Genomic DNA, 144,179 nt, shown 5'->3' with positions numbered 1-144,179 from the left:
CCACGCCTAAAATCCCAGACTGTGCACATTCATCGCAGGATGTTAAATCTGAAACCTCATCAAATCCCAGTTCTCCAGAGATTTGTCCCAACAAGGAGAGGTAAAGGATGTGTTTTAAACATTACATTGAAGCAACAGAAAATTCAAATAGTAAAGTGCCTGCAATTTCTTTCTTGCTTTTATGTTATTCTGACAGCAAGGACTCTTTTTAGCTTCTTGTCCCTGTATTTTACTGTCATATATTTTACAGTATATATATATATATATATATATATATATATATATATATATATATATATATATATATATATAAACTGTAAAATATATGAATATATGAATATATATAAATATATAAATATAAGTGTAATATTTTAATAGCTATGAAAAGTCATTGTTAATACTATACAGAATCTAGTATGCAGAAAAGTTAAAGTGTAATTTTTCAAGACAATTTTTCTTCCTTGTAGTGTTTCTTACCTTTTCCATGAATGCTCAGCTCGTAGAATTCTTTGTTTATCAAGTACTAATTCACAATTCATGTTTGGGTAGCAGCTCCCGTTGGCTGTAGTGGTGGCACTATAATGAAATGATGGTGATTCTATCATGTCCATTGCCTCCACAGCTTGTGAAATCAGTGGTTCTATGCCTCCCTCCTACCTATATAGGGTTAGTTATTGCCCTGTGTCATGCCTAATAAGTAGTTTCTAGAGCAAATCTCCTTGTGCTATTTGACTACATCACAGATTACTAACTTATACCTCTACACCCATTTCTAATCCTCTTGAAATATGGATCAGACCAATATGAGATCAATTGACCTGATTTTACGTTACTCGAGTCATTTATTTTTATAAGTGAAGGTTTTTAAAATGAGACTAAACTCTTGTTTAAAATAATGTATTCGAGTATTTATTTGTATCTGTAGCAAGGTCCAAGGCTTCCTCTAGTCTAATGAGAACCTTTAGAGCCAAGAACTGCAGACATCCTTCTGTAATCTGTATACGGTGCATTACAAGGCATAGTGGGTGTAGTATAAAGTATATTAATTGGGTGGGAGAAACTTCTTGAATGCAAAGAGATTTTATTTCTCTTATCAGAACTTTGGGAGAAAGGGTTAGGGCCAGGACACCGTTAGGTAGTTGCAATGTTAATTGGCAGACTCCGAGACTTCTACAGGTAGACAGCCATGCAGGGAAAGGCATCCAGCAAGACACGACATCTGCATGTGTAGGAATGCTGTCTCCTATGGCAACAGTCTTGAACAGTTCCTAACACAAAGTGTAACAGTTCCTTCACTTCCACTACAATCACTTCTTGTAGTTATTCAGCCCTCTGACCCCCCCAGTCTCTCTCTCACTAGACTAGATATTTCACTGCCACTGAATCCCTTGAGCTCTTCCAATCTTCACTGTAGTATCTTCCTGAAGCATCACCCCCACTCCTGGCTTGACACACAAGGCTGCTCTGCAAGCGCCACCTCTGCTGACTGGGTCCCTGGCTTGATAACTGCTGAAGTTTGCCGATTGTTCACTGTCCACAGGTGGTGAGAATACTGCTTTGGTAGTTGCTCCAGCTACTCACTGTGGTCCCTGGTAACAAGGTGGATGGTCCCTTAGTGGAGACAGCTTTCCCCCCTACCTCCGACCGGGAGAGGTTCTCCAGCTGGCAGAACCATCACTTTTGGTTGGACTGCAAGCCACAAGCCCAACCATGTGCTGCTCTCTTACTTCTGGATAGGCCCTCAGACAGCCTAGCAGCCAGATGTACCCGGAATAGGCCCAAACTCCGGCCTATCTGCCCGGATAGTACAACACACGTCCACCCAGACAGCCGTCCGGGTGGCACAGAACGTGAACCACCTGACTCCAACCCAAATATATAAGTTCTCCCAGCAGGCCAAGGGATCTAAGAAAACCCCTGGCCATTTGCTGAGGTACCCCATATACTCCTAATCTGTCCTTGCTTTGCCCTTGTCTTATCTAATGCCACCAGGTACACAGCCACCCAGTGGCAGAAGAGAGAAGTGCAGCAATTACAGACCTAGGGTGAACTCAATTGATTCTCAACAATTAGCCAAGGTAGCTATACCTGGCAGGCAAATTTTAGGAGCAACCCTGCCTAAACACCAGGGTGCGACATATCTAAAAATTACCTGTAATGATCTCTTCCCGATCTCCAAATTCCTTCTTTTTTTATTTTTTTTTGAGCTGCTGTGATCTGACTTCCTCTTTGAGGGTGGCTAGATTCATTCCCCATGGTCCCACTGTTAATATAAATGTAGCCACCCTCTCTTACTCACTCCAAAGATGAGATTAGGAACTATTGACTATGAGATTGGCAGTGTGCACAGAGCAGCGCACTTGACTGCAACTAAATTGCCCTGGTCGTTCCAAACAACCTTTTAATCTGACTGCAGTGAAAAGATGGCAAGGCTCAAATTTCCTCTGTCAGGGCTTATTTATACCTTGAAGGCAATGTCAGGCAGTATTGTAATTTCCTCTGTCACAGTGAATCCCCACTCACTGGAGATCCTAAAGGGGCACAGCTTAACAAGAGACAATCATCACTGTCCCTAAGGAATGTGACCTCTCCCAGCCAGGACTTGTGCCGACCAAAGGTGCCAGTAGTCCGTATGGGAAAAAAAGCCCTAAGAAAACGTATCCTTTTACCTTTTTTCATCTCATAGCATAGAGGGGTTGGGGTTCTGTAATACAGTAGTGGAAAACACTCCTTGGGGTTTCAGTTCAGCAGAGGAAGGGTCATCTGTTTACTACAAACAATTAGGAGCTCACTGGATTTCTGGAAGGATCAACAGGTATTTTTCTGTACTTGAAATGTTCATGTATTTCAGATATGGATGTGTTTTTTTTTTTGCTCAGGTATGTACTTAAAAGCGGTAGTAAACTCCACTTTTTTATTAATACCTACAGATTATTATTATTATTATACATGATTTTTATAGCGCCAACAGTTTACGCATCGCTTTACAATGTATAGTTGGGACAACACAATTACAGTACAGTTCAATACAAAAGGTACAGGAGGGCCCTACTCGTAAAGCTTACATTCTAAAGGGAGGGGGTGGTAGTACAAAAGGTAATAGCTGCAGAGAATGATTTGATGGGGGTGATGAGCCTATAATAAGGTTTACCTGTAGGTACACTAAATATCTCCTAAACTTGCATTGTTGAGGAGATATGTACTTTAGCAGCAGCCAGTGACGCCACCGGTGCATGTGCATTGCACTCTAAATGGATGGCATGCCAGAGCTATGACTCTCGTGCGCATGCAGAGCCTGCAAACCCGAAAGGAAGAATGGTTGAAAATTTGCTGTTTACTACCACTTTAAATACAGAGCTAGAAAATTTTTAACTGTTAATTTAACCGTGATTTTCTACTTCTAAAATCTTCCCTGTTAAACCAACTTTCTCAAGATATAATCATATTGAATGTTTCTTTAAAATATTTTTTTTTTAGACCCTACATAAAACTGAAAGAGAATGGCCGATCCAATATTTCTCGCTCCTCGTCCAGTACAAGCAGTTTCAGCAGTACAGCTGGAGAGAGTGAGGCCATGGAGGAGTATGAGAGTGTGGTGCGTATTACACATCCCAAGTAGTAAAGCTAAAGGCTAACCTATTTGTGAGTTCAGCATATAGACATTGAAATGATATAGCAAGAACATTTTTTACCCAAAACTTTTTTGGGCTGTTCATTGGCCTATGTATGAGTACCTGCAGGTAAAAAATAGCACACGTCAACCTTCATTAGCCAATTAGAAACCATCTTTAAAAAAAATAGAACAAATTTGTTGAATAAAAACAGTTTTTTGATTCAATCCATTCTTGCAATTGTATGTATTAATCGGAAGTTACCTATGGAGCTAATATATTTTTGAGATTCATAATTTCCCTGGTAATGAGGGATCCTTTGTTTTCTTTTAATTTAACCTCAAAATAAATATATATATATATATATATATATATATATATATATATATATATATATATATATATACACACACAGTGCCTTGAAAACGTATTCATACCCCTTAAAATGTTGCAAATTTTTCCATGTTACAACCAAAAACGTAAATGTATTTTATTGGGATTTTATGTGATAGACCAACACAAAGTGGCACATAATTGTGAAGTGCAAGGAAAATGGTAAATGGTTTTCAACATTTTTTACAAATAAATATCTGAAAGGCTCCGGGCTGAGGAGCAGGAGGGGCTTAGCTCGCTAGGCTGGAGTGGCGGTGACCGGAGCAGTGTGTGGAGGGCTGTGGCTGCTGAAGGGAAGAGGAGGGCCGACAGCCGGGCTAATGACATTCTGTGCACAGTGGATCCTTATGATCCTTCCCTCCCCTACATCAAAGATCAACAGCCATAGCCTGTAAAAGGAGCTAATGCTCCGAGCATGTAACCTGCCATTGCCCGATCTATATATCTCTCCAAGATGCTTTGATGCTTCCTTTGACGTCACTTCCCTGCACTTCACGCTGGTTTCCGACTGACTTTCTGGTGGCCACAGGACATGCAGCAGACCCTCTGCCATCCCAGCTATGCGTGGGTGATACTATTGGACACTAGGAGAGACCTGAATATAATCATCTACATGCTTCCTGTGATGTCACCTACCTGCGCTTCACGCTGGTTCCGGCCAACTTTGTGGCGGCCACAGGACATGCAGCAGACTCTCTGCCATCACAGCTATGTGTGGGTGATACTATTGGACACTAGGAGAGACCTGAATTTGACCATCTACAGATGAGCCAGTTTTTAGTTATATCTTGTGAGTGTAGCCGTGTATTTTGCCATTAAACTGTGATTTTAATACTACACTCAGTTAGTGTTTACTGTGTTTTCCCCTATATTCATGTGTTAGAATGGCTCAGTCAAAGTCCAGACCTAAATCCAATTGAGAATCTGTGGCAAGACTTAAAAATTGATGTTCACAGATCCTCTCAATCCAATCTGACAGAGCTTGAGCTATTTATTTTGCAAAGACGAATGGGCAAACGTTTCACTCCAGATGTGCAAAGCTGGTAGAGACATATCCAAAAAAAACTTGCAGCTGTGATTTCAGCGAAACGTGGTTCTACAAAGTATTGACTCATAGGGGGCTGAATACAAATGCACGCCACACTTTTCAGATATTTATTTATAAAAAAAATTTAAAACCATTTATCATTTTCCTTCTACTTATGCGTCACATTGTGTTGGTCTATCACATAAAAATCCCAATAAAATACATTTCCGTTTTTAGTTGTACCATGACAAAATATGGAAAATTTCAAGGTGTATGAATAATTCTTCAAGGCACTGTATATATATATATATATATATATATATATATACAGTATCTCACAAAAGTGAGTACACCCCTCACATTTTTGTAAATATTTTATTATATGTTTTCATGTGACAACACTGAAGAAATAATACTTTGTTACAACGTAAAGTAGTGGGTGTACAGCTTGTATAGTGTACATTTGCTGCTCCCTCAAAATAACTCCACACACAGCCATTAATGTCTGAATTGCTGGCAATAAAAGTTCGCTACCTAAGTGAAAATGTCCAAATTGGGCCCAAAGTGTCAATATTTTGTGTGGCCACCATTATTTTCCAGCACTGCATTAACCCTTTTGGGCATGGAGTTCACCAGAGCTTCACAGGTTGCCACTGGAGTCCTCTTCCACTCCCCCATGACGCCATCACGGAGCTGGTGGATGTTCGGGACCTTGCACTTCTGCACTTTCTGTTTGAGGATGCCCCACAGATGCTCAATAGGGTTTAGGTCTGGAGACATGCTTGGCCAGTCCATCACCCTTACCCTCAGCTTCTTTAGCAAGGCAATGGTCATCTTGGAGGTTTGTTTGGGGTTGTTATCATATTGGAATAATGTCCTGCAGCACAGTCTCCGAAGGGAGGGGATCATGCTCTGCTTCAGCATGTCACAGTATATGTTGGCATTCATGGTTCCCTCAATGAACTGTAGCTTCCCAGTGCCAGCAGCACCCATGAAGCCCCAGACCATGACAATCTAACCACCATGTTTGACTGTAGGCAAGACACACTTGTCTTTGTAATCCTCACCTGGTTGCCGCCACACACATCTGAACCAAATACGTGTATCTTGAATTTCCAGAGACCAGTATGAGAGAGTGAGAGCAATAACACCAAATTTAACACACCTGCTCCCCATTCACACCTAAGACCTTGTAACACTAACGAGTCGCATGACACCAGGGAGGGAAAATGGCTAATTGGGCCCAATTTGGACATTTTCACTTAGGGGTGTACTCACTTTTGTTGCCAGCGGTTTAGACATTAATGGCTTTGTGTTGAGTTATTTGGAGGGGACAGCAAATTGACACTGTTATACAAGCTGTACATTCACTACTTTACATTGTAGAAAAGTGTAATTTCTTCAGTGTTGTCACATGAAAGGATATATTAAAATATTTCTATATATATATTGCTATGAATTTATTAGAGATGGGCTAAAACTCTTTCAGATGTTCCCAAAGTTAAAGGAATTACCCAATTGTTACCAAAACAGCTGTGCCATTGAAAGGCATACCTTCACAGTTTGTTCAGGGGAAAACTAAGGGATTTGCACTCACTTGCTATTTCAGTGACAATGGCCACCAAGACAAAGCATGAATCTTCCCAGTGGGGTCACAAGCAGCAATAAAAATTTGGCAGAAGGTCGAACCCCTCCCCACTCTATCCAAAATAAATAAATTAATTAAAAAAATGTTGCCTTTAGTTACACCTCAACATAATTTAAGACATCAAGTATGCACAGTTATATGTTTCTAAAGTAACAATATTGTACAACTAAATATGATCTTGTGTGTGGTTATGTAGCATAGTGTTTTGTGTTTTCTATTTTGTATCCACAATGTGTTGGAAACTCCCTTGGCACTGGAGAAGTTGGGACTTTCATTATTCAAATGTTGATTATTTTTAGAAGCTAATTGTTTCTCAGAAAATTCAGTTGGATGAAGGATGAGTTTAATGCAAGTAGTGTTAAATTCTATCAATACATTGTATTATAGAACACAGAGCAAATGAGTGATGTGACAGAGTGCTACATCTATGTACTGAGGATAAAAAAATTTCATACACTTCAATGTACATTTTTAATCTAAGAGGCCGAGATAGAAGCCATTGAATCCAAAAGTAGCTCAATTCACTGTCAAGAAACAATACAAACTTTTTACCAGGGAATGAGACACTACAGTGTTTGTAGTATGGATAAAATATAAAAATGCACTATTAAAAGATATTATGAAAGAGGGAGAGAAATTCACAATTCAGGAATTAAGACATAAAAGAGAATTATTGGTGATGGAAGAGTTAAGATATTTTCGGAGCTTAGGTATTTTATAAAAACATTGCCATAGCCAATAAGGTCAGGGAAAAATCTGATGCCGTTTGAGAAACTGCTCAGTCTACAGGAGACACCGAAGTATGGTATATCTCTGATATACAAGACCCTTACTTTAATGGCGGAACAGATGACACCGCCTTTTTGAGGAAAATGGGAAGCAGAACTCGGTGTGCACTGGAGTAAGAGAAAGAGAAAATGCTTAAATTAGCAGACAGAACAGCAATAGATGTAAATACGATAGAAATGTATTATAAGTGTCTATCAAGATGGTACATAACACCTAGTAGAGTACATAAATATCAATCGGAGAAATCACCGCTCTGTTGGAGAGGTTGTAGGATGAAAGGAACAAGTGTGCACATATGGTGGGAATATTTAAAAATACAGAAATTTTGGCAAGGGGTGATACAATTGATTCAGGAGATAATGACAGGAAGTATGCCTAAAAATGCAGAAACGTATTTATTTCATAGCATTAACCTGACATTAAAAATACCCGATACCAAATAATTGACAAGCATCGGAAAGCCCAACATTAAAAGAACGGATTGGAAGGGTAGATTTTATATATTATTTGGAAGAATTATATCATTGTGAAGAAGATAGAAAAGGGAAGTTTGTAAAGCATGGAAAAGTTGGATGGAATTTAAGAGTACAAGGAAATATTCTGGGATAGTGAAGGTGTGAGAATGAGGAGAGGAGAAGATGAAGGAAGGGAATGGAAGTAGAAAGGCAGGATATAAGTAAAAGAGAGAGGAAGAGAGGGGGAGGGGGAAGGGGGGAGGCAAACTGGAATTGGTATTTTATGAATGAGATCATGAGTAAAGTATGAATATTTGGTACTTTGTATAATGTTAAATTTAATACAATTTTAATTAAAAAAAAAAGACTTGGTCGCTGGAAAAAAAAAAGATATAAAACAAACTGAAGCTTACAAGGGTTGATGGACTTCACTGTGACGATATAAACCATAATGAAGTGTCCAGGGCTCCGGTTGGCAGTTGACAGACATTAATAGTCCTCTGGGGGTGTTTCAGTTGAAATCCAAGAGATACAGGAAGAAAAAAACGAATGTTGAGATTATATTACATACTCAAACATCAAAAGTAAAAACCAACAAGGTTCTAACTGACCCTTCATAATGGCTCGAAAAGGCTTCTGTGGTCAACTTCTGGAAACTGCTCTTAACATATTAAAATTCATCATATTGAACTTTTCGAGCCTGATACGATAAATATTTTTACCGGCAAATTTAAGCCCCAATAAATGTTACATAGTTAAGCTGGTTGAAAAAAAGTCCATCCAGTTCAACCAATAGAAGAGAAAAAATAAAAATAATATATATATATATATATATATATATATATATATATATATATATACAATCCTATACACACAGCTGATCCAGAAGAATGCAAAACACCTCAAAAAGCATGATCCAATTTGCTACAGCAGGGGAAATAATTCCTTCTTTCCTCCAAGAGGCAATAAGATGTTACCTGGATCAACTTTACCTTAAATATTAGTATCCAGTTATATTATGTGTATTTAGGAAAGAATCCAGGCCTTTCTTAAAACAATCTACTGAGCTGGCCAGAACTACATCTTGAGGGAGTCTATTCCACATTTACACAGCTCATACTGTGAAGAAGCCTTTCCGTATTTCATGATGAAATATCTTTTCCTTCAGACGTAAAGAGTGCCCCCTTGTCCTCTTTAACCCCCCTGACGGTCTTCCCGAGTCTGGCTCGGGGTGGAATTTTTATACCAAAAGCGGTAACCCCGAGCCAGACTCGGGACTGTATCTCTGGATCCAGGAGGAGGTTTACTTACCTTCTCCCTCGGATCCAGCGTTGTCTTCCCGCTGTACAAGCGAGCCGTGTCTTGCTCGATTCATCACAGAGCCGATCTCCGTTCCCTGCGAGCGTTGCGACGCACGGGGACGGAGATCGGCGCCAAATTCAAAAAGTGAAACACACAGTATACATACAGTATAATGTGATCTTATAGATTACATTGCTGTATGTAAATATTTCACATCCCCTTTGTCCCTTGTGGTCTGCCCAGTGTCCTGCATGCAGTTTTATATTACAAAAACTGTTCTTTATGCCTGGAAACTGGAGATTGTCCATAGCAACCAAAACTGTCCCTTTACATCAAAAATGATTTTAGACCAGCTAGAAAACAGCGATAATAAATTGGAATCACTCGCAGAATTGAGGGATAGCGATTTGTGGGGAGATCCGTCATCAAATACTGAAAAGTAATGACAATGACAATTCTGCAACTGAGCAAATTTCAGTGTTTTTGATTTGATTACATTATTGAATAATTGTTATTATTATTATTATTTGGTACAATTATTTATAATTATTTATTATATTATAATTTATGATTTCATTTTTCAAACTTTATTATACCCAGGATGTCTGCTAGACTCTGGTTTGGACAGATTAGAAGAGAGTTATTCCTAAGAATTACAGGACTACAATATAAAACACCAAATTTTCATGCAATATAATGGTACCGCTTTTAGCACCTAAAATCCGAAATAATCGTACCGCCAGGGAGGTTAATGACCTTACTGTGAATAACTCAACACCATGTTCACTATATGGACCACTTATGTATTTATACATGTTGATAATATCCCCCTTAATCTCCTCTTCTCAAGAGGAAATAAAGGACACAAAAATTCACACTGAACCACAGATTGCAAAAGAAAGTAGAACAAACCCCCCCAAAAAATCTGCAAATACATTAATAGTAAAAAGGTCAAGTCTGAGTATGTAAGCCCTTTACAAAATAATCTGCAATGGGTGACTAGGAACAAAGAGAAGGCCATGTTGCTATCTTAAAGAAACATGATGGCTCTTCAAAGTTTCTCAACAATTTGTCATTCCTGTTTTTTTTTCTTTCTCTACCTCTTTCAGTATAAATCTGGCATGGATTTGTCTATTAATAACCCGTATGATTTACTTTCATTGTAATCATTTGTGCAGTCTGGTCCTGTCCATAACTTGTCTATTTTTGAATCAGTTGAATGCAGCTTTATCTAAATATATTTTTACAAACATTTTCCACAGGGCAGCCAGCCACTGACCGCATCACCCTGCAAACAGGAAGTGTTTGTCTACAGTCCATCGCCTAGCCACGAGAACCATACTTCCTCTACCCCTGTAATCATGAGCAGGAGCCCCACAGGTGCTTCTCTAACTAACCTTTACACACAAGCCTAAGCAGGTGTTGAAAAGTGACCTAAGTTAGTGGAAATAAGTAGGCATTTTAGGTTTTAGGTATATTTGTATTTTTGTGCTTGACTGGAAATATCTATAGAAAAACCATTTTGTCTTTTTAAATTTGTAGAATTCAGACATCCATTGCTAAAGCAAATCTCTCATGTAACCATTAGGCCTCATGCCCACGGACATTTTTACAGCTGCTTTTTTGAGCGTTTTTTGCAGCTTAAAAATGCCTCGTCATGTTAGTCTATGGCCTCATGCCCACCATGGCGTTTTTGAGCTGTAAATAGCCTAGCTGTTTTTAAGCTGCAAAAAACAAACAAACACGGGACCAGTGCATTCTGAGGCTCCAGCCCTAGAGCTGTATGAACATCAGACACTGGCAAAAGATGTTAAATGCAATTTAATGAGGCTTAACTCTGTGTTAAGCCTCGTCCGGCATTTCTGTCTCTATTCAAAATCAATGGTTTCCTATGGAGCCCATTGATTTGAATAGAGGTCGCACCAGAAGTCAGATCCGACTTGCGGTGCGACTTATGTGCTGAGAATCTTGAGGGGGGAACCTAGCGGAAATGTAAAAAAAAAATTGCGTGAGGTTCCCCCCTACAATACTTTGCTGCAGGTGGCAGAGGTGCAAAAGGAAGGTCAGTACATCCATGCAAACAGGTGTTCTGTGCATCCATGCAGGTAGTTACATTTAGGGACTTATTATTGGGACACAGCAGCTGCTCCCAAATTCACATCCATATAGATACGGGTCCCCGAATATATATGTATTGTAAATTGAAGGACACACATGAACCTCACATAGATGTCAAATTGAGAGCAGCCAATAGATATGAATGGGATTGCCTGAACGCAGATGCCCAGAACACCTGTGCATCCTGTGTGGGCAATCACAACCTTTTGCATCCACACTTAAGTACGTGCCTGTGAACGATGCCCAAATGCTGCTGGGCAAGTCATAGATAAACTGAACCTATTGCTTTGGTCTTTGCCATAGACCATAGGCAAAGAAAGGGTTCACTTCAAAGTGTAATGTCAGCCCTGCCTGTATTATTCTCTAGTGGACTACAGAACACCTCTTCATTATATTATGGAGATGATCACAAGGGGGATGGGGGGGGGGGTAATCTGCTGTCCAGCAGAGGATAGCTGAGCGGGGCTAATATCATTGTCTAGGACTTTAGTGCAGCAAAGTCCCCTTTGTCAGCTCAAACAACAATGTAAAAATATACAGTGTGTTAAAAGATTAGACTGTGGAGTTGGGTGTTTCAGATTCGTTTTTTAAAAGAAGTAAGGGAAATAAAGAAAAATTCCCCAAAGAAATTCTTCAATGAGAAACAGGCACATTTTCAAAAATATATAAAGTATGTATTGCACAAATTCACTTAACACTAATCACAAATAAAAAATACCTCCACCATGTTCATTAAAGTGTAAGTAAACTCTCCTTATTGTTTTCAGTCAAGGAAGCTGCCATCTTGGCCTCAGTTTAATCTTCAACTGCCATGATGCTGCACATGTGATCAGTTATGACACCAGCCGTTGGATGGTTTGATAGTTACATTGAGAGCACAACCAATGGGACAGTTAGCGTTTCTGGCATGCCAGGAATGTAACTGTTTTTTTAAACAATTAAATTGATGGGTTTACTTCCGCTTTAAAATTAGACAACGTTGCCTACAGACTCAGATTGCCACCACACTCATACATGCACCCCCTCCCATTAATATCATCATACATATTATAAAAGCACTGATAATTACTGTGTGAGAATGAATGATAATTTTGTCAAAGGCAATATACTGATATTAAGTGAATATCAAACAAAAAGTTGAGATCCCATCCATGGATGTATACAGCCACAGCAATATATGATGGTGGGAGCCATTGGCTCCAGAAGCAGTAATTAGAAAATCATGGACAGTTCAGCCGGGAGGTGTAAAACATTTACATTTTGGAGAGCGGTGAGATTTAATGTTTTACACCTCCCGACTGGGAGGAAGGTATATACACAAATACTCACCTGCCCCCTAGATATTTACCTACCAACCTGCATAGGCCGTTTATAGCCTGAACAGCTGCCAGATATATAAAATATAAACTATAAAAAATATAAACTATATAAACTATTCATGAACTGTCCACGATTTTCTAATCACTGCTTCTGGAGCCAACTGCTCCCCCCATCATATATTACTGTGGCTGTATAGATCCATGGATGGGATCTCAACTTTTTGTTTGATATTCACTTAATATCAGTATATTGCCTTTGACAACATTATGTTTCACACTCACACAGTAATTATCAGGGATTTTATAATATGTATAATGATATTAATGGGGGGTGCATGCAGGGGCAGACTGACATTAATGGGGCCCCCGGGCAAAAGGAGATTATGGGGCCCCTGGGCAATAGGAGTATATTATGGGGCCCTCAGGCAATAGGAGATTATGGGGCCCCCAGGCAATAGGAGATTATGGCGCCCCCACACAATAGATTATGGGGCCACACAGTATACAGTGCCTTGCGAAAGTATTCGGCCCCCTTGAACTTTTCAACCTTTTGCCACATTTCAGGCTTCAAACATAAAGATATAAAATTTAAATTTTTTGTGAAGAATCACCAACAAGTGGGACACAATTGTGAAGTGGAACGAAATCTATTGGATATTTTAAACTTTTTTAGCAAATAAAAAACTGAAAAGTGGTGCGTGCAAAATTATTCGGCCCCTTTACTTTCAGTGCAGCAAACTCACTCCAGAAGTTCAGCGAGGATCTCTAAATGATCCAATGTTGTCCTAAATGACTGATGGTGATAAATAGAATCCACCTGTGTGTAATCAAGTCTCTGTATAAATGCACCTGCTCTGTGATAGTCTCAGGGTTCTGTTGAAAGCGCAGAGAGCATCATGAAGACCAAGGAACACACCAGGCAGGTCCGTAATACTGTTGTGGAGAAGTTTAAAGCTGGATTTGGATACAAAAAGATTTCCCAAGCTTTAAACATCCCAAGGAGCACTGTACAAGCGATCATTTTGAAATGGAAGGAGTATCAGACCACTGCAAATCTACCAAAACCTGGCCGTCCCTCTAAACTTTCAGCTCAGACAAGGAGAAGACTGATCAGAGATGCAGCCAAGAGGCCCATGATCACTCTGGATGAACTGCAGAGAACTACTGCTGAGGTGGGAGAGTCTGTCCATAGGACAACAATCAGTCGTACACTGCACAAATCTGGCCTTTATGGAAAAGGTGGCAAGAAGAAAGCCATTTTTCAAAGATATCCATAAAAAGTCTTGTCTAAAGTTTGCCACAAGGCACCCGGGAGACACACCAAACATGTGGAAGAAGGTGCTCTGGTCAGATGAAACCAAAATCGAACTTTTTGCCCACAATGCAAAACGATATGTTTGGCGTAAAAGCAACACAGCTCATCACCCTCAACACACCATCCCCACTGTCAAACATGGTGTTGACAGCATCATGGTTTGGGCCTGCTTTTCTTCAGCAGGGACAGGGAAGATGGTTAAAATTGAGGGGAAGATGGATGCAGCCAAATACAGGACCATTCTGGATGAAAACCTGTTGGAGTCTGCAAAAGACCTGAAACTGGGACGGAGATTTATCTTCCAACAAGACAATGATCCCAAACATACAGCAAAATCTACAAAGGAATGGTTCACAAATAAACGTATGAAGGGGTTAGAATGGCCAAGTCAAAGTCCAGACCTGAATCCAATCGAGAATCTGTGGAAAGAGCTGAAAACTGCTGTTCACAAACGCTCTCCATCCAACCTCACTGAGCTCGAGCTGTTTTGCAAGGAAGAATGGGCAAGAATTTCAGTCTCTCGATGTGCAAAACTGATAGAGACATACCCCAAGCGACTTGCAGCTGTAATCGCAGCAAAAGGTGGCTCTACAAAGTATTAACGCAAGGGGGCCGAATAATTTTGCACGCCCCACTTTTTATTTTTTTATTATTTAAAAAAGTTTCAAAAATCCAATAGATTTCGTTCCACTTCACAATTGTGTCCCACTTGTTGGTGATTCTTCACAAAAAATAAAAATTTTATATCTTTATGTTTGAAGCCTGAAATGTGGCAAAAGGTTGAAAAGTTCAAGGGGGCCGAATACTTTCGCAAGGCACTGTACAAACACACACATACATTATACACACAGACACACAATATACACACACAGTATACACACACAGAATACACATACACACACTGAAAAGGTACTGGAGAGGCGGGGCAGCTATAATCTTAGGATTTTTTTTTAAAAACACAGATTTTTACATACTGTCCCTGGTTTTATTGAGGCTGGCAACCCTGATGGGGCCCCTTGGTGGCATGGCCCGAGTGCCTGAATGGTCAGTCCGCCCCTGGGTGCATGTATGAGTGTGGTGGCCATCTGAGTCTGTAGGCAACATTGTCTAATTTTAATGAACTTGGTGGAGGTATTTTCTATTTTTTATTAGTGTTAAGTAAATTTGTGCAATATATTCTTTATATATTTTTGAAAACTTGCCTGTTTCTCATTGAAGAATTGCTTTGGGGAATTTTTCTTTATTTCCCTCACTTCTTTTGTATGCTCTGCCAATTCAGAGGAGGACACCCCAGATTCCTTTTGGAGATTTTTTGTTGCGGCGAGAGCATTTGGGAGCCATTATTAGGATCTGCTAGTTATAGCCTTTCCTTTCAGCCCTGATCATAAATTATTAGAGGTAGAGCCACAGTGTCATTTTTATCTTTTGCTTTTTTTGTGTTGTATATCACTTGTTTTTTGAGCATTTTAAGATATCGCTTCATATGCAACATATCAGCAAATTCCGTGTGATACAATAACGAGGTTAGAGCTAAATGCTTTAATATGACAGTGCACAGTCATATACTGTATGTGGTTTATAAGTGTATACGTACATACAGCTGCAATATATAAAGTATGTGGAGCTTAGCAGTATGCAAGGCAAAGTTACCTGACATAAGAGGTGAAGTTGGGAAGCTTAATCTCTTAAAATCGTCATCATTAGTAAAAGTCAAATCCCTAAAAGGCTTTAAAAGGCGTATCCTTACCATCTCCAAACTGCAAGTGCACTTTAATAGGTTGGTACAAATTTATTAACAGAAAAATACAGTGGCCTATTGTGAAATGGGAGTTATTTAAAAAAAAATACAAAAAAAAAAACAGAACTGATGTTCATAGCGTGATTGGTCATAGTGACCAATCATGTTTCCTATTTTATTTCTGGAAAATAAGGAATCTTACTTTGGCAATAACTCCACTTTGTTCCTGTCTCCTCATCAGTTCTTTATAAATAGCTCACCAGTAATGAATTCTAAAGGCAACACCTGAGTCCTTTCTAAAAGTAAAAATGGAACTTTCACTTTTAGGCCCCTTTCACATTGGGGCAGGAGGTGCATTGGAGGTAAAGTGCTGCTATTTTTAGCGGGCTTTACCGTCAGATTTACGGCGCTATGCGGCCACTAGCGGGCGGTTTCACCCCCCCCCCCGCTAGCAGCCAAGAAAGGGTTAAAAACCAACGCTAAGTGCCTCTGCAGAGGCTCTTTGCTGGCAGTATAGCCGCGGTGCCCCATTGATTTTTAGTGGTATACACACTGCTCCTTCACAGCTCCAAAGATGCTGCTAGCAGGACTTTTTTTACCGTCCTGCTAGCGCACCGGTCCAGTGTGAAAGCCCTCGGGGCTTTCACACTGGAGAGACAGCAGCGGCTCTTTCAGGTCGGTTAGCAGGCGCTATTTTTAGCGCAATAGCGCCTGCAAAACGACCCAGTGTGAAAGGGGTCTAAGTCATCTAATACATTCCAGGTGCATGAATTCAAAAGGTACTCCATGTTTTGCAGTTAATTTTCTTTCTAAAGCAACTACATCTTTCATAGAAAAGCATGTCCCTTGGCAAAACCTGCAGAATAGGACCTTTGCTCTCTGTGGATAAGTAGTAGTCCCTCTGCAGAGATCTTCCAGTGACTTCTATAGTCAGGCCTATAGGGCTTGATCCCTACCGATTAGAGAACTCTAGCTCTGACTCAGCAGGAGGCATGTTGGACCTCTGCAGATTGACCAGTCCTTTTATACAGAGAGCAAGGACAGGGGACAGACTTTCCTACTCAGGCTGGGGTTGCTTTCTAAAGAAAGTGGACTGTAAGACTTTGCATACTTCTTGTTTTGATGCACCTGAAATGAATTAATTATCTAATTTAATGTTAGGCTTTAACGTGACCTTGTCACCACAGAATTACTTTTATGCAATGGATCACCTATAAAAGAAGCATTATTATACTTTCCTTTCTGGTGACCAGTGTACTGAAAAACCATCTCATCTCCACACCCAGCTGCTGCATATATTCAGATGTTCCACTCATCCAAGTACTTAAAGTGGTTGTAAACTCACAAAAAAAAAACCCTGCAAGACAAAGGCATAATGAGCTAGTATGCATAGCATACTGGCTCATTATGAAATACTCACCTTAGATCGAAGCCCCTGTAACAGTCCCAGTATACAGATCCGGCCGGCGGCATCGCTCCCGGAGTTACTTCCGGGTATCTCGGGCAAACTGCTTTAGTACGCATGTGCCAATGACGTTGGCACATGCTGATACAGGGGATATCTCCTAAACCGTGCATATTGTAGGCTTACCTGTAGTAAAAAAAGCGGTCTGTAAGGGTTTACAACTACTTTAAGCCACAGTGGCCAGGGGGAAGCAACTATTCAACTTATCCAGTTAGGGAGTGGCAATGTGGTGGCTTTTCAATACATGGGCCACTGGAAAAATAAGTATGTTCACACTTCTTTTACAGGCAACCTATTGTGTAAAAGTGTCCTGTGGTGACAGGGTCACTTTAAACTGGGTTTTTCCTGTAATGCTTCTGTTCCTCCTTTATTCCATCTTCCCCACATACCATCTGTTTAATTATATATATATATATATATATATATATATATATATATATATATATATATATATATATATATATATATATATATATATGTATGTATATATATGTATATATATGTATATATATATATATATATATATATATATATATATATGATAAATGAAAAACCAAGACCCAAATTCCAATGGTAGAGACTATGAAATAAAGTTAATATATGGCAAATATAACCAAATAATAGTATGTCTAAGTGGTATAGTCATTATGCTAACCATTCCCCTTCATAATGTAGAAATTGCTTAAAGTGGATCTCTACCCAGAACTATTCTTTAGTTTGGGGTTAACTGCGTTTGACCACATTGTGGAGTTTTTCCTCCTCCTTCTGTCGTACCATGACAAGGTTCCACTGGGAGATTTCTGGTTCCTCCAGCATATAGTGTTTCTAGTCCAGCTCCATTCCTCAGTCAGAAACCTGGTTTCTATGGCCTTGTGATAAATAGAGAGAGCTGGAAGGGGGTAAAACCTTGCTTCACTTAACCCAGAACTAAAAAAATAATAATAAATAAACTAAGAAATGTTCACTTTAAATTAGCTTAGAACCCATTGAAGTGCACATCTGATGGTTTTTCCTTCTCACAGATATAAAGAGTAGAAATTCCCCAAGATCCAACCTCAAATTTCGTTTTGATAAACTCAGCCAGTCAAGTTCCGGCTCCAGTACAGTAAGTAGATATGTCTGCAGGCACGCAATCCAGCTCTAGATAGCATGAGCTAGCTGTTCTAGTGTGTGGCTTGCCCTCGATTGTGCATTTTTTCATTTTGGAAAGTAAGCTTGGTGTGACATAATCAAGCATCATATCTATACGATGCCTAGAATGTATTCATTCTAGAAGGATTTTGTCACTGATGTATTGATGTTTTTTTACAACAGTGATGGGCACTTACCATCAAAATGTTTAAGTGTGACGTCTCAAAAATGTAAATGAGATAAGATAATAAGTTTTGTTTTGCAGACTTAATCTTGCTTTGGAACGCTCTATTATATGCCAAGGCCTTGTTCACACTTGTGGATTCAAAAAAAAAAATCTGCTTGTTCCATCTTTGATGTGCTTTTATCAAAACATACTTTATATAGAGTTCAATGGTAATGCACTTTAGGCGCATGTAGAACAAACCTAAAATGTAACGCACCTAAAGCGCACCACACAGATGTGAACGCTGTCTTACTCTATATTTCACTGAATATTGTTTTCATTGATTTGCCCCCAACTTTTCAAAAACTGTTAAATACTACATTGGACTATTTGTTTTTACATGAAAAGTGTATTTACAGATTTCCTGTTTTTTGAGGATTTTTTTTACAAATAAATATCTGAAAAGTGGAGTATGCATTTATATTCAGCCCCCCCCCCCCTACTCCGATACCCCTAATGCCGCGTATACACGACCGGACTTTCCGGCAGAAAAGGTGAGACAGTCTTCCTGACGGACTTTCGACGGAGTTACGACATACTCCCGAATGAACGGAAGTCAGTCGAAAGTCCATTCATTTTGAATGTGATGACGTACGTTGGGACTAGAAAAGGAAGTTATAGTAATAGCTGCCCTTGCGCCGTGTTTGGGCCGTCGGACCAGCATACAGACGAACGGTTTTTCCAATAGTAATTGAGTCCGTCAGACAGATTTGAAACATGATCTATTTCTAGGTCCGTCTGATTTTTTTAAAGAAAAATGATCTGACTATCCCCCACATGATCGGACTATCTGACGGGATTGATTCCGTCGGACCTATTCTGCTGGAAAGTTCGGTCGTGTGTACACGGCATAAGACCCCTTCACACTCAGGTGCTTTTCAGGCACATTCATGATAAAAAAAGCACCTGAAAAGCTCACGCAAACCTATTTCCATTAAAATCAATGAATGTTTTCATACTGGGGCAGTGCACTCACCGGGCAGTGAAAAAAAAACGCTCCTCTCCATTGAAATGAATGGAAAGCTCTTCAAAAGTGCCCAGTGTTGTACTGGCAATTTAGAAGCGCCCCAGTGTGAAAGGGGCCTAACTAAAATGTAGTTGAACCAATTGCCTTCAGAAATCACTTAATTAGTAAATAGAGTCTACCTGTGATTTAGTCTCAGTATAAATACACTCCAAAGAATATAAAAGTGTATACACCGCTCATAAAGTGCCCCTGAAAATCAATGAGCAGCACCGCCAAACTGCTGCTTTGGGGGCAGTTTTAACCATTTTTCGGCCGCTAGCGGAGGTTAAAAGTGCCCCACTAGAGGCTGAATAGCGCCGCTAAAAAAGCGCCACTTTACCGCCGATGCACGCACCGCTTCAATGTGAAAGCACACTTACCCACTGTGCTACAATTCCACCTATGCGCCACAGAGAAAAAAGTGAAAAAACTGATCAATAAATGCTGCCACTTTTAACCTCCCTAGCGGTGATCCCGAGTCTGGCTTGGGTTGGGATTTTAGTATCATAAGCGGTAACCCCGAGCCAGACTCGGGATCGCATCGCTGGATACAGGGAGGACACAGGGAGAAGTTACTTACCTTGTCCCCTGGATCCAGCGATGTCCTCCGCGCTGTGTGATCGAGCTCCTCCGCTCGATTCACACAGTGCCTGAGTGCCACCGAGCTCCGTTCCCTGTGACGTTACGGCGCATGGGAGTGGCGATCGGCGCCAAATTAAAAAAAGTAAAAATACACAAAACACACACAGTACTGTAATCTTACACCCCCTTTGCCCCAATTCTGCAAATTAGCAAATTTCTGTGTTTTTGGATTTGATTACATTATTGAATAATTTTTATTATTATTTATTATATTATAAACTTTATCATACCGGGATGTCTGCTAGACTCTGGTTTGAACAGATTTAAGAGAGTTATTCCTAAGAATTACAGGACTACAATATAAAACGCCAAATTTCCATGCAAAATAATTGTACCGCTTTCAGCATCTAAAACCAGAACTAATCATACCACCAGGGAGGTTAATATATAGGATTTATAAAAAAGTAACCTGTGTTGTTTAGGTATATAGCAGTGCCGTCAAATGAGATCTGTTTAGTGAATTAAATGTGTAGCTCCTACTACACCAATAATACAATTGACATATTAAATAAGAAATGGACAGAAAAAAATGAAACACAAGACCACACTGGGAGAGGTGAAAATATAATCACTCCCTTACTACTATTGAGCCCAGTAGGTAAATATCCACAACTACGAAACGCGTCGGGATGTGACTGTACATCAACCAAGAGTGACACATCATGCTCAACTGGAAGTGGCGACCCAGGAGCTAGGAGCCAGTGGTTGGGTGAGACTCATTGCGGATGTTTACCTAACTACTGGGTGCCACTCAATAGTAGCGAGGAAGTGATTATATTTCAAGGCGTACTTTTATCTTGGAACATGTGTGTTTGATGTAAGACATGTGTGTTTTTATTAAAAGATGCTTTTATATACTACACTATTAGGGCTCTTCTATGTCTCATCCTTTATGGATTTACATTTTGGGTTGGTGAAACACATCCTAAAGACGTCCATGGTTGAAGTTAACTAATGATATGACTCTAAAGCTTCGTACAAATGCTTATATTTTCGGACGACTGAACATCCGTTTTTTGTGGCATGCTAGTCTCATGTCGAAAGTGAAGAGGTTACTCACAATATGAAAATTTTCGTACGACAGAATACAATGTCAAAAGTGACGTATTGTGTTGAATACTTTTGTATGTATTCTTTTGTTTCTGGGCATGCGTAATCTTGCTCTTACAATTTGTTTCGTGGGAAAACCATACTAATGAAACAGAAATCGGACGTTGAGTTCACATCCGACAAAAATTTTACAGTCTGCACATCTAGCTTTTGTCTTATGAAAAAGCAAAATCGGCTGTCGAAAGCACCGTACTAACGATCCGAAAATCGGCAGACAGCTTGTCATACGAATTTTTCCATCAGATTTTCGTATCGTGTGTACGGGCCTTTTGCATAAATTGCCAAGCATGAGAGTGCAAGGCAAATTGATCTGGGAGTGCAATATCTGTTGGGGAATTGGTGACACAGAGACACGAGGTGTGGTGTGAGGATTGCATGTTACCAGTTCACAGTAGCATGGATTATTTATAGAAATGTAAATGGATTCTTTGCATAGACTTTATGACATCAATTTGTAGTAAAATTTCACCTCTCACAGGGTGGTCTTGTGTTTCATTTTTCTGTCCATTTTTTATTTAATATGAAAATTGTAATTTTACTATTGGTGTAGTAGGAGCTACACATTAGATTTACAAAATAGATCTAATTTGACAGTGCCACTATATACCTACACAACACTGGTTATTTCATTATACCTACAGCTGTCCTGTGAAGCCCTCAGAGGTATGTTAGGGAACCTTAGTGAACAAACAGCATCATGAAGGCCAAGGAAAACACCAGACTGGTCAGAGATAAAGTTGTGGAGAAGTTTAAAGCAGGGTTAGGTTATAAAAAAAAGTCCCAAGCTTTGAACATCTCACAGAGCACTGCTCAATCCATCATCCGAAAATGGAAAGAGTATGGCAGAACTGCAAAGCTACCAAGACATGGTCATCCACCTAAACTGACAGGCCGGGCAAGGAGAGCATTAATCAGAGAAGCAGCCAAAAGGTCCATGGTATCTCCGGAGGAGCTGCAGAGATCCACAGCTCAGGTGGGAGAATCTGTCCACAGGACAACTATTAACGGCACAAATCTATCCTTTATGAAAGAGTGACAACAAACCATCACCCACTGTGAATCATGGTGGTGGCAGCATCATGTTGTGGGGATGCTTTTCCTCAGCGGGGACAGGGAAGCTGGTCAGAGTTGATGGGAAGATGGATGGAGCCAAATACAGGGCAATCTTAGAAGAAAACCTGTTAAAGTCTGCAAAAGACTTGAGACTGGGGCAGAGGTTCACCTTTCAGCAGGGAAATGACTCGCAACATACAGCCAGAGCTTCAAAAGAATGGTTTAGATTAAAGCATATTAATGTGTTAGAATGGGCCAGTCAAAGTCCAGACCGAAATCCAACTGAGAATCTGTGACAAAACTCACAGATGCTCTTTATCCAATCTGACAGAGCTTGAGCTATTTTGCAAAGAAGAATGGGCAAACATTTCACTCTCTAGATGTGCAAAGCTGGTACAGACATCCTAAAAAAGACTTGCAGCTGTAATTGCAGCAAAAGGTGGTTCTACAAAGTATTGACTCTGAATACAAAGGCACGCCACTCTTTTCAGATAGTTATTGGTAAAACATTTTGAAAATCATTTATATATTTCTTGCAACTTTACATTTGTGCGCCACTTTGTTTTGGTCTATCACATAAAATCTCATAAAAATACATTTACATTTTTGGTTGTAACATGAGAAAATGTGGAAAATTTTAAGGGGTATGAATACTTTTTCAAGGCACTGTATGTGAGCTCTTATATATTTGTGTGAATTTGTGAAAATACAGCTGTGCTGAGAATGCACGCCCTTCGTGCTTCTGGCACAGTTACCAGCGACAAATGGAATGCAAACAGTGATCAGGAGCTTTCCCATCATGTAACCATTGTGACAACCAACCACTGCAGTCACATTAGCATAAACCCCCCACTCCGCCTCCCGGAATCCCAAACCCTTTTAAGGGCCGGGAGGCGCTGGCTCCCAAGGGTTAAATGTTTGATTTTCATAACCATTTTCAGGCTGGCTTCACATGTATGTGTTGCGGTAATGTATGCATTACCGCAACACATGGTGCGAATTAGATGAACCCAGCCCCCTCCATCGTTTTAAGCCTGTATCCTTCTTGATTCCCTGTAATCAATGCTCTGGAGTCCACTATTTCTCCACTGCAACCCACCAATCAAATAATGGGCCACACACCAAAGATGTTTAACTCCAGTCAAGGTTTATTGCAATATACCTGTTTTGCATGCTCCTCAGAGCATGGTAATGCACAACTATTTGTGTTTTATGGTCCTTTGTTGGCAGTATTTCAACTGAATAGACTGTCTTACCGCAATGTGCATTAACGCGCACAATTTACGGTAACTAAAACCACAAGACTATAAAAGCCTTTGACACTTAAACTATCTACAGCCCAAACTTAAATTTTTTTAAATGATTTTAGATTAGAGTAAGGGATGGTTAAAACCCATGTGAAGTTTTTTCTTTAGCATCAGTGTCTTTTTGTAGAAAATAAACTTCACTTTCTGCCCCATAGACAAAACAAAAGTGAGATGAAATTTCTCCAAAATAGGAGACAGCCATGCTCAGACAGTTGCCACCTGAACAAGTTTACCCATTGGAAGATTTACTATTTTGATTTACTATTTACTATTACTATTTACTATTTTGATGACACTTTACAAATCCATTGGAACCAGGATGAAGCTTTGTTTGTTTGTTGACTCCACGATTCGGATTGGGTTGTGTGCCGCGGCATCGATTTCTTTTTCTTAGAGTGTGTTCACAGAGTCAGGAGGGGCTCCTTATTCGCCTACAATTATGAGTGGGAGTTTCCGGGCTTTGGATGATCATGTGGAGTGGTGCCCCAAGCTTTTCTTGGTCACAGCTGTCATACTGGTTTTTGACTCTGAAACAGAAAGAAATTTTAACTAAAATGTTACTCCTTTGCCTTTTAGATATAAAAGTGTGTTCCTTTGCTCTGAAGCCATGCTGTATGTGTATGGACCAATGCTTATACAGACATGCCCAACTTTTAAGTACACAATGGGGTTTATTTACTAAAGCTGAAAAGTGCAAAATGAACAAGCTGGGGTTAGATGCTTATTGGTTTCTATGCAGAAGTGAGCCTGATTTTGCATGTTTCAGCTTTAGTAAATAAACCCCATTGTGTACTTAAAAGTGGGGTATGCCTATACATGAAACCCATTAAATAAAAAAATATATACATTTATATGAAAGAAACGTACTACTTATAATGTTCTCATGCATCCGTCAGGAAACATTTGTTTGAGCTTTTGCTTCTGTGTGCCCTCTCCTCTGTGCCAAAGCTACTCAACTCCCATCATGCAATGCAAATTTCAGGGGCTTACTTGGCAATAAATGAGCTGGTCCCCTATTCTAAAGAAAGTAGAAGAAAGTGTTAATAACTCATGTTATTTATGCCCTATACACACGATCAGAAATTCCGTCAGAAAAAAACTTGGATGGTTTTCCCGATGGAATTCCGCTCAAGCTTGCCTTGCATACACACGGTCACACAAAAGTTCTCGGAACTTTCGACCATCAAGAACGCGGTGACGTGTAACACTACGACGAGCCAAGAAAATTAAGTTCAAAGCTTCCAAGCATGGGTCAAATTGTTTCCGAGCATGCGTGATTTTTTGCGCATCCGAATTGCATACAGACGGACACATTTTCAGATAGGAACTTTTCCCACCGAAAAAAAGACCTGCTCTCAATCTTTTGCTGGCTGGAATTCTGCCATCAAAAGTCCGATTTTTCCTGGCAGAATTTCTGATCGTGTGTATGGGGCATTAGTGATTTTAAAGCTTCTACTTTAAACGTAATATCCTGATTATCAGTTACACTTCTATACTATATATGTTATGTATTTTTCTGATACTTATCATTTTGAAGATTTTCAGTATTTTATTTTACCGGTCAAAGCGTATTCCCCCTCTACCCAAAAGCTACGATAGTTTATCCAATACTAACTTTGCAATCACTCATCATATAGTCCCATATTGCATATGTATGAAATGCAAATAATCCAGTGCCTGAGAGCTTTGCAATACATATAAAAGGCTTAGCAGTCATGGCTTATAACCTGTGGTCATTATGAGTGCTCACATGGCTTTCTTTATATATACATTGCATTATATTAATACTACAGTGTGGTAAATCTGAGTTTCCAAGCCACCTTTTCTATACCTGGTCCTAAAATAGACAGTACATTATTATTTATGATAAATATGATATTTTTTGCCAAACTCCTAATTTTTATGTGTAATGACCATAAGCACACCTTTGCATAAATAATGACATCTATTATGTTCCCCAATATTTTAAAGTCTAAAATGTGGCTAAATTAAATGATGTTAAATGTATTTTTTTTTTTGATAGATACAGTATGCAAATGTAACTACTTCTAATTGTTAATAATTGTGCCAAATCTGGGCATAAGGGCTAGTAAGGAAAAGCAAGAGTTTTGTTCACTGCATTTACACAGAACATAGGGATTGATTATTGCACTGTATTGTCACAGGGAATGTACAGTGGTTATAACTGATTATATGTAAAATAATATTATCAATTAGCAATGTGTGTTAACTGATGCAATGCATACTATATATGTAGTATATAATATATGCGGTCATATTCTATCATTGGATATGCAAGCAGGGATAGGCATCCTAGGCCCTCCAGCTGTGGGAAAACTACCAAGTCCATCATGCCTCTCCCTATAAGAGCCATGCCTATGATTGTTAGGGTCTTGTAATGTCTCATGGGACTTGTAGTTTCAAAACAGCTGGAGGGCCAAGGTTGCCTACCCCTGCTTTATAACTTTACTTCCTCCATTTATTTACTACACAGTGGTGGTGCTTTATTTCTCCTTCTGACAGGTTTATACCCCTTTGATGGTTTTATTTAAAAGAAAAATATATATATTTTAAACCTTATACTAGGCTATTTGATGAGGGGTGAGTCACTGCGGTGATTGCTCATTCACTTCCGTAGTTTTGATTCATTCAGCAAATCTAAAAAGGTGAGGTAGCTGAAAATGTGGAAACAAGACTAGAGTGCCATCTGCTGACTGAATCAAAGACTACACGGTAAGAGAAACTACTCTGCAACTGAGAACCACAAACCAAAAACGCTATTTAATTCACTTTGAATATTCAAAGCAAACTCACCCATCCATCCATGTCTCCATGCTTTATTTTATGGAGACATCACTATGAAAAACATCCCTTACCTTTAGTAAGAGCAGAAGATTCATGTAGCATAAACTTCCTGGAATCCATCTGCACTTAGCTCAGGCATGAGGGTGTGATTAGTTGAGAAAACCATTCCTCCCCTCCTGAAAACTCCTGTGATATATTACATAATTTGACTATGTAAAACAAAGTTTAAAACGAGTGGATTTAATATACCTTCCTATCTATTTACTAATGCTAGCAGCATATGGTTTAAAAGGTTTAAAAATAGCCAATGTTGATTGAGAGAGTGAAGTTCCACTTCAATATGCAATTTTTAAATGTTTTTGTCTCCTGACTATATATATATATATATATATATATATATATATATATATATATATATATATATATGTACAAAACCACTGCACATTCCCTTCTTATAAATGGAAGAAGTAAATTGGGTTGCAAAATTATACACGAAAAAGAAAATTGAAGCACATCCTGTTACAAATCAGCACTTCCTGCTGATAGTCTTCTGTTTACCCTCAATGTTGCTGCAGTTCAGTGTGTGTTCAATGTTCAATGTGCTCAGGGCAGCATGTTCTTGTTGATATCAATAAAGGTAAAATACTAGGCTACCATTTAGTATGAGCATTGTAGAACACGCTATCACATATATATGATTTCTTCACTGACTGTCTTTTTTTTTTCCATTTGCTTTGCAGTGAGTTGAAGACTAGTCAAATTTTAACTACCATCTTGAGAACTGACCTGAAAGGGTATGCTCACTCCACGAATAGTTACTGCCACAACGCATTCAAGGAAATGTTCAATTATTGCGCTGTTACCCACAAATCGATGAAAGAACTGTCTTCTTAGTGCACTCTTTGTGTCCACACTTGTCACACGTGTCTTGTGAACGGAGTCTTGTCTGATAGTGGACCTAACTTTTTTTCATTTCAGTCTTTTATTTTGTCTAAAGCAAAGAGCATTTTTTACTTGATACATCCTACTTGCACAGCCTTTTTATTCAGGTGCACTGATCACCGAATGCACCGGTTTGTTGTAATTGTCAGGAAGGATTACTGGAATTCTCACCACAATCCTAGGCATCCCACCTAGAAGTGGTGCTTCATGTTTAATTCACTTATATTACCAAATGCTGCTTTTCCATCTTCAGGATATGTTGAAATCTTCTTGAGGCTTGCAAAGTCCCCTTCATTGCTGCCATACCATAATGCTTTGTCTACAGTACTACTTCAAATATGGCCTCACAATAGTCACTGACCACAAAACATATGTGAAAAATCATCCTAATGTTCTAGTAGTTTGACAATTAATTCAGCTTAAATGTTATTTATGGAACACGAATTCCCATTGTGCCGAGTAAGTCAAAGCAGCAATAGAGCTTTCAGACCATAGTATACTAAATATTGTTGCCATTTCTTGGTGATTTTAGGGAGGAACCCTAAATGTATTTAAAGTGGTTAATGTGCAGCTCTCAATTCATTGACTTCCATAGATACTATGCTGAGAATGGTTTTTAGGGTAAGTGCCACATAAGATAGAGCTGTACAGAAATCTGTGGTAGCATCATCATTTATATCCAGTCCATGGTTGATTTCAAGAAAGATTCATGATCTAAAAAAAATTGTATGTTCAGCCAGTTGACTTTAGCCCTCTTTATTCAACATCTGTAACCATTGTGCAGAAACGTAGAATGGATGTAAATGTAAATGTTCAGCTTTGTTTACCTAAGCTACATCCAGATGCTCAACACATTGTCTGCCGATTGCTGACAACATCAAGGAGAACCAAATAAGGCTTTCTTCCACTAAAAAAATGGAAAATAGCCAACAATATGGTGATATCATGGGGCAGTAGGCCATCTCAGTTGGACTATAGGTAAGGGGGCTCTTCAACAAGTGGCATTGTGAATCTAAGAGTAAGGTCATTACAATAAGCATATGTTTCCATAGTCTTTGCACAATGGTTAAATCATTTTAACTAAAGCTTGTATTTATTATTTGCTCTTGGTGATCACTGCTGCTTTTGAATGGGCATTTATTTATAGTGGTTTACAAGTAATGTGTATGGTGAGTACCAGCCCCAAACAGGGTGCCTCTAATGTGTTTTATGGGTCTCCGGGTCCATTTACAGCATACATTCTGTTGAATAGTGTTTTGGAGCTACTTTTTTTTTCTGGGGTCCCAGAAAAATAACATATTGACAACAGGGGTCAATCAAATAGGTTGTTTGGAGTCCTGGCATTAATAATATACCTCCTGGTTTAGAAGACTGAACACACGGTACAGTGATACCTATGAGTATATGTATAGTGCAACGTGTTTGTTGTCATTCTGTTATAAAATATATTTTCAAAAAAGAAAATGAACATATATAACAGTGAATAGAGCTTGTTTACAGAAAGAAATTAGGAATAAGTAAAAGAATCAGGGAATTAGGGAGTGACAATGTTTATAAAGTGATTATTTCTATATTAGACTGTTACCAAAGTTTTACGTTCTGCTATGTCATGTCTATAAAACCCAAACAAAAAAGTTGTGATTTCCATAACACCACTCTGATTACAGCTTATATTTTAAAGATAGAAATTAATTACCTGATTGGTTGGTGGGTAATGCCTATGTCTTTTTTTTTTTCTATGCTTCATTTTTTTATATTGTTGTATTTCAATAGGTAGAAGTCCAACCTTAGGCGATACTTGGTATTCAAAAATTCACAACATTTTTTATGCTTTAATGATAGAGGAGTACATGGCATGGGTTAATAAATAATGCCTTCTGCCCCTAGATTCAGGCTCAGGTGAGGGGATTTGCTAGAAGCCAAAAATTAGATTATAAGCTCTCATTAAACAGGATCCGCCTAACACCCTTGTCCTGAACAGTATTGTAACCGTACTGACTCCCTTTATATAGTAAAGCACTGCACAAACTTTTAGCACTATATGAATTCTGTATAGTATTAAAAATAAAAATAATAATGATACTAATAATAATAACTAAGCACCTTTAAAAAAAAAAAGTAACCAGAAAGTTCTAAATTGCAACAACAGAGTTTAATCCAGATACAATATAAGTGAAGCCGATTCTCAATATTGTCAATTTTGGGATATATCTGTGAGGCCGCATACACACGCGGGGACTGTTCGCTCAACTTTGTCCGTCAAACAGTTTCAGCGGACAGTCCGCTCAAAATTAGCATGGACGGACTTGGCCACACACGACGAACGAACAGTCCGCTGAAACCGTGCGCGATGACGTGAACGGCACGTACGACGGGACTAGAAAACGACGTCCTATACACTGCAATGCAAACTTCGGCGTGTAAATCCTTTCTGAGCATGCGCGGAACTTAGTTTGACGAACAAGCCTACACACGAGGGGACTGTTCGCTGAAACAAAGTTTCAGCGGACAGTTTTTCGGAATTTCCGAAAAACTTTGTTCAGCAGACTGTCCGCTGAAAGCCCACACACGAGCGGACTGTCCGCCGAAACACTGTTCAGCGGACAAAGTTGAGCGAACAGTCCCCGCGTGTGTACGCGGCCTGAGAGTTATGTGTGTGTGTGCGTGTATATATATATATATATATATATATATATATATATATATATATATATATAATGTCCAAAACTGATATTATTTTAATTATGGATAGACTTTTGCCTGCTAAATCATCCTCCTGGGTTTGTGCATTTTATTTTTGCTACTCAGACAAAACTTCCCTAAGCTGCAGTCCATGGCTTTGCCTTTAACTCTATGAAGTCTCATACCATCTGTGAATTCAAATGTACTGTTATTAAAAATGCAACCTGGAAATATATTCCTCTCATAATGATCATCATAGTAAGTACATTTTGAGGATTTGTCATCAGCAGTAAATCCATTGTTTGTAATCCAGAGTGTCTGTGAGAGTTCTAGTTTATCCAGCTCATGGTATAGCTAGTAGTACATCTATCTTTCAAGTGATTCAGCTCACTGAAATCTATTTATACTAAAATATCAATTAATAGTGACCTTAGTCCTGTACCCTTGAAGCCAGTGCCATCTCTATAATAGGCATGCGCAGGGTGTGTGCCAGGTGTGCCTGGGCACACCATAATCGCTATGTGGAGTACCGATTCCACCTATTACCTGGGTTTCCCTCCGTGTTGACCCCCAACCCCACAGTGCTGCTGGCTACCCATCACTCCTCTCTCCCAGCTGCTACGGGGGATGTTTCAGGATGGAGAGTGGGGGAAGGGGCTAGTAAATATGTAATTTACCAGCCCCTTCCTTTTCTAAATGAACACAGTGAACACAATCACTCACTGTGTTCATAACTGAAGTGTAGTAAACTGTGTTAACTATGCTTCGGTTTGTGAATGAACAGGAAGCGGCTCAGCACAGAGCACTTCTAATTCATTCACTGTCATGGCCAGCTGAGGCTGCAGAGAAAGGCATGTGTGTTTGAGCTTTGTGGTGCACACCCTAATACGATGCACACACCTATGATCTCTATGGATATTCAACATTAAATGGAATGTATAGTGTTTCTTTATATATATTTCTTATAAATATTTAATTTTTTTAAAAAGAAGAAAACAGCACTCTCAGCCTTCCCCCTACAGCGGGGGAAGCTGTCCCTGCTGGGAGAAGACAGTGGTTATTGCTAACAGCTGTAACAGGCCCTTGTAATAATTGCATGTACAACCTGGCAGGCTGGTTGTGCCTAAGTTTCAGCTTGCCCAGACATGATTAGACTCTTGGCAGGTTCGTTCTGAAGCGAGCGAGATTTGAACCATCTATTGCCGGCTTTAGGCTTCATGCACATTGGACATTTAGCTCCCATACATGAGATTCCAGTGTTTTTGTGCAGACAGCACAGTTGCATTGTCCAGCCTTACTACCAGCAGCTTGTAAAACTTTATAAGAGGCTGAAAGCTGCCGTGGCTGGGCAGTGCACTGTGTGGTACTAGTGTTTGGGACAATATATGCCCAGGGCCATATGGACAAAAAAGATAATTTCTTGTGTTCTGGCCATTCATTCCTGAGCCCATATTGGCCTAAATGCTAGTTAGATACACCGTCCAGCCACAATAGTTTTCAGCCTCTCATAGATGTGATAAATAAAGATAGATTGATAAAAACACCTAAATATTGAGCTAAATGCCCGGTGTGCATGAGGCTTTACCAGTTGAAAATGGCATATCATACAGATAGTGCTGGGCTTTCATATCAGAAAGCCCAGCATGTAAAGTGGATGCAGATCATAAAGAAATGTTTGTTTTTTGTTTGTTTCTGTAATATGCATTATCAGAAACAGACTTAAAAAAAATGCCCAGAACAGTTTTAACTGACTTTGCCTGACTTTAATTTTGAACAGTATGTGCATTCTGAATTTCTGCTCTGTGCCATTCATTGTGCTGCCAGAGATAATGACATCAACATCATCTGAACAATGATTCAGTACTCGAATATTCAATAATTTAATATAAATATTTGTACATGTGTCATATAAACCATCAGGACTTAATCACATGAGCATTTAAAACACCACGTTTAGATGTGTATAGCTTACTCATCTATTCAATTATAAGGTATATGGCTGGATTATAAGGTATATGGCTGGATTCTAACAGATAACAGCATACTGTGTGTTGGCAATATCATCTTTAAGACTTAAAGTAAAATTATAGGCAAAACCTTTTTTTTATTTCAGATTTTAGGGCAGGGGAGGGTTATAACCCCTGTCAGATTTTATTTTTTTTGCCATCTGTGTGCCATTGCGGAGATTTCCCTTCACTTCCTGTCCCACAGCCAAACAGGAATAGAGAGGAAATCCCTGCAAATTACATGAATTCATTGGACCCCCAGGTCACCAGAACTAGTGTGCCCATTGGAAGATTACCCCTTCAATTCTTTTCTGAGAACAACCCCAATTTTTTTGTAAAAAAGTAAGTAAATCTTTTACTTTCAATGATAATGGTAAACAGAACAAATAGGGTGAATCTCCTTAACGGGGGTGCACACAGCAATAAAAACTGACAGCTGTTCTAATCCCTCTCCAGCTATCCAAGACTAAAAAAAAAGTTTTGCCTCTAGTTTTACTTTAATAATCCAAAGCATTTACTGCTATCGGATGCCCTCTTCAGGCTAAAATAAGAAATGCAAGTTATGATTATACAGGAACAGCTCAAAAATGTGCTTTATGGAAACTGAATTCACGTTGATACATTTTTGCAAGTTTGCTTTTTTTTCCAAAAGCATATTGTAGATTTTAAGTAACTAATTGGCTCATGCATTTCTGATTACTTTAGATCAGATTGATTATTTCTATCTATATGTTTACATTTGTATAATCTCCAACAATAATTGGTTACATATAAAAACAACTCACTGTGTGCTTTACAAAAAGTGACATTGGAGCACCAACCTAACGTCTTACAGTGCAATCCCAGAATGCTATGCTCCAGATTCCCATTCATGCCCACCTCTCCACTACAGGTGGCAGCTCATCCTAAATGATATCCATGTGCATTTGAATTTTATTTAACTTCTTAACACTTTGTATAATATTAGGCAACTAAAGAAAAGTACTACAATTGTAGTCATAGCCTGAGTAAAAAGCCCAGTCTCCTGCCACCAACTACAGAGTGGGATCCTTGCTTTCTGTGAGATGCATTGGTCTTATTCCGAAGTCCAAAATGCCTCTTAACCTCTTGTCGACCGCCCGCCGTTTGACGGCAGCAGAATGGCTCCCCTGCGCGAATTGCCATAGCTGTACGGCGGGCGATTTAAGGTGTATCGGAGGCACGCATGCGTGCCGCGTCACTAAGGAGCCAAAGCGCATGCCCGGCGACCACGATGTCCGCCGGGCACCCATGATCATTGCTGACAGAGCCAGAACGGGGATATGTGGGTGTAAACCCATACATCCCTGTTCTTGCAGGGGAGAGACAGATGATGTGTTCCTAGTATATAGGAACGCTGCAATGTCACAGTCCTGATAAAAATTGCAGATCACTGCCATTACTAGTGAAAAAAAAAAGAAAAAGAATAAAAATGCCATAAATCTATCCCCTATTTTGTAGACGCTATAACTTTTGCGTAAATCAATCAATATACGCTTATTGTGATTTTTTTACCAAAAAATATGTAGAAGAATATATATCGGCCTAAACCGAGGAATTTTTTTTTTTATGCTGGTATGTTTATTATAGCAAAAAGTAAAAAATATGTTTTTTTCAGAATTGTCGATAGTTTTTTCATTTTCATAGGTGATCAAATACCACCAAAAGAAAGCTATATTTGTGAGAAAAAAAGGACATATATTTTGTTTGGGTACAATGTCGCATGACCGCACAATTGTCAGTTAAAGTGTCCCAAAAAATGGCCCGGTCAGGAAAGGGGTAATTTCCTGAATTCCTGAAGTGGTTTAAACTCCCTGCTTTTTGGCAAGGAGGCATGATGTACCTCTACAAGGAGATCACTGCTTCCACACAATGAGCAAAGGTACTTCTCTGAAGTTTGCTGGCAGGGAAAAGGATTTTCTACCCAGTCTGTGGTTAATTTTTAATTAAATGAAAACAAATTGTAAACTTTGCTCACCTTTAGTTTTGCTACACTTTAATTAAACTGATAGTTCAATCAGACTTTCGGCTGGGTTTACACTAGGTTTCCCTGCATCCAATTCGCATGTTAGGAGATTGTGACCGGATCAGGAGCAAATTGCACAGGAGTCCAATTCATCTTCTGGTCTGTTTCAGGTCCGAATTAAGCCAAAAATTCGGACTGAATTTGGACCGGAAACTGTGAACGGGGATGCAGTGGACCCCTGTTGTGAGCCGCTCTGTGTGAACCCAGCTTAGTGGCAGTAGGATCAGATTGACTGGAGGTTCAGAGGCAATATTTAGTTCAATATATTTGTTGTGATACTTTTGTGTTAATCACTATGATCAAAATTTTAATCTGCTTTAAATATTACTAGAACTGGTGCCATAACAGACTTTAACAAAACATATTTATGGAGTGCTAAACATCAATAATTTATTATAAATTACATTGGAAATACATTGTACTTTTATATATTGCTGAAGGTTGTGCAGTTATTTTAAAAGCTCATATTATTACTTTTACCAAAGCGTTTACAGCAAAAGCAGTTTAGGGTTTAGGTTTCCATAGTCATTGAAGGTGAAACCTGGCTAAGGTTCTCTGAGAGTAATGCCTTGTACACACGCCCGGACATTCCGACCACAAAATCCATCTGATTTTTTCCGACGGATTTTGTCCGAAACTGGTGTTGCATACACACGGTCCGACAAAGTTGTCGGAAAATCCGATCGTTCGGAACGTGGTGACGTTCGTTGTGTACGACGGGACAATGTAGAGGCTAGCAGCCAATAGCTTTGGTCTCGTAATTTGATCTGAACATGCATGGCACTTTGTCCGTCGGAATTCTCTACAAACGATCGGAAAAAGTCAGATCGGATTTTTTTTTGTCGGAAAATTTTAGATCCCGCTCTCAAATTTTTTTCCGTCTGAATTTCCGACGGAAAAAGTCCGATACAGCGCACACACTATCAGATTTTCCGACAATATAATCCGACCGGACCTTTTCCGTCGGAATTACCGACCGCGTGTACAGGGCATAAGAAAGAGTATTGGAAGAGCAATAAGCCAGGAAAGCCCCATTCTGCTTCTAAGCATTTCAAGCAGCAAAGTGAGCTGCTCAACCAAAGGCTCAGAGAACAGAAATTTACTTTTGAAAGAGTGGCGTCTCTGACATTTCAGCTGATCATCGTATATTTAAAATCATTTAATTGTTGTAAAATTATTTTAAAACTCAGATTTTTTTTATTTAAGAAAGAAATATATATATATATATGGTTATATTAAAGGTCATATTTTATAGGCAAAATTATTCCTTCATTAAAAATAGTAATAATAATACTAATAATATAAATAGAGATAGAGTTCCCTAAATCAAATTATACCAAAAAAAGGTTTGACTAAAAAAAGATTTGACATATACCTTTTAAATTCTTGTCATCTTAAATGCTATGAATAAGGTGGCGGTGGGTACCCTCCGGAGCGCATTAGTGTATGATGTGTTCATTTCTACTTGACAAGTGGGTACCCTTTGGTACCTCCCTGTTGAAGCGATTTCCCCTTACTTTCTGTGCACAGGCAGAAGCAGCAGACGGATCCAATCAGTTGTGCTGCAATGCACATGTGCTATTAAGGTACATGCTGATAGCTGGAGCGAGCAGCATGACCGAAAGATGAGCTCATCAATCTGCTGCTTCTCCTTTCACTATCCAGTCAAAGCCTGTGGGAGGGACAAGACCTGTTAGTATTATTTAACTGGAGTAGATAAAAATCCGAGGGTCTGTGTTTTAAGAAAACTCTTGTCTTGTTGTTTTATTTATTTTCAGCTGCCAACGTTTACACTGACATTGCCCAATTTCAAATATTTCATTCTATGATATCCCAGGAGATGTTGGTGTTATAACCAGACATCTACATCAGATTGTGTTTAATGGTTTAATTTATTTCAAATTGTTTGTTTTCATTTTGCAGATATAAAATAAAAAAAGAGTTGTGTACATAAAAATAGCATGCCAATAATATTTTTACCTAAATGTAGCACTAGACAAAATAAAAACAATAAGCAAAATCGGTTTCTAATTTTAGAGTAAAAAATAAAATAAAAATCATTTTGAAGTATGTGAATTGAGTAAAGGGGATAATATACATCTATTTGTATTCTTTTTAGATTGGTGGTGCTTATTGTAAGTCTCGGGTGACCTCTGTCTGTAAATAGTGTACATTTAATTTATTGCTATGGTCTAGTAATGTATAGAATGAAATCAAAAGTTCACAAATGTATATTTTGTTGCTTAAATGTGTCTTTGCAAAATTCACAATAAATGACCTATTTTATGTCCACATTGTGCATTGTCTCCTTGTTTCTGATGTAGGTTGCAAAATGATAAAGTAGATGTGAAGCTTGCTGAAGACCTGTTTATCATAAGGCAGGCCATAGATGATGTGACTTTCCCCCTGTGGTTGCAGAAATGAAAATTGCTTGATTCTCCTATCAACACTGACTCCCACTCATGGAGCTATTGTGTTTGCCCGACAGGATGGGTGGCATAGGGAGCTGCCTCTGTCCGGGAAACACAATCATTATTGCTAGCGCTATAGCCGCTAGAAATTAGACATGCTGGTTGTACACAAGCGGATCAATGGATTGACTTGGGTACACTCAGCCTGCCCATACATGGGTCTAATCTCTGTCGGTCCCTGCTGAACCAGACGAGATTCAAACCATTTTTGACTGGCTTTAGAAATTGCTTTTTTGTAATATAATGCTGTTTTCATCTTTTCCATTGTTGCATCTTAGTATGGCTATTTCTGCATGAATTATTTGGCATTTCTCAGGAGGAGTTTACTTATGGGGAAAACAATAGACCAAACTTGTGCAATGTGCGTCTGCAGGGTTGCTTGTAGCCTCCAATGGGACAACGTAACAACACAGTAGCGCAATTGGGAGACAGGGACAGAGTGTTGTCACCATATAACAGGCAGTGCCTGAACAAGTACCTTGATGGCAGCATCACCGAAGATTATTTCAAAGAGCTCTGCAGATTCAACAAGATTGAAAATGACTTTTTAAATGATGTTGTAATGGTAAAAGATATATGAGATTTTAGTGATTTCTATATATTTGAAGGTATCTGGATACCTATGCCACTCAGACTGATCCATTGCTCTCACAGTGTTTAACGCAGTATATATCAGTGCATTAGTGCACGTTTAACGCAGTATATATCAAAGCGTTATTGCACATTTAACACTGTACATTTCAGTGCATTAGTGCACGTTAAACATAGTATATTTCAGTGCATTATTGCACGTTTACCACGGTACAGTATATTGCAGTGCGTCAGTGTAGTTTTACTGCAGTATATTGTAGTGTGTCAGTGGAGTGTGTCTGTGTAGTGAGTACTCAAGTTAAAGTGCACAAACCACCACTTTACATGGATTAAAGTGCATCCAGGTACACATTTCCACATCTTTATTACATTTTGTTAATAAGCGGCAACAAGGAAAGACATAGGTTCCCATGGCACTGTGAGGGGATCAGCAGTGTATGTGTTCACAGGCAAAGGTGGACGTGGTCTGTCCTCAGGCAGGGCATCATTTCCTCTGTTTAGTGATGTTGCCTGTGCCATCCAGCCACAGCATGCAGAGGAGATGGTGGACTTGCTTACTAAACCATCATCATCCTCTGTCATCCAAGCAGAGACTAGTGCGCAGTCCACTGCAGCTGCCAGAGTGGCTTATTCTGCCTCCTTGTCCTCAGCTACTCCTGCCATAGCCCCAGCATTAGGCATGGAGGAGTCAGCTGAGTTATTTGAACACAGTGTCAGCCACTTGCTCCTTGATGATGCACAGCCATTACTTCATTCTGATGTTGGTTCTAAGGTTGAGTACGTTAGGAACATGAGCCTACAGAGGGGGGAGAACACTGGTAATCCACAAATTGGCAGCCATGCTCCCCCAGCCGCAGCATATTGCCAAGTTGTCTTCAGTGATAATGAGGATGGAGGGGATGATGATGATAAGGTCACTGTTGTGACTTGGGTCCTGGAATGAGCAGAGAAGGAAAGTGAAGGTGAGGCACAACCCCAAAGAAGCAGCCATCATGGAAGATTAGAGAGTAGCCACCTTATTTCACCAGATTGTGGAGCTGTTATCTCCCAGCCCACTTCCCACAACTCAAATGTTTGGGCCCTTTTTAGCACATATGCAGCCGATCACAATGTTGCCATTTGCAAACTTTGCCCCAAGCACAACAAGCTTGGCAAAAACACCAGCCATTTGGGTACCACCTGAAAGCCACACAAAAGGGATGCAATTCTGCATCTCCTCACTCCTCACCTTTATGTTCTAACCCCGCTATACCTCATGAACTCTCAGCAGCCTCCACTGACAGGAATGATAGAATAGCGCAGGGTGTCCCAGGTCCTTGCAGCATGTTTGCCAGTAGCACACCACCAGCTGTAGACTATAGCAGGCAAATTTCTCTGCCCCAACTGCTGCAGAGAAAAAAAAAATACAGTCACTGTCACCCACATGCCCAGCGTCTAAATTCAAGCTGCTGGCTTTACAACCCCTGCCTTTCTGTCTGGTAGATTCTGTCCCTTTGCATGCATTTTGCAGAATGTGTTGTACCATAATGGCAGGTTCCCAGTTGCTATTTCTTTTCACTTAAGGCTACTCCAGCTCTCTACCATCATGTGGAAATCAATGCTGTGTCATCATTTGGCAAGGCAGTCAGCCGCAGGGTCCATATTACTGCAGACACGTGGTCCAGCAAGCATGGTCAGGTATGATCTATTTTGTTCACAGCACACTGGGTAACTCTGCTTGCAACTCAGAAGGATGCAGGACAAGGCTCGGTGCTGCCGCTTGTTGTGCTACCACATCTCTATACCACATCTCTATACAGAGGCGATGATGCAAGATTTGTCAGCTCCCCCCAATCCTCTTCCATGCCCTCCTCTGCTAAATTGTCCCATGAACCCCAAGTACCCCCTAAGTGTTCAAGGGGCTATTCAATGAGTCAGGCTAAAATGTGCAATGCAGTGTTTTAGCTGCTCTGTGTAGGGGACAGGAGCCACACCGGAGCAGAGATTCTTGCAGCTCTGCAGGGGCAGGCCCAGAAGTGGTTCACGCCATGCCATCTGGAGCCAGGAATGGTGGTCTGTAATAATGGCCCAAACCTATCCGCCCCTAGATAGGGAAAGTTGACACATGTGCCATGCCTGGCAAATGTCCTCAATTTGGTGGTGCAGCAGTTTTTAAATGGGTTTGAAGATCTGCTAAAGCAGGCCAGAAGAGTCTGTAGCCATTTCATACACAGCCAGTGCTCATTTCACTGAAGTTCGGCGGGAATCCACCTGCCTGTAAACCACCTGATTTGTGACCTGCCCACCAGGTGGAACTCAACTTTGGCAATGGTGCAATGGCTGTACATGCATCAGAGGGCCATCAACGAGTACCTATATGAGTATGGGACAATGACAGGCTTAGGACCGCTCTGCTTTTTTTCCCCATGCCATTGGCTGCAGATAAAGGTTGCATGCGCTGTACTGTCACCATTTGAGGAGGCCACAAGGCTGGTGAGCCGTGACAATGCCTGCATTAGTGGCACTGCCCTGTTGTGTACCTGCCAGAGCAGACTCGGTGTGGCATTATGGACAGGGCACTCGAGGCAGAGCAGTGGGAGGAAAAGGAGGACTTCCTTTCCTCTCAAGGCCTGCTTTATACAGACACTATTCTTTGTATGCCATGGAACACACAAAAGGAGAGGGAGGAGGAGGGGGATTTTGGCAGCCCATAACAGATGGCTTTCCATCCCCATAACTCTTGGGAGTAGTATGTGGCTAGGAGGAGGCAGTTCCAGATACTGTAATCCTCAGTGACCCCGATGAGTCTGCTTCTCATGCCTCTGCAAACTTGCGGTGCATGTGCTCCCTCATTCTTCAAAGCCTGCAAAAGGATCCGAGATTACGTGGCATCAAGCAGGATCACTATTGGTTGGCAGCCCTCCTTGACCACCGTTACAAGGGGAAAGTCTCATAACTCATCCTGTCTCCACAGAGGGAGCAGAAGATGAAATTTCTTGAGGACCCTGTAATAGTTTATGTAATGCAATTCCTGACTTTGGTAGGTTACAGTCGGGTGGAAAACATCGTTTTGAGACTTCTGTTGGTCAAGAGAGGAGCAGTGGAGAAGGGGGCCACCTCAGTGAGGCTTTTCAACATTTTTAGTCCTCGGCACCCAGGGCTGTCAGCTTTTACATCCCATCTGCAGCATCTTCATCATTAGGTCAGATATTATCTAGGGGCAAAAACAGATATGGAGAGCTTTCCAGTTGACGATCCACTGGGTTACTGGGTCATGAGAATAGAACACTGGCCAGAACTTGCCCAGTATGCAACTGAGCTGCTTGGCTGCCCTGCATCCAGTGTGCTTTCCGAATGGACATTCAGTGCTGTTGGAGGTTTTGTGACAGATAAGAGAACGCGTCTGTCAGTAAACTCCGTGGACTGGCTGATATTTATCAAAATTAACCAGTCCTGGATTAGCAGCAGCTATAAAGCCCCTGATGGCAATGTTACTGATTATGTGCTTTCTGGATCTCAAATCTCTGAAAGACTGTCTAGGCTGCCTAGCTTTGTGGGTGTTGATTATATCTGGAAGAAATGCTTTGGTGTAGGTTTCATGGGCACAATTAACACCCAAGGGCCAACATTTCCACATCTGTTTGACAGGTGCATATCATTGCAATTTGTGACAGCAAGGCCAATTCTTGCTTTCATCAAGAGTACCTCTATAGCAGTGATGGCGAACCTTGGCACCCCAGATGTTTTGGAACTACATTTCCCATGATGCTCCACTACACTGCAGAGTGCCAGAGCATCATGGGAAATGTAGTTTCAAAACATCTGGGGTGCCAAGGTTCGCCATCACTGCTCTATAGGGTTACAGTGTGAAGGCTATGTAAATGTCATTATTGCTGCAGCAGGTTCCATACAGATGTGCTATTTACAGGCAGACTAAGGGACCCCCCCCCCCCCGCAGGCACTATATTTAAATGCATTTTTCATTTTTATTGTTATTTCTCATCTTTGATGGTTTCAGTTTAAGCATCAGTAAACACTGCTCACTTAAAAATTATGTTTTTTTACAAACTTTTTTTTCTTTGATACATGTCCCCCAGGGCAGTATCCGGACCCCCATAACCATTGTATGCCAAATTACTTGAATATAGGCCTTCAAAATAGGCACTTTTGATTTTTTCAATTTCAGATCCTAGACTTCAATAGGGTTCGTTATTCGGTTCCGAGCATTTGCGATGTTTGAAATTTCTGCCACAAACTGAACAGGGGGTAATTTGACCCATCTCTACTCCTCACTGTTCTACTGCTGCACTCTCTGAAAGCCTCTTCTGTATTTGTTACCCTGTTTTCCCCAAAATAAGACCTAGCGTGATTGTCGGTGATGGCTGCAATATAAGCCCCAAATAAGCCCTAGTTAAAGTCCTTGTGCTTTCTCCTCATCCTCACACCTATGCGTCCATAAGACACATAAAGCTGCGGCTCAGCCCGACTCCCACGCTCTCCTCATTGGCTCACTGACTGTGATTGACAGCAGTGGGAGCAAATGGCTCCCGCTGTTTTGTCTCAGCCAATGAGGATAGAGGGAGGGAGGGAGGAGGGAGAGACCTGGGATGGCCACGGCTCCCGGGCACATTGCTGGATCAAGAGGGGGCTCAGGTAAGCATTGGAGGGGGGCTATGGGGGACGCAGCACACAGAAGGTTTTTTTAAGTTTATGCATAGAATGCACAAAGGTAAAAAATAAACATTAGCCTTTACAACTTTTTTTACGTCCTGTGGTGGGCTGACAACATACAGCATTTTTGTTGACTGAATGTTGTCAGCCCTCCCAGTGTCTTTTGCAAAATTACTCAACCGCTCCCACTCTTGGACCTTTTACAACATAAAGGTGAATCAAGAGGTAAATGGTGCTGCCCCTCAACTGAAGAGATCCTCAGGAGTGAATCCCACTTCAATGCTACTTTATTTTAAAAATATTTATTTTCTTCATATATTTACAGTTTTCTACCTTTAAAGGTTTATGTGCTCTTGGATATGTTTAATGTTTTAGACACGTAAAAGCAGGAGGCTTGCATAATTAGCACAAATACACTTTACTATTTGTATTTAGGGTTATCTAAAAAGCACTATCAGAGTTGTATTACTTTGACCACTTGTGATAATAAACAGAGAACTAAAACACGAAACATGTCCAAAAGTGCAAAAACCCTTAAAGGTAGAAAACTGTAAATATATGAAGAAAATAAATATTTTTAAAATGAAAAATGAAAAAAAATTAATAAAATCCTCAGTGCAAAAAATTTCCTCATATGAATTGTAAATACAATTAAGTATAGGATGGTGTTTAAATAGGCAAATGTAATAGGGAAATACTTCCCGCGGGGAAGCCATTCAAATTGGACCCGTGTGCCCCTAGTGGTCAAATGTATAAATAACTCCCAGCATATCCGCTCACCATGTAAACAATACAGATATTGTCTGGTAAACATGCTTAACCGATCAGTTCTTATAGAGAAGAGAGTTATATCATTTTAATTTAATTACTCTATAAAAATTATTATTTAAAAGTATATTACAATAAACAATGTAAAACATAAATAAAAAATAGTAAACCTATAAACCTAGTAAACCTATGTTTATCTCAAATGGTATATATGAAATATAGAGTTTTTTTTATATATATCTCCTTTGTGTCCTTATCAGCTACAGGGACCCATCTATAATGGGAACCTATGAGTAAAGGGAGGGAAAATCCCAGTAGATATGGATCTGGTAATGTTGAAGAATATTCCCAGGTGAGGTAATTTTACAGGTTCAAAAGTTGGATATAAAACAGATGAGGTCTATATCAATGTTGAGGCCTCCAGGTGCTAAAGACCCCAATCTGTATATCCACCTTGTCTCATTTTGTGACGCTTGGACCCTTTTATTACCATCCCCTCCAGTGGTCTCTAATTTGATCTATCCCATAAAATATCAAACCAGTGGGGTCCCTGTGGTGAACTTGGGGAACCCCTTTTTTATATTGTTGATATGTTCTCTAATCCTAACAAACAGAGGTCTGTTGGTTCTCCCTACATATTGTAGGTGACAAGGAACTCAATGACACAGGTCACTTGTGTGCTTTTAAACTTGATCAGCTCTCTTATTTGATATTCCTTATTATTGACCCTAAAGTTGAAGGATTCTCTTCTCCTTGGCTGTCTTCAAAGAAGATAGAGTCCTATTGAAGTTCCTACCAAAAAACAAAACAAAGTTTGTTTATAAAAAGGTCTCCCACTGAAATCAACTGGTCCATAATGTCATTGTCACAAAAACTGTCAAACTACCGTATATACTCGAGTATAGGCCGACCCGAATATAAGCCGAGGCCCCCAATTTACCCCCAAAAAACTGGAAAAAATTATTGACTCGTGTATAAGCCGAGGGTGAGACATGCCTGTCCATCCCTGTGTGTCCGTCCATCCCTGTGGGTCCATCCATCCCTGTGTGTGTGTCCATGCATCCGTGTGTGTGTGTGTGTGTGTCCATGCATCCGTGTGTGTGTGTGTGTGTGTGCATCCGTGTGTGTGTGTGTGTGTGTGTGTGTGTGTGTGTGTGTGTGTGTGTCCGTGCAGCCTACCTGTGTCCAGCCTGCCTGCGTCCCGTCCAGCCTGCGTCCCGTCCAGCCTGCGTCCCGTCCAGCCTGCGTCCCGTCCCGGCCCGGCCCGGCCCGTCCCGGCCCGGCCCGTCCCGTCCCGAGCCGAGCCGAGCCTCCGTCCTTCAGCTCTTCGTCGGCGGCCATTCTAGGATTCAAAAGCCGCGCCTCCGTCGGTGATAGGCGGAACACTCAATTTCCCACTGACTGCTGTTCCGCCTATCGGATGTCCGTGATAGGCGGAACACTCAATTTCCCAGCAGCCTGTGTTCCGCCTATCACGGGCATCGTCTCATCTTCGTCCGTAGTACGAGGATGAGACGATGCCCGTGATAGGCGGAAGACAGGCTGCTGGGAAATTCAGTGTTCCGCCTATCACAGGCGAAGGCGGAGCCGGAGGCGCGGCTTTTGAACTATAGAATGGCCGCTGTCTGTCTGCTCGACACGCTGATCGAGCGGGCAGACAGCGATGACTCGAGTATAAGCCGAGGGGGGCACTTTCAGCCTCAAAAAAGAGGCTGAAAATCTCGGCTTATACTCGAGTATATACGGTATTTAAAGAAATTAAAGGCTTTAATAGGTGTCAAAAATGCCTACCATGTAGAGTGAGAAAGAAACAGCCAAGGAGAAGAGATTCCTTCAAGTGTACGCACAAACCACTTTGGTGATGCCTGCCCAAGTCACTTGGGAATATTATTTGTATTAAAGATTGAATTATTTGTATTTACAATTCATACGAGGACATTTTTTGCACTGAGGATTTTATTATTTTTTTTAATTTAAAAAATATTTATTTTCCTCATATATTTACAGTTTTCTACCTTTAAGGGTTTATGCACTTTTGGAAATGTTTCATGTTTTAGTCACATACAAGCAGGAGGCTTGCATAATTAGCAAAAATGCACTTTAATATTTGTATTTACGTTTATCTAAAAAGCACTATCAGAGTTGTATTACCTTGTATTACCTTGTATTACCTTGTATTACCTTGATCACTTGGTTTTGAAACACAAAATATTTTTTTTTCTGTTGATTATCATAACATTTACACTAATTGATGTGAAGTGAGATTTACTCCTGAGGGTCACTCTTCAGTTTAGGGGCAGCACCAACTTTTTTTACATTTCCACAATTATTCAGCTCCATTTTTTTGGGGCTGTCCAGAGAAGGCAGCAGCCCAATCTATTCCTAAGCGCAGAATTTCATTAACTATATAAAGGTGAATCAATCAGTAATCCAAGATAAGAACTAGGAGGGATTTTTTTTTTCCATTCAAGACTTTTGGTGAGCTTTCGGCAACAAATCATTTGTATATTGGAAGGTGACCTATATATTGTGCCAAGATTATCTGAATCAAAATGCTGAATGAATAGAATAAAAAATATATTATTATTATATAATTTTTTTTAGGAATAAAATGCTCATCATTCCCAATTAAACGATGTGTTTGTATATTATTCCAATGTTCACACTGATGCTTATATTGTAAAAAAAATACATTTGAGTGATCTTTCTTTCCCACATTGGTTTACAGCCTACAGCATTGTTGTTGTTCTTTCCAATCACTGTTTTACAGAACACAAAAAGAGAAGCATCGAATAGGGACAGTATAAAATACATTTTATTAACTAGAACATCGTAAAACCAGTGTTCCATTCATGTGTAATAGTAGTCATATGTGTTCTATAGCCATGCAGTGAATCATTTTTTTGGGATCAGTCCCCTAACAGCCAGTGTGGACATTTTTTTTGTTGGCACACAGATACCATCACAGGCTTTTGTAAATATTACTCGTTGATTTTAGTATATGACATTTTCTGTGTGATGATAAATTTAGATTGTATCACTGAGATATCAGAAAAGTCATCTGAGGTTAAGGGTTTGGTTTCAAGTTAAGAATCACATTTAAAGTGGTTGAAAGCCCTCACATATATCCAGTGAAGTTAACAGCCTCAGATGATACACAGAGATAAAACAAATCCTCCATATATTTTAGTTGTTTATCTGCAGTCTTCTCTTCCTTACACCCCTTCAAAAGGGCAGAAAAGCTTTAAAATCCTTCTGCATCCATTAGTATCACAGAGGAGGGGGCAGAGAGCTGCAATTACAGTGTGTGAGAGCTGATTGGAGGAAAGGCACACACCCTCCTCCACACAGCAGAACTGTGTTGTGAATAGACAAGCTGCATGCTGAGCTCCTTCCCCAACACAAATTCTATCTCATGTGTCGGGAGAACTTATTAGAAGTGACTCATGCTGATAACAGAGGAACGAAGCACCAGAGAGAAATTACACTTAGAGCTTTGAGCTTTGCCGAGAGATAAGTAAACACTACAGATATATGTGCTTTGCTCAGATTTCATGACTGAGGTTTACAACTAAGGATGAGGTGCAGGTTGTGATTAAAGGAGCCTGACAAAATAGAAATATGGGAGCTGTCATTTCTGACTTGTCCTTAAAGGGGTAAGCTTCAGAACTGTCATCCTTATCCTTCAGTACTTGGTAAATTATGGCCAGGTTGTTGTCAGTGACTCAATCCCTGCAATTAATGGTGCAGCATGCGTCAAATTCATGTACCTATCTAGACCTTGTATTTGAATTTTTGTGCGTGCTGCATTACTTTTAGATTGCATGCGATATACTTTCACAAATTCTGTCTGTGCCAGGGTTTCTCTCTGTACACCAAAAGACAGCTAGTCTCACTTTCATAAGATACAAACTGTCAGTATTGTATTTTGAATTTAGCATATTCATTGTGCCACAATTTAAAAGTGGTGCATTTTAGAGCTACCTGAATTTGGTTTCAGAACCAAAACTGTCACAAAATGCTTCATGAATTTGGCACAATACAATAACAAGAGATTAACACCCAAACATGCAGTTTTATTAAATTACCCCAGTAAGTACTGAATATAAGGATGACATTGTTGAATCATGCACCTTCGCAAGTCATCGGTGGCAGCTCCCATTCTATCCAGACAGAACCCTGTAAGGTTTAAGCTTATAGATTAAAGTGAATAGAATAGCTAGATTTATGGCTTTTAGTGTTAAGTCAAGGATGTAAAATACAAGGTTATAAGCCAGTAAATTATATATATATATATATATATATATATATATATATATATTGCAAAAAGTCTATGGGGGTTATTTACTAAAGGCAAATCCACTTTGCACTGCAAGTGCACTTGAAATTGCACTAAAAGTGCACTTGGAAGTAAAGTCGCTGTAGATCCGAGGGGGACATGCAAGGAAAATAAAAAACAGCATTTTAGCTTGCACATGATTGGATGATAAAATCAGCAGAGCTTCCCCTCATTTCAGATCTACCCCTTAGATTTAGAGTGACTGCACTTCCAAGTACACTTTCAGTGCAAAGGGGATTTTCCTTTCGTAAATAACCCCCTATGTGATGCAAAATCTTGCAAAAATATTTTTGTTTCAGAAACAATCAGAAACATTTTCTAAACTAATAAATTAAACTACCCAGTGAGCAGAAATATAAAAGTACCAAAACAAAGAACCCCCAAATACATGAGCATATCCTATATGGATACCCATGCTTTCAATACTTCAGAGTCTTGAGTTGCCAGTGTGGACGATGAACATGTTCTAATAACAGATAGTTAGGAGGGTGACGTTCAGTAATCCACACCCACCACAGACAAACATGTTGTGCTACCTAGCGCTTCTTGTACTGCCGCCAATGTACAACAGCTTTAGCCTTTTTTTTTTTTTTTACTGGTAATGGCAGCGATCATGGACTTAGAACCTGTCTGCGATATTGTGGCAGACAAATCAGACACTAACTGACACTTTTGAAACTTTTTTTGGGAACCAGTAACACTAATACAGTGATCAATGCTTAAAATATTGCACTGTCACTGTACTAATGACACCGGCTGGGAAGGGGTTAACATCAGGGGCGATTAAAGGGTTAACTATGTGCCTAGCCTGTGTTTTAGCACAGTGTGGGAGGTGCTTTTACTAGGGGAAGACATGGATCCTAGTACCTGTGAAGTGGGACAACGGCGTGCATGCGCGCCCCCCTACCCGGAAGTGTCAGATCACGTAGTAGATACAGTACATGATCCGATGCAGCAGTGCCACCTTGCCGCTGTATATGTAAGTTATATGGTTGGCAAGCAGTTAAAGCATTCATATTTACATATTCTCTACAGAAGTCACTCTTTCATACATTGGGGTTGACTTACTAGAGGCAAATAGGCTGTTCACTTTGCAAAGGAATTTGCCCCAGAGATTAGTGTTTGTGCTCAACTTTTTCTTTGCAAAGAATACCCAATCATGTACAAGGAAAATAAAAAAAACTTGCACACTATGGGGTTATTTACGAAAGGCAAATCCACTTTGTAGTACAAGTGCAAAGAGCACTTGGAAGTGCAGTCGCTGTACATCCGAGGGGGCATGCAAGGAAAATAAAAAAACAGCATTTTAGCTTGCACATGATTGGATGATAAAATCAACAGAGCTTCCCCTCATTTCAGATCTACCCCTCAGATTTACAGCGACTGCACTTCCAAGTGCACTTTCATTGCAATTTCAAGTGCACTTTGCACTTGTAGTTTGCACTTGTAGTGGATTTGCTTTTCACAAATAACCCCCCTCTGATGTCAGCAGAGCTTCACTTTATTCACTGAAATCTGGGGAAAATTATCTTACAAAGTGAACAGCCTTTAGTAAATTAACGCCAGGACATCAGATTGTGAAACCTTCCCTGGCTGCAGGGAATATTATCTCAATAAGATTCTTCTTATTGGCATATTGTCCCCATGCCATCCAATAAAGGCATCCTTCTTGTGGATTTGTCCATAATTGAATTTCTTGGATCTCCAGTCTAGTAATCTTCCATTGAATCTGCTTTCTGTTGCACACTTTGTCCATTTCCTTGATGAAGACAGCTGCAAATATATTACAAAGAAAACCTATTGGATTATTCCCGACATCTTTGTATGACATCTCTAGGGACTAAGCATCAACAAATTTCAGGTAAGCAATCTTTACTATGTTTTAACCTGGCCATTAATAGACAATGGGGGTTATTTACAAAAGGCAACTCCACTTTGCACTGCACGTGAACGTGAACGTGCAGGCGCTGTCGATCTGAGGGGGACATGCAAGGAAAATAAAAAACAGCATTTTAGCTCGCACGTGATTGGATGATAAAATCAGCAGAGCTTCCCCTCATTTCAGATCTACCCCTTAGTTTTAGAGCGACTGCATTTCCAAGTGCACTCGCAGTGCAAAGTTGATTTGCCTTTCGTAAATAACCCCCAATGTATCTTTTCGGTTATGTAAGTCATTTGTATTGTGTCATGCTAAATAACATTTTCCATTTATACATGAATGTCATTGTAGTACACTAGTAGTAAGACATCCGAGCTATATGTATCTGTTAACTGATACAGGAGTACTCTATGTCATGACTTATGGCTGCTTTTATTTTGTTATGTTACAAGATGATATGACTGGCTAGAGGATTTATCTTCTTTCTAGAAAGGTAGAAAATTGTAGAACAATTCAAACTGACAGAATGTGGAGAATGACTATAGGGATCATTTATAAATAACTTAGTCTACAGAAGACATTTATTTGTTGGTGCCATTCAGTATGCAGAAGATGTGAGAACTTTTCACAAATGATTATCTTTAAAATAAAGGTCACGTGAAGAGCGATACCATCTAACACACGACTAATATCCTGTAATTCATCCCAATGAGGAATACTGTCACTTTTCAAAATAAATAAGCTTCATTAATTAATCTTAATCTCACCACACATGTGCTATTACAATCTATTTTAGCCCCCGTACACACTGTCGGAGAATCCGTCGGAATGTGTCCTATCGGACCGTGTTGTCGGATAATCTGACTGTGTGTGGTATGCATCGGACTGATTCTGTCGGAATATCCGTCGGACCCAATTTTCCAACTTGTTGGAAATATTTTCCGACAAACTGGTCCGATAGGACATACTCCGATCATGTGTAGAGAATTCCGATCGGACAAAGTGCCACGCATGCTCAGATCAAATTCCTACATCAAAGCTATTGGCTACTAGCCTGAATGTAGTCCCATCTTAACGAAATTACGTCATCACGTTCTGAAAGATCGGATTTTTCGACAACTTTGTCCGACCGCATGTATGCAACAGTTTCGGACACAATCCGACGGACAAAATCCGACGGACAAAATACGACGGATTTGGTTGGCAGAATGTCCGACCGTGTGTATGGGGGCTTAGATCTACCGACAAGTATAAAGTGCAAAGGCCTGCCTGATTGGATACACATTCATTGGGTAGATTAGGTGGGTCCTACATATACAGAATTAATTGTATGGTAAAGCCCCATACACACTATCAGATTTTCTGCTGATTCTTGTCTTTAGATTTACTAAAACCATATAATATGAGGTCAAACCTTATGAGTTTCAATGTATATGCAATCAGGCAGGCCCTTGTACTACATGGTTTTGGTAAATCTAAAGACAAAAATCAGCAGAAAATCTGATAGTGTGTATGGGGCTTTAGTAATGTGCATGGCAATCTTAAAAAGCAAGTTGTGCAATACGTAATTGTGGAGCATAATAATTTGCTAAACAATCTCAAATTGGTCTCAAATGACCAATGACTGGTAGGCAGTACATAAAAGTTAAATTTAACAATGTCAATGTTAAATAATTTGTTTCAACCCTTTTGTTGGTCAGTTAACGGCTTCAGCCCTGGAAGGTTTACCCCCCCTTCATGACCAGGCCATTTTTTGACATTTGGTACTGCGCTATTTTAACTGGCAATTGCGCTATCGTGCGATGCTGTACACAAATAAAATGTATTTCCTTTTTTTTCCTAGAAATAGAGCTTTCTTTTGGTGGTATTTGATCACCTCTGTAGTTTAAAAAAAAAAAAAAAGACTGACAATTTTGAGGAAAAAAAACAATAATTTTTACTTTCTGCTATAAAACACATCCAAAAAAAATAAAAAAAATGCATTATCTTCTTCAATTTAGGCCAATATGTATTCTGCTACACCTTTTTGGTAAAAAAAAAATCCCAATAAAGCGTATACTGATCAGTTTGCGCAAAAGTTAAAGCATCTACAAACAATGGGATGGAAATTTTATATATATATATTTTTTTTTTACTAGTAATGGCGGCAATTAGCGATTTTTAGCGGGACTGCTATAATGCGATGGGCAAATCACGCACCTATCTGACACTTTTTGGGATCAAGTGACACTAATATAGTGATCAGTGCTAAAAAATATGTACTGTTACTGTACTAATGACACTGGTAGGGAAGGCGTTAACATTGGGTTAACATTCTATGCATTAAGGTGAAAAACCCTCTGTCACTCAGCAGCCCCCCAGCCCCTGTTATACTTACCTGAGACCTGTGTTTCTCATGACAGGAATGAGCACACCAGCTCCAGCCGTTGTCTTGTGTCCTGATTGGATAGGTTGATAGCCATGCAGCCATTGGCTCCCTCTGCTATCAATCAAATCCAATGACTTGGGCGCCAGGGGGTGGGGCCGAGTCCTGCCATGGCGGTTTTAACCAGGTTGGTGAACTGGTTTCACCATTCTCATTCCAAGCAATGGGTCTTTATAGAGCTCCAGGGGCTCCCTTGGATAGATCCATTTTTCCGTGGCCCACCCTCCTACCAACCTTTTCTTATATCTAATTTATGGAATATTTGGGATAAATTGTTATCTTGATTGGGGATCAAGCAGGCCCAATAATTCTCTTGTTTGGCAACCCACTATTCCCACCTGTTGTGGCCCGGATACACTTTTTAGCTTGGAATAAGGAGTCGCATCGAAGAGTGAGCCAAATCCTCTGTCAGGGAAGATTTCTGCCCTTATCAAAATTTAATTTCCACACAGCAGCCCTCACTTACGGATTGGTTGCAATATCGGCAATTGTCGTCCTTTCTTTTCTCTTTTTCCCCAACCAATTCCTAGGGATCTGTGCAATCTTTGTCACCAATCAGGGGCCCTCCTAGGTCTGAACTCACCATTTGTTGTTGACCTCCTGAGTTTACACTGAGGCAGGTCAAATAACGCTTATTGTATCTGGTCAATCTCTCATGATGTTCACCATCCGTACAGTAACTGTCCATACAAAGAAACCAGAAAGGATATTATTGCATAACACCATTTATTAGTATAATGCCATCGGTATAATACAAGCCGTGGCTGCTCTGTGTCTCTGAATGTGTGCAAATCCAGCGTGCGTTACACCTGCCAGAAGTGGAGCACGAAGATTGCGTTTAGCCACAAATAAAATGCAATATTCATGCTTCGCTTCCGCCAGGTGAAATGCACGCTGCATTACACACATTCAGAGACACAGAGCAGCCACGGCTTGTATTATACTGACGGCAGATAATTCCTGGTTCCAGAGGAGGCACCTAACCATGGAGCTCACACCTTATAATTTTAATGGGGGATTATATATTAATAAGCATTATTATGCGATGATATCCTCTCTGGCTTCTTTGTATGGACAATTACAGTACGCATGGTGAACAACATGAGAGATTGACCAGATACAATAAGCGTGTATTGACCTGCCTCAGTGTAAACTCAGGAGGTCAACAACATATGGTGGGTTAGGTCCTACGAGGGCCCCTGATTGGTGAAAAAGCACAAAGATTGCATTATTGCACAAGACACAGCACTTTATTTCTTGCTAAAAGAAAGAGAAGCACTTTTTTTCCAGCACCAAGAACTGTCAGCACTTTTCAATATATTTTTAACACTGTTTGCACTTGGATTATTGCATTTGATATTTTTTTCAAGCTACACAGAACCTGTATATTTCTATTAAAATTTTTGGGCATGTGTAGCATGCCCAATGTCTACAACTGGTTAAACCTCTTTAAGAAATACAATCCATATTGGAATAAATGAGCAGTATGGGATACCAGAAGGTGCTACTTCATACCAGTACTTTGTCATAATTTTATTTAATTGAACCATGTAAATAATATGCAAATGTTGACTTTACTGGCCAAATTGAAAGAACTAAATCTTCAAGGTTGGCCACAATATGTCTGTTGATAATGTTAGCTTTAATATTATACTAAAAATTGCTCCTTACAATATTTAATCCCAGAGAAAGGGGGTCAAAACATTCCCTGATTTAGCTGAAAAATTATATCCTGAAGTGTAACTTTTTAACTGGTAGGTAACAGCTGGGGACACATTCATTATGCCATTCACTGAGGGCCCCAGAGCAGGAGCAATCAAGGGCTGCAAATGACCCATATAACACCAATTTTGAATTTAAGAAAAAGAGCTGAGCTAATAGTGAGAAAAAAAATATATAAATGTAATGAGCAGGCAACGAACAAGCAAATATACACATAGGATAGTGATTAGAGCATAACCTGCAAGAAAAACAAATACAAATGGATGTAGTCCAGAGGAAACACACACATGTAACTTCTTGATTAAGCAAAAAATAATCCAATATAGCAAATGGATAAGTGATATAGGTGATATAAAAATAATCAGTGAAACAATATAATGTGGTATTTATAATAAAAATTAAAAATAATCTTTAAATGCATATAAAGTCTCTTCCATGAAACCTCCCAACGGGGAATGAAGGTTAAAAACACCTTCTTCTTGCAGGTTATGCTCTAATCACTATCCTATGTGTATATTTGTCTGTTCATTGCCTGCTCATTACATTTTATATATTTTTTCTCACTATTAACACAGCTCTTTTTCATATTTCTGGTTTTGTGTGTATTTCACTTTTGAGTTGCAGCTCCCGTTTTTTTGTTGTTTACCATCAAGTTTTTTTTATTTTAACCAATTTTGAATGCCTGGTCTGATGTAGCACCTGCTATCAAAGAGCTCTATCAGTTTAGACAATATTTACCAGTAATAGATTTCTTCTTCACTTACCTTAAGTTCTCCAACAGTTGTTAGTATGGCTTGGGCTGAAAAAAAAAAAAAAAAAAAAAAAATCCCCTTGTGTTAAGTCACTCATTACTTATTACTTGTACGTTTTATACATACAGTAAATATGTTTACATGAAATGACTTCCAAATTAATGGAACAATGCAACATAAGCATTTGATTACTTTTACCTTTGTATGAGTCTAAGCCCTTGTACACACGGCTGGACATTCCGACAACCAAATCCTTCTGATTTTATCCGACGGATTTTGTCCGAAACTGTTGCATACACACGGTCGGACAAAGTTGTCGGAAAATCCGATCGTTCAGAACATGATGACGTTATTTCATTATGACTGGACTACGTTCAGGCTAGTAGCCAATAGCTTTGATACTCCGACGGAAACAGTCCGATGGAGACCACACACAATCGGAATATCCGACAAAATGGTCCGATCGGACACATTCCGTCGGAATCTCTGACCGTGTGTACAAGGGCTAAGGCATCTTGAAAAACATGCTTGGAAAATAACTTTAGTTTAGGAATACAGTTTGCTCTGCCTGTTTCTAACTCATAGTCCTTTACTTCTGGTATAAGAGATTACAGCAGCTGACATAAATAGATCAAAGAGATCCACTTGCGGATGCACCTGAATTTTATACTGTTCCTTATTAGAGCAGTCTTCAACATCTGCAAAGCTTTGTTTTTAAGCATTGCATGTCAAAGTCATGCTCGTTGTGCGAGTCTACCAACTCATTATGGGCTGTAGAGAATTTACCCGTTTTGGTTTCTGGATGATTAATCTTGTCCCCAAAATCTGGAACAATAATATTTATCTTATTGACCATATATGACATGTCCTGATGTAATGAGGTGTGAAAGGACAGTGGCACCCCCTTTAGGGTCAAGTCTGATATAGGCTGATTAGTGACTAGAAAGCTGCCTATGGAGACTTTAGACCTGTAAAGTGTGGTAAAGTTGAGGCCTTGCCTGTTATTGTACTGCTACCCCCCCCGCCACTGTTTAGCAGGACTGCAGGCTGATGATGGGGAGTCACAGGTTCAAGAGTCTTAAGACCCAATGCGTTGAAGCAGGTGAGGTGAAAGTTCATATGTATGGTTATTGGTTAAAGAATTTCCCCAAAAGTCTAAGTGATGGGGGAAGTACAGTATGTGCAAGTATAACACAAGTACTGTATGTCTACATAGTACATAAAACTTTACAGAAAATATTTAGCATAGCTCAGTTCCATTATAAGCTGGTAGGTGACCCTGTCACCAGCTTAAACAATTGAAGGTTTAAACACTGAAAAATCAAGCATTTTGAATGCTGGCAGAGTTTGTATTTCCATAAATTATTTTAATTTACTTTCAATATGCCTTTGAACTTGCTAGAAAATCGTACTACTTCAGTAAGTAGAAATTGCCTTGCAAAAAAGAAGTAGTTATACTGTCAAATTCTAAGGGGGAACCCTGGCCGGCCTATAAACCTTTAACCCTAATGAGAGGCTTGACTTAATAGCAATGGTAAGCGAGCCCTTATAGCAGTATTGATAGCAATGTCCCCGTTGCAGATCTGATGGTCTTCACCAGCAGTCGGAGCTCATTAACTACAGTATATTCAATAAGGTGTAGGATTAGTAGTAGTAGTAGAAATAGGATTTCTTTAAGTAGTATAAACGAAACGTGTCTATGCACAGTGTTCAATATAGGTTCAGTAAAGTATTCCCAAGGTAAAGATGTCTGTGCACAGTGTCCCAGTGAAACCATAGGAAAAGATTTGCAAAGGTGGGCAATTGCCCTCTCATCAACGACCAGGCCGATTCGGTGCCTTGCAGACAGCAGCTCCTGTAGCGACACTCATACAGCGGATCCGCTGTATCGATCTTCCGATGCAAAGCTCGAAACACAGGTTGTCAGGTGACTGAAGTGGTGCTGGATGGATGTCTGACAAACAGCAAGCAGTGACAGGTCCTTCTCATCCAGGTTGGAATGTCGTACACCGCGTGGTAGGCCGCAACCTCTTTCTCTGCACTTTCTATGCACAGAGAGGTCCGTCTCACATCAGGCCCAGGAGAAAGAGAGCGTTAGGGGGGGCTCTGGCTTCTTTTATAGTTCCTCCTAGCAATCCCCCTGGTGGTAGCAAAGATCCCTGGGATATGTAGTCCAGGTACATAGCTATGCAGAACAATTACCAGTCTGAGGAACTACTCATCCCACAATCCCTTTAGTTTGGCTCACAAATAGGAAGTCAGTTGATAACACAGGGCACTAGAGGGACATACACTGCATAGGTATACCGGAGGATCACTGTGCTTTGCAATTGTAGTCCACATTGCTACATATAGCTCACAGGGGAGGAACGAAGGTTGTTAATTGAATGACAGCTCTGAGTCTGATGGTTCTGCTGATATCATATCCAAGATGGAAGATCCCAGCAGCCATATTAGGGCTTTTGGATGTCTATACAAGAAAAGCTTTTAAAAGTAAATAAAATGTAGAAAATACATAAAGTGGGAAGATCTTCACGGAAATAAAAGCCTAAAGACAGTCTATTTAAGGAATTGTCTCATATTTATTACATACATAAATAAAACCATCTGTAAATGAAAATGTAGAGTACAAGCTCACCTTGCTGGAGTTCATCCCTTTGTGTTTGTGGAAAAAAGAGAAAGAGAAAGTAATTAAATTTGAGTAACTGTAAATGTAGTTTCTATTTAATCTTAAAGTAAAACTATTAGCAAAACTTTTTTTTTAATTTTGAAAAAAAAAGTTTTGCCTTTAGTTATATTTTAAAGTTTAGTTTTATATGTTTCAGCAGTTCTCATGCTTGTCAAAAAACATATTGAACCCTGATAATAGGTTGTTTAACTCTAATCTGAGCTCTTTAATGGTCCCTTCACATCTATGCATGCTTATGTAACTGAACAATGTGTCCGCATATTCATTTCCTATGGGCCCTTTAGGTTTACCCATCCAAATAACAATCCTGACACTTTTTTGACCACTGTATGACATCACAATGCGTATGTAGTGATATCTTTGCAAAAATGGTACAGGCCAGGTACAGGGTCGGGTACTTTGTTTACCATGTTGACATTTTGGGACCCATTAGAAATGAATGGACTGTCTTTCAAAATGTATGTATCACAAGTGTTACCAATGCCCATCAACATGGACACATGGGTCTAAACTGCAATCTGCAAAGGCTTCAATAAATCTGCTCAAAACTTGTTAAATTTTATGTAAATAAAATGAAATTTACAAACTGTGATTAAAAAATACATTTTGCTTAGGAGACCTTAGGGTGGCAATAAGCATCTCCAAAGTAAAGCTCTACGATTTGCCCACTTGGTAAACAAAATCTGCACATGATTGGGTCAATCCTATGTGCTTATCACTGAGAAGAGAAATGAGTCATAGACAGTAAAGTCACCACATCCTCTGATTTGCAGTTTGATGAGTTACAAGGGACCCTCCAATTTGGACTGCTGTTCAAGGACAGGCAGATATGTTCCCAGCCATTGTTCTAGGACAGTAATGGCGAACCTTGGCACTCCAGATGTTTTGAAACCACATTTCCCTTAATGCTCATGCACTCTACAGTGCAGTTGAGCATCATGGGAAATGTTGCAAAACATCTGGGGTGCCAAGGTTTGCTATCACTGTTTTAGGAGAAACAACTGTGCCTATCTCAATTCAGGGCTGGGTTTTCTGAAAGGTACAGTAGGCTTCTGCCTATAGGTAGGGACGGATTTCCCAATAGGCACTGTAGGCATGTGCCTACAAGCACCCTTTCCAGAGGGGCGCTCTTCTGAGTTGAAAGATTGCTCCTCTCTTTCCCAAAGCTCAGCTGATGAGGCTAAGCTACTTCTTTTCGGTCCAACACCACCTTCAAATCCTATGACATTCAATCATTTTTAACTTGTTCTTCCAAAAATGTATTCTATATCATTACCTGCCCATGTGGGTTACATTATGTTGGGTGTACCATTCACACTTTTCAGGTGCGTATGCAAGAGCACTTAGCCAACGTCAAAAAAGGCTTTCCCAAACACTTTCTAGGCACTTTGATACCCACCATGGCAGGGATTTAAAAGGGACTTATTTTATGGCCATCGATCAATATAATCCCCATTGGAGAGGTAGCCACATTAGGAGGGAAATTTCGGAACTTGAGACTAAATGGATTAAGAGTCCAGGGTTGGCCCTACTGTGAGAGAGTCGCAGGCTGCTGCACACAGCGCTTTGTGGCACTCTCGCTGATTCTGCACTTCGTGCTTCAGTGACACAGCCAGAGCCCGGAGATCAGTGTGAGAGTCAGTCTCCTCCCATATCATAGATTCGGGAGGAACTTTCTCACACAAATCTCTCCTGAGCTGGTAAGTGCAAACCATGGGGGATGGGGAGGGTGGACTCTGTATATATCCAGCCTATCTACTGTATACACAGCCTCTCTGTAAATACCCAGCCTATCTTCTCTATACCCAGCCTCTCTGTATATACTAGCCTCTCTTTTTATACCCAGCCTATCTTCTGTATACCCAGCCTCTCTATATACCAACCTCTCTGTATACCCAGCCTATCTTCTGTATACCCAGCCTCTCTGTATACCCAGCATATCTTCTGTATATACCCAGCCTATCTTCTGTATACTCAGCCTCTCTGTTGTATCAGCCTCTCTGTATATACCAGTCTATCTTCTGTATACCCAGCCTCTCTGTATATACCAACCTCTCTGTATACCCAGCCTCTCTGTATATACCAGCCTCTCTGTATACCCAGCCTATCTTCTGTATATACCCAGCCTATCTTCTGTATACTCAGCCTCTCTGTATATACCAGTCTATCTTCTGTATACCCAGCCTCTATGTGTATATACCCAACCTATCTTCTGTATAACCAGCCTCTCTGTATATACCCAGCATATCTTCTGTATATGCCAGCCTCTGTGTATACCCAGCATATCTTCTGTATATACCAGCCTCTCTGTATATACCCAGCCTATCTTCTGTATAACCAGCCTCTCTGTATATACCAGCCTCTCTGTATATACCCAGCCTATATTCTGTATATACAAGCCTCTCTGTATATACCCAGCCTCTCTGTATATACCTGCCTCTCTGTCTATACCCAGCCTATCTGTATATACCCAGCCTCTCTGTATATACCCGCCTCTCTGTCTATACCCAGCCTATCTGTATATACCCAGCCTCTCTGTCTATACCCAGCCTATCTGTATATACCCAGCCTCTCTGTATATACCCAGCCTCTCTGTATATACCCAGCCTATCTATATATACATAGCCTATCTTCTGTATAACCAGTCTCTCTGTATATACCAGCCTATCTTGTGTATACTCAGCCTCTCTGTATATACCAGCCTCTCGGTATACCCAGCCTCTCGGTATGCCCAGCCTCTCTGTATGCCCAGGCTCTCTGTATGCCCAGGCTCTCTGTATATACCCAGCCTCTCTGTATACCCAGCCTTATGTATACCTAGCCTATCTTCTGTATATACCAGCCTCTCTGTATACCTAGCCTCTCTGTATATACCCAAACTATTTTCATATACCAGCCTCTCTTTATATACCCAGCCTATCTTCTGTATACCCAGCCTGAAGAATCATTCTTGCCAACCCCATCTATTAACCTTCTATGAGGAGGGGAGTTGCCATCTAGATAAAGGAAGGCCCATAGAAGTGGTGTATCTGGATTTTGCAAAATCATTTGACACAGCTCCCCATAAACTTTTACTATACAAAATAAGGTCCGTTGGCATGGACATTAGGGCGAGTACATGGATTGAAAACTGGCTACAAGGGAGAGTTCAGAGGGTTGTGATAAATGGTGATTACTCGGAATGGTCAAGGGTGGGTAGTGGGGTCCCCCAGGGTTCTGGATCCAATCCATTTTAAATTTGTTCATAAACAACCTGGAGGATGGGGTAAACAGTTCAATCTCTCTATTTGTGGATGATAATAAGTTAAGCAGGGCAATAACTTCTCCGCAGGATGTGGAAACCTTGCAAAAAGATCTGAACAAATTAATGGGGTGGGCAACTACATGGCAAATGAGGTTTAATGTAGAAAAATGTAAAATAATGCATTTGGGTGGCAAAAATATGAATGCAATCTATACACTAGGGGGAGAACCTCTGGGGGAGTCAAGGATGGAAAAGGACCTGGGGGTCCTACCAGATGATAGGGTCAGCAATGCCATGTAATGCCAAACTGCTGCTAACAAAGCAAACAGAATATTGGTATGCATTAAAAAGGGGATCAACTCCAGAGATAAAACCATCATTTTCCCACTCTACAAGACTCTGGTCTGGCCGCACCTAGAGTATGCTGTGCAGTTCTGGGCACCAGTCCTCAGGAAGGATGTACTGGAAATGGAGTGAGTACAAAGAAGGGCAACAAATCTAATAAAGGGTCTGGAGGACCTTAGTGATGAGGAAAGGTTGTGAGCACTGAACTTATTCTCTCTGGAGAAGAGACACTTGAGAGGGGATATGATTTCAATTTATACCGTACTGGTGACTCCACAATAGGGATACAAGTTTTTTGCGGAAGGGAGTTTAACAAGACACGTGGCCACTCATTAAAGATAGAAGAAAAGAGGTTTAACCTTAAACTACGTAGAGGGGTCTTTACTGTAAGAGCGGCAAGTATGTGGAATTTCCTTCCACAGGCGGTGGTATCAGCGGGGAGCATCAATAGTTTCAAAAAACTATTAGATAAGCATCTGAACGACCACAACATACAGGGATAGCCAGTTTAATACTGACATATAATCACACACATAGTTTGGAGTTGATGGACTTGTTTCTTTTTTCAACCTCACCTGCTATGTAAATAAAAAGTCATCCTAGCACCAAGGGGTCCATTTGGGCACCTAAGGTTTTGTGGCTTCAAGTCCTAATGATGACGATCCAGCTCTGGTGGCATTGATGTGAATTGTCAGGGGAGAAGTAACCATGGAAATTAGAAAATTTGGTCTATTTAGTATGTCTTTTTTTTTTTCTTAAACAACCTTGTCCTTATTTTTAGATATCCACTTGTACCTCTCCTTAGGAAGTGATAGTTGTGCCTCGTTAAAGTCCGCGGGCAATTTTTTCTGTGTGTGTGTACATTTTGGGACTGAACATACCCATGCCCTACGCATGCCAGCTCATTCTTTATATAATGAGCCCATCTCTCTGCACTGTACTCTTCTCTCCTATTATCATGATCTTTGCACTGCAGCATGCCTGACCGGCTTCTTGTGCTGTTTCTCTCTTCCCCTATTTGAGCTCTGCTGTACAGTAGACTTGAAGAGAGTGATACCAGGCCAAATTAAGGTGCTTACACTGCATACTAGGGATGAGCTTCGTGTTCAAGTCGAACATACGTTCGACTCAAACATAGGCGAATACCGAACGTTATGGGCCATTCGTGCCAAATTCATGTGGCGCTCATGGCCCACAATGCACTTTGCCATCGCAGTGCATTGCTGGCTCATGATTGGCCAAGCATGCACTGTGACCCCGCATGCTTGGCCAATAACAGCGACGGCAGCGAGGAGAGCCATGATTGGCCACAGGCAGGATGCCTATGGCCAATCATAGCTCAGGCTGTGTAGTACACGCCCCACACTATATAAGGCCGCCAGCAAGGCGGCCTTGTGTAATGTGTTGGCGTCTGTAGGAGTTAGTGAGTGTTCTCTGTGTACCTTCAACACAGTATACACCGTTAGTTACCGGCCGATTTTGCGTTCTTGCTCTTCTGTAGTGGGTGTTATCTGCGTGGCCTGACTGCAGTATATACCATTATATCCACCTACATAGCTAGCTATATTGCTCTTCTGTAATAGAGCTTGCAGTTAGTTGTAGGAGATTGTGCGCGTTGTCTGCGTGCCCTGACCTCAGTATACACCATTATATCCACCTATATAACTAGCTATATTGCTCTTCTGTAATAGAGCTTGCAGTCAGTTGTAGGAGATTGTGCGTGTTGTCTGTGTGCCCTGACCGCACTATACACCATTACATCCACCTATACCAGCACCAGTGCCTAAGGCCCAATTTTTCAGCCCCTATTTAAAAGGGGCGTTTAATTAAAATTGTTGATGCAATGCTTTGCAGCCGGGCTCATTCCTGCACTACAACTAGAGTATATGGGAGAGGTTGCAGTGTCGTGGCACCAGTGTCTAAGGCCCAATTTTTCAGCCCCTGTTTAACAGGGGCATGTAATTACAATTCTTGATATAATATTTCACAGCAGGGCCCATTCCTGTGCCCACCGAGAGTAACTGTGAGGACTTATAGTGTTGTGGCACCAGCACCACAACCACCAAAGGCCTAATTTTTCTACCACTGTTCAACAATGGCATGTAATTACAATTCTTGATATAATTGTTCACAGCAGGGCGCTCCAGCGCCCACCAAGAGTCACTTTGAGGGCTTACAATGTTGTGGCAACACCAACACCTTGTTCTGCCATTTCTGCAGAGCATATAGGGCAGGCCCCTACTTTCAAACATCCAACTTACAAACGTCTCCTACTTGCAAATGGAAGGAGACAACAGCAAGTGAGATGAAAAAAGACGGACGGCAAAACAAATTATACAGGGGTGATAACCCTTCCCTATGTTTTCCAAAAAGCTTAAAAAATAGATTTTTTGACTAGAGCTACACTTTAAAAATGTACCAGTTCAAAATTGAAAAAAGATTCTACTTAACACAACAAATCTACACAGTCCCTGTCTTGTTTGCACCGCCTGTATACTGCTGTTCTGAGTATATAGGGCCTGGGGGCCCCATGTCTTTCCTTTTTTAATATCCGTACAAGACCCAAAGGGGCTGGTAATGGGCAGGGGGGCTACCCATACCATTTTTCTCAATGATTTTCATCCATATTGCCGGAACCAGATATTACATTCAAAACGCAAGCAGTTTGAAATGACTTTTTTTCTGCTAAATGTCATTTTGTGCAGGGACAGTTCTAAACACGGGAAACACGTGGCACTTCACAGGCATACTACAGACACCCCCCAGGCACGATATTTAAAGGAATATTTCACTTTTTTTTTTCACTTTAATTGTCATTAAAATCAGTGCTCCCACCAAAACGGCCATTTTTAAAAACATTTTAGGCATTGACCCATGTCCCCTGGGGCAGGAGCCAGGTCCCCAAACCCTTTTGAGGACAGTATCTTGCATATTAGCCATTAAAATTAGCACTTTTTATTTTGAACGTTCGAGTCCCATAGACTTCAATGGGGTTCTAACGTTCGTACGAATTTGCGGTACGTTCGAAAGTTCTGATGCGAACCGAACCGGGGGGGTGTTCAGCTCATCCCTACTGCTTACTTACAAAAATAAATGTCATTAGGTAAAATGGTTACACAGCTACATTTATGTGTGCCTCTTATATCTGTCAGGAGTTCATCTGCTGCATTAGATGGATATTGACCTATGCATGTCAGCATTTCTGTACAATTTAACCTGAATATAGTTGATTGCTCAATCTGTAAAATATGTAACCCGTGTATGATACGTACCGGGTATTTCTGCTTTTGCAGTCAAATTTGAAAAAAAAAAAAAAAAAACACTATATGTTTGTTATTGTTGTATTGCTATTAATGCAGCATATAAGGAAAAAAAATCTTACCAGTCATGGCAGACTGCAAGCATCTCTGAACAATTTCAATGTGAGTTTTTCCCAATGGAAAGGCAAAGGCGGCAGAGTTTCCTTTCACCAGCAAAATCGAAAAAGTTAAGCTGCAATTCTTTTTTTTTTTTACATTATGATATGAAAACGGAAAACTGAAAAAATTAAGTAGGTATTATCCCAAGCTGGCTGCAGGCGTGGAAATACACTTTTGGCTTACCTGGGCTGTCTTAAAAAGATATATGCAGGCTTGAACCCTTTCGCTATACGGAAATAAACTGAATTCTGAGATAACATTCATAAATCACAATAACTAGGTAGACTTACCTGAGAGCAATACTATTAACCCACAAATAATGATCAAAATAAATATAATGATCATAGCTTGAAGGAATGTCCAGGTCCATCCATAGTTTTCTGTGAAACGAAACAAAAAATGAAATTCATTATTGAAATGTCCATATTATAGCACTATATTTGCAACACTTGATCAGAGAGGTCTATATATAAGATTTTGAGTAATTCAAGTCTGTGATTTAGAAATGAATGGCTGATTGCTCCAAAATGTTCTGCTCTGGAGAAATCAAGTTGGCCACAGATTGAACCTACTTACTGAGCATAGAGCTTTGCTATTTTCAACTTTAAGGCGGGGTTCACAACTATGCAAATCGGATTTGGATTTCCCTGCATCCAATTCGCATGACAGGAGAATGTGATTGGCTCTCTATGGAGCCGGTTCACATACTGTATCTCTGGGGTGGCTGCAGAGCGGCTTGCACAGAAACGATGTGCGTCTTTGGCTTTGTTTCAAGGCCAAATTCAGGCAAAGATTTGTCACTGATTCATCCCTGAAACGGAGAACATGGACGCATAGCATTCCTGTGCGATCCGCGGCTGTTGTAGGTGTGGATCCAGCCTTAGTCTGTGACATAATCTCACAATATGCATTCCACTCTGGTGACAGAATGTGTTTCTAGTATATACTATATATATATATATATATATATATATATATATATATATATATATATAATTATATCACTGTAGATCTGATGGGGATATGCAAGGAAAATAAAAAACAGCATTTTAGCTTGCACATGATTGGATGATAAAATCAGCAGAGCTTCCATTCATTTCAGATCTACACATTAGATTTAGAGTGACTGCACTTTCAAGTGCACTTGCAATGCAAAGTGGATTTACCTTTCGTAAATAACCCCCATTATGTTTTACTTTTTGCTATAATAATATAATCTCTCCTGAGCTGGTCTGCACACACCAGCCCAAGAGAGATTTGTGTGAGAAAGCTCCTGGGCGGAGCAAGGGAGGAGACTGACTCTCACCCTTATCTCCGGGCTCTGGCTGTGTCACTTTTGTTTATGGCGCAAAAAATAAAAACCGCAGAGGTGATCAAATACCACCAAAAGAAAACTCTACTTGTAGGAAATAAAGGACATACATTTTGTTTGGGTACAGTGTTGCACGACCGTGCAATTGTCACTTGAAGCGACCAAGTGCCGTATCGCATAAAGAAAAAAAAAAGGTCAGGAAGGGGGTAAATTCTTCCGGGGCTGAAGTGGTTAAATAGTTTTTCTGTGTTTTGCTGCTCCATGGGCTCCCAAAAATCTCCTTACTCCCTTCACTTTAATTTGTTTGGAACAAGAATTGTATGTTAGTTGCAGTCATACTACATGCTATTACACAGACTACACATGCCATAGTCCTTCTGTTGGGACTTTGATCATCTGCTGGTGGCACTGTAGTACCCGGAGCTGAAGGGCACAGTTGCAGTGGCCCCCATTGGGTGTCTCCCAGCAGTGAGCAGATCTCAGAAATTAGGCTCAGCTTGATGTAGACTACACCTGATGCTGGCTGCTGGGAAGGTATTTAATCCTTCCCTTAACTTATCAGTGGCTCAGTGTTCTGCCTGTAAGCTACTTCCCTGCTTGATCCTGTATCCTGTGACTTGTACCTTGTATTCAGTAGCGTGTTTACTGCATCCCTTTTTTGGCATCTTTGCTCCCTTTGTTCCCAGTCATGCCCCATTTACACATAGTGTATTATAGTTTGGTTGTTGGTTTGATTTTTGCTTCACTGCCATGTTTATTTTTCACTTTTGCTCTGTTTATGGTCAGTTGGTGTTGGATGGGTGTTTTGTGTATTGATAAAGTTTTTTTTTTCTCATACCCGGCCCCGATTCAAGCCACCTTTATGGCCCGTACACACTATTCAAAAATCGTACCAAAAATACCACTTTTGAGGGGATTATACGATAATCTGATCGTTAGTACACAGCTTTCGAGAGCCAATCATGACAGTTCAACCAATATTGTCCAATAGAACTAGCATGAACATTTTTCTCGTACGATACCAGATTGTATGATTTTCAAAGAATCAGTACAGTTGTCATTCGATAATACAACACAAATACACAACAACACATTAGATCACTTCTGAATTTCTATTCTGTTATACCAGAGTTTTCGTCACTTTAGTAAACTCTTCATTTCTGATATGAGACTAGCAACCAAAAAAATGGACGATCTGTCGTACTATTTTTGGATCGTGTGTATGGGACACAAGTGTAGCACACCAATTTGGTCTATGTCTATAAACACAGACAGGGTGGCTCCGGAGCGAGCCTGCATGAGTGCTCCCAGAAAAAGCTGCTTTCTATGGGGGCACATGCTGAGGAGGTGGAGCCAAGAGTGCCGGCAGGGGACCTGAGGAGAGGAGGATCAGGACTGCTCTGTGTAATACCATTGCACAGAGCAGATAGGTATAATTTGTTTAATATTTTAATAATAAAAAAAAAATGAAGCTTTAGTATAATTTTAAAGTCAGTAGTGCAGCTGCCATATTTCTATCATGATTGTATTACTTTATAACGTCCGCATGTGTGAAAGGGGCCAAAGTGGCATTTATACAGCATTGGGGGTAGTTATAAAATATTTGTATAGCTGTACATCTGTCAAAACTGCATGTAAAATTATTTTGCGCGAATGGGGCAAAATAGAATGCTTAATTCTCTGCTAGATGGTGCTGAGTCTGATTATACAGTGAGGCAAAAAAGTATTTAGTCAGCCACCAATTGTGAAAGTTCTCCCACTTAACCACTTCCCGACCGGCACAGGCCGATGTACGTCGGCAGAATGGCACGGGCAGGCATATTGGCGTACAGGTACGTCCAGTTTTAAATGCCGCCCTGCCATCGCGAGCACGCCGGTCGGGACCCCCGAGAGTCCGGTCGCGGGTCCTGCGGACTCGATCGCCGCGGGCATACACGCGATCGTCTCACGGGGCGGCTTGATGACGTTGTAAAAAGCATCTCCCTGTTCTGCCTAGCAACAAGTGACGCTGATCTCTGCTCCATATGATTGGAGGAGAGATCAGTGTTCACTAAAACAAAGCCCAGCCCCCCCCAGTTAGTAACACACTCCTAGGAACACTTAACCCCTACACTGCCACCCACTGGTTAACCCCTTCACTGCCAGTGTCATTTACACAGGGAACACTGCATTTGTATAGCAGTGATTGCTGTATAAATGACAATGGTCCCAAAAATGTGTCAAAAATGTGCGATGTGTCCGTTATAATGTCGCAGTCACCATAAAAATGATTAATAAAAATGCCATAAAACTATCCCTTATTTTGTAAACGCTATAACTTTTGCGCAAACCAATCAATAATCGCTTATTGCAATTTTTTTTACCAAAAATATGTAGAAGAATACATATCGGCCTAAACTGAGGGAAAAAAATGTTTTTTTTTTATATTTTTGGGGGAGATTTATGATAACAAAAAGTAAAAAATAATGCGTTTTTTTTAAATTGACGCTCTATTTTTGTTCATAGCGCAAAAAATAAAAACCGCAGGGGTGATCAAATACCACCAAAAGAAAGCTCTATTTGTGGGAAAAAAAGGACGTCAATTTTGTTTGGGAGCCACGTCGCACGACCGCACAATTGTCAGTTAAAGCGACGCAGTGCCGAATCATAAAAAGTGGTCTGGTCTTAAGCCAGCAAAATGGTCCGGTCTGTAAGTGGTTAAAGAGGAAGTAAAACATAGCATACTAGCTCATTATGAATAACTTACCTGAGAATGAAGCCCCCGAAGCAGTCCGCCGTCTTCATCTTTGTCGCTGACATGTATGGGTCTCGCTGCTTCGGCGCTGTGATTCGCCCGAAACCGCAATGGCGTCACTCCTGCACATGCGCCCGGGAGCCGACACGAGCGGCATATCACAGTGATCTGCGGCCGGCTCAGTGCGCCTGCGTGCCGCTGTCTACGGCACCATAGACAGCGGTGCCTGTCTTTTTGTAAATATCTCCTAAACTGTATAGGTTTAGGAGATATTTCTTGGACCTACAGGTAAGCCTTAATCTAGGCTTACTTGTAGGTCAAAGTGGTTTGTAAGGGTTTACAACCACTTTAAAAAGATGAGAGAGGCCTGTAATTGTCATTATAGGTATACCTCAACTATGAGAGACAAAATGTGGAAACAAATCCAGACAATCACAGACAATAGAATTTATTTGCAAATTATGGTGGAAAATAAGTATTTGGTCACCTACAAACAAGCAAGATTTCTGGCTCTCACAGACCTGTATCTTCTTCTTTAAGAGACTCCTCTATCTTCCACTCATTACCTGTATTAATGGCACCTGTTTGAACTTGTTATCATTATAAAAGACACCTTTCCACAACCTCAAACAGTCACACTCCAAACTCCACTATGGTGAAGACCAAAGAGCTGTCGAAGGACACCAGAAACAAAATTGTAGACCTGCACTAGGCTGGGAAGACTGAATCTGCAATAGGCAAGCAGCTTGGTCTGAAGAAATCAACTGTGGGAGCAATAGTTAGAAAATAGAAGACATACAAGACCACTGATATACTCCCACGATCTGGGGCTGCACACAAGATCTCATCCTGTGGGGCCAAAATGATCACAAGAACGGTGAGCAAAAATCCCAGAACCACACGGGGGGACCTATTGAATGACCTGCAGAGAGCTGGGACCAACGTAACAAAGGCTACCATCAGTAACACACTACACCACCAGGGACTCAGATCCTGCAGTGCCAGACGTGTCCCCCTGCTTAAGCCAGTACATGTCTGGGCCTGTCTGAGGTTTACTAGAGAGCATTTGGATGATCCAGAAGAGGATTGGGAGAATGTCATATGGTCAGATAAAAACCAAAGTAGAACTGTTTGGTAGAAACACAACTCGTCATGTTTAGAGGAGAGAGAATGCTAAGTTGCAACCAAAGAACACCATACCTACTGTGAAGCATGGGGGTGGCAACATCATGCTTTGGGGCTGTTTCTCTGCAAAGGGAACAGGACGACTGATCCGTGTACATGAAAGAATGAATGGGGCCATGTATCGTGAGATTTTGAGTGCAAACCTCCTCCCATCAGCAAGGGTATTGAAGATGAAATGTGGCTGGGTCTTTCAGCATGACAATGATCCCAAACACACCACCCAGGCAATGAAGGAGTGGCTTCGTAAGAAGCATTTAAAGGCCCTAGAGTGGCCTAGCCAGTCTCCAGATCTCAACCCCATAGAAAACCTTTGGATGGAGTTGAAAGTCTGTGTTGCCCAGCGACAGCCCCAAAACATCAATGCTCTAGAGGAGATCTGCATGGAGGACATGGAGGCCAACATACCAGCAACAGTGTGTCACAACCTTGTGAAAATTTACAGAAAAGGTTTGACCTCTGTCATTGCCAACAAAGGATATATAACAAAGTATTAAGATAAACTTTTGATATTGACAAAATACTTATTTTCCACCATAATTTGCAAATATATTCTTTCAAAAATCAAACAATGTGATTGTCTGGATTTGTTTCCACATCTTGTCTCTCATAGTTGAGGTATACCTATGATGATAATTACAGGCCTCTCTCCTCTTTTTAAGTGGGAGAACTTGCACAATTGGTGGCTAACTAAATACTTTTTTTGCCCCACTGTATAGGAAATAAGTACACTCCCGGCTCCATCTAGTGGCAATAATGCAGTATTTTCCACATAATCGCAGATCCACACAGAATACAGCAGAATACAGCCTGAGAACATTCAATTTTCCCCATTTGCACAGAACAACTTTACATGAAATCTCCATGGACATATGGTTATGCACTTTTTTTTTTTTTTAAATAAATACACCCGTATGTGTATACTATTGCAGTAAATTGTATAAAATTGAGCATGTATACATTACCTAAAACTGTAAGGCTCACTTTCTTTTTTATTGGTATGCTTAGGCTTTCATGCTCCACACGGCAGGTGAAAATGGTGCCACTGTCCTGCAGGGATGCGGTGTAGAAGAAGGAACCAGAAATGCTATAGGTGCCATCACTATTGTATCTGTGGCTGCTATAGATGACGTGTGGTACTGAAGTTGGCAAAAGTCCTCCATGTTGGCCTTCTCGTAGCCATTCAATACTGACATCCAGAGGATAATAATTTGAGGCATCACAGACAAACTTCTGCTCCTCTCCCTCTTTCAGTGTCACTGATTCCACATTTACAGACACCGCTGGGCTTTCTGCAAAGAAAGATATTGTAATATTCTTGTTTGTTACACAAATAAAAAACATAAGGTGTAAATGAAACTTTATATACAAGCTCATACATTCATTGTGAGCAACTAAAGAATTGATTAGTCCACCCCAAACGTTAACCACTTCAGCCCCGGTGCATTTGGTTGGCCAAACACCAGAGCACTTTTTGTGATTCGGCACTGTGTTGTTTTAACTAACAATTGCGCGGTCGTGCGACGTGGCTCCCAAACAAAATTGACGTTCTTTTTTCCCCACAAATAGAGCTTTCTTTTGGTGGTATTTGATCACCTCTGTGTTTTATTTTTTTTTAACTATAAACAAAAAAAGAGCAACAATTTTGAAAAAAACACATTATTTTTTACTTTTTGCTATAATAAATATCCCCAAAAAATTTATAAATTTTATTTTTTTCCTCAGTTTTGGCCAATACGTATTCTTCTACATGTTTTTGGTAAAAAAAAAATCACAATAAGCATTTATTGATTGATTTGCGCAAACGTTATAGCATCTACAAAATAGGGGATAGTTTTATGGCATTTTTATTAATATTTTTTTTTTACTAGTAATGGCGGTGATCAGAAATTTTTATCATGACTGCGACATTATGGCGGACGCATTGGACACTTTTGGCCTATTTTGGGACAATTCACATTTATACAGCGATCAGTATGATTAATAATGCATTGATTACTGTGTAAATGTGAATGGCAGTCAGACTCACGGAGCTTGAGGCGGGCACGTGCCTGCTATCCAAGCCTTGCAAGATCACTACAATAATGTGATTTTACGAAGCGGAGCCAACCTGCCACAGTAAAACTGTGGCAGCTGGTCCGCAAGTGGTTAAAGTGCATGTAAGTCCAAAATCTATTTTTAAATATGTTCAGCTTCACATTTCATTTATAGTATTTTCTTTAGCAAACAGTGGCGGCCCGTCCATAGGGGGCCCACGGGCGCCGCCCCCCATCCATGCATCTTACCCCCTGTTGACACTGCGCCTGTACCTCCCTGTGGTGTTTAGCCACATACGTTTGGACTATACATGCTGGGAGAGACCATATTTCCTATGGTGCTATATCTAGCAAAATATCTGACCCCTCGTTCTAATATGAACTTGTAGCTGTCATCACTATACAAAGGGGACAATATCTGGCTATATTACATCTTATATCTTGGGATTGAGAGCTATAGATAGTGGAGAACACAGGTAAGTCAGATGGTCTGGTCTGTTGTGGAGAATAGTTTGTTAGCTTAGTAGGTTCATCACGTTTACATTTCTAATGTGGAGACAAACTTTTTTGACCTGCGATCTATGGTAGCCCCGTTCACAAAGTCTTTGTTCCAATGACAGAGCTTTTCTTTCAAAGTCCATCAAATTGGAACAGTTTTGCCTGATTTGTCTAAATTATCCAGTATCTCTTAAATAGTTTGGAAGGGATGACAGCAAGATGCATGCAAGAGGGCATTTTTGAAAGTAGTTTTCCTATATGCATGTACAGTGACTACTTTTTCTTGGATGGATCCAGATAGGGTAAGATCGAGAAAGTTTGTCTTTGTTTGATGTTCTTCTATTGTAAACCTGAAATTTAACTGATTGTTATTTAGGTAGTTCAGAAACTCGGTGGCTGGCAACCCCTGGTTAGTGATGAAAAAATCAGATCATCAATGTATTGATAATATGAGACAATGTGGTTTCTATGGGGCTTGTATGCATTGTAGATGTATTGTTCTTCCCACCAACCCATGTATAAATTAGCATAGATGGGTGAGAATCTTGCTCCCATGGAGGCTCCTTGTTTTTGTATGAACCATTTTTCATTAAAGAGGAAGCAGTTATAGTATAATCCAGTGTTTCTGAACTCCAGTCCTCAAGGCGCCCCAACAGGTCATGTTTCCAGTCTTCCCATTATTTTGCACAGGTGATTTGATCAGTTTCACTGCCTTAGTAATTATCACAGCCGTTTCATCGGAGTGAAATCCTGAAAACATGACCTGTTGGGGCGCCTTGAGGACTGGAGTTCAGAAACACTGGTATAAGGGATAGGAGACCCCTTCCAAAATGAACCTTTTAAGTTCTGGAGAATATTCCGTATATAGGTCCATATGTGGAGGGGGAAGCCTTTCCTCCAATCAGATCACACACAGTATATGCCCAAACTCCCCTCCAAATGCTGAAACAGGAAGAAAGATTTGCAACACAAAGTGCACTTTCTAAAGATTATAGAAAGGGAAAGACAGCAGATATACATGTAACACTTATGTAGGGAGATTTGTTTAATCTCTGTGTATCATCTGAGGCTGTTAAATTCACTGGGTATAGAAGAGGGTTTATATCCACTTTAGTGCATTCCCTACATTAAAGTGATACTAAAATCTTTTTTTTTTTTTTTAAATAACAAACATTTCATACTTACCTGCTCTATACAGTGGTTTTGCACAGAGCAGCCCAGATCCTCATTTTCTTGGATCCCCCTCCAGTGAACCTGGCCCCTCCCTTCTATCGAATGCCTCCACAGCAAGCAGCTTGCTGTCTCCTCATTGGCTCACTGACTTTGATTGACAGCCATTGGCACCCGCTGTGTGTCTCAGCCAATGAGTAGGGAAAATCCCGGACAACCGAGTCTCTTGTGCAACATTGCTGGATTAAGATGGGGCTCGGGTAAGGCTGCTGTACACAGAAGTTTTTTTTTATCCTAAAGTGATTGTAAACGATCACCTTGTAAAACAACCCATTCAGTTTAAAATAGAAATGAAAGGCAAAACATTTTTGTATAGATATAAAAATACAGTATAAATACTTTTTTTTCCCTTTTTTTTAAGTGATCGTATTCCCTCTGATCTCAGCTGCATAAAAGCTGGGGGGGGAGAAGCAGCAGCACGCTGAGCATCCCAGTGAATGGCTGTGCAGCAGGGGGTATGTCAGGACAACTCTAATGATTGGAGGAGAGCATGCAGAGTTCCCAGCATAGCTAGAGAACTGACCACGGTGTTCTCTCCTGCTTAGTGTGGTTCGTTTTTACTAGGAAAGCAGAGGGACCGACAGGAACACCAGTGATTTCACAAAAAGGAAGCAATACAAAAAGAACAGGATATTTTTTCATATAAGTACATGGCACAGCAGGTACATATCAGGAATATGTAGTGTAATGTCCCGTATACACGATCAGATTTTTCAACAACAAATGTTGGATCTGAGCTTGTTGGCAGAAAGTCCGACCATGTATATGCTCCATCGAACATTTGTTGTCGGACTTTCTGCCAACAAATGTTGGCTAGCAGGTTCTCAAATTTTCCACCAACAAAAGTCTGCGCATGCTCGGAATCAAGTACGAGCCAGAAGCGTTCTGTCTTGTAAAACTAGTGTTCGCAATGGAGATATCACGTACGTCTCGTACGTCACTATGTTTGTAAATGTTGGCCAACATTTGTGTGACCCTGTGTATGTAAGACAAGTTGGAGACAACATTCTTCGAACAAAATTCCATGGTTTTGTTGTTGGAAAGTCTGATCGTATCTACGAAGCATTAGAGTAACAAACACTTTATTGCATAGAATACATTAAGTTAAAAAACCTTTAGAACCATTTTAAGGTAAGAAAAAACGTCCTACTACCGTTCTAACCCTTTGTCCCTAAACACTTATCTGGCTCCTCTCATTGATCCAGCGCTCTCCCGGGTGCAGCATAGCTCCTCTTACTTCCTGGAGAGCAGCAGGAGCCATAGCCTGTCAGTCAAATTCCTGTGAGGAGGGGGCAGGGCGTGGCTTACCTGCACTGTGTGTGTTTATGGACTCACACAGTCCCTCTTGAGATCACACAAGCACGGGTGCTCCCATAGAACATGGCTTGCTAAGGAGGCACCCAGAGGAGGGAGGAGCAGACATCATCGGTGGGGGAATGTCAAAGAGGGGGTAAAGAAGCGCTCTGCGCAATATTAGGCAAGTAAAACTTTTAGTTTTTTTTTATTCATATGACGTCCACCCAGGATGGCCTCATTTTACTATGGCCTGGTTAAAGTATAACTAAAGGCAAAACTTTTTTTTGGTTTTGGATAGAGTGGAGATGGATTAGAACACCTGTCAGTTTTTTTTGCTGTCTTTGTCCCTATTATGGAGATTCACCCTCTTTATCGGTACTGTTTACCATCACTAAAAGGGAAAGTAAAAGAAAAACCCACATTTTGGTTTGTCAGAAAAGTAATAGAGGGGAAATCTTCCAATGGGGACACTAATTCTGGTGACCTGGGGATCCCCAAGGAACTTCTTTAATTTGCAGGGATGTCCTTTCTCTTCCTGTTTTGCTATGGGACAGGATGTGAAGGGAAATCTCCACAATGGGACACAAATGGCATAAAAAAATCAGGGGTTGTGATCCTCCCTTAGTCACTAAAATGGCAAAAAAAAAAAAAGTTTTGTCTATAGGTCTACTTTAAGACAATATTTGACTATCCTGGAGTTCAGCTTTAAACATGCCAGCTTATCAGTTAGTTACATGTGTCATCATTACATTATGGGCTATGACCAATCCCATACCTCTGACCTCAAGGTGAATCTGTTGTTCAGCATAGAGAGATCCTACGGACACAGTGCAGGTGAAGAGTCCTTCCTTTTCCAAAGCCATATTGGTCACACTAAGAGAAGCAATCCCCTTCTGTATTTCCTCCACTTGCACCAGACCCTTCTTACTGTGATACTCCAGCTCCTTTGTGGATCCATTGTAAGACAACAGTTTTAGATTCCTCCTTCCTTTCCCTTGGAAATTCCATGTAACTGAAGCTTCAGCCATGTGATCGACCAAGAAAGCACAATTCAGAACTTCGTTGTCATTCAGTCTGGTATAGATATGAGGGGTATGGGTACTTATCGTAAATGTAGCTATAGACAGAAAAAAAAGTTCAATGTACCATAGATACAATTTATTAATACAGTTGATTAATTTATTAGAAACAAATGATTGAATATATTTATTTTTCTTTAATGTGTGGAAAACGTATAATTTCATGAGTTTTTTTCTCATTTCTGTATGCTAAAAAAAAAAATGACAGAAAATTATTTTTGTTAGTAATCTATATCTCATCCAGTTAAAAGTAAACGACTTTGAGCAGAGCTACCTGGCCCTTATTCAGTAGATCAATTAAAACAAATACCCAGGCATTACCCAAATTTACCCTCAAACCTCCCTCCTCCTCTATAGTTAATTTTTCTTTTAACATGTTTTTGTAGCAAGAAACTATTTTATTAGTTCCTCTGATATCATTGCCAGGCTTGTAAAATTGTTGTTGGGGGGGGGGGGGGGGGAGGAGCTTGTGAAATCTCGGTTTCTGTAGGAACGCCCCCAAAACTACATCTCCCAAGAGCTATTTCCTTACGCACAGTGTGTGGGGAGGGTCTTGCCAGTCACAGCAGTATCACTGTTTTGCTGACAAAAAAACAGACAAACAAAAAAAAAACCAAATGTATTAAAACTAGAGTAGACAGAATTTGGAGCAGTCGTGAAAGGCAACCAATCGGCTTATATCTTTAATTTTTCAAAGCTTAAATTAAGAAGTTAGAGATAGAATTTGACTGGTTGCCATGAACAGCTGCCACAAATTCCGACTTGTTACAGGTGTATTATTTATTTATTATTTTTTATTACAGGTACTTATATAGCACTGTCAATTTACACAACACTTTACATATGCATTCACATTAGTCCCTACCCCCAAGGAACAATCTAAGACCCCTAACTCACATTCATACATACACATACTGTACTTGGACCAATTTAGACACAAGACAATTAACCTGCTATCATGTCTTTGGAGTGTGGAAGGAAACCCATGCAAGCACGGGCAGAACATGGAAGCTGCAGGCAGGTACAGTAGTGTTGTGGTTGGGATTCCAACCACAGATACCTAGTACTGCTAGGCAAAAGTGCAAACCACTTAGCCAATTCCTCCCAAGGAGTTCATGTTGAAAGGGACATACAGGTTTGGAGGATAGGGGGAGCTCTGTAGTCCAGCAAACAGGACTGACAACACTGATTGGGATTACAGTGCATCAGAGGCACAGTGCTGTCAGACGAAACAAGACATTAGGAGCACATGGGATTTCTGGCAGATCAGTAGGTATTTTTCTGTACTTAAACATTTATTTATTTATTTTTGCCCTGACATAAACATTAAGCTACTAAAACTAAGATCTTATTTATCAGTGAGTAGATGTGATAAATGTCTCCCTATTGTGCAAACTGAAACTACACACGTAGCATGAAGTAGCAATTGATGCTTTGTGATCACACAATGTTCCAATAGATTGATGCTAACTTTGTAACTTGTACCTCAAAGCCACAGGGAAAGTAAAAACACTGGAAGTGTTAAATGTTCCATTGGTCTAGGAGAACAAGAAAAACCCTTTTGGTCTAGAACAAGAAAAGCACTTTTAATTACCCAATCCTCTGCTTATGCAGGCTCCTCTGTACTGTAAAGTCGGCCATACATGGATCGAAATTTGGCTGTATGTATGTAGTGTTTATTGGTTTTCCAGTCTGGTATTCCATTGGATTAACTTAAAGCAATCCTCTCAGGCTTTTGTACAGAAGTCAATCTATTGGTTTCCCCGCAGTCTGCAGCACTGATCAGTTTATTCTGATGGCGGGAAGTCTCCCCACTGTTAGAATGCAATAGCTCAGCGGGGAGAATTCCCCCTTCCCACATTCAAAGTTGGTTGGACAAAAAAATACTGACTAATGTATGGGCTGCCTTAGACTGGTCCCCACAGCATCTCCTCCCCTATGCTCTGGTGGTCACAGGTCCTCTGATGTCATCAAGACTGGTGTAGGGCCCTTAGCACAGAACTGGACATGAGGATGCAGAGGTACAGTCCACCACTGGAGCATAGCAAAACGATTGCTGCTGAGAAGAGCAGGATTGAGTAAGTAAGTAAGTGCTTTTTCCCGTACTCTATACCTAAACAAGTATTTAACTTTTGTAGAGGAGGGGCAGCTCTACTGCAGGGGAGGATATTTATGTTCCCTGGAGTTGGGCTTTAAAGCCCTGTACACACAATCAGACTTTCCAACAACAAAACTGTGAATTTTTGTTCATAGGATGTTGGCTCAAACTTGTCTTGCATACACACGGTCACACAAATGTTGGCCAACAATTATGAACGTGGGAAAATGGTGACGTACAAGACATACGACAAGTCGAGAAAAAGGAAGTTCAATAGCCAGTGTAGCTCTTACTGCTTGATTCCGAGCATGCGTGAACTTTTGTGCATCGGACTTGTGTACACACGATCGGAAATTCTGACAACAACGTTTTGTTGGTGGAAAATCTGAGAACCTGCTAGCCAAAATGTGTTGGCGGAAAATCTGACAGCAAATGTTCGATGGAGTATACACATGGTCTGACTTTCAGCCAACAAGCTCACATCCAACATTTGTTGTCGTAAAATCTGATCATGTGTACGGGGCATAAGTGTTAGGAGGGAACAGATAAACAGTGTAGTGTACACAAAGTAGGTATTATTCATTAAAGCAGTGCATACTATAATAATGAGGGGCAAAGTGTAGTAATCCACACCAACCAATCACATTTCACTTAACTGATGTCAGAACTGAAATAGATAAATGTTTTGTTGCATTTGGTTACTGCACCTGGCATTTTGACTAACTGAATAAGTCTCAAAACCTAATCATAAAATAATAATGATAATAAAAAATGAATCTTGTTCTAAATTGTGAACAATGATATCAGCACATACGTTTGTGGTTGGTGACACACAACCAGCTAAATCTTGTGAAATACTGACCTAAAGTATGATGTATTTCATCATCATCTCTTTCATCATCTATTTCATCATCATCTCTTTCTGTCATTGATGGCGTCTGGGTAAGTATGGTGAAGAACGTTGACATCTGAAACGTGCCATCAGTGTGTTGTACAGTGACAATATACCAAGAATCCAGTGTATTGACAGAGGGGGTGATATTCGGCCATAACACCTGAATGTTGTCTGTGAAATAAGACTTGATCTTACAATTCAGCTTCTCTGTATCTGCTTGCAGAAATGGCATCAGCTTTAAGGATGAGTCTGCAAAGAAAGAAAGAAAGTTCACTGCAGTGAAAACAACTACATGGTAAATCTAAAGCCAAAACTTTTTTGGAGTTATTTTGGACAGAGTAAGGAATGGTAAACAGCCCTAATCAGATTTTTTGCCATTTGTGTTCCATTGGGTAGATTTCCTTTCACTTCCTGTCCTGTAAACACAACAGGAAGTAACAGGAACCTTTCCAAAGTTAGTGTCAACTCTAAATTTTGTGTCATTTTTTTTCTTCAAATCTTTTATTTAAAGAGACATGAAAGCATGAAACACAGCATCCTCAATTACATAAAAGAACATTGGCACCGGGTGAGGAAAAACAAGATACCGTGTCAAAGTAAACGAGACATGAAGAGCAAACTTTCCACTCTCAACATGTAAAGTCAACACTTTGGAGGGTCTGAGGGAATATAGTTGTAAACCTCTACCTCTAATGCCCCATACACATGATCAGAAATTCCGTCAGAAAAAACTTGGATGGTTTTTCTGATGGAATACCGCTCAAGCTTGCCTTGCATACACACAGTCACACAGAAGTTCTTTGAACTTTCGACTGTCAAGAATCGGGTGACGTACAACACTACGATGAGCCGAGAAAATTAAGTTCAATGCTTCCAGGCATGCGTTGTATTGTTTCCGAGCATATGTGATTATTTTTGTGCGTCCGAATTGCATACAGACAAATGCATTTTCGGACAGGAACTTTTTCCGACCGAAAAATTGAGAACTTGTTCTCAATCTTTTGCTGGCTGGAATTTTGACAGCAAAAGTCAGATGGAGCATACACATGGTTGGACTTTCTGACCAAAAGCTCACATTCGACTTTTGCTGGCAGAATTTCTGATCGTGTGTATGGGGCATAAGTCATTAAATGTCTATTCATTGGGTTTTAATGTGTTGCAATAGATGGTCTCATGGTCCCCGTCTCAACTTTTTCAAATATTCTAAAACATTAGTAAGATATGTATCTGTAGTGGGAATACAAGAGGGATAGAGGGAGAAGAGAAAGAGGAAGAAAGAAAAGGCGAGAAGACCCCTGGGAGTGTGGGAGAGGAAGGAGGGGATGGGGGGAGGGGGTGTAGAGAGGGGAGGAAGAAGAGGGAGTGGTGGGGGGACTGGGGGAGGGAGGAGAAGGGGAATGGGGCCCCGGGTGATGAATGTGCATCTCCCAGGTTGCAGTACAAACAGGAATGGTCGGTGGAAAATGTGAGAAGGCCACTGACTTCCATCATGGCTATATTAGGGCTGGGCTAGTCTACCATATCCCTTTCAAATAGAGCACGTCCCTCGTCAGAGAAGGCAGACATATACATTTTGTATCTTTTGTATGCTGTGACAAGAAAAGTAGGCCTTAAAGTGGTTGTAAAGGCAGAAGGTTTTTTTTTTTTTTACAGTGCCTTGAAAAAGTATTTATACCCCTTGAAATTTTCCACATTTTTCTATTGTTACAACCAAAAACGTAAATGTATTTTATTGGGATTTTATGTGATAGACCAACACAAAGTGGCACATAATTGTGTAGCTGAAGGAAAATGATACATGGTTTTCAATATTTTTTACAAATAAATATCTGAAAAGTGTGGCGTGCATTTGTATTCAGCCAACTTTATGCTGATACCTCTAACTAAAGTCTAGTGGAACCAATTGCCTTCAGAAGCCAGCTAATTAGTAAAAAGAGTCCACCTGTGTGTAATTTAACCTCAGTATAAATACAGCTGTTCTGTGAAGCCCTCAGAGGTTTGTTAAAGAACCTTAGTGAACAAAGAGCATCCTGAAGGCCAAGGAACATACCAGACAGGTCAGGGATAAAGTTGTGGAGAAGTTTAAAGCACAGTTAGTTTATAAAAAAAAAATATCCCAAGGTTTGAACATCTCACAAAGCAATGTTCAATCCATCAACGGAAAATGGAAACAGTATGGCACAACTGCCATGGCCGTCCACCTAAACTGAAAGGCCGGGCAAGGAGAGCATTCATCAGAGAAGCAGCCAAGAGGCCGATGGTAACTCTGGAGGAGCTGCAGAGATCCACAGCTCAGGTGGGAGAATCTGTTCACAGGAAAACTATGAGTCGTACAAATCTGGCCTATATGGAAGAGTGGCAAGAAGAAAGCCATTGTTGAAAAAAAGCCTTTAGAAGTCCCATTTGCAGTTTGCGAGAAGCCATGTGGGGGACACAGCAAACATGTGGAAGAAGGTGCTCTGGTTAGATGAGGCCAAAATTTAACTCTTTGGCCTGAACACACCATCCCCGCTGTGAAACATGGTGGTGACAGCATCATGTTGCGGGGATTCTTTTCTTCGGCAGTGACAGGGAAGCTGGTCAGAGTTGATGAGAAGATGGATGGAGCCAAATACAGGACAATCTTAGAAGAAAACCTGTTAGAGTCTACTAAAGACTTGAGGCTGGGGCAGAAGTTCACCTTCCAGCAGGACAACGACCCTAAACATACAGCCAGAGCTACAATGGAATGGTTTAGATGAAAGCATATTCGTGTATTAGAATGGCCCAGTCAATGTCCAGACCTAAATCCAATTGAGAATATGTGGCGAGACTTGAAAATTGCTGTTCACAGACGCTCTCCATCCAATCTGACAGAGCTTGAGCTATTTTGCAAAGAAGAATGTGCAAAAATGTCACTCTCTAGATGTGAAAAGCTGGTAGAGACATACCCAAAAAGACTTTCAGCTGTAATTGCAGCGAAAGGTTGTTCTACAAAGTATTGTCTCAGGGGTGCTAAATACAAATGCATGCCACACTTTTCACAGATTTATTTGTAAAAAAAAATGTAAAACATTTATAATTTTCCTTCCACTTCACAATTATGTGCCAATTTGTGTTGGTCTATCTCATAAAATCCCAATAAAATACATTTATGTTTTTGGTTGTAACATGACAAAATGTGGAACATTTCAAGGGGTATGAATACTTTTTCAAGGCACTGTATTTTATTGCATTTTATGCATTAAAATACATAAAAGAGGAGGATCTGGGCTGCTTTGTGCAAATCTACTGCACAAAGCAGGTAAATATAACATTTTTATTTTTTTACTAAAAAAACTGAGACTTTACAATCACTTTAACCCAGCAATCGCACGAAAGATGTCCAGTGTGGTCTGAGGTTCTGTGCTGAGAGCGTGTTTACTGCCCACATTGGTCAGGGTCAGGGTTTGTGATCAGGAGCCAGAGGGACAATCTCTGATGATATAACCTCTGGGAGAACCAAATGAATTCTTCTCCTGCTTATTGACAGCCTACTATTTGTAGCTGCCGACTTTTATTAAGCAATGAAATGGCTGGAATTCCTCTTTAAGCACAAACCAAACAATGAAAACAGTAAAAAATACTGTGTATACATGGTGTCATAGTGACATCTAGTGGTATTAATATGCATTGAAATGTTTTAAACTTCCAGTAATAGATAATATAACACAGAGCTGGAGTTCTTTAAATATGTAGTTTCTCCTCTTTACCTATTAATTTGCTTTTATATTTGTGCAGCAAGGTCCCAGGCCTCCTTTGATCTAATGAGAACCTCCAGAGCCAGGGACAGCTGATATCCTTCTGTATGTGGTGGGTTGTGAGGCATGGTGGGTTCAGAGAAGTTAAAGTTATTGGGCGCCAGACACTTCTGAAAAGAAAAAGTGTATTTGTCTTAACAAACTTCTTGGAGGAGAGAGGGTTAGGGCCAGGACACCCTTAGGTAGTTGCAATGTCAATTGGCAGACTCCGAGACTTCTACAGGTAGACAGCCATGCAGGGAAAGGTATCCATCAAGGCACCACATCTTCACGTGCAGGAATGCTGTCTCCTATGGCAACAGTCTTTAACAGTTCCTAACACAAAGCGTAACAGTTCTTTCACTACAATTGCTCCTTGTAGTTCTTCAGCTCATTAAGCTCCCGGTCTCTCGCTAGACTAGATAATTCACTGCCACTGAATCCCTTAAAATGGAAGTAAACCCTTCCAAACAACTTTGACCTACAGGTAAGCCTAGATTAAGGCTTACCTGTAGGTCCAAGTAATATCTCCTAAACCTATATGGTTTAGGAGATATTTGCCCGAAAATGGGCACCGCTGTCTACGGCGCATGCGCCGTAGACAGCGGCGCGCAGGCGCACTAAATGCGGCAAGTCCAAGAATGGATTTGCCAAATTTGTCTACTCCCGTGCGCATGCGCGGGAGTGACGTCATCGCGGCTCCGGCGAATGGCAGCGTCGGAGCTCCGAGACGCGACTCCCGTGCGCATGCGCGGGAGTGACGTCATCGCGGCTTCTCCGCTGTCATTCGTCGGAGCTGCGAGAGACGCCACAACCAAGATGGATGCGGCGGACTACAGGTGACAGCGGCGACTTCGCTGGCTCCTGTGTCAGGTAAGTGACACATAATGAGCTACTATGCGATGCATAGTAGTCCATTATGCTTTACCTTTGCAGGGAAAAAAAGAGGAAGTAAACCCATCAGGGTTTACTTCCTCTTTAAGCTCCTCCAATATTCACAGTTTTATCTTCCTCAAGCGCCACCCCCGCTTCTCTGCTGGGTCCCTAGCTTGGTACTCTAGATACCTCTCAAGCTTCAACCCCACTGGCCTGTTCGGTCCCTGGCTTGACACACAAGGCTGCTCTGCAATCGTTACCTCCGCTGGTTGGGTCCCTGGCTTGAAACCCACTGAAGTTTCCTGGACACGTTCTCCAGTTGGCAGAACCGTCACTTCTGGTTGGACTGCAAGCCGCAGTCCCAACCCTGCGCTGCTGTCTTGCTTCTGGATAGGCCCTCAGACAGCCTAGCAGCCAGATATGCTTGGGATAGACCCAATCTCCGGCCTAGCAGCCCAGACAGTACGCTCGTCCACCAGACAGCTATCTAGATGGCATAGAACATAGATAACCTGACCTCACCCAAATATATAGGCTCTCCCAGCAGGCCAAGGGATTGAGGAAAACCCCTGCCCTTTGTCTGAGATATCCCATATAACCATAACCTGACCTTGCATTGCCCTTCTCATATCTAGTACCACCAAGTACCCGGCCACCTAGTAGTAGAAGAGAAAAGTGCAAACTTGGGGAGAAATCAATAGATCTCTATCAATCAACCAGGATAACTACTCAAGTAAACTTGTGAGGAGCAACCCTGCCTAAACTCCAGGGTGCTACATCTGTATTTGTTTATTATTATTATGATTATTATACAGGATTTATATAATGCCAACAGTTTACACAGTGCTTTACAATATAAAGCGGTACAGTATGATTACGATTTACTACAGAAGGAATATCTAAAAGGGAGGGGGAGGTGCTACGAAATGTAATGGCTGCGGGCGATGATCTGATGGAGGTGACTCGGGTAAAGTTCTTAGGTGGGGTAGGTTTCCCTGAATAAGTGAGTTTTCAAGGATCACCTAAAGAGGGACAGGGTAGTAGCTGACTGGACATACTGGGGCAGGGAGTTCCAGAGGATGGTTGAAGCTCTGGAGAAGTCAGAAGGTGAGTATGGGAAGAGGTGACAAAGGAGCTAGAGAGCAGGAGGTCTTAAAAGGAGCAGAGAGGGTGATTTGGGCGGTACCTGCAGATAAGGTTGGTGATGTAACTAGGGTGAGATGTTGAGGATGGCCTTGTATGTTGTGTCTAGTATTTTGAATTTTATACAATGGGGTAGGGGAAGCCAGTGAAGAGTTTGGCAGAGAAAGACAGCAGTCATGGATCGGTTAGGAAGGTGTATTAGTCTAGCAGCAGCATTCATAATAAACTGAGGGGGGGGGCTGTGTAAAGGTAGACCAGTGAGGAGTTAGTTGCAGCGGGGGGGGGGGGACCTGTGTAAAGGTAGACCAGTGAGGAGGGAGTTGCAGTAGTCAAGGCGTGAATGTGGTGTCGCTAGTCAGGAAGGGGCAAATTCTGGAAATGTTGTAGAGGTTAAGGTGGCAAGATTTAGCCAGTGATTGGATGTGGGGGCTGAACGAGAGGTTAGAGTCCCGGATTACACCCAGCATTCTAGCATGTGTGGAACGACCAGTGGTTGTACCGTTGACCTCAATGGTAAAGTCCAGGGCCATCTTTAATATTGATTGGACCCTGGGAAAAACTTTTCTTGGGACCCCCCCCCCCCCCCCCCCATGCAGTTTTGCTCTCCATCTGCTCTGAGACATACAATAAGTAGCAGCTGGACTCAAAATCAGTTACAGAATCAGATCAGGCAGCTATTGCGATTGGTTGCCAGAAGTTACAGTGTATCATTACCACTCACTGACTGGTTGCTAGAGGTTACAGCACACATTGCGGCTCACTGATTAGTTACTAGAGGTTACAGCAAATGATTTCTGCTTGTTGATTGGTTGCTAGAGATTACTGTGGGTATGACCTCAGGGGGGCATGATATACATATGAATGCCACGACCACTACTATTTACATATGGATGCCACCACTATTTACATATGAATGCTCATAATTTACATGTAAACACAGGGTCTGCAGGTGAGTCATCTGTACACAACAATAGGGCAGAGCTGGGCAGTATTATTAGCAGAGATATTGGGACACGGCCCAGGACTAAAAGCTCAAGGGACGAGGGCATTTAAACCAGGATAGCTGGCAAGTATGAGGCAGCTGCTTTGGTCCCCACAACAATGCCCCTTTTTCCCTGGCTTAAAAACGGCCCTGGTAAAGTCATGAGGAGGGGAACGGGAAAGATTACAAGCTCAGTTTTAGAAAGATTGAGTTTGAGGAAGTGGTGTGACATCCATACTGATATGTGAGTAAGTTTGTGTTACATGAGGAGATTGAGTGGGTGAGTTGAGGAGTCGAGAAATAGATATTGGTGTTGTCAGCATAACAGTGGTTTTGGAAGTCATGGTAGGTTATTAACCTGCCCAGGAAAGAGGTATAGAGAGACAGAGCCTTGTGTACCTGTGTTGAATTTGACACTGAAAGTGTGCTGAGATGTGTGTAGCCCCCTGTTGCAAAAAATGGGGCTATATTGTAAATTTCGTTTTTGGCTGAGCTGTAGCCAGCTCAGATTGATTGTATATAGTTTATTGATTCTGTCCTAAATTGTGTTGTGCATTTCCTACTATTTCCAGTAGGTGTCACTGGTACTACAGGACAGTGTGAGAATAAAAACTTAGTTAAGCTGTAATGAATATTCTTTTTCCAGAAACAGCCCAGTAGGAGGTCCCTTCTGCTGTGCATTCTGGGAGGGGGTATTTATGGGACAGATGCCATGTGCACTAATCAGTCCTGACCTCGTGGCCCTCCAGGCCTGGAAGCTACGCTGCTGAAAGCTGTGCAAGTAGGCCCAGAAGCCTGCCTGGGGCCTACTAATTCTGAGGTGGTCCTTAGGCTGTCTTGCCAGATTGGAAGAATCTGAGCCAAGCTGAGGAGATCCAGAGGAGGACCCTTGCTGGAGAGAGCCAGGATGAAAGCTGGTCTCTCAGAAGGGCCTGGTGACTTACCCTCACAGTACTGCCAGGTCGGCTTAAAGGTTCTGGTTCTGTGACGCTGTTCTACAATTCAATCAAATTAATACATTCCTGGCTGCTAAGTTTGTGAGAGAGACTTATCCAGGTATCTGCTGGCTGCTAAGTCCTGTGAGAGAGGCTTATCCAGACACCGTACCGTTTGTTAGGTCTGTGGCAGAGACCTACCCAGCGATACAAGATTCTGCTAAGAGAAAGCTGTTTTGTCCTTTATGCTGAAGAGTCTGTAAGTGATCTGCTACAAAAAGGTATCTGCAACTCTCCCCTAAACCTCTTTACTACTTCTTTAAAGTTCTTCATTAAAGCATTGAAAATTATCTAAAGTGACTGGTGCCTATTATTGTTCTCACTTCCCATTATAGCCATGGACTCAGCCCTGGGGTGAATGTAAGCCTGCTCCCTGTCTCTGGAGGTACCTGTCTGCTCCCAGTATACTCAGGGGGTGCGCTACAGTTGGGAGAAGAACCAGGAAAGAGCAGCGTTGTGGAGTTTGAGGAGGAGTGGGTGGTCAACTGTGTCAAAGGCAGCAAAAAGGTAGAAGAGAATGAGTATGGAGCACTGGCCATTGGTTTCAGCAGTTAGTAGGAAATTGGTGAGTTTTAGTAGAGCAGTATTAGTGGAATGTTGTGGGCAGAAGCTTGACTGTAGGGAATGGAAAAGGATGTTGTCAGTGAGGTAGCAACTAATGTGGTTGTAGACAAGGCGTTCAAGAACTTGGAGGCAAATAGGAGTGGGGAGATGGGTCTTAAAGCGGAGTTCCACCAAAAAATTGAACTTCCGTTTTTTCGGTTCCTCTCCCCCTCCGGTGTCACATTTGGCACCTTTCGTGGGGGGGGGAGTAAATACCTATTTTGCTCCCACTTCTGGGCATAGATTCCCAAGCCACCTGCGGGTAGCTATGCCACTCCCCCCGCTGTCTTCTGAGATACACACAGGTCCCAGAACACAGCAGGGACTGGTGGGATAGCACAGCGCGAGCCACGCATGTGCAGCAGGGAACCAGGAAGTGAAGCCATAAAGCTGCACTTCCTGATTCCCTTACTGAGGATGGTGGCAGCAGCACCCGACAACTGATGGATAGATTGGCTTCAGGCACCGACATCGCGGGCACCCTGATCAGGTAAGTGCCCGTATTTTAAAACTTAGCAGCTGCAGTATTTGAACCCCGATCACCTAACTCCACCTAAATCCACACCAATAAATAGGCTCTCCCAGCAGGCCAAGGGACCAAAGAAAACCCTGCCCATTGGCTGAGACACCCATCCATTCAGGCCTGAGCTTGCAAAGCCCCTTTTTTATGTAATAGGGTGCAACAAATCCAGACTTAGAGAGGAATTAATTGACCTCCTAACAATTGGCCAAGGCAACTGTCGCCTGGCAACTAAATTTAATAGCAACCCTGCCTAAACATCAGGCAGCTACATCTCCAACAGAGGACTGATAGAGTAATGGAAGATAAGTACTAAAGGAACCCATGTAAATAAAGAAAGACTCCCAGACTAATCACCTGGTGATCCCAAATGTTAGCAACATAATCCAAGTGTGGCGTGCAATGTCCTCAGAAGAGAAAAGAGACTGTCTATTCCAACTGAGGGTGATATAAATACCAAAGGCACTGCCCCGGGTCCCTTCCAACGCTACGTTGGCATGGCTAATGAGGGGGGGAGTCATGGCCTAGGCGGCAGCCGCTGTCCAGGGATTGATGCCGAAGAGCTTCTCTCATGGAATAGCCACTGATGTTATAAAAGCACGCAATGGCGCCAAATTTGACGCTATGTGTCCGGCGTGGGACAGAGGAAAAAAGAGGTGGGGGCCCAGGTGCACCTCGCAGCTCCCGGGTGCAGAGACAACCAGCCAGCCAGAGTACAAGCATGTGCAGCCCTTCACTTCTATGGCCAACATTTGGCTCCCCGGTTGTGGAAAACTTATCAGATTTTTGTGCTAGAACTCATTTGCTCTTCTTACCATCCTTGTACATGAGCCCTAAAAATGTGGTATTTGTTTGTAAAGGCTGCCAATTGAATAGTACAATCTTATACAAGGGGTGGGTAGAGATGCAGCTGTATGGCGGGGAATGCCTCCACCACCTATGATTGACTGTCCACTTTGACAGCTTCTTGGAGGTTAGCTTAGGTGGGTTCAGACTTGTATGCAAACACACCTGAGATTATTCCTCCTTAACAGCATAGCTGAGGACCGAGCTGGAAAAAACGTCCACACTTTGAGATTGCCACCTGACAGCTAGACGTACGGTAGTAGAAATAAAATAAAATATTTTTTTTGTTTTTTTACTGAATGTTTTGAAAAATGTGTGTACATACAAATACAGTCCTATTACCAAAGGTTAATATGTCATGATTTTTTATATATTATGTTTTACATTCTCACCTTTAAAAACAAAGGTAGGTCCTTGTAGGGTCTTGTACACTTCTGGTCTGCTTCCTACAACCAGCCAGGCTTTTTGTGGAGGAAGACTCGTGTTCACCCATTGACCCTCCTGAATTTTTTCATACAGACAATGAAGCTTTATGAATGCCTTCACTCCAGAAGACCAGCTTCCTGGAAAAAAAGAAAAAATCCATAGTTGTTCTACTTAAAACCAATGTATGTATCTATTCTGTATGGATCCTATTGCGTACAGGGAATCTGGCAGGGTAGAAATATGGGATCTGCTTTGCAACTTTGGGAGAGTCATCTTCATAATTATGATAATACAGGGCTCAGCCTGGAACAATGACTTAACAATAACTATGACATAATTATTAAAAAATAAATCAGACCTAGATAAACCTCTTGGTACTTATAAGAAAGGGCTAGATAGCCTGAAAACCTGTACTGAAAATTTAGCTCATGTCATAAAAGTAAGTCAATACACAACGTCAGCCTGGCTGCAAAATAAATAATAATAAAAAAAAAACGTATGCATGTAATTCATTTGACAGTTTATAAGAGTACTACACATAGCCTTACATTGAAGTTGTGCCCAGTATAAATGAAAACATTTTTTTTTAACTCATTGAAAAATACTTTTCACCAAGTTTGTTGATGGACACCTCTATCTTAATTCTAACAACTGGGTTATACTGCCACCTGCAGTAGTAAGAAGGTACAAAACAAAAGCTTAGCCTTGGTGCAGCTGTGCTGATAGCCAAACCTGTTATTTCCTGGAGAGCTTAGTTACTAAAGAAGTAAAAGGAGGAAAACGCATTCCAAAACATAGGCAACATACTTTATTCTGCATCAATAAACAAACAGTAAAGGTGCAAATAACTTTCAGGGTAAAAAAAAAACATTAAACAGGCCACTAAATCTTAGGAGGGAATAATAGGTTCTAACTACTTGACAATGGGCAAAAAATTGGAAGTCAGGTGGTGTGGCCACCCCTAGGCTGAGCTTTTGTTTTTGCACCTAGTCACCTACTTCTGCAGGTGGCAGCATAACCTAATTGTTGAGATTAGGAGAGCTGCATGTGTCAAATAACAAAATAGAAAATGATACCTACAGTGCATCCGGAAAGTATTTTCAGCACTTCAGTTTTTCCACATTTTGTTATGTTACAGCCTTATACCAAAATGGATTAAATTCATCATTATGCTCTTCAAGATTCTACAAACAATACCCCACAATGACAATGTGAAAGTAGTTTGTTAGAAATCTTTGCAAATGTATTAAAAATTAAAAACGAAAAAAAAAAAATCCCTTTGCTCAATACTTTGGTAAGGCACCTTTGGCACCAATTACAGCCTCAAGTCTTTTTTAGAATGATGATACAAGCTTGGCACACCTATTTTTGGGCAGTTTCTCCCATTCTTCTTTGCCAGACCTCTCAAGAAGAGATGGGCCCGATGTTCGTTTGGCTGTAGGCCAAACGAACATATGGGGCGCTCGCAGGAAGTTCGCCTGCCACAATGCGCCCCATAATGCACTGAAAGTTGGCAGTGCTTTGAAGGCTGCTGATTGGCCAAAGCATGCACCTGACCTGTATGCTTTGGCCAATCAAAGTGTGATCTGCTGTGAGAGCCATGATTGGCCAAAGGCAGGGTACCTTGGGCCAATCATGGCTCAGGGGCTTAGTCCACTCCCCACACTATATAAGGCTGCTTACACAGCGGTCATGTATAGCGTTTATGAATGGAGAGATATTAGGCGGGTTAGTTAGTGGATTGAGCACGCAATTAGTGTAGTATATATAATACAGTGCAGAGTATCTAGTGCAGTCAGTGAGTGTAGTATAAGTGTACATATTTGGCAGCACAGCATGGATCAACAATCACCGTCCAAAAGGTTTATTGCAGAGAGATCACATCACAGAGACAGATGCAACATTTCGGAGCCACAAAAACACAGCAGTCAATGGGAGACCTTATACGCGCAAACTTATACGCGCGGATAAGGTTGGCTGAAGACCAGTTATGAAACAGTGAGGGGGGAAGTCCACGCTGGGTAAAAGGCTGGGTTCCAAAAATAGGATAGAAGTGGGTTCTGAGGAGACAAGAAACCAAATTTAGTTTTGAGTCTAACCCATAAGTATAAATAGTGACCAGTGACAGGGTTCCGTAATGACTTGCGGTCAATTGGGCGGAGCCATAGCAAATTCGCCACTGAGAGGGGATCACAATCGATGGATTCCAGTGCAACTGATAAAGGAGTTTCATAGGGTGAGTGATATTTTTGGGAATTGAGCCAGATGGGCTGCTTGATAGTACTTTGAGAGATTTGGGAGCCCTAGACTGCTTTTGTATTTGGTGCAATATAAGATTGTTTTAGCTACCTGTGGTCTAGACGTAGGTGAGCACACAGTGTTGTAATATCCTCAGTAAATGTGGAGGGATGGGAATTGGTAATACCTGGAACAATTTTTGGCAATATTGCCATTTTGACTACATTGATGCGACCCAGCCATGCCAGGGGCAGAACCAACCACATGGACAAGAGGCCAGTTAAATGGGTTAGCATAGGAGGGTAGTTAACTGAATATAAATCAGCAGGATCAGCTGTTAATTTGATTCCAAGATAGAAGATAGAGTGGGGTGGCCATGCAAATGGAAGGACCTGTTTGAGATGTGAGGTGGTTAATGAGGGCAAAGCTATATTTAGGGCTCTGGAATTCTATGGGTTGATCACTAGGCCAGACAGAGCAGAAAATTGGTCTAGAGTTGCTAGAAGGTTGGGGGCAGAGGTCAGTTGGCATGTGAGAAAGAGGAGATTATCATTCGCAAATAGACAAAGCTGATCATGGTGACCACCCAGTTCGAGTCCCTTAACGTCAGGATTAGATCATATCAAATGTGCTAGGGGTTCAATAGCTAGAGAGAAGAGGAGCGGAGAGAGGGGGCATCCCTGCCTCGCTCCACTTTGGATAGGGAAGGGGTCTGACTTATATCTCACATATTTAATATATGCCATAGTGTGCAGTGTCTAAAGAGGATATCCAGTTAAGGAAATGTGGGCCGAAACCCCAGTGACGCAAACTGAATTGCAAGTGGGGCCAAGAAAGTGCATCAAAGGCTTTTCTAGTGACACAAAGCAAATTGGTATGTGGCGGGAGCAGGCTGTGTGTGACAATATGACTACCCGGTGGGCATTATCTCCCACCTGAATTTTGTAGATGAGGGACCCAATTACCAGATTCAGAGGAGAGGAAATGATTTTAGCCATTAGCTTAATGTCTAAGTTGGATATGGGTCAATAATTTGCCCAGGAGGAGTCGTCGGAATGTGGTTTATTCAGCATGGAGATAATGGCGGTGAGGGAGTCACAGCAAAAGGACTGACCTTTCAGGATAGAATTAAAGCCTTTGACTAGCAGGGGGATAAGCAGGTCAGCAAAGCGCTTGTAGTAGGCAGTCATGAAGCCATCAGGGCATGGACATTTGTGGTTCTTCAAGGCTTGATATCTGTTCAGAGATAGGTCGATCAAGTTTAGTACACTGCAACGCTGATAGAGATAGGAGGTTGAGGTTAGAGAATAACGCTGAGGCATAGGCTTTGTCGAAAGCGGTATTTGCAGTGTATAGGTCAGAGAGGTGTTTGCGGAACAAGGCTAGAATTTTTACAGGGTTGATAGAGTTGGTGTCTTTGGTAACTTTCAAACGTATGGGCTTATGTGCTTGATCTAATCTGCAGAATGACAAAGCAAGGAAAGCGTCAGGGTTATTGGTTTTCGTGCATGTTTTGTGTCTAGATGGTCGTAGTGTCTTCTTGGCCAATTCCGTCAAAAAAGATCTAATTCTAGTCTGGTCTTATCTAGAGTCAGTTTATGAGCGGGTGTGGGGTCAGCCTGAAAGTCAGCTTTGGCTTGATAGAAGGTGGCTTCCAACTGGTGGTGTAGATTCCGTCACTCTTTTTTTTATAGTAGGAGGCCTTACTAATACAAGTGATCCTGATTACAGGTTTATGTGCCTCCCAAGTTGTTAGGGACAACACATCATCTGTGACATTATATATAATATACTCTTTGATAGCCAAGGCATGTCCCATCAGATAGGTAGGATGAGAAAGGGGGGTGTCTTTAAGGCACCATATGCGGTCTCCTTGTTGGGGTACCAGGGATTCAAGGGATGTAAGAACGGTGTTGTGGTCAGACTATGTGACAGGTAGGATAACTGAAGAGAGAAGGGCTGGGGCTGTCTTGATAGTAAGACATGATCAATGCGAGAACGTGTTTTGTGGGGATGGGAGTAATGAGTATATTGGCGCCTAGCTGGATTTGTTTCTCTCCAGGAGTCCAGGAGAGAGTAGCTTTGCAAAAAATGTTGGAAAGTAAATTTACTGGGGATGGGGGTGACAGGAATAGGAGATTTATCCAATAAAGGATGAATCATTTGGTTTGAGTCTCCGCAGATTAACAGGGTGCCCTGTGTATGTGTATTGCTAAATTGAAGTAGGTGGGAGAGAAACAAAGTGGGGTTTCAGTTAGGTGCGCAGTACGATACCAGTTACTTCTGTGTCAAAAAGTTGGCTGGTCTAAATTATATATCTGCCTTCAGGGTCACTAATCTCTGCCTGGAGTTTGAAATGGCCCATTTCTAAGGAACTGGCTTCCATTTTTTCTCGGGAGATCTTTTGCTTGCATGTGCTACCCAAGCTGATTGTCTCAGACAGGGGTAGTCAGTTTGTGTTCCGATTCTGACAAGCCTTTTGTGCACAGTTGGGAATTCAGCTTGCTTTCTCCTCTGTTTATTACCCTCAGTCTAATGGGGCCGCAGAACGAGCCAATCAGTCCTTGGAGCAATTCCTAGGTTGCTATATTTCTTACCACCTTCTATGTTGCCTGACTCTTTTGTTCCACAGAGTATTCCTGTGTAGGGATGAGCCGAACACCCCCCGGTTGGTTCGCACCAGAACTTTCGAATGGACCCCAAATTTGTACGAACTTTAGAACCCCATTGAAGTCTATGGGACTCGAACGTTCGAAATTAAAAGTGCTAATTTTAACGGCTAATATGCAAGATGCTATCCTAAAAAGGGTTTGGGGACCTGGCTCCTGCCCCAGGGGACATGGGTCAATGCCTAAAATGTTTTTAAAAATGGCCATTTTGGCGGGAGCACTGATTTTAATGACGATTAAAGTGAAAAAAAAAAGTGAAATATTCCTTTAAATATCGTGCCTGGGGGGTGTTTGTAGTATGCCTGTGAAGTGCCACGTGTTTCCCATGTTTAGAACAGTCCCTGCACAAAATGACATTTAACGGAAATAACATCATTTAAAACTGCTTGCGGTTTTAATGTTATATCTGGTTCCTACAATATGGTTGAAAATCATTGAGAAAAATGGCATGGGTAGCCCTCCCTGCCCATTACCAGCCCCTTTGGGTCTTGTACGCATATTAAGGGTAACCCCGTACCCATATTAAAAAAAGGAAATGTGTGTGGCCCCCAGGCCCTATATACTCAGAACAGCAGTATACAGGCGGTGCAAACAAGACAGGGACTGTGTAGGTTTGTTGTGTTAAGTTGAATCTGTTTGTAATTTTCAACTGGTACATTTTTAAAGTGTAGCTCCAGTCAAAAAAACAATTTTTAAGCTTTTTGGAAAACATAGGGAAGGGTTATCACCCCTGTATAATTTGTTTTGTCGTACATCTTTTTTCATCTCACTTGCTGTTGTCTCTTTCCATTTGCAAGTAGGAGATGTTTGTAAGTTGGATGTTTGAAAGTAGGGGCCTGCCCTATATGCTCTGCAGAAATGGCAGAACAAGGTGTTGGTTTTGCCACAGCATTGTAAGCCCTCAAAGTGACTCTTGGTGGGCGCTGGAGAGCCCTGCTGTGAACGATTATATCAAGAATTGTAATTACATGCCATTGTTGAACAGTGGTAGAAAAATTTACCTTTGGTGGTTGTGGTGCTGGTGCCACAACACTATAAGTCCTCACAGTTACTCTGGGTGGGCACAGGAATGGGACAATTATATCAAGTGAAATATATCTGTGAAATATTATATCAAGAATTGTAATTACATGTCTCTGTTAAACAGGGGCAGAAAAATTGGGCCTTAGGCACTGGTGCTGGTGCCACGACACTGCAACCTCTCCCATATACTCTAGTTTTAGTGCAGGAATTAGCCCTGCTGCAAAGCATTGCATCAAAAATTGTAATTAAACGCCCCTGTTAAACAGGGGCAGAAAAATTGGGCCTTAGGCACTGGTGCTGGTGCCACGACACTGCAACCTTTCCCATATATTCTAGTTTTAGTGTAGGAATTAGCCCTGCTGCAAAGCATTGCATCAAAAATTGTAATTAAACGCCCCTGTTAAACAGGGGCAGAAAAATTGGGCTGATGGCATCACCCAGAACCAGAAATGTTCTTCCAACATACCAGCAGAGGAGGAAGAGGATAGACAATCAACATAACAAGACAGTCACTCAGCATCAGCATAGGCAGTCTTGAAGGGATGTGGTATTTCAAAAAAAATTATTCGGTTACATCAGCTTCAGGTGCTTGGTAGCTGTGGGTGATCCAAGACTGATTCATCTTGATGAAGGTCAGTCGATCAACTGATTCGGTGGACAGGCGCACCCTGTGATCGGTAACAAAGCCACCAGCAGCACTGAAGGTGCGTTCCGAAAGAACGCTGGATGCAGGACAGGCCAGTAGCTCAATTGCATACTGTGCAAGCTCTGGCCAGTGATCCATCCTCAAGACCCAGTAAGCCAGAGGATTTTCGGTGGGAAAGGTGTCCAAGTCTGACCTTTCCCCTAGGTATTCCTGCACCATGTAAATCAGACGCTGACGATGGTTGCTGGAACCGATCATACCTTGGGGCTGCGGACTAAAAAATTGTCTGAAAGCGTCGATCAGACGGCCACCTTCTCCACTGCTCCTTCTGACCGATGCCTCAGCAACACGTTGTCCAGGACCAGGAGTTTGTAACCTCCCAGTCTTTGGGAACGCGTTGCAGAGACCTTTCTGCAAGGCCTCTCGGAGATGTCTCATCCTCTGCTCCCTCTGCGATGGCAAGATAAGGTCGGCAACCTTACCCTTGTACCGTGGATCAAGGAGAGTGGCCAGCCAGTAATGGTCCCTCTCCTTGATCCGAAGAATACGAGGATCCTTCCGCAGGCTTTGCAGGATCAGGGAGGCCATGCAGCGTAGGTTAGCTGAGGCATTCAGTCCGGAGTCCTCTGGGTCACTAAGGACAACATGATCCGCAGCTACCTCCTCCCAGCCACGTACAAGACCACGGGTTTCTTGGGACTGTAAATCATCCCTACAAGACTACTGCTGCTGCTGAGTGCCAGCCTCCACCTCCATGCTGACACAATCATCCTCCTCCTCCTCTTCCTGTGTGATGGGTGGCACAGCAGGAACACTGTCTGGATAAAGGGGGCCTTGAGAGGCAAGGAAGTCCTCCTCTTCCTGCCTCAAGTGCCCTGTCCATTATTTCACACAGTGTATGCTCCAAGAGGTGGACAAGAGGTACAGTGTCACTGATGCATGCACTGTCACTGCTCACCATCCTTGTGGCCTCCTTAAACGGTAACAGGACAGTGCATGCATCCCTGATCATGCCCCACTGGTGTGGTGAGAAAAAACCGAGCTCCCCTGACCCTGTCCTGGTGTCGTAGTCGCACAGGTACTCATTGATGGCCCTCTGCTGTGTGTGCAGCCGCTGCAGCATGGCCAACGTTGAGTTCCACCTGGTGGGCATGTCACATATAAGGCGGTTCTTGGGCAGGTTCAACTCCTTTTGGAGCTCAGCCAGCCGAGCACAGGCATTAAATGATCGGCGGAAATGCACACAGACTTTCCTGGCCTGCTTCAGGACATCCTGTAAGCCCGGGTACCTGCCCAAGAACCGCTGCACCACCAGGTTAAGGATGTGAGCTACACAGGGCACATGGGTCAGTTGTCCCTGTCGGAGGGCGGAGAGGAGGTTGGTGCCATTGTCGCAAACCACCATTCCTGGCTTAAGCTGGCGTGGCGTCAACCACCTCTCGGCCTGCCCCTGCAGAGCTGACAAAACATTCACCCCAGTGTGGCTCCTGTCCCCCAAACAAACCAGCGCAAGCACCGCATGGCATCGTTTTGCCTGCGTACTTGCGTAGCCCCTGGAACGCCTACGGAGCACCGCTGGTTCTGAGGACAGAGCACTGGAAGAGGCCATGGAGGAAGAAGAAGAGGAGGGGGTGGAGGAGAGAGGTGTGTCACAACCAATAGTAGCATTTTGGAGGCGTGGTGGAGGAACAACCTCCAACACTACTGCACCTTGTCCTGCATCCTTCCCAGCTGCCAGAAGAGTGACCCAATGGGCCGTGAAAGACAGGTAACGTCCCTGTCCATGCCTGCTGGACCATGAGTCAGCGGTAACATGCACCTTACCGCTGACCACTCTGTCCAGCGAGGCAAGGACATTGCCTTCCACATGCCGGTAGAGAGCCGGAATCGCCTTCCGTGAGAAAAAGTGGCGTTTGGGAACCTGCCACTGAGGAACCGCACATTGTACAAACTCACGGAAGGGGGCCGAGTCTACCAACTGAAAAGGCAGCAGTTGAAGTGCTAGCAATTTAGCCAAGCTAGCATTCAACCACTGGGCATGTGGATGGCTGGGAGTGAACTTCTTTCGCTGGTCCAGCAGCTGGGGCAGGGACATTTGCCTGCTATAATCGGACGTGGGTGTACTGCTAGCAGAGTGCCCGTAAGCACTTGGCTGTGACACACCTAATTCTACACCTTCATTCCTCTCAGAGCAGGTTTCAGAGAGGACTGAAGGTCTAGTGGAGTTGGAGATCCCAGCTAATGAGGAGCAAGGAGAGGTCCGCTTTGTTCTTTGGTGTGGGTCTTTGAGGTACGCTTGCCAACGAGCTGCATGGCAGGTCAACATATGTCTGGTCAAGCATGTGGTGCCCAAGCGGCTGATGTTTTGGCCACGCGAGATACGCTTGAGACATATGTTCCGAATAGCAGCGGTGCGATCTGATGCACTCGTCTCAAAAAAGGCCCACACCAAAGAACTTTTAGAATAACGCGCAGAGGCAGCGCCCTGCACAGGCAGAGCTCTGCGGTGTGATTCAGTCGGTGTGCTGCCCCTAAGCTGGCCCCCGGAGGGCATCCTGCCTCGTTGGACATGTGCCTCCTCCTCCTCTCTCCTACCAGTCACCCACGTGGAGTCAGTGCCCTCATCATCCCCTCCCTCTTCATTGCTGGAGCAAACCTGGCAGTATGCTGCAGCTTGTGGAACATGACTGCCAGATTGCTGTCCTTCTTGAGCATCCCCTCTCTCTGCATTCACGCTACTGCCTTCCTCTAGCTGAGTATCATCATCAGAGCCTACAAAACACTGGTCATCCTCCTGGAGCATGTACCCAACACTGTGCTCAAAGAGTTCAGGAGACTCCTCAGGAGGACGTGGTGGGTCTAGGGAAGGAGTCACTGATGATGACATTGAGAGGAGGGAAGACGATGCGTTGGCAGCTGCTTTGCTAGTACCCTGAGACTGGGTGAGAGAGGATGAGGAGGATGAAGGGGGCTTGGTCATCCACTCTACCAAGTCGTTGGCATGTTGCGGCTCAACATGACCAGCTGCCAAAAAGAAGGACAAGCGTGTCCCATGGCCACGTGCTGATGATGACGATGCACCGCATCCACGACCAGCACTGTTGTCTCTAGGCACAGAGCCTGCTTGCCCTCTTTTATCGGCTCGCGCCTGTCTGCCTCTCCTTGCTGGCCTTCCAGACATGGTAATGGCCTGAAGGGAGTTGGGAAAAACAGCAATTGGGTAGTGTGTATTGTGCTGGAGGCACACACAACTTCCAATAACTCCTGCAGATGGCAGATGGCTCAAATAGAGAAGAGCTATGTAGGTGGATATAGCGGTGTATACTGGGTTCAGAGCACGCAGACAGCACGCACAAGCTCCTACCGCTGACTGCAAGCTCTATTTAAAACAAGCAAGATAGTTTGCTATATAGGTGGATATAGCGGTGTGTACTGGGTTCAGAGCATGCAGACAGCACGCAAAAGCTCCTACCGCTGACTGCAAGCTCTATTTAAAACGAGCAAGATAGTTTGCTATATAGGTGGATATAGCGGTGTATACTGGGTTCAGAGCACGCAGACAGCACGCACAAGCTCCTACCGCTGACTGCAAGCTCTATTTAAAATGAGCAAGATAGTTTGCTATATAGGTGGATATAGCGGTGTGTACTGGGTTCAGAGCACGCAGACAGCACGCACAAGCTCCTACCGCTGACTGCAAGCTCTATTTAAAACAAGCAAGATAGTTTGCTATATAGGTGGATATAGCGGTGTGTACTGGGTTCAGAGCACGCAGACAGCACGCACAAGCTCCTACCGCTGACTGCAAGCTCTATTTAAAACAAGCAAGATAGTTTGCTATATAGGTGGATATAGCGGTGTGTACTTGGTTCAGAGCATGCAGACAGCACGCACAAGCTCCTACCGCTGACTGCAAGCTCTATTTAAAACGAGAAAGATAGTTTGCTATATAGGTGGATATAGCGGTGTGTACTGGGTTCAGAGCACGCAGACAGCACGCACAAGCTCCTACCGCTGACTGCAAGCTCTATTTAAAACGAGATAGATAGTTTGCTATATAGGTGGATATAGCGGTGTGTACTGGGTTCAGAGCACGCAGACAGCACGCAGAAGCTCCTACCGCTGACTGCAAGCTCTATTTAAAACGAGCAAGATAGTTTGCTATATAGGTGGATATAGCGGTGTGTACTGGGTTCAGAGCACGCAGACAGCACGCACAAGCTCCTAACACTGACTGCAAGCTCTATTATAAAAGATTGATATATCGCTAGCTATATAGGTGAATATAGCGGTGTATACTGCAGTCAGGGCAAGCAGACAACAACCACTACAGAAGAGCAAGAACGAAAAATCGGCTGATAATGATCGGTGTATACTGTGTTGAAGGTACACAGAACACCCACTAACTGCTTCAGACGCCAACACACTACACAAGGCCACCGCGCTGGCGGCCTTATATAGTGTGGGGCATGTACTACACAGCCTGAGCTATGATTGGCCATAGGCATCCTGCCTGTGGCCAATCATGGCTCTCCTCGCTGCCGGTGCTGTGATTGGCCAAGCATGCGGGGTCACAGTGCATGCTTGGCCAATCATGAGCTAGCAATGCACTGCGCCATCGCAGTGCATTGTGGGCCGTGAGCGCCACACGAATTTGGCGCGAACGTCCCATAACGTTCGGAATTCGCCGAACGGGTGAACAGCCGATGTTCGAGTCCAACATATGTTCGACTCGAACACGAAGCTCATCCCTATTCCTGTGTTAGAGGAGCATCTCCGTGGTCTGTTTCAAGTCCAGGAGGCTTTGCAACATGCTAATGATAGGTATAGACTCCATGCTGACCTCAGACGCCTGCCTGCGCCTTCCTACTAGGTTGGGGACAGGGTCTGGCTGTTATCTCGCAACCTCCGACTTTGTGTTCCGTCTCTGAAGTTCGCACCATAGTTTATTGAGCCTTTCTGTATTCTTTGCAGGATTAACCCAGTGGCTTACGCATTAGACCTTCCTTCTAATATGCATAACTCAAATGTATTTAATGTCTCCTTATTAAAACCTTTGATCTGCAACCGCTTTACCACCTCGGTGCCACGTCCTCACCCTGTTCAGGTTGAAGTACAGTCCATTGTTGACTTCTGTAAGTTCCGTGGGCGCATATAGTACCTGGTGCTTTGGAAAGGTTATGGTCCGGAGGAACGCTCTTGGGTCCCATCCTCGGACGTACATGCCCCTGTCCTCATCCGTGTTTTCCATAGACATTTTCCCCTCAAGCCCGGTGGTCCTCTGAGGGGGAGGGGTTATTGAGGAGGGGGCACTGTCAGGGCTGGGCCCAGCCCTTCCTTCTCTGAGCTGGCTGCTCAGCTGTCGGCTAATTGCCAGCTCCTCCTATCTCTCCACAGTGACTCACCTGTTGACAATTATGCTCATCGGTCCTGCCTACTTAAGCTGTCCAGTCCAGATGATCTCTGCCTTCACCTTGGTCACATCTTTTGAGACGCTCTCCTGTGTTCCTGTTAAAGACTTGCTTGGCTGACACTCCTTCTGGCTTCAGATTCTGCTGGTGTTCTCTGGCTCCCTAATGTTTTGGCTTGTCTGACTATCTGTTCCAGTTCCTGAACTCTGGCTATGTTTTGACTAAGTTTTCTCTGTTTATCTTTTTTTTATTATTATTAAACAAGTGTGAATTAACTGTATTTCTGTCTCAGTCTGATTCATGGTTTCTGACAGAGAGAGAATAGGAGGAGAATACAGGAAGAGCAAGAGAGTCTATCGAATAAGGAGAGGATGGATGAAATGCTTAGGTTATTACCCTTCTGAGAAGGTATTACATACCTACTCCAAGAGGAATACGTTGAACAAGGAGGATCCAATGAGGATCCTCCGAGGACAAGAGTGGAGGCAGCATTGACAGCCATCGGAGGTCACACAAGCAACAGAGTGTGATTGAACTAAGTCAAAATTTAGGCAGGAGGCCAAGCTAAGCCAAAACTAGGGAATATCTGTGGGCAACCTGTAAGAGATTATTAAGCAGTAGGGTTCAGGCTATGGGTAGGTAGTAGGATGCCTACAAGGCACCGTGGAGACTTATCCAGGGTGCAAGGTGTCAGAGAATCACCAGACTTCAACGTCGGCACTTCCCCGTGCACCTGCGGGGAAGAGCTGCACAACGACGCATGCATATGCGTCGTACGATACAATGTCGTACACGCATGTGCAAACCTATGCACACGGCTATGGGCCTTACCTGATTGGCCTGACAGTCCTATAAAAGGCATCAATGTGCTCTGTGTATTTGCTGGTTTGTCTCCTCAGCTCACCTGTGTTCCTGGTTCCTGTTTCCTGTTGACCACTTCTTTCGGAAGACCTGCTGCATACAAGTCACCTGCTGGCAACCCGTGCCTCTCCGTGCCCTGTACCCACTGTTCCACCCTCAGGGGTACTGTGCACCTAGCTGCAAGGGAAGCCGCTCTCAGCACTTCGGCTTTGGTGAGTACCTGACAGTACAAACCAGCCATGTCAGAAGCCGACAGAGCTGGCTCACCTCTTGAGGCTCTCTGCCAGCAGGTTGCAGCCCTCACTCAGGCAGTGCAGCGACTCCAGGATGGCTACTTTCAGATTGAAGGCCGGCTACAGCACCTGGCGATCTCTCCCAATCCATCGGATCCTTCGCCTTCTACAGCCAGCAGCTCTTCCGCTTCGCAGATTCAAGGCAGTGCTACCCCTGCAGTAGTCATGACCCTTCCGGAACCCAGGGTCCCTACTCCTGAGCGTTTTTCGGGCAACCGAAAGAAGTTTAGGGCGTTCAAAAACGCATGCCTCCTGTACCTGGCCCTGCAGCCCCGGACTTTCCACTCTGAATCAGTGAAGGTGGGGTTCATCATCTCCCTGCTTTCCGATGAACCACAGTCCTGGGCCCATAACCTCCTGGAGCAGAAGAGCTCCCTTCTCGATTCCGTAGAGACCTTTTTTGTAGCCATGTCACAATTGTATGATGACCCTCAACGCACCGCTACGGCCGAAGCCATCCTGCACTCCCTAACCCAGGGAAAAAGACCAGTAGAGGACTATATTGTAGAGTTTCGCAAATGCTCTGGGGACACTGACTGGAACGAGGCTGCCCTTAAATATCAATTTCGCCTAGGCCTCTCTGAGACCCTAAAGGACGAACTGGCTCGGGTTGATACCCCTGCATCTTTAGAAGACCTGGTCCAGTTGGCTACCAAGCTTGACCGACGTTTACGGGAGCGTCGCTCTGAGCGCTTTCAATCATCTAAACCCACGTGGATGCTACCCCGGGTACCCCCCTTGCCTATACCTGCTCCAGTCCCTTCCTCCTCTGCTGACAGTGAACCCATGCAGCTGGGCCTAGTCCGGGCTCCACTCACCCCTGATGAGAGACTCCGTCGGCGTCAAGCCAATCTTTGTCTGTACTGTGGTGAATCGGGTCATTTCCTGCGCAGCTGTCCTGTAAGGCCCAGTAAGTGCCGACCTCATGCTGCGGTGAATTCTCAAATTTCAGGTTTCACCCAATCTCATCTTGTCCTCCCGATTTCATTACAGGTGGCGGAAGAGGAGGTTCGGCTGGGAGCCATCATTGACTCAGGAGCCTGCAGTTGTTTCATGGACTTAACTTTAGCTCGGAAACTGCACATCCCTCTCTGCACTAAGAAACAACATCTTCAAATCCACCTGGCTGACGGCTCCCTACCCTGCTCTGGTCCCGTGACCCAAGAAACGGTACCAATCTTAACATCCACTGATTCTGGCCATCGTGAATTTCTTCGCTTCGACATTATCCATTCTCCGATGTTTCCGATCATCCTCGGGTTTCCTTGGTTACAAGCCCACGACCCACTGATTAAATGGAATAAGAAGGAAGTACGCTTTTCTTCTCCCTACTGTTCACAGCACTGTCTCCTGCCAACCTCCCACAAGTCCACCTCTTGCTTGACAATACAGACTAGTCCTGATAATCTCCCGCATGTTCCCTCAGCTTATCATGACTTTTTGGACATTTTTGACAAAAAGAAAGCTGATACTCTGCCGCCCCATCGGCCCTATGACTGCCCGATTGATCTGCTACCCGGTTCCGAAATACCATTCGGGCGGATCTTCCCATTATCGGAAACTGAATTGGAAGCTCTGCGCTCTTACATTGATGAAAACCTAGAAAAAGGATTTATCTGACCATCCTCTTCTCCAGCTGGCGCAGGCATCTTTTTCGTTGAGAAAAAGGATGGTTCACTCAGGCCCTGTGTGGACTACAGGGAACTTAATAAAATTACTATTAAGAATCGGTATCCGCTTCCCCTCATCCCTGAACTCTTCCAACGCCTAAGAACTGCTAAGGTATTCACTAAACTAGACCTGCGGGGAGCATATAATTTAGTCCGAATCCGCAATGGAGATGAGTGGAAAACGGCTTTCAGGTCTAGATTCGGACACTTTGAATACCTAGTGATGCCCTTCGGGCTCTGCAATGCCCCGGCCACATTCCAACACCTCGTCAACAATATATTCCGTGAGTATCTAGACAACTTTGTAATTGTGTATCTTGACGATATTTTGATTTTCTCCAACTCACTAGAAACACACCGAACACACGTCAGGAAGGTCCTCCTCATCCTCAGAGAGCACGGGCTCTACCTAAAAGGAGAGAAAATGTGAGTTTGAAAGAGACACTATCCAATTCCTCGGGTTCATCATCACCACAGGGGGAATATCAATGGACCCACAGAAGGTCAAAGCTATCCAAGAATGGCCAGCACCCACAGACAAGAGATCTGTTCAGCAATTTGTTGGCTTCGCCAACTTTTATCGCAGGTTTATTCAGGGATTCTCCACGATCATTTCCCCTATTACTCAACTAACCCGTCAGCAAGTTAAATTCCAGTGGTCTCAGCAAGCTCAGGAAGCTTTTGATGAACTAAAGAGACTTTTCACATCAGCACCTATCCCCCGGCATCCCGACCCAAGTCTTTCTTATGTATTGGAGGTAGACGCCTCCGAATCCGCAGCAGGGGCGATTCTTTCCCAAAGGAGTGGCCCGAAGGCTCTCCTTCACCCAGTCGCCTTCGCCTCCCGGAAACTCAGTCCTCCAGAGAGGAATTACGATGTCGGGGACCGAGAACTTCTTGCTATAAAATTCGCCCTGGAGGAGTGGAGGTATCTATTGGAGGGTGCGTCTCAACCCATCATGATCTTCACAGACCACAGGAACCTGGAGTACCTTAGAGCTGCCAAACGCCTCAGACCCCGACAAGCACGCTGGGCCCTCTTTTTCTCCAGGTTTAATTTCCACATCACCTACCGCCCCGGTTCCAAAAATGGAAAAGCGGACGCACTCTCCCGAATGTTTCCAGAAGCAGAAGAGCCATCTGAACCTGCAACTATTCTGTCTCCACACAACTTTCTCCAAATCATTCAGCCAGACTTAGAATCAGCCATTAAACAAGCCACCGGTCAAATTTCCGAAACTACAGCATCCTCCCTAGAAAAGAAACAAGGTTTACTATGGGCACACAACAAGATATTCATTCCTCCCTCTGTAAGGCTCCGGATTTTGCAGACCTTTCACGATCATAAGATGGCAGGACATTTTGGGGTCCAGAAGACTGCTGATCTGATCTATCGTTCTTTCTGGTGGCCGGGTTGGAGGAAGGATTGCAGGAACTATGTCCAGTCTTGTATTACCTGCCAACGAAATAAGGGGGCTAACACCAAAGCATGGGGACTTTTGAGATCCTTACCTGTTCCCGAACGTCCCTGGAGAGAGATCTCTATGGATTTTATTGTGGATCTACCATCCTCAGAAAAGTCTACCACGATCCTAGTAGTGGTAGATCGCCTCTCGAAGATGGCACACTTCCTACCTATGTGTGGCACTCCCTCTGCTGCGGCTACAGCAAATATTTTCATCAAGGAAGTTGTGAGGCTACATGGTGTCCCCTCCAATATCGTGTCTGATAGGGGAATTCAATTCACCTCCAAATTTTGGAAGAATCTCTGCAAGGCACTGGAGATCAAGACCTCTCTATCTTCCGCATACCATCCGCAAAGCAACGGGCAAACAGAAAGGACAAATCAAACGTTAGAGCAATACCTCCGTTGCTTTTGCTCCTGCTCCCAAGACGATTGGTCTTCTCTCCTGCCCTGCGCGGAATTTGCCTATAATAACTCTGTACATTCCGCTACCAACCAAACTCCATTTTGGGCGAACTATGGCTACCACCCTTCTTTCTTGCCAGATTCCGTCCCTGAAGTCTCCGCTCCTGCAGTCCAAGAACGGGTAAAGTCGATTCAGGACAATTTCCTACAGATTCAGGAGGCCATGAAGAAGGCTCAAAGAGACTATGAGGTGTACTATAATAGAGGAAGAAGGAGTTGCCCAAGTTTCAAGATCGGGGATAAGGTTTGGTTATCTTCTGCCAACCTGAGATTGCCATACCCGTCTCGGAAGCTCGGTCCCAAGTTCATTGGCCCCTTTGAAATCAAAAGGGTGGTAAACCCAGTAGCTTTTGAACTGGCGCTACCTAGTTCATACAAAATTCACCCGGTGTTCCATGCATCCTTTTTAAAGCCAGTGATTCCAAGCTCCTTCACCGGAAGACAAGTGGCACCACCTCCACCCGTCAAAGTCGAAGGTGAGGAAGAATTCGAGGTGGAAGCCATAATGGACTGTCGAAGAAGGGGAAGACAGACCCAATACCTGGTAAAATGGAAAGGGTATCCCCCTGAAGACAGTTCGTGGGAACCCTCCAGTAACATCCACGCTCCTCGCCTGATACGGGAGTTCTACCGGAGACACCCCAAGCTACCAGCCAGATTGGGCATCCGGAGGCTGCCCCTTGGGGGGGGGGGCACTGTCAGAGAATCACCAGACTTCAACGTCGGCACTTCCCCGTGCACCTGCGGGGAAGAGCTGCACAACGACGCATGCATATGCGTCGTACGATACAATGTCGTACACGCATGTGCAAACCTATGCACACGGCTATGGGCCTTACCTGATTGGCCTGACAGTCCTATAAAAGGCATCAATGTGCTCTGTGTATTTGCTGGTTTGTCTCCTCAGCTGACCTGTGTTCCTGTTTCCTGTTTCCTGTTGACCACTTCCTGTTGTGACCCGGCTTGTTTGAAGACCACTCTGATTCTCTCCTGATCTGACCTCTGGCTTGTTTAAACTGACTTTCTGCACTTAGCCTTGCTGGCTCACGGACTGATACCTGTGCTTGACCCTCGGCCTGCCTCTGGAATATCCTTTATCTCACGGACTGTACCTGTGTTTGACCATCGGCCTGTCTCTGGAATATCCTCTGTCTCACGGACTGTACCTGTGTTTGACCCTCGGCCTTCACTCCAGGTGTTGGAACCCCTGGCAGGCGTTTACTTCTACCAGTTCCAAGATCTTCTGCACGGGCATCTCTTCCTTCGGAAGACCTGCTGCATACAAGTCACCTGCTGGCAACCCGTGCCTCTCCGTGCCCTGTACCCACTGTTCCACCCTCAGGGGTACTGTGCACCCAGCTGCAAGGGAAGCCGCTCTCAGCACTTCGGCTTTGGTGAGTACCTGACACAAGGTTCACAAAAAAGGGGTGAATACCAGTGTCCCTGAGGCCTGATGTTGTGAAAAACTAGGGACAATAAGGTGTGGAGGGAGGGGCTGTGAATTAGAAGATGAAGGGGAGAAGGAGCCACAATGTGGTGCATGTAAGTGCAACCTGCCCCAGTCTGTACGCTCAGCCCCTACCCTGTCCACCTTTAAGAGTTCCCTGAAAACTCATTTATTCAGGGAAGCCTATCCCACACCCACCTAACTGTCCCCGAGCCGCCCCCATCAAATCATTCTCTGCAGCTATTACCTTTTGTACCACCACTCCCTCCCTTTAGAATGTAAGCTCTATGAGCAGGGCCCTCCTGTACCTTTTGTATTGTACTATAATTGTGTTGTCTCCCCTATACATTGTAAAGCACTGCGTAAACTGTGGGTGCTATATAAATGGTTAAAAATAATAATAATGTAAGTAATGCAGGGATAAACCCAGCGATGTGCGGTGGCCAGCTCCAAAGTAAATTGGAGTGGAATGTCACCTAGGTAGGTCGAAAAGGTGATGCCTGGTTCAAGCAATATGTCTGCTTTGCCAGGTGTACAATAAGATGTAAGCCGTATCATTTAGTACCCGGCAAAACCTCGTACTTATGCCCATATTATTTAATGAACTTTCAAAATGTATGAGTTCTCTGAGAAAAAATGGTTTCAGAAATAGAAAGGGTTGGGTGGGGAAGCCTAATGTGGCCAGGGAGGCAAGGCAGAAATAATGAGGTATCTGCGAGAAATAATATAACATTTTCAAATGGAGCCTGCTTCAATATAGAATGGCCTCAGTTATCGTTAAAACAACATACCACTCTGAGAACTAGGTGATCACCACTCACCATAATGAAGAGCAGTGAGACCAGGCCTGGGGCCCATTTTAGGAGAAAACAAATAGATGTCCCATCAGTCAAGAAAGGAGCATAATTTCCAACTAGTGAGGCAATAACCCTAATAAACAGAGGAATGAAAGAGAACACGATCAAAGGTGAGTTCACCCAGGGGGAAGGAGGAATCCAGGTAGGTAAGTGCTGGCATCATTTCATTCAGATGGAGAGAGTGTTGGGGACACGAACCTGCTATGCTTGGAGGATCCACGATGTCCTGCTGCGGATATGGGTGCTTTCTGAGGAGAGCAGGATGCGGATTGTCGTCATTGACGCTGTTCAGCCGAGGGGCAGTGGTGAGGCCAGATGCAGATTTTGAAGCAAGGATTGAAGTTCTTCTGAAGTTCTGCAGGAGAATATGCGGCCTTAGTGGGTGAAGCAAAGGGTGAAAGGAAACCCCCATGTATAGGTTATGTGATGCCACTGTAGGACCAGCAGGTGTGTCATGAGTGCATATCTGGTATTCATGGTCTTGAAAAGAGAGAGATTCACTCTGTCGTGCGGCAGTGAGCAGTTGCTCCTTAATGCGATAAAAATGCAGCGACATACGGAGGCCTATCTGGCTTGCGCTGGGTGAGAGCTCTATGTATCCGATCCATTTCAAGTCACTCAATGGGGATGGAAGGTGATGGCTCCAGAAATAAGGCAGTATTTGTGGATTGCAGCATCACCACTGACTCAGAAATCCCCCAGATACGGAGGTTGGAGCGGCGAGCTCTATTTTCATAATCTTCCAGTTGCGATTGTAACGCAAGGGTCTCCTCACAGAGGGCTTCCAGCTCATTTGAATGGTTGCCGAGAAGGGCCTCGAGTTCATCGACATCATGTTCCAGATTAGAAGTGCACTGACCCAATTCCTGGGTCTCCTTTGTGAGGTGATCAGTTATTTGGTCGTGTGGGGAAGGACCTCCCGAATATTTTTGCTTTTAATCTTGTGCTTGGAACCCCCAGTTACCATCGTGCCCATGCCAGGATGGGCCGTGGGTCCTTACAAGGCGTCAGGAGCTGACAGAGCAGCTTGGCAGGTGCTGTAGGCAGCTGTGTAAACCTCTGTGGAGCGTAGTGTTATTCAGGCATGGACCAGCCTGGAAGGCTTCAGGCATGCTCCTTCCAGCTTCCAGATTTTTTATCAAAGCTTATTTGAACAAGCTAAAATTAGAAGCTGATCGGCTACAGTGCAGATTTTGCACTCTTCAGGTTTAGTAAATCAACCCCCTGGACACTTATAATTGCACTACCTAATTACCTACCTAAAACACTAACCCTGAGCTTTGATCATGACTGTGGCACTGATCTTGACAATATTCAAGATCATGTCTTGACCTGGATCTTTATTTTTTTTTATAGACCTTAGATATGTGATGTGGTACCCAGCAAATGCAGTGGAGGAATAGTGCAACAGATACAGAGCAAACAGACAGGTAAGTGGAGTCAATTTGAGAAACCCCCAATATAGGTATGTTTTGTTTCAACATTCACACAGCATACCTAAAAAACAAAAAAAAAAAAAACATTTTGGTTTGTACATAGAACTCTATAGGAATCTTACATTGTTTAGAATAGCTGGCAATGTGCAATTAGGGAACAGATTTGTTTAAAATTAATTACACAAGCCTTGAGATCTTTAACCCTTTGTTGGAACAGTCAATGTGCACATCTTGTTTACAACTGATAATGAAATCTGCCAGCACAGTACAGACAGGGTTAAATATAGTAGTAACCGTAATATCACAGTACCCTCCATAACATTACATAGAAGAGAAAAACTCCAAAGGATTTGTAAGCAAGTAAAAAGGTATGCAGCAATTTTTAAACATATTTTTCTAGTTATGTGAATGGGAACACATAAGTAGGTACTATCCTAATTTAGCTGCAAAAGTGGAAATACACTTTAACCCCTTCCCAACCAGCTGCTGCAGTTACTGTGACAGGTTGGCTCCCCTGCGCCCCCTGCACTCCCCTGCGCCCCCTTGCGCCTGCAGCGTGTCCCCGGAGCCGATACATGTGCCCGGCAGGCATGATGACTGCCAAGCACCCATGATAGCTCGCCACAGAGCGAGAACCGGGATCTGTGTGTGTAAACACAAAAATCCCAGTTCTCTCAGGGGAGAGGAGACAGATCGTATGCACCTACTAAGTAGGAACACTGATTGGTCTCCTCCCCTAGTCAGTCCCACCCCCCCACAGTTAGAAGACACCTAGGGAACACAGTTAACTGCTTGATCGCCCCCTAGTGTTAACACCTTCCCTCCAGTGACATTTATACAGTAATCAGTGGCTATTTTTAGCTCTGATCGCTGTATAAATGTTACTGGTCCCAAAAAAGTGTCAAAAGTGTCTGATCTGTCCGTCGCAGTCACAATAAAAATCTCTGATCACCGCCATTACTAGTAAAAAAAAAAAAAAATGCTATAAATCTATCCCCTATTTTGTAGACGCTATAACATTTGCACAAACCAATAATAATACGCTTAATATACGCTTATTGCGATTTTTTTTTTTTACCAAAAATATGTAGAAGAATAGATATTGGCCTAAACTAATGAAGAAATTTGTTTTTCTATTCATTTTTATGAGCATATTTATTATAGCAAAATGAAAAAAATATTGTTTTTTTTTCAAAATTGTCGTTCTTTTTTTGTTTATAGCGCAAAAAAATTTGTTTTGGTACAATGTTGCACGACCATGCAATTGTCAGCTAAAGTGATGCAGTGCCGAATTGTAAAAAAAATGCTCTGGCCAGGAAGGGGGTAAATCCTTCCGGGCTGAAGTGATTAAACAAAAATTGTTCGTTATTTTCCTACGACAAAAATGTGGGAGTTTGTCCGAATGGTACAATTGTTCCTTGGACAAAAATGTTCTCCCGATTTTTTTTTATAGTGTGCACGAGCCTTATTAACCGGTTCCCGACCAGCGCACAACGATGTACGTCGACAGAATGGCACGGGCAGGCATATTGGCGTACAGGTACGTCCAATCTTCAATGCCGCCCTGCCATCGGGAGTGCGCCGCCGGCGGCGCGCTCCCGCGCTGGTCGGGACCCCCGTGAGTCCGGTCGCGGGACCTGCGGACTCGATCGCCGCGGGCATACCCGCGATCGTCTCACGGGACGGCTGAATGGAGGAAATGCCGTGTAAACAGCATTTCTCAATTCTGCCTAGCAACTAGTGACGCTGATCTCTGCTCCATGTGATTGGAGCAGAGATCAGTGTTCACTAAATGAAAGCCCAACCCCCCCACAGTTAGTAACACACCCCTAGGAACACTTAACCCCTACACTGCCACCCACTGGTTAACCCCTTCACTGCCAGTGTCATTTACACAGGAATCACTGCATTTATTTAGCAGTGATTACTGTATAAATGACAATGGTCCCAAAAATGTGTCAAAAATGTCCGATGGGTCCCCCACAATGTCGCAGTCACAATAAAAATCGCTGATCGCCGCCATTACTAGTAAAAAAAAAAATAATAAAAAATTATTAATAAAAATGCTATAAAGCTATCCCTATTTTGTAAATGCTATAACTTTTGCGCAAACCAATCAATAATCGCTTATTGCGATTTTTTTTTATTTTTTTTTTTACCAAAAATATGTAGAAGAATACGTATCGGCCTAAACTGAGGGGGATATTTATTATAACAAAAAGTAAAAAATAATGTTTTTTTTTCAAAATTGTCGCTCTATTTTTGTTTAAAGCGCAAAAAATAAAAACCGCAGGGGTGATCAAATACCACCAAAAGAAAGCTCTATTTGTGGGAAAAAAAGGACGTCAATTTTGTTTGGGAGCCACGTCGCACGACCGCGCAATTGTCAGCGACGCAGTGCCGAATCGCAAAATGTGGTCTGGTGTTTGACCAGCAAAATGGTCCGGTCTGTAAGTGGTTAATCAACACCTGTGTACTGATTGGTGATCAAACAAAGGATTCCGGTGCTGCAAGGCAAGTGTGCCATGTACTGAGCTGATTGATAAAAATGTTCTACATATATTTCTGCAGGCACTTCAGTCTGGCCAGCTGTTATCATTGCACATGTGAGTCCTCTATACGGCCACCTATTGTGACACAGCTACTTACCTGATGTTAGAAGCACACAAAGAAGAATAGTTAGAGTTAGCTTGCTCCGCATTATAGTGCCTTAAAATGCTGCCTCAGTCCTTCATTCACTAAGTCACTTTTACTTTCGTTTCTTTGCTTTGAAAGCAGCAAGGAGGGGCATGTCACCGCCATAGGAAGTTTAACTGCAAACATACTGCCAAAGTACTGTATGTTCATAAAAAAATCTGTGCTAAGGTCACTACAAGCTATTTAACCCCTCAAATTACAACCTAGTCCAATTTTTATGGTCCGAACATTGCACCACTTTACATTTTTATTATTCCTTATATCCAATTTAACCAAGATTGTTTTCTAAGTAATGACAAGCTTGTCTTCTGCTGCAATATTTATTACATGCAAAGAAAAAATAATTATATTAAAAATAAAATAAATCATTATTTATTTAGATGCAGAATTAAGGCACTCACTAGAATTTACAAGAGACACATTAACTAATGCCTCATACACACGATCAGATAATCACACGACTTATCATTCGCATTTTGTTGCATAATACTAACACAGACATCCCAACCCCTCCAAAAACTCAATTCAGGAGGAGATGCGCCGATTAATTTACCAATTAAAGTTTGACGTTGTTGACATACATAGGCATTCTGTGTCTCTTATTTTTCTGTTTTACTAGTAAGGCTGCTTTCACACTGAGGCGCTTTACAGGAATTATAGAGCTAAAAATAGTGCCTGTAAAGAGCCTCTCCTGTCACTCCAGTGGGAAGGCCCGAGGGCTTTCACAGTGGAGCGGTTCATTTGCAGGACAGTAAAAAAAAGTCCATCTTTGCAGTGCTGTAGGAGCGCCCCTGCCTATTGAAATCAATGGGCAGCCCTGGCAAATCACCGCCAAACCACCAGCAAAGTGTTGCTGCTTTTTCGGCCGCTAGCAGGGCCGAATAAAATTATGTTAAACCACCGCTAGTGGCCGAATAAAATGATGTTAAACCACCGCTAAAAATAGCGGCGCTTTACCGCCGACGCCCATAATGCCTCAGCGTGAAAGCACACTAAATGTTTTTTTAATGAGTACTGTCTGCATCAGAGAGAAGGGAGAGTGTAAAACTAAGGGCTGGAACATGGAAATGTCAAGTTAAATTTGCAATAAAATGTATAATTTCATATTATGGCAAGTTCTCCTGCCATATCCCCAGCAATCAGCTCTTCACAGAGGAATCCGCTAGGACTGCTATTGTAATATCAAATACTTTAACCACTACAATACTGGGCACTTTCGCCCCCTTCCTTTCGCCCCCTTCCTCCCCAGACCAATTTTCAGCTTTCAGCGCTCTCGCACTTTCAATGACAATTGCGCGGTCATGCTACGCTGTACCCAAATGACATTTTTATCATTTTGTTTGCACAAATAGAGCTTTATTTTGGTGGTATTTATTCACGACTCGGTTTTTTTATTTTTTACGATATAAGCGAAAAAGAGCAGAAATTTGGAAAAAAAATATATATTTTCTTCTTTCTATTTTAAGGCCCCTTTCACACGTAGGCAGTTTTCAGGCGTTACAGCGCTAAAAATTGCGCCTGTGTAGCGCTTGAAAAAACCGGCCCCTTTCACTCCAGTGTGAAAGCCGGAGGGCTTTCATACTGGAGCGGTGCACTGGCAGGACGGTGAAAAAAGTCCTGCTAGCCGCATCTTTGGAGCGGTGTATTCACTGCACCTAAACCGCTCCTACCCAAATCAATGGGGCAGCGTGGCTATACTGCCGGAAAAGCGCCGCTGCAGCGGCGCTTTGCGTGTGGTTTGAACCCTTTTTCGGCCGCTAGCGGGGTGGTTTTAAAACTACGGTGAAGCGCCGCTAAAAATATTGGCGCTTTACCGCCGACACCCGCACCGCCCCAGTGTGAATTTTGTCATAAATTTAAACCAAAATGTATTCTGCTACATGTTTTTGGTAAAAAAAATTCTGTTAAGTGTATAATAATTGGTTTGTGTGATCACGGACATATGTACGCAAATGATCATGTACAGATGTGCGCAGGTGATCACGGACATATGTGTGCAGATAATCACTGGGACACGTTTGGGGACATGTGTGTTTTGGGGACATGTGTGTTTTACACTAGACTGGTGATCAGTGCGTAAAGAGCTGTAAAAAACTGCTCATACTCACTGATCACCAGCCGGGTGCAGCGTTCTGCTCTCCTCTCCTCAGTGACGACTTCCGTGTGAGGAGAGCGATTGCCTAGCAACCGGCTGTTTGTTTACATCACATGATGGCCGTGATTGGACACAGCCGTCATGTGATCAGGAGGGCCAATCACAGAGCCATCCTTCCGATCCGAGATGCGCTGTGTCCAGGTGACACGAGCACATCGGAATTGCGTGTGTGCGGGCACACGCGTGCGCGATCCCCCTCCTTCTGAAGGACGTTCCTGAACGTCCAGTCAGAAGGAGAGAGCTCCCACCCGGCCAATGTATATATACATTGGCCGGGTGGGAAGTAGATAAAGACTTTTGGCACAATCTACTGAAAACTTCTATTTGCAATATACATTAGCAAACAGTGGCATACCTTGAGGTGTAGGACATGAAGAAAAGTCAGCCTCGGGTAGAGCAAACTGGGAATGCTCCAAAATCACATTCCAATTCACCTGCATATACAAGCAGCACCCAGTGGCAGGAAGGGAGAAATGCACGTCTAGAGGGAAGCCAGGCCTACACCCAGCCCTGATCTCAGATTCTGGGACACAGGCTGGGACTGAGCAATGGTGGAACAGAGGCCAAAAAATGACTATCCCGGGCAATCCGTGGCAGTTGGCCTTTCATGACCAGGCCATTTTTTGCAATGCGCCACTGCGTTACTGTCACCACTTAAGTACCAAGCCTATTTTTTACTCTTGGTGATTAGGGATGAGCTCAGGCGTGTTCGCATGGAACACGTGCAGAGCCCGCCAGGAAGTGAGCGCAGCGCTGCGCTAATCACAGGCACTGAGACATTGCCCAATCTCTGCAGCCACGCATCGGGGCAATGTCTCACTGCCTGTGATTAGCGCAGCGCTGCGCTCACTTCCTGGCGGGCTCTGCACGTGTTCAATGCAAACACGCCTGAGCTCATCCCTATTGGTGATTACAAGTTAAAATCTTTTTGTTTTGCTAGATTACTTAGAACCCCCAAATGTTAATATATATATATATATATATATATATTGTAAGGGATCTTCCCGGGGTAGGGTGTGTTTGGACACAGTTCACAGCAGACTTGGAATTTGATAAAGCAGATCTTGGCGTTTATTCGTGGTACAAACAGTCCAGCAAACAAAATATACAGCAACACCGTGCTTTCTAAGTACAACAAAAATAAAAGTCCTAGCCCGGCTGGGCGCTTACTAACAGGTTCTGCTCACCTATCTGACACTTACAAACACAGCGTCTTTCGCCTGGATATCGCAGGGTGAGTTTTAGCTCCAGCAGTGGCTGTGCTTGCAGCTTCCTTCAACACACAGATTGTTCATTCCCTGGCTGAGAAGCAATCACCTGCAGACCCTACAGAGCCTTTAGCTTCCCAGGCTAATTAGGATCCAAGCTCACCTGATCCCAAACCCAGAACTGGATCGGGGGATGTGGAATGACAGGTCCCTCTACCAAACCTACCTGCCATTCCATATAAACCCAGGCCCGGCAAAATTAAATAACAACTCAGCAGCATATCGCTGCTGAGAAACTGATCCATCCTGGATTTACCATCTCACACTGTGTAGCAACCTAGGTGAGATGTACACCCCCTCGATCACTTCTCCAGTGACATGTCTACATATCCCCCCCCTCTTTTTCAGACCGGAGGGCTGAGCCTTTTGTCCCCACAGACAACTTACCCTTGACAATGCGTCAGCATTTGCCTGTAATTTCCCTGGCCTGTGTTCCACAGTGAAATTAAAGTTTTGTAGGGAGAGAAACCATCTAGTCACTCTTGCATTTCTCTCCTTGTTTAACTTCATCCATGTTAGGGGGGCATGGTCTGTCACCAACTTGAATTTCCTGCCTAGCAAGTAATACTTTAAAGATTCTAGGGCCCACTTCACTGCCAAACATTCTCGCTCCACAATGGCATAATTTTTCTCGGCCGGGGTTAGTTTTCTACTCAAGTACGTCACCGGATGCTCCTCACCATTCACTACTTGTGAGAGTAGTGCACCTAAGCCTGTGCTAGAGGCATCTGTCTGGACCAGAAATTCTCGCCTGAAATCGGGGGTGACTAACACAGGTGGTTGGCACAAGGCAGACTTAAGGCTTTGGAAAGCCTCCTCGGCCTCTGGGGTCCACGTGACCATTGCTGTCTTTCCGCCCTTTGTCAAGTCAGTTAGCGGAGCAGCAACTGAGGCAAAGTTCGGCACAAATCTACGGTAATAACCCGTAATACCCAGGAAAGCTCTAACCTGTTTCCTTGTCAGGGGTCTAGGCCAATTCTGTATTGCCTCAATTACCCCCAGAGCAAGCATACGTTTTACCTCGGCAGATACGGCTTCCCTACGTGCCTCGGGTATCCTATAGGGCTTAAGGTTTACTCTGCTTCTAGGCTCAGTTTCAATGTGATGATGGATGAGGTGTGTACGCCCTGGGAGGTCAGAGAACTTGTTTTTGTTTTTCTGTAAAAATTCCTGAGCCTCCTGTTTCTGTGACACTGATAGAGTATCACCTACCTTGACTGGAGGGATTGGTTGTGACAAATTATTAACAGTATTTGTCGCCCCCAAGGATTCCCTGTCTTTCCAGGGCTTGATCAAGTTTATGTGATAAACTTGGAAAGGCTTCCTTCTACCTGGTTGGTGCACCTTGTAGTTCACCTCACTGATCTTTTCAACAATTTCATAAGGACCTTGCCACTTCGCTAAGAATTTACTCTCAACAGTGGGGACTAGTATAAGGACCCTATCGCCTGGGTTGAATGTCCTGATTCTTGCGGACCGGTTGTAAATTCTACTTTGGGCCTCTTGAGCTCTCTGGAGGTGTTCCCTTACCAGGGGCATTACAGTGGCTATACGGTCCTGCATTTGTGCTACATGCTCAATAACACTCTTGTATGGGGTGGACTCATTCTCCCATGTCTCTTTTGCAATGTCTAGTAGACCCCTAGGGTGATGACCATAGACCAACTCGAATGGTGAGAACCCTGTGGACGCTTGGGGCACCTCCCTAATAGCAAACATGAGGTAGGGTAATAAATGATCCCAGTCACGACCATCTTTTGCCACCACTTTCTTCAACATATGTTTCAAAGTTTTATTAAATCTCTCCACCAATCCGTCCGTCTGGGGGTGGTACACAGAGGTACGGATGTGTGAGATTTTAAATAGTCTGCATAATTCCTTCATTACTTTCGACATAAATGGCGTACCTTGGTCAGTTAGGATTTCTTTGGGGATCCCAGTCCTAGAGAACATATAAAACAACTCACGTGCAATTGTTTTAGATGCAGTGTTTCTTAAGGGTACAGCCTCAGGATAGCGGGTCGCATAATCCAGGACTACCAAAATATACTGGTGTCCTCTAGCTGACTTTACAATGGGACCCACTAAATCCATGGCAATACGCTCAAAAGGCACCTCTATAATAGGGAGCGAAACCAAAGGACTGCGAAAATGTGACACTGGGGCACTAACCTGACATGTGGGGCACGACTCACAGTATTTTTTAATGTCATCATATATGGCCGGCCAAAAAAACCTCTGGAGAACCCTCTCTCGCGTTTTGTCAGTCCCCAAGTGTCCCCCAAGAACATGGTTATGTGCCATGTCAAGCACCTGACGCCGGTACGGCTTAGGTACCAGAAGCTGTTCCACAATCTCATCTTTAACCTTATTGACTCTATAGAAAAGATCATTAGTCACCGAAAAATGTGGAAATCTTTTTTCAGCATCTGGTTCCTGAGGTACCCCGTTCATAACAGCAACCTGCTCTCTCGCATTTTTGAGAGTGGGGTCCTGTAATTGTGCAGTCCCAAAATTATCGCTAGACACCTCTAAGTCTAGTATATTTTGCTCAGTGGGAGGAGCCTCCTCCTCCCCAGCCAGGACCTGCAAAGGAAAACAATCATTTTCATCCTGCACATTTTTATCATTCACAGTGGACAAGGCAACCCCCTTAGAGGTATCCTCACTCCTTTTGGGGATTTTTATTTTTTCCCAAAGAGCCCAGAATAATGGAAAATCGCGCCCCAATATTACATTATGCATGAGGTTTTTAACCACACCCACTTCATATTGTACGGTGCCTTGTTCAGTCCCGACTTTAGCCAGCACTATAGGGTACACTTTTGTATCACCATGTATGCACACAACACTCATATGCTTTTTAGACTCTAAGTCCCCAGTCACCAGGCTAGCATGCACCAAGGTTACAAGGCTTCCTGAGTCCATTAACGCTTTAACAGGAAAGTCATTGATTGTGATGTTGCAGATTTGCGGTTCAGTCTCTAGTCCAGGAACTGCAGCACAAGATGGTTCCGCAAATAGCGACTGACGCCTGCTAGCGTCACATTCCATGGGTTCAGAGGTAAGAGGGCAATGGGCCGACACGTGTCCCGCCTCATGGCATCTCCAACACTGGATAGGGCCTGGTCTCTTTGGCAAGGAGTCCTTTTCAGAGCCCCTTAGCCACCCGGGACCATCACCAGTCTTTTGTCCCTGAGACACCACTTGAGCCCTTTTCCCCCCATCAGCACCCCTCCACACTCCCCCAATAGATGGAAGTCTCTTACCAGCTGACGGCACAGATCTGGCGCTCCGGGGAGGTGAAGATGCTGCAGGAACATCACGGAGGTAGTCCTCAGTCGCCTGGAACCTCTCCACAAGGTTGACAAGTTCGTTTGCATTCTTAGGATCACCTTGTCCCACCCAGCGTTGCAAGTCAGTAGGAAGGGCTCGGAGGTAGCGATCCATCACGACCTTCTCTAGGATTTGTGCAGGAGTAGAAGTGTCTGGCTCCAACCACTTTCTTGCCAAATGGATTAGGTCATACATCTGGGACCTCGCTGATTTGTCCAGACTGTAGCTCCAGTTGCGTACCCTCCGGGCACGGACTGCAGTAGTAACTCCTAGTCGGGCAAGCATCTCCTCTTTTAGCCGAGTATAGTCCTTAACCTCTTGCTCACTGAGGTCATAGTAGGCCTTTTGAGGTTCACCTGTTAAATAGGGCGCAATTACCTCTGCCCACTCAGCGGCTGGTAACTTCTCTCGCTCAGCCACGCGCTCAAATACTGTTAGATAGGCCTCAACATCGTCCTCAGCAGTCATCTTTTGCAGCGCTTTCTGCACAGTCCTTCTCCCAGAAAAAATCTCTGGAGCGGCTCCCTCCATTGTGGGTGGATTAGCAACCACAGGCGCCTCTCGATTTACTATCAGGTGCTCGATAAGTTGTTGTTGGCTTTGGCGCAAAGCTTGCAACTCTTCCTTATGCATCCGCTGTTGTGCAGCCATCATCTGCTGTTGTGCAGCCATGGACTGTTCATGTCGTCTATTGGCCTCTGTCTGCGCCTGCTGTTGTGCAGCCATCATCTGCTGTTGTTCAGCCATGGACTGTTCATGTCGTCTATTGGCCTCTGTCTGAGCCTGCTGTTGTTGCAAACTCACTTGCATAAACTGCTTCAGCATCTCCTCCATGTTGCTGGACTGTTTTTGGAGTGTAGTTGCAGCTTTCACCCAGGACATCAGCAGCTGTAGCCAAGTCTGTCCACACCGTTGCCCCTAGCAACCGCGTTGCCCGCTACCTCCACCAATTGTAAGGGATCTTCCCGGGGTAGGGTGTGTTTGGACACAGTTCACAGCAGACTTGGAATTTGATAAAGCAGATCTTGGCGTTTATTCGTGGTACAAACAGTCCAGCAAACAAAATATACAGCAACACCGTGCTTTCTAAGTACAACAAAAATAAAAGTCCTAGCCCGGCTGGGCGCTTACTAACAGGTTCTGCTCACCTATCTGACACTTACAAACACAGCGTCTTTCGCCTGGATATCGCAGGGTGAGTTTTAGCTCCAGCAGTGGCTGTGCTTGCAGCTTCCTTCAACACACAGATTGTTCATTCCCTGGCTGAGAAGCAATCACCTGCAGACCCTACAGAGCCTTTAGCTTCCCAGGCTAATTAGGATCCAAGCTCACCTGATCCCAAACCCAGAACTGGATCGGGGGATGTGGAATGACAGGTCCCTCTACCAAACCTACCTGCCATTCCATATAAACCCAGGCCCGGCAAAATTAAATAACAACTCAGCAGCATATCGCTGCTGAGAAACTGATCCATCCTGGATTTACCATCTCACACTGTGTAGCAACCTAGGTGAGATGTACACCCCCTCGATCACTTCTCCAGTGACATGTCTACAATATATATATATATATATATATATATATATATATATATAAATTAGCAGAGACACTAGAGAATAAAATGGTGGTCATTGCTATACTCTATTGTCACAGCAGTCTTATAGATGCATTTTTTTGGAAAAAAATACACTTTTTTGAATAAAAAAATAAGAAGTCAGTAAAGTTAGCCCAATTTTTTTCTATATTGTGAAGGATAATGCTACACCAAGTAAATTGGGAATGGTAAAGTGGGTATTCTCACGCTACTAAGGAGTATAGCATGTTTATCCACATTTTAAACTTAATTGAAAACAGCGCTATCTTATATTTGTAGTTCTGGCCACTGTGATGCCCTTTCGAGCAACCATTTAGTTTGCTCACTGATGTATTCGTTTTTATAGAATGCCCAGTATGTTTACATCGTCTCATTCATTTTCCTGATGTTTTTTAAATGATCCATTTCGCTTATTGTCCTCAATAAACCATTACAAAATCGTTGCCTCATAAGAAAATCATATAGAAAATGACCGCTCCTATATTATCAATGAACGACCCACGACAAAATGGCCGGCCAACACTTTATCATTAGCTATTTAAAGACACTTCCGTTACCTACAACTTATCTCCGATGAAGTCACATGATGATGACGACCCACGTCAGATACACGGTACCCGGAAGTGAAGTCTGCCCACGAGCTCAGTGCTCATTTTACTTTGTGCATGTTTTAATCTGTTTCAATCTGTGTAAATAAATAGTCTAAACCTACTACACTATAGAGGTTCCTTCCTTTCTGAATTTTTTCCACACATACCCGATTTTTTTTCCTGAGCGGACCCGCACTGACTGACCTAGCCCCAGGAGATGGGATGTTAGAGGAAGCAGACACTAGGCTATAGATCAGGGATCCTCAAACTACAGGCCTCCAGCTGTTGCGGAACTACACATCCCATGAGGCATTGTAAAACTCTGACATTCACAGACATGACTAGGCATGATGGGAATTGTAGTTCTGGAAAAACTGGAGGGCCATAGTTTGAAAACTTCCACTCTTTGAGGGATCATCCAGTTTTGATACTCTGACACGCTGATTACCTTACAACAGTGAGGTAAGAAGTTAGCACACCTACGGGTGTAACATACACTGAAGATTCCACTCACTGAAGTCACTGAAGATTTCAAAACTTCACTCAAGTCACCAATATCACTTATTCATGCTACATAGCACTTTATCACCATATTTGCATCATACTATTTTGTAGAAATAGTTTTTTGTTCCATTATTTGCACTTTATTTTACCATATGGACTTTAATGAACTCAATTAATTAATTTATTTATTTACATGTTTGATTGTAATATACTGTATCTACCTACCATTACTGCACCAATCACTTTCAAGTGCCTTGATTCATTTTATATTATAATTACTCTATTTTAGCACTTTATATTTATTTAGTTTTGGAGCACAACACCAAACTTTGATTATCACTATACACCAAGTAAATTGATACCCAACATGTCATAGTTCTAAATTTGCCCACTCGAGGAATGGCGACAAACTTTGACCATTAAAAATCCCCATAGGCGACATTTAAAAATTTCTACAGGTTAACAGTTTTGAGTTATAGAGGAGATCTTTTGCTAGAAATATTGCTCTCGCTCCAACGATCGCTGCGATATCTCACATGTGTGGTTTGAATACCATTTACATATGCGGGTGCGATTTACGTATTCATTCTCTTATGCACGTGAGCACGGAGGGATAGGGAGCTTTAAAAAAAAAATCTTATTTATTTACATTTTTTATTTTTACACTGTCCCTTTAAAAAAAAAATGGATCACTTTTTTTATTTCTATTAGAAGGAATGTTAACACCCCTTCTAATAGAAGCATAAAAACATGACAGGACCTCTTTAACTACTTTCCGCCTGTGCTATAGGTGAAAGCATAGGCCTTAATTGCCGGGACGACGTCTATGGACGGTCTGCAGGTCGCACGCGGCGTGCTCTGTGATCACTGAGTCTATGAAACTCGGCTGATCACAGATCTGAGTAAGGGGTCGATCCCAGCCCCTTACCACGTGATCAGCAGTCAGCCAATCACAGCTGACCACATGATGTAAACAGAAGCTCGGTAATCTGTATTTCCTGTCGCATCATGGCAGCATACACTCTGGGTTGTGACTCCGCCCCCACAACCTGATGGAACCACATAGCTATAAGATGAAGATACGCCCCCCGCCCCGGTATTCTCTTATTTTTCCTCACCTGTTGGGACCGCACAGATCATCACCCTCTTACCGCTTCGCCCCAGCCAGGTTCTAGCCTCTCCTGGGTTGAATTACTTACCCCACTCTGGTGATCTCAGGGGTATGAATACTTTTTCTCTGCAAACAGAGCATTGCCTCTATAGCCGTTGGAAGTAAGCCTTAAACAGGCTGAAGGCATATAATAAAAAGATCGGTCTTTAAGCCTTAAACAGGCTTAGTACCTGCGGTGGTCTCCGGTTTCCTCTTCCTCCCTGGTGCCACTCTGTCTACAGCTTGACAGCATAATCTCTACCTTCAGTATCTCTTGTCACCTTAGGTTGTCTGGTGCCTTTCCCCCAGTGTTGCCTCTCTGCCATATTTTACTTCCTTTTGCTAAGCTCTGTGTCCCACAGCAGCTTCAGCACTCTTCCTGGTCACTCTGCCGCTTTGCACATGATCACTATGCACTTTGGGCAGCCTGTGTATGTCTATCTATGTCTTTTCCCTTTTCCAAGATGGCCCCGGCGGCCGCACGGCGCTACTGAGCATGTGCGGGCGGGACATGACCCCGGCTCCAATTTTAAAAGGGGAAGATGCCTTTTTATAACGCAGATGCCTTTTTTAGCCTGTTTTTTGTGCTCAGCTGAATTTCATGACTGCTGCATTTCAGTTTTTTCTGCCCCTAAATGGTTAGCCCCATCAGGTCCGCAAGATCATCTTGCAGAGATTCCTCGCATAGAAGAAGCCGCTCTGGCCATAGGCGGAGCCATTCGGGTGGAGGAAGTCGCTCAGGGAAAGGGAGTCGCAGAAGGAGTCGCTCCAGGTCTCGTTTAAGGATTCAGCCATTCCCACCGAAGAAGATCCCCTGACAGGAGGCACCATTCACCAGCACGCCACTCCCATCCTTCTGAAAATACCTGCTGGGTATGCGGGGCCATAGCCCTTCCAGATATGTTGGCATGCCGCAGGCGCTTTGAAGAAGCCACCAGAGAGAAAGGGCAAGAACACAGAGAGCTCACAGAGTCTTCTGCCCCACGTGTCGCTCCCGACACGGAGTTATCTCCACGGGGTGCTTCGCCGGCTACCCCAAGTACTTCCAGAGAGCATGATTCTCCTTCAGATGAGGAAGAACTAGAGGCTTCAGTGGGCTTTGACTTCTCCCTAATAGAGCCTTTTGTGAGGTCAGTGAAGGGGGCCATTAGCTGGGAGGAAGCCCAGGAGGCCCAACCCAAAAGGAGAAAATATTTCCCAAACCTGAAGAGAGAACCCAAAGCCTTCCCCTTCATTGATGAGTTGGAGGAACTTATCAGAGACGAGTGGCAGAGACCCCAGAAGAAAGCAAGTCTCAACAATCGGCTTGCCAAACTATATCCTCTAAAGGAGGCTAAAATTAAATCTCTCGTGTCCCCGCCAGTGGTAGATGCATCCCTCATGCGCCTGGCCAGACACGTTACGCTCCCTATCGAGGACGCCTTGTCATTCAAGGATGTCCTGGATAGGAAGATCGATACTGATCTCAAAAGAGCTTACCTAGCATTAGGAGGCGTATGCAGGCCAGCAGTGGTTCTTGCAGCTGTGGGTAAGGCTATTGCCAGTTGGTCAGCAAGCACAGAAAAGCTTGTATCCAAGGCGATGATCAGGACCAGATAGTTAGAGCCCTGCAAGAATTAAGCCTTGCAGGTGATTTTGTGGCAGAGGCATCTGTGGATGCTATTAAGTCTGCATCCAGGGCTATATTGTCCTCGGTAATGGCCAGACGGGTTCTCTGGCTCAAACCCTGGGTGGCAGATCCTGCTTCCAAGTCCAATTGGTGCCGCATCCCGTATGATGGCGAGAACCTTTTCGGCGCAAAATTGGACTCTGCTATTTCTAAGGTCACTGGCGGAAAATCAGGGCTTATCCCCTCGGATAGAAAGCCAAAGCTTCAGAGGCCTCCTCCCTTTAAGCGTAACCTCAAGGACAGGTACAGGGATGCCAAGTCCTACAGGCCTGGTAGGGAGTACAGAAGGAACTGGAAGGCCCCTCAAACGTCCTTCCTGAAGTTCCAGAAGCCCAGGACCCCGGCATCTACTGACCAGAAGTCCTTTTGAAGGTGCGTCCGCCCAGCCAGCAGTGGTGGGGGCCAGACTCTCAAAGTTCACACTGGTCTGGGCGGAAACAATAAGTGACCCCTGGACGTTAACCACCATTCGCGTCGGGCACAGATGGTCATTCAGGTGACTTCCCCAGGGGGACCATTTTTGCCCAACAAACCTCCCGTCATCCTGGCAAAAGAGGTTAGCCTTGACCCGATACGTTCAGGATCTGCTCCAAAAGGAAGCAATTACCAAGGTGCCCCTATCCCAAAGAGGTTGGGGGTTCTATTCCCCTCTATTTCTAGTAAAAAAGAAATCAGGGGACCTACGTCCGGTCCTGGATCTAAACTTAAACCACTCTATCCAGGTAGAAGCATTCAAAATGGAGAGCCTCCAGTCTATCCTCCAGGCCATAAATCTGGGGGACTTGATGCTCTCCATAGATCTACAGGACGCCTACCTCCATATCCCTATCCATTCAGAACTCCAAAAGTTCCTCAGTTTTTCGCTAAACCACAGACACTTTCAGTTCTGAAGTATTCCGTTTGGAATTTCTACGGCTCCCAGGACCTTTACAAAGGTCCTTCTTCCCGTTATCACGCATCTGAGGGAGAGGGGGCTGCGAGTCCACCATTATCTGGACGATATTCTCCTCCTCTCAGACAGCTGGGAGTCGCTGTTACAGCATCAAAAGATCCTCGTCTCCACTCTGCAGAATCTTGGATGGCTCATAAACTGGGGGAAGAGCCAGACTCGGCGAACCAGAGAATGATCTTCTTAGGAGCCCAGTTGAATACAGTGCAGCTGCCTCCGGAGAAGTCTTCCCTGTTGGTCCGGAAGGTGAAGAAGGCCATTCTGGCAAGATCCCTGTCAGCCAGAGTATGCCTCAGCCTTCTAGGCTCCCTATCAGCAACCATTCCTATGGTCCGTTGGGCTCAGTGGCACACCAGACCTCTGCAGAACTCCTTCCTACATCAGTGGGATGGTTCATCCATGACCCAGACGATCCGGATCTCGGAGACAGTCAGGCGCTCATTGCGTTGGTGGACTCGTCCCCACAACTTAAACAATTGCAAACACATAGTCATCCCTCCTCAGGAGGTAGTGACCACGGACGCCAGTCTAGAAGGTTTGGGAGCCCACTACCAGTCCCATGCAGCGCAGGGCCGTTGGCCTTTCGAAGTACGGGACTCGGTATCGAACGTGCTGGAGATGAGGGTGGCCCTCCAGGCTCTCCTGGCCTTCAGCTCCCTTTTAAGGGGGAAGCAGGTCCTCTTAAGGATGGACAACAAGGTTGTTGTTGCCTACATAAACAGACAGGGGGGACCAGGAGTCCCTCCATGATGTGGGAAGTTCTCCCTGTGATTGAATGGGCACAGTTGAACCTGTCAGACCTGAGGGTGACTTACATCCAGGGGGTCGAGAACATCTTAGCTGACACACTCAGGGAGTTCGCCTCCAAGAATGAGTGGTCCCTGAGCCCTCAGGCCTTCTCCCTCATCTGCCAGACCTGGGGTCAACCAGACATAGACCTTGCTGCGACTCTGGCAAACTCCAAATGCCGACGGTTCCTGTCGAGGTTTCCCTTTCACTTAGCGGAGGGGATAGATTGCCTCCAGCATCCCTGGAACTTCCATCTCGGGTATATTTTCCCTCCGACTCCCCTGATAGCGAGATTTCTCTTAAGGCTCAAGAGATCAATGGCATTGGTGATAGCGGTGATTCCTTTTTGGCCCAGGAGGCCATGGTTCACCAGCCTCCTACAACTGAGCACAGCAGACCCTCTTGCTCTTCCCCTGTCAGCCGACTTGCTCTCCCAGGGCCAGCTACTACATCCAGATTCGGGGAAGCTGCACTTGATGGCTTGGGGGCTGAGAGGGCTAGGTATCTATGTCAGGGCTGCTCCCAGAAGGTAGCTGATACCCTGCTCCAGGCCGGAAAACCTACCACCAACTGCACCTACCGCAGGGTCTGGGAGAAATTTGTTGCCTTCTCTCAGGATCTTGGCCGAGATCTATCCTCCCTTTCGGCTCCTCTGATCCTAGAGTTCCTGCAATCAGGCTTAGACAAAGGTCTTAGCTCTAGTACTCTGAAAGTTCAGGTGTCACCTCTATCCGCCCTGACAGGGGTTAAATGGGCTCACAATCCCCTTGTTATGCAATTTCAGAAGGCCTGTCTTAAACTAAGACCACCTAGGAAGCCTTCCTTTCCAACATGGGACCTATCAGTCATCTTAGAGGTACTATCCAAAGAACCCTGTTTTCCGCTGGAAAACATCTCCCTCTGGCACCTGACACTAAAAGTCACCTTCCTGGTCGCAATCACATCAGCGAAGAGAGTTACAGAGATGCAAGCATTACTGATTAAGGAGCCGTATCTGATCATTCATCCGGACAGGGTAGTTCTAAGACCCTTGGATCACTTTATCCCAAAGGTGGCACCCTCTTTTCACTTCAACCAGGAAATCAACTTGCCAGCTCTTAACACAGACCAGGGTGACCCTCATCCTCTGGATGTATGGGGCAACATCATAAAATATCTTTCCCTGTCCAAATCCTTTAAAAGATCGGAGAACCTATTCATCATTCCCTATGGCCTTAGGAGAGGTCAAGCAGTGTCGGCCCGAACCATTGCCTCCTGGTTGGTGAAGGCCTACTTGCTGAGTGAGTTGCAAATTCCTGAAGACCTGAGGGCCCATTCCACCAGAGCAGTGGCCACCTCCTGGGCAGCGTATTGTAGGGTCTCAGCGGAAACCATCTGCAGAGCGGCCACTTGGTCCTCCAGGAACACCTTTATCTCTCACTACAAGGTGGACTCAGCTCAGCTATCAACAGTAGAATTGGGAAAGTCCATTATTCAAGCCAACTCTTCTATTCCTTGCTAATAAACGTTTACCTTTGCATCTCCCACCCAGTCCGCGAGTTAATCCCCAGAGTGTATGCTGCCATGATGCGACAGGAAACTGGAAAATTGTATACTTACCTTTCCGTAATTTTCCTTTCCTGTCGCATCTTCATGGCAGCATACAATATCCCACCCACAAAGGTGATTCATAGATACAGAGAATGGCGGGGGGGGCGTATCTTCATCTTATAGCTACAGTGCCTTGTGAAAGTACTCAGCCCCCTTGAACTTTTTAACCTTTTGCCACATTTCAGGCTTCAAACATAAAGATATAAAATTTAAATTTTTTGTGAAGAATCACCAACAAGTGGGACACAATTGTGAAGTGGAACGAAATCTATTGGATATTTTAAACTTTTTTAGCAAATAAAAAACTGAAAAGTGGTGCGTGCAAAATTATTCGGCCCCTTTACTTTCAGTGCAGCAAACTCATTCCAGAAGTTCAGCGAGGATCTCTGAATGATCCAATGTTGTCCTAAATGACTGATGATGATAAAAAGAATCCACCTGTGTGTAATCAAGTCTCTGTATAAATGCACCTGCTCTGTGATAGTCTCAGGGTTCTGTTGAAAGCGCAGAGAGCATCATGAAGACCAAGGAAAACACTAGGCAGGTCCGTAATACTGTTGTGGAGAAGTTTAAAGCCGGATTTGGATACAAAAAGATTTCCCAAGCTTTAAACATCCCAAGGAGCACTGTGCAAGCGATCATTTTGAAATGGAAGGAGTATCAGACCACTGCAAATCTACCAAGACCTGGCCGTCCCTCTAAACTTTCAGCTCAGACAAGGAGAAGACTGATCAGAGATGCAGCCAAGAGGCCCATGATCACTCTGGATGAACTGCAGAGAACTACAGCTGAGGTGGGAGAGTCTGTCCATAGGACAACAATCAGTCGTACACTGCACAAATCTGGCCTTTATGGAAGAGTGGCAAGAAGAAAGCCATTTCTCAAAGATATCCATAAAAAGTCTCATCTAAAGTTTGCCACAAGCCACCTGGGAAACACACCAAACATGTGGAAGAGGGTGCTCTGGTCAGATGAAATCAAAATCAAACTTTTTGCCCACAATGCAAAACGATATGTTTGGCGTAAAAGCAACACAGCTCATCACCCTCAACACACCATCCCCACTGTCAAACATGGTGGTGGCAGCATCATGGTTTGGGCCTGCTTTTCTTTAGCAGGGACAGGGAAGATGGTTAAAATTGAGGGGAAGATGGATGCAGCCAAATGCAGGACCATTCTGGATGAAAACCTGTTGGAGTCTGCAAAAGACCTGAAACTGGGACGGAGATTTATCTTCCAACAAGACAATGATCCCAAACATACAGCAAAATCTACAAAGGAATGGTTCACAAATAAACGTATCCAGGTGTTAGAATGGCCAAGTCAAAGTCCAGACCTGAATCCAATCGAGAATCTGTGGAAAGAGCAGAAAACTGCTGTTCACAAACGCTCTCCATCCAACCTCACTGAGCTCGAGCTGTTTTGCAAGGAAGAATGGGCAAGAATTTCAGTCTCTCGATGTGCAAAACTGATAGAGACATACCCCAAGCGACTTGCAGCTGTAATCGCAGCAAAAGGTGGCTCTACAAAGTATTAACGCAAGGGGGCCGAATAATTTTGCACGCACCACTTTTCATTTTTTTATTAGTTAAAAAAGTTTCAAAAATCCAATAGATTTCGTTCCACTTCACAATTGTGTCCCACTTGTTGGTGATTCTTCACAAAAATAAACATTTTATATCTTTATGTTTGAAGCCTGAAATGTGGCAAAAGGTTGAAAAGTTCAAGGGGGCCGAATACTTTCGCAAGGCACTGTATGTGGTCCTATCAGGTTGTGGGGGCGGAGTCACAACCCAGAGTGTATGCTGCCATGAAGATGCGACAGGAAAGGAAAATTACAGAAAGGTAAGTATACAATTTTCCAGTTTTTGTCAGTGTGAGGGGAGAAAAAAGCCGGTCGCCATCTTCTGTCAGAAGGACATTGGTCCCTCACACAGAAAGCCACGGCTGCATTTTCTGTGCCCACCAGGGTCAGCTGCCAGTGCTCACTGTGCCACCTATCAGTGCCACCTATCAGTACCCACCAGTGCCACCTGCCAGTGCACACAGTGCCACCCATCAATGCCCACCAGTGCTGCCAATCAATGCTCATCAGTGTCTCATAATCAGTGCCACAGATCAGTGCTGCTTATCAGTGTCACCTACCAGTGCCACCTATCAGTGCCCATTAGTGCTGCCTTATCAGTGCCGCCTATCAGTGTCCATCAGCACAGCCTATCAGTGCCCATCAGTGCAGCCTCATCAGCGCACATCAGTGAAGGAGAAAAATTACCTGTTTTCAAATTGTTATAACAAACTATGATACAGTTTTGTTTTTCAAAAATGTCAGTTCTTTTTTTTATGTAATAAAAAAATTAAATACCACCAAAAGAAAGCTCTGTGTGAATAAAATTATGAAAATGTCATTTGGGTAAACGGTAGTATGACCACGCAATTGTCTTACAAATGCCCCATACACACACAGTTGGATTTTCCAACAGAAAATGTTTGATGGGAGTTTTTTTGTCGGAAATTCTGGAAATTCCGACCATGTGTAGGCTCCATCGGACATTTTCCATCGGAATTTCGGTCACACAAAATTTGAGATCTGGATCTAAAATTTTCCGCCAACAAAATCCGATCAATTTTGATGCACAAAGTTCCACGCATGCTCGGAATAAAGCAGAAAAGCCGCACTGGCTATTGAACTTCATTTTTTGTACGCGTTATATGTCACCGTGTTCTTGATGTTCATAATTTCCGACAAGATTTGTGTAACTTTGTGTATGCAAGACAAGTTTGAGTCAACATCCGTCAAAAAAATTCCATGGATTTTGTTGTCGGAATGTCTGATCAATGTCCGATTGTGTGTACATGTCAGAAACCATGAATCAGGCCGAGACAGAAGTACAATTAAATCACACTTGTTTATTAAATAAAAATAAAAAGGTAAATAGAAAAAGCATAGTCAAAGCATAGCCAGAGTCCAGTAACCGGATCGAGTAGTCAGCCAAGCCAGAGTTCAATAACCAGATCGGGTAATCAGCCAGGCCAGAAGTCAGGGATCCAAGTAGAGCAACAGCAAGCAGGATAAAGAGCCAGAAGGGATGTCAGCAAGCCAGTCTTTAAACAGAACCGCAGGAGATGGTTTCTTGTGATGCGACCAAGGCGAAGGCAGAGGTGAAGTGAGCTGGACAGCTTTAAGTAGGCAGGTCAGACGAGCATGATCAGGAACAGCTGGTAACTGTGGAGAGAAATGAGAGCTGGCAATTAGCCGACAGCTGAGCAGCCAGCCCAGAGAAGGAAGGGCTAAGCCAGCCCTGACAGTACCCCCTCCTCAATGACCGCTCTCCCTCGGAGGGTCACCGGGCTTGAGGGGAAACTGTCTATGGAACTCGCGGAGGAGGACAGGGGCATGTACTTCCGAGGATGAAACCCAGGAGCGTTCCTCCGGACCATACCCCTTCAAATGCACCAGGTACTGTATGAGCCCACGGAACTTATGGGAGTCAACAATGGATTGTACCTCATACTCCTTATGATTCTCAACCTGAATAGCTTGAAGGCGTGGCACCGAAGTGGTAAATCGGTTACAGAACAACGGTTTCAATAAGGAGACATGAAACACATTTGAGATGCGCATACTAGGAGGAAGGTCCAACGCATAAGCCACTGGGTTAATCCTGCGAAGGATACGGAAAGGCCCAATAAACCGAGGTGCAAACTTCAGTAAGGGAACATGAAGCCGGAGATGACAACCAGACCCTGTCTCCAACCTGGTAGGAAGGTGCAGGCAGGCGCCTGCGGTCAGCATGGGGTCTGTAGCTATCATTAGCGTGACACAAAGCCTCCTGGACTTGTACCTAAGTGGAAGGAAGACCATGGAGATGGTCCTCTAATGCAGGAATACTCTGCGGAACAAACGAGTCAGGCAACATGGAAGGTTGGAAACCATAATTCACAATAAATGGAGACAATCGGGAGGCAGAATTCAAGGCACTGTTGTGAGCAAACTCTGCCCATGGTAATAGGTCTGACCAGTTGTTATGGTGGTCGGAAATATAACAATGTAGGAATTGCTCCATGGACTGATTGGCTCGCTCTGCGGCCCCATTAGATTATAGGTGATACGCAGAAGAGAAAACAAGCTGGATTCCCAACTGTGCACAAAAGGCTCGCCAGAACCGGGAGACAAACTGACTGCCCCTGTCCGAGACAATCACCTTGGGTAGCCCATGTAAGCGAAAGATCTCCCAAGCAAAAATGGAAGCCGGTTCCTTAGAGGTAGGCAACTTCTTAAGTGGAATACAATGACACATCTTTGAGAACCGGTCAGCCACCATAAGGATAACAGTGTTGCCTTGGGAGTTGGGCAATTCCACAATGAAATCCATTGACAGGTGAGTCCGGGGCCTCTCTCCATTGGGTATGGGTTGTAGGAGGCCCACTGGAAGGTGTCGTGTGGAGTCTTACTCTGAGCACACACGGGACAGGCAGCTACGAAGGCAGTAACATCAGCCCGTAGACTAGGCCACCAGAATTGTTGGGAAATAGCCCAAATGAGTTGATTCTTCCTAGGATGGCCAGCTGCCTTGGGAGAATGGTAAGTCTGGAGCACAGCAGTACGGAGACTCTCTGGGAAAAAGCAGCGGTCACAAGGTTTCTCAGGAGGAGCATGGACCTCAGCAGCAAGAATTTTGGCACCCAAAGGAGAAGTAAGACTGGTGCAAACCGTAGCCAAGATATGATCAGGAGGAATCATAGGAACCGTAACCGACTCCGACTTGGAAGTGGAGGAAAATTGTTGTGACAAGGCATCAGCCCTTACATTCTTAGTACCGGGTAAGAATGAGACAATGTAATTAAAGCTCGACAAGAAAAGAGCCCATCGTGCCCTTCTGGGAGAGAGTCGCTTAGCCTCAGACAAGAATGTAAGATTCTTATGGTCAGTAAGAATAAGAACAGGCACAGTGGTACCTTCAAGGAGATGTCTCCATTCTTTCAGGGCTAAAATTATCGCCAACAGCTCTCTGTCACCAATCTCATAATTGCACTCAGCAGGTGACAATTTCTTGGAAAAGTAGCCACGCGGATGCATTGCGCTCTCAGAGTTAGGATGTTGGGACAGAAGGGCGCCGACTCCAGTCTCAGAAGCATTAACTTCTAGAATAATAGGCAACATAGGATCAGGATGTGCCAACACAGGAGCAGAAACAAAGGCAGCCTTGAGAGTCTCAAAGACTGGAGACCAACTCTGTGGGTTACCGTCCCTTCTGGTCATATCAGTCAGGGGCTTGACCAGAGACGAGAAGTTACGAATAAACTTCCGATAGTAGTTGGCAAAACCCAGGAAACGCTGCAGAGAAAACGTAAACCCATGGGTCGAGGCCACTGTTGGACTGCCGAAAGTTTCTCTGGGTCCATCGAAAAAACAGCAGTGGAAATGACATAGCCCAGGAATGTAACCTGTTCATGATGGAACTTGCACTTCTCCAGTTTACAATAGAGATTGTTCTCTCTTACTTTCTGAAGCACACGACAGACATCTGTGTGGTAGCTCTCCAGGACCTTGGAAAATATGAGGATATCATTGAGATAAACCACCACACATAACTGCAACAAATCTCGGAGGACATCATTAATAAATTCCTGGAAAACTGCCGGGTGCGTTGCAAAGGCCAAAAGGCATTACCAGGTATTCATAATGGCCTGTTCTGGTATTAAAAGCAGTTTTCCACTCGTCATCCTCCTTAATGCGCACGAGATTGTATGCCCCTCTCAAGTCAAGCTTCGTGAAAACCGTTGCTCCGTTGAGGCGGTCAAATAACTCTGTAATCAATGGAATCGGGTAGGCATTCTTAATCGTGACACGATTGAGACCCTATAATCTATACAAGGTCTCAGTTCACCGCTCTTCTTCTTCACAAAGAAGAAACCAGCACCAGCAGGAGATGAGGATTTGCGAATGAAACCTCGAGAAAGAGCGTCAGCAACATACTCCTCCATGGCTTTATCCTTCAAGACCGACGAAGGGTAAACCCGGCCACGAGGAGGTATGGCACCAGGTTGAAGGTCAATTGCACAATCATAAGACCGGTGTGGAGGCAAACTACTGGCTTGACCTTTATCAAATACATCGGTAAAATCGCGGTACTCCTCCAGCAGGGAGGGGAATGAAGAGGTGCACAGGACCTTGGATACCTTCAGGAAGCATGTCTCACTGAATTGTGGTGACCAGGAGAGAACCTCAGCACGGTGCCTCTGTAACCAAGGATAACCAATAACCAGCGGAAACCTGGGTGAGGAAATAACTTGGAATTGGATTATCTCATGGTGAAGAGCCCCTACGGCCATAGACAACGGAACCGTCTCATGAGTCACATGGGCTGGCTGTAAAGGTCTCCCGTCAAGAGCCTCAATGGCAAGTGGAGTGTCACGGAGCAGCAGCGGAATAGAGTGCTGCAAAACAAATGTAGCATCAATGAACAGGCCTGCAGCCCAGGAGTCGATTAGAGCCTGTATCTCGATGGACGACTCAGCCCAAGAAAGGGTGACCAAAACCAGGGGCTTATCCTTCTGGATAACTGGGGACGAAACAATGCCACCTAAGGTCTGTCCATGACAGGACCTCAAGGTTCGGGCATTCCCTGGATGGGTAGGACAAGACTTCAAAAAGTGACCTGCCTGGCCACAATAAAGGCACAATCTCTCCCTCCTCCTAAAGGCTCTCTTATCCGCAGAGAGACGCATGAAGCCCAGGTGCATGGGTTCATCTTTAAGGACCGACTCGATACCAGGAGGCATGGGAGGTGAGGGAGGCATGGGAGGTGAGGGAGGCATGGGTGGGACTACAAAGCTTGGAGGCAAACATACAGGAGGCTTCCGCAAGCGCTCCTTAAGAGAAAGTCTTTCTCTGAGTCTGGAGTCAATGAGGATGGCAAACGAGATCAAGCTCTCCAGCTCAGTGGGTATATCTCGGACTGCTATCTCATCCTTAAAGGAATCTGAGAGACCATGAGAAAATAGAGGGTTAGCCCAGGCCAAGGCTCTCTCAGAAAGCAAAGATATCACGAAACCTACTTTGCTTCTGTCCGTGGGAAACGCCTGGGTCAGCATCTCGAAGTATATCTCAACCTGATTGAGAAACTCTCTGCATTGAATTGGATCACCCCAATATCGCTGGGGAAGCAGAGCGGAACCAGACATACCTCTTATAGAGGTAATACTCGAGGCGGGTGCCTGCACAGAGACTGGCACAGCAGCAGGGATGGCCTGCGACTCAGGTTGTACCGGAGCAACCACCGCAGAGGACTCAGGAGCATTTGTAACGCCATGGCAAACAGTCCATGCAGTGATCTTGCTCATCCAATCTGGAAAAAATATTACCAACAAGTGGATTGACTGAATTTTCTGAATTCATGGCCTTCGCTTACTGTCAGAAACCATGAATCAGGCCGAGACAGAAGTACAATTAATTCACACTTGTTTATTAAATAAAAATAAAAAGGTAAATAGAAAAAGCGTAGTCAAAGCATAGCCAGAGTCCAGTAACCAGATCGACTAGTCAGCCAGGCCAGAGTTCAATAACAAGATCGGGTAATCAGCCAGGCCAGAAGTCAGGGATCCAAGTATAGCAACAGCAAGCAGGATAAGGAGCCAGAAGGGATGTCAGCAAGTCAGTCTTTAAACAGAACCCCAGGAGATGGTTTCTTGTGATGAAGACCAAGGTGAAGTGAGCTGGACAGTTTTAAGTAGGCAGGTCAGACAAGCATGATCAGGAACAGCTGGTAACTGTGGAGAGAAATGAGAGCTGGCAATTAGCCGACAGCTGAGCAGCCAGCCCAGAGAAGGAAGAGCTAAGCCAGCCCTGACAGTATAGGGCAAAAGAGAGACAGCACTGAAAGCTGAAAATTGGTCTGGGCAGGAAGGGGATTTAAGTGCCCTGTAAGCAAGTGGTTAATGTGAGATCTGGGGTCAAAACGACCTCAGATTTCAAATTTACACTTAAAAGCAGTAAAAATAAATTTAAAAAAGTCCCTTTAAGGCTGTTGGGTGGAAGTGACGTCGCTTCCGTCATCCAATGGCACAGAGTAGAGTGGGGGCCATCATTTCCTCACTTGACTTCCTGTTCATCAGGGGAAAGCATCGGAACATCTGCGCCGCTACCGAGGGATCCGGTAAGCAGTGGAGACGACCAGGATGTGTTAGGAATGGTTAAGGGCACCTCCTCTCCCGTCACTGATAAAAGTGATCTTGCAGAGAATCCACCATGGAGACCACTATTATCTTAGAGCGGACCGCCCGCCGTGAATAATAAAAAAATAAATATATATATATATATATATATATATTTAAATATAATATATATATATTTAACATAATATATATAATTTCAAAAATAATTATTATTTAGCATTGCCATTTGTAAAGCACTGTCTCTATCAATCAGTGGATCATGGCTGCCATGCCCTGGCTCCTGCAGACTAACTGTTGTAACATTGCTGTACTTGAGCTCCATTGAGAATAGTATTCTACCATTGTACAGATGGGACATGTCGTTTTTTATTGCCAGATCTCTGTGATTGAATGATGCAGCTGTTCCAGAAAAGCCGTGCACAGCCACACTGAATAAAAAATTTGAGGAGTTAGCGGGGAAAACAACCCCTGCATTCGGTAAGTGTATGGGGGATATTTGTTACACCCTAAATATAGGTGCAACATAAAACCTGATCAGAAATATGGACTTATAGCTTGCACACTAGGGATCAATACAGCAGCAACCTATTACAGTTTATAAAGGACATGGATTTACTAAGGCAAATAGCATGTCCACTTTGCTAGGGAAGTTGCACTTTGCATTGAAATTTGCCCCAGAACTTAGTGAATGTGGTGTGTGCTGAAATTTCACTTTGCAAAGAATACCCAATCACATGCAAGGTAAATAAAAACAGCATTTTTGCTTGCATGTGATTGGATGTTGGAAGTCAACTCATTCACTAAGCTTTTGGGAAAAACAGTCTCTTTGTCTTTGTAGTAAAGTGGGGTAAGAAAATCGGCCGAATATTTGTCTGATTTTTCTTGTTGTTTCACAGCAAGTCACAAGCGAGGAAGAAAAGAATGTACGTAAGTTCTCGTAAGACAAAGGCTTTTTTTTGGCTGTTTTTTTTTTTGATCATGCTCAGTTTCTATTTTCAGTTTTTTCTTGTACAAAAATCATGCGAAAACGGAACACATTAACCACATGCCGACTGCAGCATGCCGATTTACCTTGGCAGAATGGCACGGGCAGGCAAAAGGGCATACCCATACGTCCCTTTGAAATTTCCGCCTAGCGGACACTCGATGTTCACTGGCGACCTGCGATTGCGGTAAGGAGAGCCAGAATGGGGAGATGTAAACAAGGCATGAACCTAAGCAACATGACAGGACTGAATTGGTTAAGGAAAGATCGTTTGTTCTGTTTCTACGACAAAAATGTGGGAGTTTGTCCAAATGGTACGATTGCTCCTTGGACAAACATGTCCTCCTTATTTTCTTATAGTGTGTACGAACCTTATTAATTAACCCATGTGTACTGATTGGTGATCAAACAAAGGATTCCGGTGCTGCAAGGCAAGTGTGCCATGTACTGAGCTGATTGATAAAAATGTTCTACATATATTTCTGCAGGCACTTAAGTCTGGCCAGCTGTTATCATTGCACATGTCAGTCCTCTATACGGCCACCTATTGTGACACAGCTACTTACCTGATGTTAGAAGCACACAAAGAAGAATAGTTAGAGTTAGCTTGCTCCCCATTACAGTGCCTTAAAATGCTGCCTCAGTCCTTCATTCACTAAGTCACTTTTACTTTCGTTTCTTTGCTTTGAAAGCAGCAAGGAGGGGCATGTCACCGCCATAGGAAGTTTAACTCCAAACATACTGCCAAAGTACTGTATGTTCATAAAAAAACAGTGCTAAGGTCACTACAAGCTATTTAACCCCTCAAATTACAACCTAGTCCAATTTTTATGGTCCGAACATTGCACCACTTTACATTTTTATTATTCCTTATATCCAGTTTAACCAAGATTGTTTTCTGAGTAATGACAAGCTTGTCTTCTGCTGCAATAATTACCGTATTTATCGGCATATAACACCCACTTTTTTCCCCTTAAAATCAGGGGGAAATCGCGGGTGCGTGTTATACGCCAATACTCCACGATTTCTGCATGATTTTTTGGGCTCTGGGCGGCTATCAGCTACCTTCGGCCCTTCTCGCGGCTTGCGGCCACCTTCGGCCCTTCTTGGCGGCTTTCGGCCGCTCTCAGACCTTCTCGGCGACTTTCGGCCGCCTCTGCCCTTCTCGGCGGCTTTCAGCAGCTCTCGGACCTTAGGTCTGAGAGCATCCGAAAGTCGTCGAGAAGGGCCGAGGCAGCTGAAAGCCGCTGAGAAGGGCCGAGGCGGCCGAAAGCCGCTGAGAAGGGCCGAAAGCCGCCGAGAAGGTCTGAGAGCGGCTGAAAGCTGACAAGAACTTCCGGGCGACGCCGAGATACACAGGACATCTCGGCGGCGCCATTTTAAAAAAAATAAGCGGACATCACTAATGCACTAAGGCTGCAACGACGGACAAGCTGCATGACAAAGCTGCATGACAAGGCTGCAATGAGGACAGGCTGCATGACAAAGCTGCAATGAGGACAGGCTGCATGACAAGGCTGCATGACCAGGCTGCAATGACAAGGCTTCAGATGGACACTGATAAGGCTGCATTGATGGGCATTTAAATGTAAGTTTTTTTTCCTTAAATTTCCCTCCTAAAAGTTTTTTCCACAAAATTCCCTCCTAAACTTGGGGTGTGTGTTATACGCCGGCGCGTGTTATACGCCGATAAATACGGTATTACATGCAAGGAAGAAATAATTATATTAAAAACAAAATAAATCATTATTATTTAGATGCAGAATTAAGGCACTCACTAGAATTTACAAGAGACGCATTAAAGCGGAGTTCCACCCTAAAGTGGAACTTCCGCTCATCGGAACCCTCTCCCCCCTCCGGTGCCACAGTTGGCACCTTTCGGGGGGGTGCAGATACCTGTCTAAGACAGGTATTTGCACCCACTTCCGGACATAGACTCCCACGGGAGTCTACGTTTCTTCCTGTCCCATCGCGCTGTCTGCTGGGACACACATGGGTCCCAGAGACAGCGCGGACCATTCCCATTGCGCTGTGCAAATCGCGCACGCATAGTAGGGAGCCGGGAAGTGAAGCCGCAATGCTTCACTAACTGAAATCTTCACGAGAATGGTGGCGGCAGCAGCCGAGTGAGGAGCGATCGATCGGCCTCGGCTGCCGACATTGCTGAACCCTGGGACAGGTGAGTGTCCATTTATTAAAAGTCAGCAGTTGTAGTATTTTTAGCTGCTGGCTTTTAATACATTTTTTTCGGGTGGACTCCCTCTTTAACTAATGCCTCATACACATGATCAGATAATCATACGACTTATCGTTCGCATTTTGTTGCATAATACTAATACAGACATCCCAACCTGCAAAAACTCATTTCAGGGAGGTGACGTTTCGGCACCTAACCCCCTGCCCCACCCTCCTCATGCCTCAATTAAATGCAGCCTGATCAGTACCAATTAAAGTTTGACGTTGTTGACATACATAGGCATTCTGTGTCTCTTATTTTTCTTTTTTACTAGTAAGGCTGCTTTCACACTGAGGCGCTTTACAGGGACTATAGAGCTAAAAATAGTGCCTGTAAAGAGCCTCTCCCGTCTCTCCAGTGGGAAGGCCTGAGAGGTTTCACACTGGAGCGGTGCACTTGCAGGATGGTAAAAAAAAAGTCCAGCAAGCAGCATCTTTGCAACGCAGTAGGAGCGGTGTATACACTGCTCCTAAAGCGCCCCTGCCCATTGAAATCAATGGACAGCCCTGGCAAAGCCCTGCCAAACCACCGGCAAAGTGCCACTGCTTTCTCAAGAAAAGTCAGCCTCGGGTAGAGCAAACTGGGGATGCTCTAAAATCACATTCCAATTCACCTGCATATACAAGCAGCACCCAGTGGCAGGCAGGGCCAGTGCAAACACTAGGTGGATTAGGCAGCCGCCTAGGGCGCTCGGCCACCTAGGGGCGCTGCTGACCCTTGCTTCATCTCTTCCTCCTTGACGCTCTCCAGGCTCCCAGCAGGGCTGTTGATAGAGGGGCCCAGGACAGCAAGGAGCTCAGTGCAGCGGGCTGGTGTAATTAATTGCAGAGCGGTGTGCAGCTTCCCCCTCTCCCTTGGCTTTCACATGCTGGAGGGAGGACAGACCAGTGTGTCAGGCAGCCAATAGCGCTGCTCTTCTGAGTAGGAGGGCATGACTTCTAAATTGCTCCGCCTCCCACCACTCCCTTAGCCAATCAGATTGCCCAGCCCACCACATTTGATCAGAAGATGCCAGTGAACAGAGCAGGGTGGGATGCAGAGGATTGACATACCTGAGAAAGAAGAAGGTGTGATCATGTCACACACTCACTTTTAATGCAGAAGTCTAATAATTGGTGTGTTCTACTGTCCTGTGTGTAGATTAGACAATGATTGGGATGACTCCCCCTCCATCTTCTCACAAGGCTTCTTATCTGTGTTTGTATTTACACAGCATGGTGACTGATGATTAGACTTCTGCAAGACCTTCAAACTTAAGCTGGTTCTATACTTATTTGTGCCTGAGTTGATGTCATCCATCCCTGATTTATGGTACTTTCCTTGTTATCTTTGAAGGAATTAGCTTGTCAGGCTAGGAACTTCACAGACATGTTAACCATTTACTGTCCTCCTGTGCTTGAAAAATGACTGTTAAAAAATATGTTGTTTTTTTTTTTTGCCACTTATAGTTATATCTTGTGAACCCGTTTGCAGTGATCAATGTTTTTCCACACTGGTCACTGCTAGGACACACTTGTACCATGTCTGCAGTCTTTAACCCTCTCCTGTACCATGTCTGCAGTCTCTGACCATCTCCTGTACTATGTCTGCAGTCTCTGACCATCTCCTGTACTATGTCTGCAGTCTCTGACCATCTCCTGTATCACGTCTGTAGTCTCTGATCATCTCTTGTATCATGTCTGCAGTCTCTGACCACCTCTTGTATCACGTCTGCAGTCTCTGACCATCTCCTGTATGATGTCTGCAGTCTCTGACCATCTCCTGTATAATGTCTGCAGTCTCTGACCATCTCCTGTATAATGTCTGCAGTCTCTGACCATCTCCTGTATGATGTCTGCAGTCTCTAACCCCCTCTTGTATCATGTCTGCAGTCTCTGATCATCTCTTGTATCATGTCTGCAGTCTCTGACCATTTCCTGTATTATGTCTGCAGTCTCTGACCCTCTCCTGTACTATGTCTGCAGTCTTTAACCCTCTCCTGTACTATGTCTGCAGTCTCTGATCATCTCCTGTAGTATGTCTGCAGTCTCTGACCATCTCCTGTACTATGTCTGCAGTCTCTGACCATCTTCTGTACTTTGTGTGCAGTATCTGACCATCTCCTGTAGTATGTCTGCAGTCTCTAACCATCTCCTGTATCACGTCTGCAGTCTCTGACCATCTCCTGTATCACGTCTGCAGTCTCTGATCATCTCTTGTATCATGTCTGCAGTCTCTGACTATCTCCTGTACTATGTCTGCAGTCTCTGACCAGCTCCTGTATCATGTCTGCAGTCTCTGACCACCTCCTGTACTATGTTTGCAGTCTCTGACCATCGCCTGTATCATGTCTGCAGTCTCTGATCATCTCTTGTATCATGTCTGCAGTCTCTGATCATCTCTTGTATCATGTCTGCAGTCTCTGACCATCTCCTGTATTATGTCTGCAGTCTCTGACCCTCTCCTGTACTATGTCTGCAGTCTTTAACCCTCTTCTGTACTATGTCTGCAGTCTCTGATCATCTCCTGTAGTATGTCTGCAGTCTCTGACCATCTCCTGTACTATGTCTGCAGTCTCTGACCATCTCCTGTACTATGTCTGCAGTCTCTGACCAGCTCCTGTATCATGTCTGCAGTCTCTGATCATCTCCTGTATCATGTCTGCAGTCTCTGATCATCTCCTGTATCATGTCTGCAGTCTCTGATCATCTCTTGTAGTATGTCTGCAGTCTCTGATCATCTCTTGTAGTATGTGTGCAGTCTCTGATCACTTCCTGTAGTATGTCTGCAGTCTCTGATCATCTCCTGTAGTATGTCTGCAGTCTCTGACCATCTCCTGTATCACGTCTGCAGTCTCTGACCATCTCCTGTATCACGTCTGCAGTCTCTGATCATCTCTTGTATCATGTCTGCAGTCTCTGACCATCTCCTGTACTATGTCTGCAGTCTCTGACCATTTCCTGTAGTATGTCTGCAGTCTGCAGCCATCTCCTGTAGTATGTCTGCAGTCTCTGATCATCTCCTGTACTATGTCTGCAGTCTGTGACCACCTCCTGTAGTATTTCTGCAATAAAGGGGGCTACAGGCACAGTAGGTGGTGAGGGAAGGTGTACCTAGGCATGGTGGATAGTGAGGGATGGGGGGCCCAGGCATGTTGGGTGGTTAGGGAAGAGGGCTGTAGGTGCAGTGGGTGGTAAGGCAAGGGAGGCTGCAGGCATAGTAGATAATGAGGAAAGGGGTCCCAGGTGCAGTGGGCGGTAATGGAAAGAATGCCTAGGCACAAGTAGTATTTAGGGCGGGGCTGTAGAGAAAATTTGAATGTAGCATACAGGGCAAGGGGCTTCATAATCCAGGGTCCACCAAAATCCTCAGCACCAGGCCTATGATGCTCCTAATCCAGGCCGAACGATCAGGCCTCAAATGTCGCACTTGTAATTGGGCCCTGGTGTTCTGCCGCTAATATATTTTTTATAATGGCACACAGTGAAGTAATTAAAAAGTGCCATTATAAAAAAAAAAACATTGTGACAGATTGTCACACAATACACACTGGGATCTGTGATCAAAGAGTGTATTGTGCTATTATTTAATGACACTGCACAAAGCCATTCCGTTTTTCTTTTTGCGTTTTTTTTTTGGGGGGGGGGGGGGCGCAAGTAGCTGGTCTTGCCTAGGGTGCAAAATAGTCTAGCACCGGCCCTGGTGACAGGAAGGGAGAAGTGGCAAATGGGGCCAAACCACTGGCAAAGTGCCACTGCTTTTTCAGCTGCTAGCAGAGGTTAAAAGCACCCCACTAGTGGCCGAATAGCGTCGCTAAAACAACGGTAAAGTATAGCAAAAAATAGCGGCACTTTACCGCTGACGCCCCCAATGCCTCAGTGTGAAAGCACAGTAAATGTTTTTTGAATGAATACTGTCTGCATTAGAGAGAAGGGAGAGTGCAAAACTAAGTGCTGGAACATGGAAACATCAAGTTAAATTTGCAATAAAATGTATAATGTCATATTATGGCAAGTTCTCCTGCCATATCCCCATCAAACAGCTCTTCACAGAGGAATCTGCTAGGACTGCCATTGTAATATCAAATATTATAAAGACTTTTGGTATACTATACTGAAAACTTCTATTAGAAATATACATTAGCAAACAGTGAGGTGTAGGGCATGAAGAAAAGTCAACCTCGGGTAGAGAAAACTGGGAATGCTCCAAAATCACATTCCAATTCACCTGCATATACAAGCAGCACCCAGTGGCAGGAAGGGAGAAGTGCACGTCTAGAGGGAAGCCAGGGGTGCTGTCTATTTGATAACACTGGGAAGGAAAGCGGCAGCGTGTCAGCTCAGTAACATTCCACTACTCTGGCTGCTATACCTTTCTGGCTCAGCCAGGAGATTACGGGTGTCCGTGAGCTGGCATCCAAATGCGGGAGTCTCCCACGATTTGCAGGAGACTTGAGATGTCTGCTAATATCGAATACAACAGTGCAAAATGTGCTCTACGAAATGTACGTTTTTAGTCGTATGATTCTGGAAAACCTTCCTGTTTGCGTAGCTACGTATCGAAAATGGTGTCAAATACGTGTGACCTAGGGTTGCCACCTGTCCAGGATTCACCTGGACAGTCCGGGTTTTGAATCATGTGTCCGGGTTTCAGGAGGACTGAAACCCGGACACATTATTCAAACCAGGCTGTGGCTCCCCAAGTAACCAAGACAGTCACATACAAATTTGTTGCCCGTCTGTGGGCGACTGTCTGGGGGCAGGTTTGGCATCACTGGAGGGGGCAGGGCATCGATGTCAGCGAGAGAAATTTGGCCACACCCACTGTTCTTTAAAGCATGCTATACGCACGACAGTACTATTGTTCTTGGGGCACCCAAAGGTGTCCCAGGCCTCTAAAGTGTTCGGGTTTGGCGTGAAGAAAAGGTGGCAACCCTAGTGTGACCCCTATGTCTGCCACGCCTTTTGGCTATCCATTCATAGTGTAGAGGCATATTCATGTATTGCTCTTCACATGTTTCATTTCACGCGTTTTTACGCTTGTTCACAAATGGAGAACTTTACAGAAGGAATGCAGGACCCAGGACTTCCAATTGCCATGTTGGAGATAGTTGCATAGTTAGTCAGGTTGAAAAAAGACACAAGTCCATCCAGTTTAACCATTTAAATAAATAAAATAAAATAAATCATAAAATCCCATATACCCAATCCTATATCCACAGTTGATCCAGAGGAAGGTGGAACCCCCCCTCCAGAAAAGAGGGATCCAATTTGCTACAGCAGGGGAAAAAATTCCTTCCTAATCCCAGAGAGGCAATTGGATTTTCCCTGGATCAACTTTACCCATAAATGTTAGTACCCAGTTGTATTATGTAAATTTAGGAAAGACTTTTTGATGTCTTCTTTACAGGTTGTCACTAGGGATGAGCTTCGTGTTCGAGTCGAACGTTATGGGCCGTTCGCGCCAAATTCGTGTGGCGCTCACGGCCCACAATGCACTGCGCCATCGCAGTGCATTGCTGGCTCATGATTGGCCAAGCATGCACTGTGACCCCGCATGCTTGGCCAATCACAGCGCCAGCAGCGAGGAGAGCCATGATTGGCCACAGGCAGGATGTAGTACACGCTACATAGTGTAGTACACGTGTAGTACACGCCCCACACTATATAAGGCCACCAGCGCGGTGGCCTTGTGTAGTGTGTTGGCGTCTGTAGGAGTTAGTGGGTGTTCTCTGTGTAACTTCAACACAGTATACACCATTCGTTATCGACCGATTTAGCGTTCTTGCGCTTCTGTAATTGAGCTTTTAGCAATCTGCAGGAGTTTGTGGGTGTTGTCTGCGTGCCCTGACCGCAGTATACACCATTATATCCACCTATATAGCTAGCTATATTGCTCTTCTGTAATAGAGCTTTCAGTCAGTTGTAGGAGATTGTGTGTGTTGTCTGCGTGCCCTGACCGCACTATACACCATTATATCCACCTATATAGCTAGCTATATTACTCTTCTGTAATAGAGCTTTCAGTCAGTTGTAGGAGAATGTGCGTGTTGTCTGCGTGCCCTGAACGCACTATACACCATTGTATCTACAATT

The 144,179-nt window shown here is 43.2% G+C and overlaps 2 protein-coding genes across 14 annotated transcripts in view; one reads left to right on the top strand and one right to left on the bottom strand.

The window, feature by feature from the left end:
* RAP1GAP2 (RAP1 GTPase activating protein 2) overlaps positions 1 to 36,426 on the top strand; it is a 1,165,364-nt gene extending 1,128,938 nt beyond the window's left edge. For 9 of the 11 annotated variants that reach the window (XM_077480481.1, XM_077480477.1, XM_077480484.1 and 6 more), the window contains 5 exons: positions 1 to 100; positions 3,478 to 3,595; positions 10,488 to 10,605; positions 18,203 to 18,285; positions 27,201 to 36,426. The exon at positions 1 to 100 is cut by the window's left edge and continues 14 nt beyond it. In XM_077480481.1, coding sequence (XP_077336607.1) covers positions 1 to 100; positions 3,478 to 3,595; positions 10,488 to 10,605; positions 18,203 to 18,285; positions 27,201 to 27,203 — 422 coding nt within the window. In that variant the 3' untranslated portion in view covers positions 27,204 to 36,426. The remainder of the gene's footprint in view (positions 101 to 3,477; positions 3,596 to 10,487; positions 10,606 to 18,202; positions 18,286 to 27,200) is intronic. The other 2 variants (XM_077480480.1, XM_077480485.1) reach the window with 2 other exon arrangements.
* An 8,985-nt stretch (positions 36,427 to 45,411) lies between these two features.
* On the bottom strand, positions 45,412 to 136,529 carry LOC143982076 (tapasin-related protein-like). 3 transcript variants are annotated; one of them, XM_077480471.1, is made up of 9 exons: positions 136,436 to 136,529; positions 87,904 to 88,074; positions 77,756 to 78,037; positions 74,492 to 74,833; positions 69,622 to 69,948; positions 63,719 to 63,808; positions 56,370 to 56,386; positions 53,744 to 53,778; positions 45,412 to 48,726 (listed from the first exon to the last, which is right to left on the bottom strand). In XM_077480471.1, exons 1-8 carry the CDS (start codon positions 136,485 to 136,487, stop codon positions 53,764 to 53,766), a joined length of 1,296 nt encoding a protein of 431 aa, XP_077336597.1. In that variant the 5' UTR covers positions 136,488 to 136,529; the 3' UTR covers positions 45,412 to 48,726; positions 53,744 to 53,763. The 3 variants fall into 3 exon arrangements, with proteins under 3 accessions (XP_077336597.1, XP_077336598.1, XP_077336599.1); XM_077480472.1 differs by lacking the exon at positions 136,436 to 136,529 and adding an exon at positions 111,068 to 111,193; XM_077480473.1 differs by lacking the exon at positions 87,904 to 88,074 and having other exon boundaries at positions 136,436 to 136,523.
* Positions 136,530 to 144,179: the final 7,650 nt, after the last annotated feature.

Source organism: Lithobates pipiens, unplaced genomic scaffold (genome assembly GCF_037356315.1).
Source record: "Lithobates pipiens isolate NorthernLeopardFrog02 unplaced genomic scaffold, aLitPip1_a1.2 Scaffold_16, whole genome shotgun sequence".
NCBI classification, from domain to species: Eukaryota; Metazoa; Chordata; class Amphibia; order Anura; family Ranidae; genus Lithobates; species Lithobates pipiens.
The sequence above is the reverse complement of the archived record's forward strand: the minus strand, read 5'-3'. Positions and strand labels throughout refer to the sequence as shown.

Excerpts from the sequence above, each read along its gene's own strand:
- LOC143982076 (XM_077480471.1), bottom strand. The coding sequence starts at position 136,487 with ATGGGGAGCAAGCTAACTCTAACTATTCTTCTTTGTGTGCTTCTAACA. Across the intron at positions 74,834-77,755 it reads TGAAATACATCATACTTTAG|CTACATTTACGATAAGTACC; the intron begins GTCAGTATTTCA and ends TTCTGTCTATAG. Across the intron at positions 63,809-69,621 it reads AGTGAGCCTTACAGTTTTAG|AAAACTATGGATGGACCTGG; the intron begins GTAATGTATACA and ends TTCGTTTCACAG.